General features: G+C 47.3%; 2 protein-coding genes across 5 annotated transcripts; one reads left to right on the forward strand and one right to left on the reverse strand.

Annotated features, from left to right (window-relative positions):
• Positions 1-3,704: 3,704 nt before the first annotated feature.
• LOC141094162 (uncharacterized) lies at positions 3,705-83,968 on the reverse strand. Of its 3 annotated transcripts, none has more exons than XM_073579913.1 (7): positions 83,844-83,968; positions 39,575-39,712; positions 39,266-39,445; positions 39,059-39,182; positions 38,881-38,978; positions 38,592-38,682; positions 3,705-5,112 (listed from the first exon to the last, which is right to left on the reverse strand). In XM_073579913.1, the coding sequence occupies exons 2-7, from the start codon at positions 39,650-39,652 to the stop codon at positions 3,758-3,760; spliced, it is 1,926 nt and encodes a 641-aa protein (XP_073436014.1). In that variant the 5' UTR covers positions 39,653-39,712; positions 83,844-83,968; the 3' UTR covers positions 3,705-3,757. The 3 variants fall into 3 exon arrangements, with proteins under 3 accessions (XP_073436014.1, XP_073436015.1, XP_073436016.1); XM_073579914.1 differs by lacking the exon at positions 83,844-83,968 and adding an exon at positions 83,734-83,801; XM_073579915.1 differs by lacking the exon at positions 83,844-83,968 and adding an exon at positions 82,744-82,763.
• Positions 83,969-84,075: 107 nt separating this feature from the next.
• Positions 84,076-88,042, forward strand: LOC141094171 (uncharacterized). Of its 2 annotated transcripts, XM_073579929.1 has the most exons (4): positions 84,076-85,549; positions 85,636-86,437; positions 86,632-86,788; positions 86,904-88,042. In XM_073579929.1, the coding sequence occupies exons 2-4, from the start codon at positions 86,323-86,325 to the stop codon at positions 88,018-88,020; spliced, it is 1,389 nt and encodes a 462-aa protein (XP_073436030.1). In that variant the 5' UTR covers positions 84,076-85,549; positions 85,636-86,322; the 3' UTR covers positions 88,021-88,042. The 2 variants fall into 2 exon arrangements, with proteins under 2 accessions (XP_073436030.1, XP_073436029.1); XM_073579928.1 differs by having other exon boundaries at positions 84,076-86,437.
• The last annotated feature ends 34,982 nt before the right edge of the window (positions 88,043-123,024 follow it).

Below are 123,024 nucleotides of genomic sequence, written 5' to 3' on the forward strand. Positions count from 1 at the left end.
CCAGCGCTGCTGCACACAACAAAAATCCTCCCCTTTCACTGCACACTAACTGTACAGTGAAAAACAGTGGTGGTTTGTTGCAAACTTTAAATGACACTTTTTATGGATATCTTTGAGAAATGACTTTCTTCTTGCCACTCTTCCTTAAAGGCCAGATTTGTGCAGTGTACGACTGATTGTTGTCCTATGGACAGACTGTACCACCTCAGCTGTAGATCTCTGCAGTTCATCCAGAGTGATCAGGGGCCTCTTGGCTGCATCTCTGATCAGTCTTCTCCTTGTTTGAGATGAAAGTTTAGAGGGACGGCCGGGTCTTGGTAGATTTGCAGTGGTATGATACTCCTTCCATTTCAATATGATCACTTGCACAGTGCTCTTTGGGATGTTTAAAGTTTTGGAAATCATTTTGTATCCAAATCCGCTTTAAACTTCTCCACAACAGTATCACGGACCTGCCTGTTGTGTTCCTTGGTCTTCATGGTGCTTTCTGTGCTTCAAAGAGAACCCTGAGACTATCACAGAGAAGGTGCATTTATACGGAGACTTGATTACACACAGGTGGATTATATTTATCATCATTAGTCATTTAGGACAACATTGGATCATTCAGAGATCCACAATGAACTTCTGGAGTGAGTTTGCTGCACTGAAAGAAAAGGGGCCGAATAATATTGCACGCCCCACTTTTCAGTTTTTGACTTTCCACAAAAATTTAAGCTAACCAATAAATTTCGTTCAACTTCACAATTGTGTCCCACTTGTTGTTGATTCTTGACTAAAAATTTACATTTGGTATCCTTGTGTTTGAAGCATATGTGGGAAAAGGTTGAAAAGTTCCAGAGGGCCGAATACTTTCACAAGGCACTGTATATAAACCTCCCATGCTGACACCAGTTCAGTGGTGTCGGCACATGCATTCTTAGGACTTTTTGAGGTTTTTACGTCATGTGAGCCCTGTGCCCATTCAGCGCTGGCGCCATTGTCCCCAGTTTTGGACAAATCGAGCATCATGAGGCAGAGAGATTCCGCAGCCCTGGCTTCCTGATGTTCAATATGTCCGAAGGACTAGTGAATCTGCCGCTGATTGGGCACAGGGCTCGTGTGGTGTGACAAACTCACATAAGCCCCGGGACAGTGAGTCTCGACACCGCTGAAGTGGAGCCGACACGCCAGCGAGTGTCACGATCCTGCCGCTGACACCGGTATGTCACGGACGGAGGAATGCGACGCACCGCCGACACACGGCTATCACAGGTGCAGGGGGGCTTATCTTAGTTATCCCACCGCTGGCACCATGTGATAAAACAACAGCAAGCTAGTCTTGCCCTAACAATTTATCGCAGGGGGGTTATTTTGGTTGTCCCACCACTGCTCACAATACTTCACAAAGCTTTTCAGTTCCACTTTGGCACTCGCAGCTCTCCGGCACCCCCTTTACCCTCAGGTCAGTCAGGGAACTACACCTGGGATAATTGGTCACCGGCTGGCTGCTTCAATGAGGTCTGGCCACCCGACACGCTGCCGTGAGGGAATTATAAATGCTCTGGCCGCAGCCACCCAATTAGCTTGTAAAGTCCCTTTCCGTCACAGCCAGCAGTACCTGGGGCCCTGATCACATTTCGCTGCCACCAGCTACGATTCACTTAATCAATGAGTTAATTAAGAGGGTCCATAGCAAACCCCCAAATTAGTAGCAATTATCTTAAAGGCGCATAAGTTCGTTTCTTAGAGCATGGAGACAGACTAATAAGTTTATAATTTATTCCCCAAAGGGGGGCAGTGATTACACAGATAAAATGATTTTACAAAATTGAGACATTAGATATGTACAATGCAAATATAAAATAAAAGGGATTAACAAAGATCAACACTTCCTGTTGCTTAGATGGTCTGTAGGCTACCATGTGGTGAGGTGGGGCCACACGTCCCCCTGCATCTGGGATCCTCTTGGCATCAGATCTCTTAGCTTGAACGACTAATTTCAGGGGTTGAGTATCTTATAGTTTTGTATTTGTGACATCAGGAAAGGGGCAGTCTGGAGAGGGTCAGCCCCCTACTCTTGGAGTTATAATCTAACTACAAAACTTATAATAACTCTATGTCATAGAGGGTACCCCGTATAAACACCTACATGGTATCATTCTTTTTAGTTTGTTGAATGCAATAATAAAAAACCTAACACCCAGTGGTTGTGTCACACCGTTTAGGAGTAACCCAGTTCTCAGTTTCTACTGGGACTAGAACTTAGCAAGGACCACCATAGTGAAGCTGGCTCGGAGTATGTTACCATATGCCAGTTTCATATTTGTTGCACCGACTACCGTCGCACTATGGCTTCTCTAAGATCTCCTATTCCGGTATCCAGCCGCAAGAAACAAAAGAGACCTTTTCCTGGCTAGGGGGAAGAATCCTCACTGGAGTCTCAGATTTCACAGAGTTGCAAGCAAAGAGACACTGGTGTGTGTGTGTGGAAGGGCTGTGGGGGAAAGAGGAGGGGGGTCGCAGCTGCGACAGGCAGATCTCATCAGTAGTGTAATAATGTGAGATTCTGGAATGTTCCAGCGAAGCAATATCTTACTTATCATTACATCGAGTTTGAGTGTTCTTATTTTAATGAGGCCAAACTTGAGGAATGAGTTCATTAAGAAAAAAAAATTATAGTGTATATATATTTATCCCTTGATTAGAAGATTCACTGACAATAGGATAAAACTAAATATATTCAAGTCAAAGAAAACCATAAAATCATGTATCATGTTATACGACTCAGTCAGAAAACTAGCCACATATTGGCAGATCCCAGACCACAAACTATATACTTTGTAAGTTTATAATCCACTCCAGTGTAAGGAATAGATAGTATGTGAAAATACAGTATATACAACTCAGGGAACACGTAACTGCTCCAGATATAATTTCCATATTCATACTAAATAATAGCACAGATCTCCCAGACATTATGGTTGCACATATCCCTAGTCTTTATAATGATATTGCACTCATTCCCTGACAGACCGCAGCATGGCCATTAGTTACAAGCTGCTAATGATCTTCGGAGAATGTAAGTTTTCCCTTAGTTGTACATATTGGGTCATCTGAAAATTGAGTTTAGTCTAGGACAATTTGTCTGCACTACTAACTGACAGCTATTACAATACTAAACTAGGGCAGTCCCTATAGGAGGAAAAGTACAATAATTATACTGTATTTTCACCCACTTTCTATTCCTGACTGACCGCCACTGGAGTGGCTTATATACTTACGAAGTATATACTGTGAAGTCTAGGATCTGCCTATAAATGACTAGTTTTATGACTGTTTCAGATAACATGATACGTGATTTTAGTTTTTGTCTGTTGTCTAGTCTCGCTTGAATATAGGTCAATAGTAAATAGTCTCCTGATGAGTCATCTTTGGTGAGGACGATGAAACCCAAAGAAATGAGAGGCTTGGAGAGTGAGTGTGTATACGTCACCTCACCCTACAAACTGAAATGTGGAGTATATGTTTTTTCTATTAGTCACCTTCTGACTAACCTTGGGGTGAATTATGGGTATAGTTTTACATTTGGAATTACTAAAGTTTAGTTTTATCTTTTTCTCAGCAAACATGAGGAATGACAAGAGACAAACCTTTTAAGAAGATCCATTTTTGGTTAAAACTATTCCATCATTATGAACAGAAAAAAAGGCTTCTCCCCTGTGTGACTTCTCTGATGTTTATTAACAGTTGATTTCCAAGAAAAATATTTCCCACATTAAGAAAATGAAAAAGGCTTCTCCTCTGTGTGACTGATCTGATGTTTAACAAGAAGCAGTTTCCTGGCAAAACATTTCCCACATTCTGAACAGGAAAAAGGTTTCTCCCCTGTGTGAGTTCTCTGGTGAGTAACAAGCACTGATTTCCAGTTAAAACATTTCTCACATTCTGAACATGAAAAAGGCTTCTCCTCTTTGTGAGTTCTCTGGTGCTTAATACAATCTGATTTATTGCTAAAACGTTTCCCACATTCTGAACATGAAAAAGGCTTCTCCCCTGTGTGAGTTCTCTGGTGAATAACAAGCGATGATTTCTGGTTAAAACATTTCTCACATTCTGAACATGAAAAAGGCTTCTCCCCTGTATGAGTTCTCTGGTGAATAACAAGCACTGATTTACTGTCAAAACATTTCCCACATTCTGAACAAGTAAAAGGCTTCTCCCGTGTGTGAGCTCTCTGGTGCTTAACACAATGTGATTTATAGCTAAAACATTTCCCACATTCTGAACAGGAAAAAGGCTTCTCCCCTGTGTGACTGATCTGATGACTAACAAGAACCGATTTCCGGTTGAAACATTTCCCACATTCTGAACATGAAAAAGGCTTCTCTCCTGTGTGAGTTAGTTGGTGTGTAACAAGATTCCCTTTCTTGTTAAAACATTTCCCACAATCTGAACAAGAAAAAAGCTTCTCCCCTGTGTGATTTCTCTGGTGGGTAACAAAACTTGATATATGTGCAAAATATTTCCCACATTCTGAACAGGAAAAAGGCTTCTCCCCTGTGTGAGCTCTCTGGTGAATAACAAGATGTGCTTTCTGCTTGAAACATTTCTCACATTCTGAACAGGAAAAAGGCTTCTCCCCTGTGTGGATTCTCTGGTGCTTAACACAATCTGATTGATTGCTAAAATATTTACCACATTCTAAACATGAAAAAGGCTTCTCCCCTGTGTGAGTTCTCTGGTGAATAACAAGCGCTGATTTCCGGTTAAAACATTTCCCACATTCTGAACAGGAAAAAGGCTTCTCTCCTGTGTGAGTTATTTGGTGTGCAAAAAGATTCCATTTCCAGTTAAAACATTTTCCACATTCTGAACATGAAAATGACTTTGCTTTAGGAGCAGTTTGTTTTTTAATGCCTCTTTTGTGACTTTGATTTTCCTTAGTAGTCGGTAATGAATCAGAAGATGGGACCTGTTCCACAGGACCAGATGACAGATCTTTGCGGTGAATGGATGATGGTATATCTGGAGTAACAGCAATCACTCCAGTTGTATCTTGTGGGATCCCAAGATCATCACATTTAAAAATTGAAGATGTCAGCTGTCCTTCTGATCTCCTGCTACAGTCATCTGCCAAGAAAAAAAACAATTATTTTTTAATAAAATATCCTTCTTTTATATTTTTTAATATTTCTACTTAAACTGTTCATAAAAATGGGAAGCTATGTAAAAAACTTTATTTACCAAGACAATGACAGTTCACAGTCTAATAGAAAACCTTGCTGGATGAATCAGTAGTATGTGGTGATCCCGATCCACTCCCCTGTCACATTTACTTTCCTTGTTTTGGCAATACTAAATGTATTTTGGTCCTGCCAATAAAGCCTATTTGAGTCTGATTTTGAATTCAACTGTTAGTTCATTCTGCCTCACAAATATCAAATAAAAAGTAACCAATCAATGTTATGTGTTGTGAGTTCATTTTCCCCTCCGTCACTTAGGCCTGGTGAACTCCCTATTCTAGTGAAGGAAGGTAGTGAGCCTGATTATCAGGCACCTGGGACTAATGAAGACGATTGGCTGAGTGGAGTCACTGACTGGATTTAAGGCAGCCTACGCCCTTTCTGCCCTGCGGGTAATTTCTCTGTGGACTCTTGGACACCAGTCTGATTCCTGCTCTCCTAAAGCTAAGTTTTCTGTTTTGCCTTTTTGCATCTAAGATTTGTTTTTGTTTTTCTTGCTTTTTGGATTCTGCCACTCCCTGCTGGAGTGTGCAGTGTTCCTTGAGCTCTGTCTTCTGAAGGTACCTGAGTGCTGATTTAGTTTTTGAAGCTTAGTTGCTTCAGGGCCATTTTTATATCAGCTTGTTGGCTTTTGTCTCTTATAGGGTTTTGGCAGATTGCAGACAGCAGCCTTCCTATCCGTTCCTATCTAGGTAGTCACATTGGTGTCACAATGTCACAAGGGCTGTCACATTGTAGAAGGATCAACTTTATTCTCATTTGCACATGGAAAGACTAGAAGCAATGGGATGAAACTGAATGGGAGGAGACACAGATTAGATATTAGAAAAAACTTTTTGACAGTTAGAGTGATCAATGAGTGGAACAGGCTGCCACGAGAAGTGGCGAGTTCTCCTTCAATGGAAGTCTTCAAACAGAGGCTGGACAGACATCTGACTGGGACGATTTAGCGAATCCTGCTTTGAGCAGGGGGTTGGACCAGATGGCCCAGGTGGTCCCTTCCAACTCTACGATTCTATGATTAGTTTTTGGGCCCCGTCTTTGCTCAGCCTGTCTTTCTGTCTGTGTAAGTGTTTTCATCTTGCTTCACTGTCATTATATGTGGGGGGCTGCCTATTGCTTTGGGGTCTGCTCTGGGGCAGTTAGATTTCCCCTTTCCTTCTTTAAGCCTATGTATCTCTCCGGCTGTGATCGAGGGGTCTAGGTCATCGTAGGAACCCCCCACGGCTACTGCTAGTTGTGTTGATAGGTTCAGGGGTCTGCAATCTGATAGTTGCCAACTTCTCTGGTTTTCAGGACTTAGCTAGCATTTCTGTTTTTGCCTCCTACGGTGACTCAATCATAACAGTTATGTAGCTGAAAATAATACCAATTCTCATCTCACAAAAAACAAGTCCCCACTCAGGTCCATCATCTTTCAATGGAAAAACAGAGGTTCCCACTGTCAGGATCCTGTCAGCATCGGCAAACGGCCACGGCTGAGCAGGGTGACTTACCCACACTACGGGAGGGCCCGAGGTCCGATACTGCAGTGAAAGTTCAAGCAGACAGGACCTGCGACACTGAAGTAGTAAGGAGTACAAGGACCTACGATCATGTGACTGCAGGGCGCGGGGCTTAGTGTCCTACTGCTGCAGATGATGTAATATACTAACTGCAGGGATATTGTAGTAGAGGAGGGGGAAACGCAGGTCAGACAAGCAGAGGTCATAAACGGAGAGGGCGGCACGGTACCAGAGGGACGAGGAGAGAATAGTCAAGTCACAGGCAGAGAGCCATACACAGAGAAGGTAGCGCAGTACAAGAGGGACAAGCAGAACTCATAACAGGGATGGAACCGGATCAAAAACCAAGCAAGCAACAAGTTATCACGCACAAGGCACATGTACGCAAGAGGTCAACTAAATCATCCAAGGGCTGGAGTATAACTGACACCGGACCTAGGTGGAGTGGCCACTAAATAGCCGTCCTCTGCCAGAGAGAGGCAGAAACAATTAACACCTGTCTGACCAGGACGGGCCAAAGACAAAACCCCGTCCTGGATCATGACACCCACACTATTAGTGGCTGAAAGGCTGTTGAAAAGCAATAAAGCTTCTATAAACCGATCCAGCAAAATCCGCTCTCACTTCTGAGCCTTGCAGTGTGCTCAAACAACATTTAGGATCCCTGTATTTAGCAATATTATAGTGAGAAGAACCCACTTAATTTATGGTGTTTGTCTCCTGGAGCACAATCTGGGCACTAAGTGTTGGGTAATAAAATGGCAAATGTGTAATTTTCACTCTCCAACATCCACTGCATGTTAATTTCCGGAAAGTGGCTGTGGAGTCAAAATATTTTGTCCTCCTAAAGATTATAACCCTCAGTGAATTAATTTATAAAATGGAATCACTTTATGGGGACTTCGACTATTCTGGTTTTCTGTCATTTAGTTATATTAGGGCTCCTGCATATGGTGTGTCCAATCTCATCTGGGATCTGCTCCTGGGGTCCAGCTGGAGTAATCTGCTCCCTACTTCAGCCGACTGGAAAGTACCACACCCTACTAAAGCTCAAATCATATGGCAGGAATCTGCCAGATACAGCGTTGTTCTCCTCTGGTTGAGTCCTCTGTGCTCAGCTCGCGGCTTGTGCATTTGTCTCCTGCTGTGACCGTGGCCCGTTTACTGACTACTCTTGTGTCTTCTGATTCTGTATTCTGTCCTTCTCACATAAATGAGGCAGGACAATCCCACCACAATCAAACTATCAAACAGAATGAAGAGGTAAAAAAAGACATAGAATAAAGAAATATGTTACATCCTCAACAACAACGTACAGTATGTATGAGGGGAGAACTCCAACAGTAAACCGGAGATGCATTCACTAATGGTGGACCATTGGAGCTACTATGACTCCTGACCAGAACATTAGAGAAAATAATATTGCTCCCTATTTCAGGAGAGATTGTGCAGTAATCTGAATTTCTTAGGATCGAAAACAATATAATTTATGACATGGAGTCAATCCATGCATCCAGGGCTCGAGCCATGCCAACACATCTCCTGCAGGCGTGAATAAATGTATATTACAGCCAACAGCCACGCACAGCTTAGAGATATATCATGGTACAGGTGTATTGGTTTTCCTGTAGTTTATCACAATCCTCCTTGAAATTAGTTTTAATACAAAATGAAGTCAGCAGGCCCGGAATGATAATCTGCCCAGGCGGGCAGATGCCTGCTGGGCTGGCGGCTCTGAGCTTCAAAATGGGCCGCCGGCCCTTTAAATCTTCTAAACAGGCCCTGGTGCGCACGTACTCTCTCGGTGCACGCGCTGACCAGGGCCGCGACGCCCTGCGTAAGCCCATGATCACGGCCCTCATCAGTGCAGAGAAGCAGGAGAGTGCGCACTAGGGCCTGTGCAGAAGTTTGAACAGCCCGCTGCTGCTGCCCTCTCCTGAAGCTTTCCCAGGGTATTTGTTCCTTCCTGTCCTGCAGTGGCTCCCAAGTGCTGCTGCTGCGGTGGTGGTGGTGGTGCTGGCTCCTCCACCCAGCCGTTCCCCCGTTTCTGGAGAACAGGGGTGCAGCCGAGCAGGCACTGAAAGCTGGACACATCAAGAGGATGATGCGGCTGGCAGCGGAGCTCCTGCTACTGCTGGGACTTGTGCTGCTCACACTGCACATCACTGTGCTGCGAGGGAATCCTGCCAGCCTGGCCAGTACCAGCAGCCAGCACCAGGTGAGTCTGCTTCCGGCTACTGCACTCCCAGAAAGTTTAGGAAATCTTTACTAGATGTAGAGACAGATAAGTGATGGATGATGCCACCTGCGGCTAAAACCCTGGGTGCAGTGTGATGTGGGGAGGGGGGGTAGAGGGGGATTGCACATGATGATGTGGGGAGGGGGTTAAAGGGGGACTGCACATGATGATGTGGGGAGGGGGGTTAAAGGGGGACTGCACATGAAGTGGGGGTTAAAAGGAACTGCAAAGCATGACATGGGGTAAAGGGGACTGCACATGATGTGGCTGGTTAATGGGTGAATGCACATGATGATGTGGGGAGGGGGGTTAAAGGGGGACTGCACATGAAGTGGGGACTAAAAGAAACTGCAAAGGATGGCATGTGGTAAAGGGGACTGCACATGATGTGGGGAGGGGGGTTAAAGGGAGACTGCACCTGATGATGTTGGGAGGGGGTTAAAGGGGGACTGCACATGAGGTGGGGGTTAAAAGAAACTGCAAAGGATGACATGGAGTAAAGGGGACTGCACATGATGTGGGGGGTTAAAGGGTGAATGCACATGTTGATGTGGGGGGTTAAAGGGGGACTGCTCATGATGATGTGGGGAGGGGGTTAAAGAGGGACTGCACATGAGGTGGGGGTTAAAAGAAACTGCAAAGGATGACATGGGGTAAAGGGGACTGCACCTGATGATGTTGGGAGGGGGTTAAAGGGGGCTGCAAATGAAGTGGGGGGTTAAAAGGAACTGCAAAGGATGACATGGAGTAAAGGGGACTGCACAGGATGACGTGGGGGAGGGGACGGGAGACTGCAAATGATGAATTGAGAGAGTGCTAAGAGGGACAGCAATTGAATTGAAGGTGGGGGGTGGGGATAGCAAATGATGATCTGGAGAGAGCAAATAATGAATTTTGACGGTGGGGGAGTAAATGTTGTATTGAATGTGGGGGTAGAGCTGCTGATAATGAATAGAGGATGGGAGTGAGAAGACATGACAATGAATTGGGGGGAAGGGGCATGTAAATATAATGAGTCGGGGGAGCGGGAGGTACATAGTGAGGGGCGTGGAGTATGCAGTGACTGGTAATGAATTGGCGGAGAGAGTACAGGTGCTAATTAAGTTATATTTATTAGGTGGGGAAAGTGGCTATGTATAGCTAGAAGAGGCTCAGTGGCATATTATAATTTATATTTGGAATGGTGGGTTGCATAATATATATATATAGTATTCAGATGTGTAGTGTAGAAGAAAGGAAAAAAGAGGGGAATGTGCTCTGGAAGCCGTGCTGTAGGTAACTGTGTTATTTTATGATGTGATGAGTCCTGGCTGGAAGAATTGATGGCGGTCTGCGCTGCATGAAAAAGAAAAGCAAAGATAAAGGACTTCAGCTAGAGACGTCACTGATGAATCAGTGTGCTACTTGTACACTGACACTCTACGCTATATACAAAAGTCGGGTCGAACGAAATCAGCCGACTATAGGGAAAAGTCGTAGGCCGACTGAAACACGAAACCCAATGCAAGTCAATGGGGATGCAAAGTCGGCAGGGAGTGGAGGACAGTAAACACACCTACAGTGCCCATTTCAATGGCAAAAACATCAATTCTGTCAATACTGAAGCTTGTCAACCTTAATTTACTTCATAATAATAGTTACACATTGAAAACTGGGGGTTATTTGGCTAAAGATGTGGGGGGGTAGGGCTGGCTCCAGGTTTTCGTGTGCCCTGAGCCAAAGAGTGTCAGTGCGCCACTTTAACACATACCACAACTCATGATGCTCCGATACTGCACAGAAAAATAGGTATAGTACAATTACAAATACTTAACTGCTTACATGACATGACATGACTGATCTATTTTAAATTCTACAATAGCTCAAAAAAAGGGCAGTATATTACTCCAGACAGTATTATGGCCACCACATTGTGCGCCATACAGAATAATGACCCCCATATATTTCTCCATACAGAATAATTGGTCACATATAATGTTCCATGCAGTATATGATGAGCTCCACATAATGCTACAGTGTATGATGGACCCTAATAATGCTCCATATATAGTGGGCTCCATTTCTAATGCTCCAGTGTATAATGGGCCCCGTAAATGCTGCTCCAGTGCCTGATGTCCCCCATTTGGAATGCTCCAGTATATGATGGGCCTCATGGATGATGCTCCAGTGTATGATGGGCCCTAATAATGCTCCATATATAATGAGCTCCATTTTTAATTCTCCGGTGTATAATGGGCCCTGTAAATGCTGCTCCAGTGTCTGATGTCCCCCATTTGGAATGCTCCAGTATATGATGGGCCTCATGGATGATGCTCCAGTATATGATGGGACCTAATAATGCTCCATATATAATGGGCTCTATTTCTAATTCTCCAGTGTATAATTGGCCCTGTAAATGCTGCTCCAGTGTCTGATGTCCCCCATTTGGAATGCTCCAGTATATGATGGGCCTCATGGATGATGCTCCAGTGTATGATGGGCCCTAATAATGCTCCATATATGGGCTCCATTTCTAATTGTCCAGTGTACAATGGGCCCTGTAAATGCTGCTCCAGTGTTTGATATCCCGCGTTTGGAATGCTCCAGTATATGATGGGCCCCATTTTTAATGAACTAAGGCATGGTATGTGAAAAGTGCTCCATGGAGTTATCTTAAGTGTGTGCTGCCGCATCCTTCACTTTTGATGTGGGTGAAGGACACAAGGAAAGGGGTTGCTCCTGACCAGAAGCCTGCACTTACGACTCGGTGCTTGTTTTTTTTTTAAACTTCAGAACAGTAGGCGATAGAGCTGGAGGCTGTTTCACCAATGTAAGGCAACACCAGTTCCTGATGCTCTGGCTTTAAAAGCAGTCTACCTACTCCCAGAAAAGGGATCCTTACAGGCCTTGCGAAGCTACACCATGACGCAGGCTCAACACCTCCTGCCCTAGCTGCTATTGTGTTTTTGGCACTACCAGCAGATGCATCACCAACACCATTACTAACAGGTGGCCCCCCACGCCCACGTCCTCTTCCACCATACTCATGTTTTGAAAAATGGACTCAAAATACCAGCAGATATATGGTACTGTATCAGAAGCGTACAGCTCTATACAGTCTACGGATAACAGTAAATCTCCATATATATTTCATGAATCATACACAGACACTCACAGGCTCAGTATGGATTACACAATAAAATAAAATGTTCAAAAAGGGTTCAGTATCACCAGATACAAGGTATATATAGTATAGTGTAATCATTCTGAATCTCCGTATATATTTCAGGAGGCAGACACAAATGCTCTCAGGCCCAGTATGGATTACACAAGAATATGAAAATCTGTAAATGGGTAATGTAACACAAGCGTACAGCTATATACAGTGTTGGGGTAATCTTAAATCTCCAAATATATTTTCGGATTAACAGACAGACATTCACAGGCTCATTATGGATTACATCTGAAACTAAATAGCAAAAAAGGTTACTGTATCAGAAGCGTACTGCTGTAATCAGTGTTGGCCAAATTTGAAATCTCCGTATAAATTTCCGGAGTCACCCTCACACGCTCACTCAGTCTGGGTTTGACTATAACAAAAAATGTTGTCAAAAAGGTACTGTATAACAAGATAGCAAGTATATATAATATAGGGTACAATTAAAATCTCCATATACATAGTCCCGTAGGCACTCTCAGACGCTTACTCAGTATGGATGTGACCGTAACACTAAATGTCGACCAAAGGTACTGTATAACAAGATACAAGCTGTATCGAGTATAGAGTAAAAATTGGTATCTCTGATTCACCGGCTATATAGAAGGCAGAAACCACACACGCTCACTCACTATGGATGATGCCTTAATAAAAAATTTTGAACAAAGGTACTGTATCAGGACATATCAGGTGTATCCGGTCTAGGGGTAATTGTAAATTTCCGTCTACACTTCCGGAGTCAGACACAGACACTCACAGGCTCAGTATGTATTACACCAGAATTTAAAAAGTAGAAAAAGGGAAAGGTATTCGAGGCGTACACCAGTTTACAGTGTTGTGGTACTTTTAAATCTTCGTATATATTTCAATTTCAGTAAGCCAGTCCAGACTCTCCACTACTGCAAACTACATGAATAAAAGTACAGACAGAAAGTCGAGTGTTTGCAGAAATTTGGGAATTACTCATCGTGGGAAAACCTTACGGTAGATGATGCAGAGGCAATGCAGACCCTCAATTAGTGTGTCTGTGGAGACAGTGAAAACAGTTCTTTGTGAAGAAAGGATTGCTTTATCGCAGTAGCATGAATCACATCACCGTTACTCGTCTCCATCAAATTGTGATCACAGGGAGAGATGTAGACATGTTCCTCACTGCCTATCATGATGTGTCTGGGCATTTTGGAGGGCAAAAGATAGAAGCCACAGGCCGTAGGCAATTCTATTGGATTGGCATGAGAGGAGACATTGAAAAATGGTGGCAGGAATGTCACACATCTGTGACTAGGTAAACTGTGAAAGCTGATCATAAAGCACCACTGCATCCGATTGTGAGTTGCCGTCCATTACAAATGGCAGCCAATGATCATCTGAAGGTAGAGGCCAGCAGGACAGGCCATAGCTACATCTTAACCATCATTGATCAATACACCAAATTTCTATTGGCCGTCCTTGTGAAGGATTTAACTGCCCAGACTAGACAGCGGTGGAGAACAGAGAGGTAAGTGTTGCAACTTGCAACTGCTGTGGCCATGACCAAGCAGGGGGACACACTCGTGGGCGACGGTACTGGCACAGGGCCCGTCAGAGACACTGTGTTGTACTATGAGGGGCCCTGTGCCAGTGCTGTCGGCCATCAGTGGGTCCATCCACCTGTTCAGAGAAACGGCACTTGCCCGGGTGCGCCAGGTGTAGACCCCAGCCCTTGGGGGGGTGGGCAGCCCAGTTAGGGAGGTTTAAAAAATGGCATATGTTGATGTGTAGGCTGGACATTCAGCAGCTGTAAATAGTGGAATTGGGCAAGTCAGAGGAAGGTGAGAACAAAAGCGAGTCAGTTTTCTGGCAACCTAGGTGTCATCAGGGGAAGGTGGGACAAAATCCTTGGAAACCCATGCATGGTTCATTTTATTGAAGGTTAGATCATCAACATTTTGGGTCGACAGACGGGTCCTTTTTTCTGTCAGGATTGATCCAGCAGCACTGAAGACTCTTTCAGATAACACACTAGCAGCAGGGCACGTGAGCTCCTGTAAGGCATATTGTGCCAATTCAGGCCGGGTGTCCAGTTTAGAGGCCCAATAGTCAAAGGGGAATGACCTGTGAGGGAGAACATCGATATGGAAAGATAAGCAGTTTGTAACCATAGTTGACAACTGCTGTCTCCTGTCACTTTGAATCGATGCAGTATTAGCTGTCGTGTGAGCGGTACTTGAGAAATCAGTCCACAACATGGTCATGAAACCCCTGTCTCCAACGCCACTTCGGCTGTGTGCACCACGAACACCTCTTCCATTGTGCCCACTATGGCTCGTGGGAGAAACAGCACCGCTGCTGTGTGCTGGGAAAGCCTCAAACAAACGGTTTACCAGAGTTGCTTGTTAGCCAATATTAGCTCTAGGTTCTTCTGTGGCATGATCTTGTGTAATTTGCCTTTGTAGCAAGAATCGAGGACGGTAGCCAGCCAGTAGTCATCATCCTTCATCATTTTGGCAATGCGGGGGTCCCTTTTTAGGATTCGCAAGGCATAATCGCACATGTGGACCAATGTTCCAGGTGTCAATAATGCACTGCCACTGCTGGGTGGAGGAGCACTTTCTGGAAAATCCACATCCCTAGAGTCACACACAAACCCTGTACCTGACCTTGGAACGCCAACATTTTCTCTTGCCCCTTGAGAAGCATCCTCCTGCCCAAAATAATCACCCCCCTCATCCTCATCCTCTTCTTCCTCCACCTCATCCAGGACAGTTCCCTGACCAGAAAATGGCTGTCAGCAAGGCTTCCTTCCTCCTCCTCCTCCTGTTCCTCCTCCGCTGCAGACGCCTGTCCCTTAATGTGCGCCAAACTTTGCATGAGCAGACGCATAGGTGGGATGCTTATGCTAATGATGACGTCATCAGCGCTTACCAGCTGTGTGCATTACTCAAAACACTGAAGGACTTTACAGAGGTCTTTCAGTTTTGACCACTGCACACCCGACAATTCCATGTCTGCCCTCAAACTGCCTGCCCGTGTATCCTCCCACAAATGCATTACAGCCTGCCTCTGTTCACACAGCCTCTCAACCATGTGCAGGGTGGAGTTCCACCTTGTTGCAACGTCTATAATTAGGCGGTGCTTGGTGAGGTGGAGCAATAGCTGCAGCTTCTGCATACAACTGGAGTGTACGGCCGAGCGACGGATGTGCGAGCACAGTCTTCGCACCTTATGGAGCAGGGATGTTAACTCCGGATAATTATTAAGGAAGCACTGCACCATCAGGTTCAAAGTGTAAGCCAGGCAAGGTATGTGTGTGAGTTTTGCAAGGCCTATGGCTGCCACAAAATTACGGCCGTTATCACCGACTACCTTGCCAGGTTTGTTGCTGCAAGTAGTCGGCCAGTACCTCCGCGGTGTGTCTGTTGTCGCCCAAAGACATCATCTTTAACACAGGCTGCTGACGCTTACCACTAGCTGTTCAATAGTGGGACACCTCGTGTGCAACACTGACAGCTGCGGATGGAGTGCTCGTGCGACTGCGCTCTGTGGATGAGCTTTCGCTTATACAGGAGGAGGAGGCTCGAAAGCCTACAGGCAACTGTTTTCTATACCGTGGGCTAGGCAGCACTGTTCCACTGCCGCTGTGCCCTGTGGTGCCAGCATCCACCACATTAACCCAGGGGGCAGCGATGGACATGTAACGGCCCTGGCCATGCCTACTGGACCATGCATCTGTTGTGAGGTGCACCTTTCCACTCACTGATTGCTTGAGGGCATGAACAATGCGGTCTTTCACATGCAGGTGGAGGGCTGGGATGGTTTTTCGAAAAAAGTAGTGCCGACTGGGTAGGTCATAGTGTGGGGCAGCGTAGGCCATGAGCTCGCGGAAAGCTTCGCTTTCAACCAAACGGAAGGGCATCATCTCTAGTGAGATCAGTTTGGCAATGTAGGCGTTCAAAGCCAGTTTATGCGTATGAGAGGATGAGTACTTTCTTGTCCTACTCAGAGTGTCTGTTAGGGTGAGCTGTACTGGAGAGCTGCTTATGGGGGAACTAGCAGTGGACCGGACGGTGTGAGAGGGGGTTGGTGATGGTATTGGTGGTGATGGCCTAGATTCAGTGTTGTGTTGCAAAACCATTGTGATTCCCTGAGTGCTTTGGCCTTGCGACAACACGTCAACATTTTGTGCTGGTGGTGTGCTTAACGGTGGCAGTGGTGTTACAGTGGGGGAAGTGATGGAGCGTTGCTGGCTACCTTTAGTAGGAGCAGGTGCACATGTGCTACCTGACGTTTTGTAGTCCGTCCACGCTTGCAAGTGCATGTTGGTTAAATGTCTAAGCATGCAACTGGTATTCAAATTTCTGAGTTGTTTACCTCGGCTAAAGGTCCTTCCGCACTTCTTTCAGGTAACCTTTGCCTCATCAGTAGTATTTTGGACAAATAAGTGTCACACTGCACTCTTCCTACTATGGTAGACATTTTCTGGCCTTGCACGCTCTGCTAACTTGACCGTCTGGCCAAGCTGTCCTGCAACTCTTATTTTTTGGTCCACGTTTTTGGACAGCTACGGGCCTGCCAGATAACCGCTGCTGCGATGTCAATGCCTGCTGTGGATCCTTCTCCTTATCTGAACTATTGCCAGCGTCACCCTCCTCCCCAATGGATGCCAATCCGCGTCAAGAACTGGGTCATCCATCACCTCCTCTTCAAAGTCATCTGCACCTTCCTCTTTACCTTCCTCTGTATCACCGTGTAAGGTGGTATAGTATGCGGGAAGGAGCACCTGAGTTTCATCAGGGTCAGATTCTGGCTCAGTAGAGTGCGAGGGCAATGTAGTGTTCTGGGTCAATGTACCAGCAGAATCATCTAGCAGTGGCTGTGCATCAGTGCACTTCATGTCAGATTCATCTTGGACTGGGGAATTCAGGATTTGACTGGATAACCCAGGCATGGTATGTGAAAAGAGCTCCAAAGAGTAATCTGAAGTGTCGGCTGCCGCATCCTTCACTTTTGGTGGGGGTGAAGGACACAAGGAAAGGTGTTTTACCTGACCAGAACCCTGCACTGACAACTCTGTGCTTGCAGGTTTGGAACGTTCAGAAGAGGAGGCAATAGAGTTGGTGGCTGTTTCAGCAATGTACGCCAAAACCTGTTCCTGATTCTCCGGCTTTCAAAGCGGCTTTCCTACTCCAAGAAAAGGGAACTTTACAGGCCTTCTTGGGCAAGACGATGACGCAGGCTCAACATCTCCTGCCTTAGCTGCTATTGTGCTTTTGCCAGAACCAGCCGATGCACCACCACCATCTGTACCAGCCGCACCCCCCTGCCCACGTCCGCGGCCTCTTCCACCATACTTCCTCATGTTTGAGTTAAATGTACCCAAAATACCAGCAGAGAGATGGTACTGTATGATGAGCAGTCAGCTGTGTAAGGTGTATTAAAAAAATTAAATCTACGTATATTTTTTGCTAGTCACAGATGGTATCCCAGTATGTATTTGACCGTAATACAAAAAGCAGATATATGGTACTGTATCAGAAGTGTACAGCTCCGTATATGTATTTAAAGAGTGTCACACACACACGCTGACTCTGTATAGATATGACTGCAATGCGAACAGCAGATATACAATACTGTTTGAGAATCGGACTGCTCTATATGGTGTAGGTCTGGATAACTGGCAAATCGCATCGGCTTCTTTTTCCAGAAAAACACACAGTTAGCTTGTATTTGTCCGTGATCCCAGCCGGTACACGGTAGTGTGTGAGGAGCGTACACTGCTATCCGGTGTCTGTATGGAAGATTGTAAATCTCAGGCTATGTTTATACGGAGTGACACAAGCTGTCTCTGTATAGTTTGATAACTGTCCAAACAGCAGATATACTAAACTGTTTGCAAAGCCGACAGCTCTATACGGTGTAGGTCTGGAAAACTGGCAAATCGCCTCGGCTTGTTTTTGCAGAAAAACACACAGATAGCTTGTATTTGTCCATGATACCAGCCGGTACACGGTAGTGTTTGAGGAGCGTACACCGCTATACGGTGTGTGAAAAAATGAACGCTCGGTAAATGAGCAGAACAAAATAATAAAAGTAGGAGTGCTTTGAAAGAAGCAGTTTGAACAGCAGTGTACACACAGCAATGCAGATATCAGGTAGCCTTAAAAGGCAGCCTAATCACCACCAGGGCTGCTGCACACAACTAAAATCCACCATTTTCACTGCACACTAACTGTACAGTGAAAAGCGCTAGCAGCAGAAGCTAATTTTTTTTTTTTCTTCCCTGCCTAACGCTCTCCCTATTCAGCATCAGCAGCAGCACCTCTCCCTGTTCTAAGATCTGCAGAAGTAAGATGGCGGTCGGCGGGCATGGCCTTTTATAGCCCCTGTGACGCCACAAAAAGCCAATCACTTCAATGCCCTTCTCTAAGATTGTAGTGGCCGCTGCACGTCATCGCGTTGCCCACAGTGTGTGTCCTCCATCATTGGCTGAAAAAAGGCGCTGGAAGCATCATTTGAAACGCGACTTTGGAGCGCAGATCGGCGACCTCATGGCCGACCTCACGCTATTGTTGGGTTTCGTTTCATGAAACCCGACTTTGGCGAAAGTCGGTGATTTTTGAATTTGACCGACCCGTTTCGCTCAACTCTACTCCTGAGTATAATGTCTCCAGTGATCACTGTATTACCTGTATACTGATACTGTATACTATGCACCGAGCTCCTGTGTATGTCACCGGTGATCACTGTATTACCTGTATACTGATACTGTATACTATGTACAGAGTTCCTGTGTATAATGTTACTTATTATTGTTTTTTTTATTAATGTTCAGTATTGTAGTATTCAGTCACTATGTGGTGGTAATATGTGGTCTGGTCATGGTGTGATGGCATTTCTCCCTTGTATGTTTTATTAATGGTCATTTAAAAAAATGTATGTGACTCATTCCCTTAAAGAAAAATACATAAAAATATATTTATATTTAATAGGTTACAGTAGAGTAGGGTCGGCCAAAAAAGTCTACTGTGTCATGGTGGCGGCTTAAAAATTCTTTTGGCCAGAACAAAAGCTGCTGACTATGTATGTGATCTGGTGTTTGATGGGAATTGTTAATATCTGATTGAGGAGGACGTGGTGAAGTTGAGTTTTTCTAAGAGTGAGCGGTGGGATTGTGGAAGGTTCGAAGGGTGGAGGCGGAGCTAGGGTGGAGCCTGGGTGTAGTCTCAGGGGGGCCCGAAAATTTTGCCAGTATGTAGCACTGAAATTCCTAGTGGCAGCCCTGCTGCTCATTACCACTTTTACTGTCCTGCATACACAACGCACAGTACCACTCCTCCTGTACGGTATATGTACACTGCTTCAGTAGCACTTTTCCTGCCCTGTATATATACACTGCACAGTACCACTCCTGTCCTGTATATATACACTGCACAGTACCACTCCTGTCCTGTTGTTGTTGGAGAGGCGACATTGGTCTTTGGGAGGGTTAAAATTGGTTTATCATTTTCAGGAATACTATGGTAAAATAAGAAATACTGTATTTTTCAGACTATAAGACGCACTTTTTTTCCTTCCAAAATGTGGAGGAAAATGGGTGGTGCGTCTTATAATCGAGATGTACCGGCTCTGGCTGTGGTGGGGAGGTGGGGGAGCGGCATCGGCGGAGCAGTGGGTCATAGAGGCAGGAGCCAGCGGCTTCGGCTAACTCCTGTGCCCGCTGCTAAAGAGAAATTAATTTTCACTGCACTCCACCCCTATGGACATGGAGGGCAATGAATATAATAATTTCTTTTTAGCATCCTGGTATGATTGGTCCCCATCCTTTACTTATCCTAATATGCATGGCACCATCAGAAAAGATTAAAAAAAAAACAAACCATTACACTTACCTTCCTGGCGCTCCCTTGCAGTGTCCTGCTCCATTGCCAGCAGCTGTTTAATGCTTGTAATCAGCTCGTGGAAGGGATGTCATGCGCTGCTTGCAAGCTGAAGGGCAGTTGCCGGAATACTCACGCATGCAGGGACTGTTTGCACGTAGAGCAGTGAGTATTTATTGCTCTTCAGTAGCGCGCAGTGTCAGCTGGAGCTTTCCTGCTGCGGCTGGCGGTCATGTGTGCCAATACTTAAGAGAAAAGAACATTCAGAATATTCATTTCTCAAGTATCAGCACACGTGACCACCGGCAGCAGCAGGAAGGCTCCAGCTGAGACTGTGCGCACTACTGAAGAGCAACGAATACTCACTGCTCTCTGCTATGAACAGTCCTGGCGTGCAGTGAGCACTGAGTATTCTGGCAGCTGCTCTTTGGCTTGAAAGCAGCACATAACGTCCCTGCCAAGCACTGCTTACAAGTATAAAGCAGCTGCTGTCGTCGGAACATGATGCTGCCAGGGAGTGCCGGGAAGGCAAGTATAATGTTTTTGGGTTTTTTTCATCTTTTCTGATGGGGCCATGCATACCAGTATAAGGAAAGGATGGGATCAATCATATAAGGATAAAGATGGGGCCATGCATACAAGGACTGGGATGGGGACTAATCATAACAGGTAAAGGATGGAGCCCTGCAGACCGGGACAGGGATGGGGCTATGCATACCATTATAGGGATAAGGGCGATCATTACTGCCAGGATAAGGTTGAGGTGGACCATTTCTACCAGGAAAGGGATGAGGAGCCATGCATACTAGGGCGACATGGGGCCGTGCATACCAGGATAGGTATGAGGATGATACAGTAGTTCCTGCCAGGATAGGGATGAGGAGGCCATGCATACCAGGCCAGGGATGAGGTGGCATGCATACCATGATGGGGATGAGGAGACATGCATACCATGATGGGGATGAGGGTCCATGTGTTTCAGGATGGAGATGAGAGGGCCATATTTACCAAGATATTAAGTACAGAACTGACCACATTTTTGCTTCAGTCTTTTTTTCCCCCCTAATTTCCTCCTCTAAAACCTAAGTACGTCTAATAGTCCGAAAAATATGGTGTATATTTTAGAAAACCCATTTAAATGGATTATGCAAAGTAATCCCCTATCCCGAGACCTATGTAGTCGCTGGGGTACGACCGCAAGGACCCCCATGTTCCCGAGAACCGGCGATCTAAAGAAGAGGTCGATCATGCGCACTGATGTGGCATTCACACATGGCACTTCAAATAACTCTTTTAAGGTGAGTGGTGAAGGGCACGACAAAGTATAACAAAATCCACTGATCGGGTGTTGGGGGATTGTTATAGTATGTGGGCTGGTGGGGTTTGTGTGGCAGGGCTGCTTTGTTATCCCAGTCCAGCCCTGAAAGTCCGGATAAAGGAAAACTGTTGCTATTGTACAGAAATTCGCACTTGACACTCACTGCACATTTAATGTTGTTGATCATAAAAGCTAATTTTGGCCAGAAAGACTGGACCTGGTCTTGTAGGGACCATATGAGCACATTCAGCAGCACAGAAGGGAGAAAAGGTAGATTCATCCAATAAGATACCAAGCTTCTAGGAAGCCAACAGCATCATTACCCTTCAATTTCTGATACAGACCCATCATAATACTTTTCTTCAAGTGATTTTCTAATTTATCAGAACATTCTATGTACGCTGTCATTTGGCTTTGTAGTTTACAAACCTGGGCAGGTAATGGTCAGCGTCTTCTAATCCCAGGTGTTAGGTGGATCCTCCAGGTGATAAGTTCTATAGAAAAGGGCTTTCTATGCCCAAAGTCATTTGAACAGTTTTGGGTGAAGGAGAATGTTATGGTCTAGAGGCAAAATGGTGATCATGGTAATACGGCCGTACTACACCAACGATAAAGCAGCCACAGCCGGTGACTGAGAAGAATCTGTGACTTCTCTGCATTTAGTTGTTACCACTAGGGATGAGCGGCTTTGCCTTTTTTCGGGTCGAGTCGGGTTTCATGAACGCAATCGGCCAATTATCGTGAAAAGTCGAAGGCCGACTGAAACACGAAACCCAATGCAAGTCAATGGGGAACCAAGGTCGGCAGGGAGTGGAGGACAGGAAGCACACCTACAGTGCCCATTTTAATGCCAAAAACATCAATTCTTATTACTTAAGCTTGTCAACCTTAATTTACTTTATAAAAATAGTTAGGCATTGAAAGCTGGAGGGTTATTTGTCTAAAGTAGTGGGGGGGGGGGGGTAGGGCTGGCTCCAGATTTTCGTGGGCCCTGGGCCAAAGAGTGTCACTGGGCTCCTTTAACATACAGTCACGGCCAAAAGTTTTGAGAATGACACAAATATTAATTTTTACAAAGTCTACTGCTTCATTTTTTCTAATGGCAATTTGCATATACTCCAGAATGTTATAAAGAGTGATCAGCTTAATAGCAATTACTAGCAAAGTCAATATTTGCCTAGAAAATTTTAACCCCCAAAACACATTTCAACATCATTGCAGCCCTGCCTTAAAAGGACCAGCTAACATCGTTTCAGTGATTGCTCCATTAACACAGGTGCGGGTGTTGATGAGGACAGGGCTGGAGATCAATCTGTCATGATTAAGTAAGAATGACACCACTGGACACTTTAAAGGGAGGCTGGTGCTTGGCATCATTGTTTCTCTTCTGTTAACCATGGTTATCTCTAAAGAAACACGTGCAGTCATCATTGCACTGCACAAAAATGGCCTAACAGGGAAGAGTATCGCAGCTAGAAAGATTGCACCTCAGTCAACAATCTATCGCATCATCAAGAACTTCAAGGAGAGAGGTTCCCTTGTTGCCAAAAAGGCTCCAGGGCGCCCAAGAAAGACCAGCAAGCGCCAGGACCGTCTCTTAAAAGTGTTTCAGCTGCGGGATCGGGCTACCAGCAGTGCAGAGCTTGCTCAGGAATGGCAGCAGGCAGGTGTGAGTGCATCTGCACGCACTGTGAGGCAGAGACTCTTGGAGCAAGGCCTGGTCTCAAGGAGGGCAGCAAAGAAGCCACTTCTCTCCAGAAAAAACATCATGGACAGACTGATATTCTGCAAGAGGTACAGGGAGTGGACTGCTGAGGACTGGGGTAAAGTCATTTTCTCTGATGAATCCCCTTTTCGATTGTTTGGGACATCTGGAAATCGGCTTATTCGGAGAAGACCAGGTGAGCGCTACCACCAGTCTTGTCTCATGCCAACTGTCAAGCATCCTGAAACCATTCATGTGTGGGGTTGCTTCTCAGCCAAGGGAATGGGGGACCATGGCCTGGAAACTCCCCAGATCTTAATCCCATTGAGAACTTGTGGTCAATCATCAAGAGACGGGTGGACAAACAAAAACCTTCAAATTCAGACAAAATAAAAGCATTGATTTTGCAAGAATGGACTGCTATCAGTCAGGATTTGATCCAGAAGTTGATTGAGAGCATGCCAGGAAGAATTGCTGAGGTCCTGAAGAAGAAGGGTCAACACTGCAAATATTGACTTGCTGCATTAACTCATTCTAACTGTCAATATAACCTTTTGTTACTCATAATATGATTGCAATTATATTTCTGTAGGTGATAAAAACATCTGACAAACACACATAAAAACCAGAGGGCAGCAGATCATGTGAAAATATAATATTTGTGTCATTCTCAAAACTTTTGGCCATGACTGTATGCCACAACTTATGATGCTCCGATACGGCAGAGAAATAGCTGTCAATGAAAAATACTTCACTTCTTACACCTCATGACTGATATCCATTTTAAATTCTCCAATAGCTCCAAAAACGGACAGTATATTACTCCATACAGTATTATGGCCACCGCATAGTGCGCTATACAGAGTAATGAGGCCCATATATTTCTTCATACAGAATCATTGGTCCCATATAATGTTCCATACAGTATATGATGAGCTCCACATAATGCTACAGTATATGTTGGTCCCCATGGATGAAGCTCCACTGTCTTATGGGCCCAAATAATGCTCCATATATAATGGGCCCCATTTCTAATGCTCCAGTGTATAATGGGCCCTGTAAATGCTGCTCCAGTGTCTGAAGTCCACCTTTGGAATGCTCCAGTATATGGTGGGCCTCATATCATTCTCCAGAGTATAGTGCTCCCCAAAAATTGCTGTCCCAACATTGAAAACAATTAAATAAGTCTCCTCGCTAGGGAATCCCTGTACTAGTCTGGACTCCTCGTCATCCCCATCTTCCATCTCACTGCACTTGGACTGTTTAGAGAGAGAGAGAGGGAGTACAGACGTGATGTCATCGCGCTCTCTGACCAGAATGTCACTGTCAGGAAACGCGGAAGACGTCACGGCGGTGGAGCAGGGAGAGGTAAGTATTTCAACTTTGCAAGTGCTGTGATCCTGAGCAAGCAGGGGGGCCCACTTGTTGGCGACGGCACTGGCACAGGGCCCCTCATAGTACGGCGGTGTGTCTGACGGCGGGTGGAGGGCCCTCCCACCGGCAGAGACACTTTTGCGTACTGTGAGGGGCTTTGTGCCAGTGCCGTCGCCCATGAGTATACCCCCCCACCTGCTCAAGGAACCTGCACTATCATCTGCACCTTTCTCTTTGTCACCGTGTAAGGTGGTATAGTATGCGGGAAGGGGAACCTGAGTTTCATCAGGGTCAGATTCTGGCTGTGTAGAGTGCGAGGGGAATGTAGTGGTCTGGGTCAATGTACCAGCAGAATCATCTAGCAGTGTGCATCAGTGTACTTGTGGCGCCCCCAGGAGTACGATTGCCACAGTGGCATTACCTTCCTCCTAGGGAGTGTGATGTCATGCTTGGGAGCAACGAAGGATCTCTCTAGCAGTTAAACCAACACACAACACAGTTCCCACTCCAGGCCAGCAGGGAGACCTCTGAACCTGACTGCTGAGGAGCTGCTCTCTGTGGTCGGGAGGAGGTAAGTTAGGGCAGTCTGTGAAGGGAAGGGGAAGTGTGTGGACGTGAGAAGGGAAGCTGGAGGATGAGCAGAGTTAAGGCTCACTCCTAGCTGGAGCGCATGGTCCGGATTCCGGTCTCCGAGTTTGTAGGGACACTGACGGTCCTGCAGCAGAAACCGGAGGAAGTAGCAGCTGTAAATGCTCTGTTCCCAACTAAGGCTCGGAGGCCCCAGCAGCGACGTGTGTGAGCCAGAAGGAAAAGGCTATCACTGCCTGCCATACGAGAAAGTTCCAAAAGAGAGTCAACAGGGGGAACTTCAGTGAACTCAGTACTGTGAGTACCTCAGATAAGCTCTAGAACAGAGGCCGCACTACCTATCTGCAGAGAGAGAATGCCAAATTTTCTTCCAGGCTGACCAACTCCTTCTCCATCTGTACTCTGGGTCCTGGACGGCACTTACCAAGTACAGGTAAAGGAACTGCACGACTGTGTCTGTCCTCTTTCTCCTGTGCCTGGCGCATGGCTCTGCTACATCCTGCACTGCACACCATCTACCAACTCTTTCATCTGCCCTGCGACTATGGCCCTACCTGTGCAGGGCTTCTACATCTTAGCTGCACCACAACATCTGTCCTAGAGAAGCGACACTGCAGCGCGGGTCAATCTGATTAGAAACCACAGGTGGCGTCACGTATCATTCACCTATAAACGTTATTCACCCCTTTGCATGGACGCCCAGGGCCACGGAACGGGTCATCACCACCAACGTGACACATCCCTCTGAGACACCGGCCCGGTACCGATTAACCCCACTGCCCTGGCTGGCCACCCACACTCCATGTCAGATTCACCTTGGACTGGGGAATTCACGATTTGACTTGCTCTCCCAGGCATGGTATGATAGAAAGAGCTACATGGACTAATGTGAAGTGTGGCCTGCTGCATCATTCACTTTTGGTGGGGGTGAAGGACACAAGGAAAGGGGTTCTTCCTGACCAGGAGCCAGCACTTGACAACTCAGTGCTTGCATTTTTTGAAACTTCAGAAGAGGAGGGCATATTTGCTGGAGTCTGTTTCGACAATGTAAGCCAAAACCAGTTCCTGATGCTCCGGCTTTAAAAGTGGTTAACCTCAATAAATATCCAGTTATATAAAAAAAGTGGTTAACCTTCTCCCAGAAAAGGTAGCCTTCCATGCGTTCCGGAGCCAGACCATGACGCAGGCTCAACACCTTAGCTGCTATTGTGCTTTTGCCACTACCAGAAGATGCACCACCACCATCAGCACCAGCTGGTCCCCCCACGCCCGCAGCCTCTTCCACCAAACTTCAAAATTTTGCAGAAAATGTACCCAAAATAACATCAGATATATGGTACTGTATCAGAAGCGTACAGCTCTATTCAGTCAAAGGATAATTGTCAATCTCCCTATATATTCCATCAGTCACACAGAGATGCTCACAGGCTCAGTATGGATTAGACAAGAATATAAAAAGTAGAAAAAGTGTACAGTATCATCAGATAGCAGGTATATATAGTATAGCTTAAAATTTCTAAATCTCCGTAGATATTTCAGGAGGCAGACACAGACGCTCTCAGGCTCAGTATGGATTACAACACAATATAAAAAGCTGCAAAACGGTAATGAATCTGAAGAGTACAGCTGTACACAGTGTAGGGGTCATTGTTGTCAATCTCAGTATTTATTTCCACAGTCAGAAAATAAATCTCACTTGGTCAGTTTGGATTAGACCAGAATATAAAAAGCAGGATAGGGGTAATGTATCACAAGTGTAGAGCTGTATACAGTGTTGTGGTAATTTTTAAATGTACATCTAAATTGCAGGACTAACCCACAGACTGTCACGCTCAGGATGGATCGCACCACAATATAACAAGAAGATCCGCAAGAAATAATCACACATGTGGGACAATGTTCCAGGTGTCAATGATACACTTAAAGTGGTGGGTGGAGGAGGACTTCCTGGCGGAAAGGGTACAGTATCACCAGATACCAGGTATATATAGCATATTTTAAACATTAAAAATGTACGTCAATATATCAGGCGTAGTGTTGAGCCACCCCGCTAGTGTTCGAGTTCGTTTTGGTTCGTCGAGCAGGAGGCAAGTTCGTCGAATGTTCGTCGAACACCATTGAAAACAATGGCAGGCAAACACAAACACATACTAACACATAGAAAACAATTACAAAGCACCTTAAAAGGTGTCCCAAAGCAGACAAAATGCTTAGAAGACACAAATAACATATGGAAAACAACAACTACATATAGAAGAGAGGTGGAGGAGTAAAGGGAGGAGGAGACACAGATATAGGCATGTCATGCCCTTATGAAGTCAAGAAAGGCTGGAATAACAATGTAAAATAGAAAAAAAAATTAAAATCTGAAATCAAAGACTATCATATACCGTCGGACTTCCCACCATAAATTATGCCAACTGCCGATCGGGCGGCGTTATTCCCACGAACCTCCGAACAGCGTCCATGAAGGCAAAGTGTTTGGTTTCCGGGGGCAGTATGGTTGCAAAGCTGAACCTTAAAGGAATGTCCAGAAGGGCATCACCAAGAGTGAAGCCTGCTTTTTAATTCGACTCCACCCGGGAAACCTCAACCATGCCAGCTACAGAAAAGATGGACAGATTGCAAGCTTTGTCGATTCAGTGGGTGGTGGTGGATGTCCGTTTTTAGTTGTGTTAGCGATTTGTTAGCTTAATTCCGTTAACGAACGAGACTCCGGCATACCCCCGCGGTACACGTCAAGCTTACTAGAGGGACACGCAAGCCTTTGGCACGCGAGATCTAGCAATAACAGGTCTGTCATGCCCTTACATGTCCGGGGCTGCATGCGCACTGCTGCACTTAAAGGACCAGCGTGTGTTGCTTACAGGTGCAGATAACCCGCTGAACACCATTAGTGATGGGGATCTGAGATTCCAATTCTTCCCCGCATACGAGGATTTCCCAGTAAGTGCAGGTCAACCGGAATTCCAGAATTAGGCCTAACCGGCATTCCAGAAAGATTGGAAAAATTAAGTGTCCAAACCACAGGTGCTATAGCTTGCTAAACAGCTGGGCTCCTATGCTTAGTAGCACGCAGTTCTTACATAAACAGGCGGCATAGCTTGGTTCACGGGTGGGCAACTCTGCTGAGTAGCAGACAGTGCTTACATAAACAGGCGGCATAGCTAGGTTCACAGGTGGGCTCCTCTGCAGAGCAGTAGACACGGTACTAGTCCCAAAGAATTCACTGGTCTAAATGGAGTTAAAAAATGGTTCTTACATAAACAGGTGGCACAGCTTGGTTCACGGGTGGGCTCCTCTGATGAGTAGCAGACACAGTTACTAGGCCCAAAGTAATAACTGTGCTAAATGCAGTCAAAAACTGATTCGTTCATAAACAGGCGGCATAGCTAGGTTCACTGGTGGGCTCCTCTGCTGAGTAGCAGACAGTGCTACAAGGCCCTAAAGGATTTTCTGGACAAGATGCGGTAAAAAATTATTAGAAACATACACGGTGTAGCTCCTTGACAGGTGCACTACACCGCTTGCTACCACACACCGCTACTATGCCATGAAACAGTCTACATTATTAACATTGAAAACCATTATTGATGTGAAAATGAAGTTACGTTTTTGGTGAACGAACCGTTCTCGAACGGAGCCTCGAACAGCCGAATTTTAAGCAAAGTGTTCGAGTTCGACGAACGGCTCGAACACCGCCCAAAACAGCTGGAATTTTACCTTGGCAAACAGGTCGACTCGAACACCGCTCATCTCTAATCAGGAGTCAGACTTAGACGTTCTCAGGCCCAGTATGAATTCGACAAGATTGTAGAAAGTTGAGAAAGGGTACATTATCACCGGATAACAGGTATACAGTATATATAGCATAGTTTACACATTAAAAATCTATGTCTTTTTATCAGGAGGCAGACTCAAATGGTCTCAGGGCCAGTATGGATTCGACGTGATTGTAGAAAGTTGAGAAAGGGTACAGTATCACTGGATAGCAGGTATATATTGCATAGTTTAAACATTAAAAATCTGCGTGTATATTTCCAGAGTCCGACAAAGACACTCACAGCCTCAGTATGGATTAGACAAGAATCTAAAAAGTAGAAAAAGGGTTATGTATTCGAAGCGTACACCAGTATACACTGTTGGGGTATTTTTCAATCTTCATATATATTTCAGTCTCAGTAAGACAGTCCAGACTCTCAGCAAGAGGAAACGAGATGGATACAAGTACAGACGGAAAGTCGAGTGATTGCAGAAATTTTGGAATTACTAATCACGGGAAAAACTCCCGGGAGAATTCTCAGAGGCGATGCTGACCCTCAATTACTTTGTCTGTGGAGACAGCGAAAACAGTTCTTGTGAAGAAATGTTTGCTGTATCGCAGTACCGTGGAACCCATCACCGTTACTCATCTCCATCAAATTGTGATCACAGGGAGAGATGTAGACATTGTCCTCACTGCCTATCATGATCTGTCAGGTAACTTTGGAGTGCAAAAGACAGAAGCCACAGGCTGTAGGCGATTCTATTGGATTGGCATGAGAGGACACATTTAAAAATGTGAGCAGGAATGTCACACGTCTGTGAGTCGGAAAACCGTGAAAGCTGCTGATAAACCACCAAAGCATCTCATTGTGAGTCGACGTCCATAACAAATGGAAGCCACTAATCATCTGAAGATAGAGCCCAGCAGGACAGGGCATAGCTACGTCTTAACCATCATCTATCATTTCACCAAATTTGTATTGGCAGTCCCAGTGAAGTATTTAACAGGCCAGACTACACAGTGGTGGAGCAGGGAGAGGTAAGTATTGCAAGTGCTGGTGCCCTGAGCAAGCAGGGGGGCCCACTCCTGGCCGGCGGTACTGGCACAGGGCCCCTCATATTACGCCGGTCTGTCTGACGGCGGGTGTGAACCCCCACCGTCAGAGACACTTGATTGTACTATGAAGGACCCTGTGCCAGTGCCGTTGCCCAAGAGTGGACCCACCCACCTGTCCAGGGCAATGGCACTCGTACGGGTGCGTGCACCAGGTGGTGACCCCAGCCTTGTGGGGGGAGGCAGCCCAGTTAGGGAGGTGGAAAAAATGGCATATGTTGATGTTGGACATTCAGCAGCTGCAAATTGAGGAATTGGAGAAGTCCGCTGAAGAGGAGGACAAAAGCGAGCCATTTTTCTGGCAACCTACGTGTCAGCAGGGGAGGGTGGGCAAAATCCTTTGAAACCCATGCATGGTTCATTTTAATGAAGGTTAGATCATCAACATTTTGGGTCGACAGACGGGTCCTTTTTTCTGTCAGGATTGATCTAGCAGCACTGAAGACTCGTTCAGATAACACACTAGCAGCAGGGCAAGCGAGCTCCTGTAAGGCATATTGTGCCAATTCAGGCCAGGTGTGTCACGATGACACGTCCTGTGTGACGCGACCCGCAGGCCGGTAACTGAAACTACAAGATGCAGCACGTGATACTGTCCTGTGTGACACGGCCAGCCGGCCGGTACTACAACAGCAAGACACGGGGAAAGGAGAAACAGTTACAACGGTGGGCCCTGCGACAGGGAGAGGGGATGTGGAGACCTCCTGCACTCCCCTGAGTCAATGTCCCTAACGCTCCTAACGTTCACTATGCCGGTTCCGCACCGGGCGCCGATCAGGAACCTGTCGCCCTATCACACCCTACACCTATCCCTTGCTAGGGAGCTGGGTGGCGCAGGCACTGGCCCCACCGCTGTACTAATACACACTAAGGAAAAACACAAACAGGGAAACACCACTTAGCTTTACTCTGTTGCACTTGCTCCTGGCAACAGAGTCCACCACAGAATGCAGCTCTCCTCCTGAATAGCTGCCACCAAGCTCTGTCAGAGCTACATGAAAATCCCCTCTGACTCCTTCCACACCAGGGCTAACACAGTGCTGCAAGGAACGTTCTCCAGCTCCTTCCTCCACCAAGGATGGTTGAAATGAACACTATCACCAACACTGATTGCAACACCTTTGACTCTTTTATAGCAGAGCCAGAGCAATCACATCTGCATTATAATCATGTGCACTAACTAAAGAAACCAGAATGCAATGATGCTCACCACCACCGGGGGCAAATTTAGAACAAAAGACACCACAGTGCAATAATCCTAATGGCCACCGGGGGCAAAAACCAAACTTAAGCACAGCTTAAGAAATAAAAAAGGTTACCTGTGCTTTTTATCAGTCCTGATCCAGCATGGATCATGACAGTACCCTTCACTTAATGATGGGCCTCTGGACCCTCAAGACCACGCCTCATCAGGGAACCACCCACAGCAGAGATGCCCAGGCCCAGAGTTCACCCCAGCAACTACCTGCACGTCAGGTTGATGAGAAACGAGACCGCTGGAATTGGCAACGTATGTTCTGGAGGCACCACACATCTCCGAAGCGCTGACCTGGGGAACGAGTGATGTATGTGTATGTTTGGTATGAGCTGGTAACACTCCACAACACACTTCCACTGGATGTTTTTTGGTGGCCACCCATACATGCTCGTTCACACACAGGTCCAGACCTGAACGTTTATTGCCACTCATTCGTTTGTCACCATTTGGAGAACTCTTTCTGGGATTGACAACAGAGGCGTCCCCCTGTGTCACCACACTCACACCCCCGCACTTCACCAAGGGGTACACCACCCTCCAACCCCTTCTACCACGAGGCCTGCGCCTCCCAGGGTTGGCCAATGGCGAGGGTTGAGACTTGCCCCTACTCTCCTGCAGCACATCTGCTGCTCTCACCGGAGAGGAAGGGGTCCGTTGAGGAGAGACGGCAGAAACAGTAGTTCCTGGGCAGCAGCCCCCACACGACTGCCCCCAGCTGACCACTTCCCTCACCCGCCAATCTATTACCGGGTTGTGTCTTTTCAGCCAAGGGAGGCCTAAAACAATAGGTACTGGCATTCCCTCCAAGACATAGCACGACAAGGACTCCTCATGATGTCCTATACGTAGATGCATATTCTCTACAACTTGGGTCAAGCTCCCCTGGCTCAGTGGAACAGAGTTTATGTCCTGGACGCTAATAGGTTGGGCTAGCGTCCTACACCTCAGACCGTTAGTCTGGACAAAGCGAGCATCCACCAGACTGACTCCTGCTCCGCTGTCCACAAGCACTGGTATCACCTCCGGTACCCCGCCAGCCAAGACCTCTGTTGACATGGTACCTTGGCAGGGCAAAATGGAAGAAATGTATACTCCCTGGTCGCCTTCCTCCAAGCGTCCAGGGGAATTCGTCTCCTCAGATGGCACAGATAATTTGGCGCGCAATGGGCAAGCTTTCAGGCCATGACCAGTCTGCCCACAGTACAAATATGCCGACACCACTCCCCGAACCGTAGGCAGCTCCGAATACAAACTAGCTCCTCCAACTTGCATAGGTTCGTCTGGAGACTTGGCATGAACTGGGCAGGCTCTCATAAAATGGCCAGGCTTCCCACAGGAAAAGCATACCCCCCACCACGACGAGCCACAGTCACCCCCTTTTTTGTATCAACAACACCGGGCTGTCTGGGTTCCTCCGTCCGCACTGGTGGGTCCTCCTCCCTAGCGAGGACATCAGGGGGCACTTTTTGTATATGTCTTTCCCTGAGGCGTCTATCCATCCGGATGGCAAGGGACATGGTGGCCTCCAGCGACCTGGGGGCGGCGTACTGCACCAGAGTATCCTGCAACTTTGGAGACAAACCCTGCACAAATTGACTCCTAAGTGCTGGGTCATTCCACTGAGTGTTAGTGGCCCACCTCCTAAACTCTGAGTAGTACTCCTCAGCAACCCAGGCTCCCTGTTAACACCTACGGAGTCGGGATTCCGCCAGGGCGACGCCATCAGGATCCCCATACACAAGCGACAAAGCCGCAAAAAACTCGTCCACGGACACCAATGATGGAGAATCGTCCGGTAGGGAGAAGGCCCAGGATTGGGGATCCCCTTTAAGAAGGGACATAATGATTCCCACCTGTTGCTCTTCACTCCCTGATGAATGAGGGTGCAGCCTGAAATATAATTTGCAGGCTTGTTGAAACACCAAGAATTGATCTCTCCCTCCAGAAAATCTGTCAGGGAGGGATATCTTGGGTTCTGGCTGAGCCTGTTCCTGAACCAAGCCCCCAGAGCCCACCAACAGCCGCAGCTGCCGCACCAACCCTCCGCGCAGCCCCCTAATCTCATTAGTAAGGATCTGCAGCATTTGGGCAAAGGGCTGAACTGGGTCCATGGCTCAGCAGAAAAAAAAGTTGTCGGTTGGTGATAATGTCACGATGACCCGTCCTGTGTGACGCGACCCGCAGGCCGGTAACTGAAACTACAAGACGCGGCACGTGATACTGTCCTGTGTGACACGTCCAGCACTACAATAACAAGACACGAGGAAAGGGGAAACAGTTACAACGGTGGGCCCTGCGATAGGGAAAGGGGACGTTGAGACCTCCTGCACTCCCCTGAGTCAGTGTCCCTAATGCTCCTAACGTTCCCTATGCCGGTTCCGCACCGGGCGCCGATCAGGAACCTGTCGCCCTAGCACACCCTACACCTATCCCTCGCTAGGGAGCTGGGTGGCGCAGGCACTGGCCCCACCGCTGTACTAATACACACTGAGGAAAAGCACAAACAGGGAAACACCATTTAGCTTTACTCTGGTGCACTTGCTCTTGGCAACAGAGTCCACCACAGAATGCAGCTCTCCTCCTGAATAGCTGCCACCAAGCTCTGTCATAGCTACAAGGAAATCCCCTCTGACTCCTTCCACACCAGGGCTAAGACAGTGCTGCAATGAACGTTCTCCAGCTCCTTCCTCCACCAAGGATGGTTGAAATGAACACTATCACCAACACTGATTGCAACACCTGTGACTCTTTTATAGCACAGCCAGAGAAATCACACCTGCATTATAATCATGTGCACTAACGCTCACCACCACCGGGGGCAAATTTAGAACAAAAGATACCCCAGTGCAATAATCCTAATGGCCACCGGGGGCAATAAACAAACTTACGCACAGCTTAAGAAAAAAAAAAGGTTACCTGTGCTTTTTATCAGTCCTGATCCAGCATGGATCATGACAAGGTGTCAAGTTTACTGGCCCAATAGTCAAAGGGGAATGACCGGTAAGGGAGAACATCGATATGGGAGGAGAATTAGTTTGTTACCATAGTTGACAACTGCTGTCTCCTGTCACTTTCAATCAATGCAGTATTACCAGTCGTGTGAGCGGTACTTGAAAAATCAGTCCACAACATGGTCATGAAACCCCTGTGTCCAACGCCACTTTGGCTGTGTGCACCACGAACACCTCTTCCATGTTGCCCCCTACAGCTCGTGGGAGAAACATCACCACCGCTGTGTGCTGGGAATGCCTCAAACAAACTGTTTACCAGAGTTGCTTGTTTGTTAGCCAATATTAGCTCTAGGTTCTCCTGTGGCATGAGGTTTTGGAATTTTCCTTTATAGCGTGGATCCAGGATGCTGGCCAACCAGTAGTCATCATCGTTCATCATTTTGGCAATGCGGGGGTCCCTTTTTAGGATCTGCAAGGCATAATCAGACATGTGGGCCAATGTTCCAGGTGTCAATGATGCACTGCGAGTGCTGGGTGGAGGAGCACTTTCTGGCAAATCAACATCCCTCCAGTCACGCACAAACCCTGTACCTGACCTTGCCACGCCAACATTTTGTCTTGCCCCCTGAGAAGCATCCTCTTCCCCTAATCACCCCCAACATCCTCCTCCTCTTCTTCCTCCATCTCATCCACGAGACTTCCCTGAGCAGACAATGGCTGACTGTCATCAAGGCTTCCCTCCTCTTCCTCCTCGGCTGCAGACGCCTGCTCCTTAATGTGCATCAAAGTTTGCATGAACAGACGCATAAGTGGAATGCTCATGCCTATAATGGCGTCGTCTGCGCTTACCAGACGTGTGCATTCCTCAAAACACTGAAGGACTTTACAGAGGTCTTTCAGCTTCGACCACTGCACACCAGACAACTCCATATCTGCCCACAAACCGCCTGACCGTGTATCCTCCCACAAATGAATTACAGCCTGCCTCTGTTCGCACAGCCTCTGAGCCATGTGCAGAGTGGAGTTCCACCTTGTTGCAACGTCGATAATTAGGCGGTGCTTGGGAAGGTGGAGCAATCGCTGCAGCTTCTGCATACGACTGGAGTGTACGGGCGACCGGCGGATGTGCAAGCACAGTCTTCGCACCTTATGGAGCAGGGCTTTTAACTCCAGATAATTATTGAGGAAGCACTGCACCACCAGGTTCAAGGTGTGAGCCAGGCAAGGTATGTGTCTGAGTTTTGAAAGGGCTATGGCTGCCACAAAATTCCGGCCGTTGTCACTAACTACCTTGCCTGCCTCAAGATGTAGACTGCCCAGCCATGACTCAGTTTGTCGCTGCAAGTAGTCGGTCAGCACCTCCACGGTGTCTGTTGTCGCCCAAACACATCATCTTCAACACAGCCTGCTGACACTTACCACTAACTGTTCGATAGTGGGACACCTCGTGTGCAACACTGGCAGCTGCGGATGGAGTGCTCGTGCGACTGCGCTCTGTGGACGAGCTTTCGCTTCTGGAGGAGGGTCGACCGCCTACAGCCAACCGTTTCCTATACCATGGGCTAGGCAGCACTGTCCCACCACCGCCGTCCCCTGTGGACCCTGCATCCACCACATTAACCCAGTGCGCAGTGATGGACACGTAACGGCCCTGGCCATGCCTACTGGACCATGCATCTGTTGTGAGGTGCACCTTTCCACTCACTGATTGCTTGAGTGCATGGACAATGCAGTCTTTCACATGCACGTGGAGGGCTGGGATGGCTTTTCGCGAAAAGAAGTACCGACTGGGTAGGTCATAGCATGGTACTGCGTAGGCCATGAGCTCGGGGAAAGCTTTGCTTTCAACCAACCCGTAGGGCATCATCTCTAACGAGATTGGCAATGTGGGTGTTCAAAGCCAGTGTACGCAGATGAGAGGATGAGTACTTTCTTGTCCTACTCAGAGTCTCTTGTAGGGTGAGCTGGACTTGAGAGCTGCATATAGTGGAACTAGCGGCGGACATGGCGGACTGAGAGAGGGTTGGGGATGGTGGTGTTGCTGATGGCCTAGATTCAGTCTTTCGTAGCAATAACATTGTGATTCCATGACTAATTTGCCGTTGCGACGACACCTCGACATTTGCTGCTGGTGGTGTGCTAACCGGTGGGCTTACAGTGGGGGAAGCGATGTAGCGTTGCTGACTACCTTCATTCGGAGCAGGTGCACATGTGGTACGTGAGGTTTGGTAGTCCGTCCACGCTTGCAAGTGCATGGTGGTTAAATGTCTAAGCATGCAACTGGTATTCAAATTTCTCAGATTTTTCCCTCGGCTAAAGGTCTTTGCGCACTTCTTACAGATAACCTTGGCCTGATCATTAGGATTTTGTTCAAAAAAGTGCTACACTGCACTCTTCCTGCTATGGAAGACATTTTGAGGCCTTGCACGCTGTGCTAATTTGACCGTCTGGCCAGGCTGTCCTGCAACTCTTTTGGTTTTTGTAACCCGTTTTTGGACTGCTACGGTCCTGCCAGATAACAGCTGTTACGATGTTGTTGCCTGCTGCGGATCCTCCTCCTCTTCTGAGCTATTGGCAGCGGTACCCTCTTCCCCCAATGGATGACAATCTGGGTCAACAACTGGGTCATCCATCACCTCCTCTTCAATTTCATGTGCACCTTCCTCTGTGTCACCGTGTAAGGTGGTATAGTATGCGGGAAGGGGCACCTGAGTTTCATCAGGGTCTGATTCTGCCTCAGTACACTGCGAGGACAATGTAGTGCTCTGAGTGAATGTACCAGCAGAAAAATCTAGCAGTTGCTGTGTATCAGTGCACTCCTTGTCAGATTCATCTTGGACTGGGGAATTCACGATTTGACTTGATAACCCAGGCATGGTATGTGAAAAGAGCTCCATGGAGTAATCTGTAGTGTGGCCTGCCGCATCCTTCACTTTTGGTAGGGGTGAAGGACACAAGGAAAGGTGTTCCTGACCAGGAGTCTCCACTGACTACTCAGTGCTTTTATTTTTTGAAACTTCAGAAGAGGAGGCGAGAGAGCTCGAGGCTGTGTCAGCAATGTAAGCCAAAACTTGTTCCTGAAGCTCTGGCTTTAAAAGCGGTTTACCTACTCCCAGAAAAGGGAGTCTTCGAGGCCTTGTGGAGCCAGACGATGACGCAGGCACAACACCTCCTGCCTTAGGTGCGATTGTGCTTTTGCCACTACCAACAGATGCACCACCAACACCACCACCATCAGGACCAGCTGGCAACCCCCGCCCACTTCCACGGCCTCTTCCACCATACTTCCTCATTTTTTTGAAAATGTACCCAAAATACCACCAGCTATATGGTACTGTAAAACAAGGTAGAAGGTGTATATAGTATTGGTGAGAATTTGAATCTCATTAGAGATTTGAGGACGCTGAACTATTCTCTCAGGCCCAGTAGAGATTACACCTCAAAGTAACAGGCTGAAATTGGATGGTGTATGACAAGGTGGAGGGTTTATGTAGTATTGGTGAGAATTTGAATCTCACTAGAGATTTGAGGACGCTGAACTATTGTCTCAGGCCCAGTAGAGATTACACCTCAATGTAACAGGCTGAAATTGGATGGTGTATGACAAGGTGGAGGGTGTATGTAGTATTGGTGAGAATTTGAATCTCACTAGAGATTTGAGGATGCTGAACTATTATCTCAGGCCCAGTAGAGATTACACCTCAATGTAACAGGCTGAAATTGGATGGTGTATGACAAGGTGGAGGGTGTATATAGTATTGGTGAGAATTTGGATTTCACTAGAGATTTTAGGAGGCTGACAATGATGCTCTCAGTCCAAGTATGGATGCAGGCAGCCTAATAAGCAGGACTGCTGCACACAAAAGGGTGGAAAAATGAACGCTTGGTAACTGTGCAGAAAAGAGGAAAAGTATTTTTGCTTTTAAAAAAGCAGTTTGCACAGCAGTGTGCAAACAGCAATGCAGCTATCAGGGAGCCTTATAAGGCAGCCTAATAACCAACAGAGCTGATGCACAAAAATATACCCTCCCCTGTCACTGCACACAAAGTGTTATGTTGTAAGTGGAAATCGCTAACAGCAGAAGCAGTTTTTTTGGTTCTTCTTCCCTGCCTAACGCTCTCCCTTATTCTGAATCAGCAGCAGCAACCTCTCTCTAATGCTAAGATCGGCAGAAGTAAGATGGCGGTCAGCATGCACGCCCTTTTATAGCCCCTGTGACGCCACACAAAGCCAGCCATTCTCTTGCATGCCCTTCTCAAAGATGGTGGTGACCGATGCCTATGTCATTGCGTTGCCTACAGTGTGCGTCCTCCATCATTGGCTGAAAAACGGCACTGGAAGCATCATGTGAAACGCGACTTTGGCGCTCGGGTCACCGACCTCGTGGCCGACCTCACGCTATGGTCGGGTTTCGTTTCATGAAACCCGACTTCAGAGAATGTCGCCGACTTTTGAATTTGACCGACCCGTTTCGCTCAACTCTAGTTACCACTCACCTGGGTAGTCATATGTGGGAATCTCCTCTTTACAGCTCTCATCACCTTTCAAATATGTCTCTGTAGCATTAATATGGGTCAGATCTTCAACCTGAAACAAATATTATAAAAGTCACATTCAGATAGAGAATTCACATCTATGATCAGCTCTAATCCTGCGATCGCCACTGTTCTTATTACACAAGTATAAAACATATAATACTGGTGGATAAAACAAGACTGAGCATAAGACCTTCACAGCCGTCTACACATCATAGGGAAGATCTCATGACACCTTCTCTCCATCTACCTGATGATCCTGAGGAACATTGGGATCTTCTTGTTTACAGTCCTGTGGAAGAAGAGGACGGGGACATCTCTCTGGTGTTGTCATCTTACTGGATAGATCTGGAGGAAACACATACAGGGACTGAATTCATTCTTTACATACAGATAATAGGCTGTGTGTATTTAGTCCTGTCTATTACCTGGTGATGTGAGGGGCTGGGGAACCTCCATTATGACATTCTTGTACAGATCTCTGTGTCCTTCTAAATACTCCCACTCCTCCATGGAGAAATAGACAGCGACATCCTGACACCTTATAGGAACCTGACACATACAATGATACCGTCATCCCCCCGATCCCTTCATAGCGTTACTGTGTAATGTCCCAACATTCCCACCAGTGTCACCTCTCCAGTCAGCAGCTCAATCATCTTGTAGGTGAGTTCTAGGATCTTCTGGTCATTGATGTCCTCATGTATCAGGGGGTGAGGTGGAAGTCCCGTGATTGGGCCCAGGGTTCTTCTGCATTCGTCAGACACAAGGTCCTGACTGCATTCACTAGAGGTCTTCTTCACTACTGTGTAATCCTGGTTATGGAGAGACACATTAGTAAATCTCACTACAGACATTTCCAGAGTCCTCACCTCTCCAGTTCTGTCCATCTGTTATTCCTATATATAAGAATGATGCAATGTGACGTCATCAGAATCTCTCACCTCTCCAGTAAGCCGGAAGAGGATCTCTAGGGTGAGGTGTAATATCCTCTCCGCCATCTTGTCTCTGTCCATATCCATCCTTGATGGTTAAATCAGGAAAATTCTCTTATATAGAAGATCTTCACTGAGGATCTGATTCTAGAGACCAGAATGAGAAGATGAGCCGATGTAACATCATAAAAATCCTGTGTAATAATACAATTACTGGAGATAATAAGGGAAACATATGAGATTTATTGTTTTACAGTATTTAGTTTTCTTCTTTACATCTACTAATGAAACCTATATATTTTAGGCCATAGACAAGAAGCAGTTTCTTCCTCAGAGTCGGCAGCCGAATATGTTTCTCATAGACTCATCTTCCATAACGCTAATTCTCTGTAACAACCCTGCTGGCATCACTGCATGGCCTCCCATCCCCCGCACATCAACTTACTCACTGCTCCGGGTCATGCCATGAATTCTGTTTGCTGCCAGTCCTATGCACTGTGCCTCTGCTCTCCTGCATGGTTCCTGGCTGTGTGTGTATAGGGGGGTGGTGCCGGAACTCTCTGGTTCTTATGCATTCAGGGGGCACCTGTCTAATCTGTCCCTGACCAATTACCTAGAGCCCTTGACTATTTAGTTCCGCCACACCCACTGGAACATTGCCTGTGGAATGTCTAAACTCAGTTAGCATCTTGCTACTGAGCCTGCCAGGTCCTCCCCTGTGTTTCTCCTCCTTCTCTGGAGGAATACTCCTTGTCTGGCATAGTACCTTGTCCGCCTGCCAGGAGGCTGAATATCCTGGTCCTTGAGCCTTTGTCCCTGTACCTTGTCTGAACTCTGTCTTACCCCTGCCTCCTTGCCTTTGGCTTCCTTCTGTCATGATGACCCGTCGTCCTGTGTGACGCGACCCGCAGGCCAGTAACTGAAACTACAAGACGCGGCACGTGATACTGTCCTGTGTGACACAGCCAGCCGGCCAGTACTACAACAACAAGACACGGGGAAAGGGGAAACAGTTACAACAGTGGGCCCTACGATAGGGAAAGGGGACGTGGAGACCTCCTGCACTCCCGTGTCAGTGTCCCTAACACTCCTAGCGTTCCCTATGCCGGTCCCGCACCGGGCGCCGATCAGAAACCTGTCGCCCTAGCACACCCTACACCTATTCCTTGCTAGGGAGCTGTGTGACGCAGGCACTGGCCCCACCACTGTACTAAAACACACTAAGGAAAAACACAAACAGGGAAACACCACTTAGCTTTACTCTGTTGCACTTGCTCCTGGCAACAGAGTCCACCACCAGAATGCAGCTCTCCTCCTGAATAGCTGCCACCAAGCTCTGTCAGAGCGACAAGTTAATCCCCTCTGACTCCTTCCACACCAAGGCTAAGACAGTGCTGCAAGGAACGCTCTTCAGCTCCTTCCTCCACCAAGGATGGTTGAAATGAACACTATCACCAACACTGATTGCAACACCTGCATTATAATCATGTGCACTAACTAAAGAAACCAGAGTGCAATGATGCTCACCACCACTGGTGGCAAATTTAGAACAAAAGACACCACAGTGCAATAATCCTAATGGCCACCGGGGGCAAAGACCAAACTTAAGCACAGCTTAAGAAAAAAAAAAAGTTACCTGTGCTTTTTATCAGTCCTGATCCAGCATGGATCATGACACTTTCCCTGCTGTGTCTTTCCTTGTGTCTCCCTCTGTGCCTCTGTAGCCTTGCAGCTCTGTCTGTGCCTCTGCAGCCTTGCAGCTCTGTCTGTGCCTCTGCAGCCTTGCAGCTCTGTCTGTGCCTCTGCAGCCTTGCAGCTCTGTCTGTGCCTCTGCAGCCTTGCAGCTCTGTCTGTGCCTCTGCAGCCTTGCAGCTCTGTCTGTGCCTCTGCAGCCTTGCAGCTCTGTCTGTGCCTCTGCAGCCTTGCAGCTCTGTCTTATCTGCTGCTGCAGAACTTCTTGCTGCAGTTTCTCTCCACAGACCTTGTGGTTCAGCTTTGCTCCGCTCCTGCTGCCACTGCAGAACCTCTTTCTGCAGCTTCTCTCTGCACTCCTGCGGCTCCGCCTACTCCGCACTCCTGCGGCTCCGCCTACTCCGCACTCCTGCCTGTATCCATACCTGCACCTCCTGTGAGAACAGGTCCAAAACCTGTCCCTGCATATTCCACTCCTTCTTACCAATATCCATACCTGTACCTGCTTTGTGAACAGGTCCAAACCTGTTCCTTCATATTCCACTGCTTCCTGCCTGTATCAGTACCCGTTCCTGCTGTGTGAACCGGTCCAAACCTGTTCCTTCATATTCCACTCCTTCCTGCCTGTATCAGTACCCGTTCCTGCTGTGTGAACAGGTCCCTACCTGTTCCTTCATACACACCTGCCTGCCCTGTGTCTCAAGCCATGCCCGCCTGCCCTGTCTCAAGCCGTGCCCGCCTGCCCTGCGTCTCAAGCCGTGCCCGCCTGCCCTGCGTCTCAAGCCGTGCCCGCCTGCCCTGCGTCTCAAGCCGTGCCCGCCTGCCCTGCGTCTCAAGCCGCGCCCGATTGTCCTGTGTCTCAGCCTGCCTGTCAGTCACACCTGTCCAAGTGACTTGTCCCCAAGTGGGATCAGCAGCCACAGCCAGACACCACCCTGGAGTGGCACCCGGCAGCTACCTGCCTCACAAGCCTGACCTCACCATCAGAGGCTCCAGCGAAGACCAAGGTAGCTGTCGTAGTCACGCCCCTTCCAGGGTAGTCTGGTTTGTGGCAAAGTGGGGCCACAACCCCCCCGGCTCGCGCCAATCAGCCAAGGCGCGAGCGTGACATTCTCATCTCATTTACAGACACTGAAATCGACAATAGCAATACTGCAGGAGATATTCATTACACGTGACAGGAGAAATAACTACTTCATGATGAGGATGACATCTTCATCTTCTACTACGGCTCTAGAAACATATATGGCCAGAGTCCATCACTGAATCCATCCCCACCGGCCGTCTATATGAAGGTTTCCCGTCTTCCCGGGACTGTAAACTTCAATCATGTTAGATCTCATGTCTGATTCACACACAGAAGTTTTATAAAAGCTTTTTTGTAAGAACATCAAGACAGAAGTTATTTGCTGCCAATGTCTCCATGTAATCTTCCATATATTACATGAAAAACACCCCAAAAAAGTGTGAAAATATTCCTAAAATAATTATAATGAAGTGTTGAGGCACCAAATAGAAAGTTTTTACCCAGTATATGAACACATTGAACCAATGTTACAACCTCCACTATATTAAATCTTCAGGGTGACTATTTATAATCAAGACAATGGAATGAAGAAAATCAGCACTCACCCCTTTTGGAAGATACTTCAGTCCTTTTTAATTTATTTGATTCAGGACAATGACAAAAAGTGCAACAGTGCTAGCAGCGTGGCGGCAGGTGCAGGGATTTAAAAAAAAAAAAAAAATGATATGACGGACAAACGTTTTGGACTTAATTTGTGCTTCTACTGGTCCATGTTCCACGGTTTTAGGAAGTTTCGCCCCTAGCAGTTCGCCCCCAGCATTTCTCCCCCAGCAGTTCGCCCCCAGGTACACTTCGCCCCCGAATATTTCGCCCCCAGCATTTCGCCCCCAGGTTGTTTCACCCCCGCACATTTCGCCCCCAGCAGTTCGCCCCCGGATGTTTCGCCCCCAGCAGTTCGCCCCCGGATGTTTCGCCCCCAGCAGTTCGCCCCCGGATGTTTCGACCCCAGCAGTTCGCCTCCAGCAGTTCACCCCCGGATGTTTCGCCCCCAGCAGTTCGCCCCCAGATGTTTCGCCCCCGGATGTTTCGCCCCCGGATGTTTCACCCCCAGCAGTTCGCCCCCAGATGTTTCACCCCCGGATGTTTCGCCCCCAGATGTTTCGCCCCCAGATGTTTCGCCCCCAGATGTTTCGCCCCCAGCAGTTTGCCCCCAGATGTTTCACCCCCGGATGTTTCGCCCCCAGATGTTTCGCCCCCAGCAGTTCGTCCCCAGCAGTTCGCCCCCGGATGTGTCGCCCCCAGATGTGTCGCCCCCAGATGTTTCGCCCCCAGCAGTTTGCCCCCGGATGTTTCACCCCCAGCAGTTTGCCCCCGGATGTTTCACCCCCAGCAGTTCGCCCCCAGCAGTTTCGCCCCCAGCAGTTTCGCCCCCAGCAGTTTGCCCCCGGATGTTTCACCCCCAGCAGTTCGCCCCCGGATGTTTCACCCCCAGATGTTCCACCCCCGGATGTTTCGCCCCCAGATGTTTCACCCCCAGCAGTTCGCCCCCAGCAGTTCGCCCCCGGATGATTCACCCCCAGCAGTTTGCCCCCGGATGTTTCGCCCCCAGCAGTTCGCCCCCGGATGTTTCGGCCCCAAATTAGGCAGGGAATTTTGGCCTTGTGTTTTAGCCCTAAGACCGCTTTCACAGTAGCCACTTTCCCAAGTGCTAAGCACTGGAAAATCGCTAAGAAGATTGCCAATTTTGAATATACTACATGGTGGCCCGATTCTAATGTATCGGGTATTCTAGAAGGCACAGCCACGTGGTATGTTGCACAGGTTATGTAGTATATTGAACAGTCCACGTAGTACATTGTACAGGCCACGTAGTATATAGGACAGCCGACGTAGTATTTTGGACAGCGCACGTAGTAAATTGCACAGTCCATGTAGTAAATTGCACAGCGCACATAGTAAATTACACAGCGCACATAGTATATTGGCCAGCCAACGTAGTATATTGCACTGGTCACGTAGTATATTGCACTGTCCACGTAGTCTAGGAATGTGGGCACTATATTCGTGTTTAAAAAAAAATAATAAAGATATACTCACCTCAGCCACGGGCCCTGAAGTCCTCGCGCCTCTCTGCAGTGCTGGCGGTGGCTTCCGGTCTGAGCGTAGGACCTGCGATGATGTCGCGGTCACATGACCGTGACATCATCGCAGGTCCTGGACGGTGTGCATTGGAGAGAGGCGCGGAGGACAGCGCGACGTTGGAGGGGGTGAGAATAACTTTTTTTTTATCATTATTATTTTTAACATTACATCTTTTCACTATTGATGCTGCATAGGCACCATCAATAGCGAAAAGTTGGTCACACAGGGTTAATAGCAGCGTTAACGGAGTGCGGTACACCGCGATCCGTTAACGCTGGCATTAACCCTGTGTGAGCGGTCAGCGGTGAGTGCAGGGCAGTGAAGCAGCGGCCATTTTTATGGCAGACTGTGACCGTCGCTGATTGGTCATGGGCGTTTTGCCACGACCAATCAGCGACTTGGATTTACATGACAGACAGACGCCGCGACCAATGAATATACGAATAAAACGTTACAGACAGAAAGACGAAAGTGACCCTTAGAAAATTATATAGTAGATAAGTCAATGGCTAGAAAAGCGAGGTGTTGTTTCGGCCAGCTCTTTTTATTTTATTACAGGAGCTATTTTTGAGCACTTAGCGTTCATCAATAGCCTGTATCTTATGGGTCATTACCGAGAGCGCTCACAAAAGCGCTCTGAAAAATGCCAGTAAAGCACGTGCTTTGGAGTTCTAAAACAAACTTCCGCTACATATGCACTACAGGCCGCCCGTTCGCTTCTGTAATGCCGCATTCCGCTAACCTGCAGCGGAACGAAAAGAAGAAAATGCTCTTCTTTTTGTTCTGACACTGATAGCGGAATGCGGCATTACGAAAGCGAACGGGCGTCTGCAGATCGCGGAACCCAGCCGTTCACTTCTATGGGCAATGCAAGCGGAATGCCAGCATTCAGCCAGCATTGCCCTGGGGTCAGCTGGATGTCAGATCCAGAGCGGATCGACCTCTGGCGGCCACAAACACAAGTGTGAAACCACTCTAAAATTACAGTGTGCAAGAGGCCTAAAATCTAAACAATTTTGAACTTTTACCTGACCCAGCACTGACCTGCTTTGTTGCAAGTTTTGTTGCAGATGTAACAAGTAGCATGGTCACATGTCCTGCAAGTTACATTAGACTAGCTTTTATTCCATCTGTACATCAGAATATAGCAGTGTCTGAAATCTCCACAAAGAGAGAGGTGTACTGCCACAAAAAATCAGTCAGCTTCCACAGCAATTCACTTTCTACAACTATGAATTCAGTTCTGTCCAAACGTGGAAGGAGCAAGTTGGTCCATGAGAATCACATTTACTTATTTTCCAAACGAACCGCTGACGATGTTCATTCCATCTGGGTATGTGAAAAACGGTCGACTTGCAAGGGACGTGTTTGGACCAATGAAGAATCTGGCGAAGTTGTGAAAGTAGTCAATCTTCACAATCACGCAGCACAAGCTGCAAGACCTGAAGCAATCCGACTTGTTAATGAGGCTGTGACCAGGGCAAGGACAACACAGGAGACACCACAACAGATTCTCACAGACGTCGTTTCAGGAGCCCATTCTAATGTTGCAGCACTTCTCCCAAGGAAAGCATCACTGAAGAGGACAATGCGATTAGCAAGGCAACTTGGCAATATCCCAAGGTTACCTCAAACCCTTGATCAACTTGTTATCCCCCTCGAGTTCCAGGATATCAGTATTGATGGTGTCCAGCAGCAGTTCCTTCTGCATGACTCTGGTAAGCTACTTAACCATTTAACATTGTATTAAAACAATTCCATTATGCATAATTATTGCAAAGTTTATTTTGCACAAATGTGAAAAATGCTACACTATAAGGTGCTGATATAAAATACTATGTGATTTTTGCCTTCAAGGGAAACTTTGAGGGTAATATAATGTAGTGAGGCCTACTGATTCCAACTAGTGTTGGCCGATCACTGGAAAGATAGGATCAGATCGGGCTGATCATACCGAAAGATTGGAATTAATTCAGATCCAATCTCCAGAGCTAGATGTAGATATTATATATATATATACACACTGTACGCCCGAACAATGTGTGTGTGTATATATATGCATATATGTGGGTGGGTGATGGTGGTCTGGCACTTTTGGAACTTTGAAATGCAATAAAGGATTTGTATAGGACTTCAGGAGCGCAGAGGTCTTTCTTCATGGATGCATGTTAAGTACGGGCAGAAGCCAACCCCTGCTCTAGCAGCACACTGAGTCCTCAGCAACAATCTCAGTTGAGCCACTCTTCTTCCAGCTTTCTTGCATATATATAATGGCTCCAAGCTGCGCTGTTAAAAAATAAACAAACACAGTTATTCAACTCTCTCTCCGGTGTCCAGCGCTGTCTCCGGCGGTGCAGGGAATTCCGAAATCCCAATGCTATGCATTCTGGGTTGTGCATCACCACCTCTGCACATGTGCCGGGCTGTTCTGTGACGTGATGTGGTGCTTTCCCAGGACCGTCTAGTGAGCGGTCCTGGGATCACTCTCCACTGTAGTTATAGTACGGCAGGCACAGAGGCGGCGATGCGCCGCCTGGATTTCGGGATTCCCTGCACTGCTGGGCTAGGAGCTGGAGCCAGTACTGGACACTGGAGAAAGAGGTGAGTAACTGGGTTTGTTTATTTTTTTAACAGCGCAGCCTGGAGCCATTTACTAAAGCTAAATATGCACACACGCTGTACACCTGTATAGTGTGTGTATATATATATATATATATATATATATATATATATATATATATACACATACATACATATACACACACACACACTCACTGGCCACTTTATTAGGTACACCATGCTAGTAAGGGGTTGGACCCCCTTTTGCCTTCAGAACTGCCTCAATTCTTCGTGGCAGAGATTCAACAAGGTGCTGGAAGCATTCCTCAGAGATTTTGGACCATATTGACATGATGGCATCACACAGTTGGCGCAGATTTGTCGGCTGCACATCCCTGATGCGAATCTCCCGTTCCACCACATCCCAAAGATGCTCTATTGGATTGAGATCTGGTGACTGAGGAGGCCATTTGAGTACAGTGAACTCATTGTCATGTTCAAGAAACCAATCTGAGATGATTCGAGCTTTATGACATGGCGCATTATCCTGCTGAAAGTAGCCATCAGATGTTGGGTACATTGTGGTCATAAAGGGATGGACATGGTCAGCAACAATACTCAGGTAGGCTGTGGCGTTGCAACGATGCTCAATTGGTACCAAGGGGCCCAAAGAGTGCCAAGAAAAAATTCCCCACACCATGACACCACCACCACCAGCCTGAACCGTTGATACAAGGCTGGATGGATCCATGCTTTCATGTTGTTTACGCCAAATTCTGACCCTACCATCCGAATGTCGCAGCAGAAATCGAGACTCATCAGACCAGGCAACGTTTTTCCAATCTTCTACTGTCCAATTTCGATGAGCTTGTGCAAATTGTAGCCTCAGTTTCCTGTTCTTAGCTGAGAGGAGTGGTACCCAGTGTGGTCTTCTGCTGCTGTAGCCCATCTGCCTCAAAGTTCGACGCACTGTGCGTTCAGAGATGCTCTTCTGCCTACCTTGGTTGTAACGGGTGGCAATTTGAGTCACTGTTGCCTTTCTATCAGCTCGAACCAGTATGCCCATTCTCCTCTGACCTCTGGCATCAACAAGGCATTTCCGGCCACAGAACTGCCGCTCACTGGATTTTTTTTCTTTTTCGGACCATTCTCTGTAAACCCTAGAGATGGTTGTGCGTGAAAATCCCAGTAGATCAGCAGTTTCTGAAATACTCAGACCAGCCCTTCTGGCACCAACAATCATGCCACGTTCAAAGGCACTCAAATCACCTTTCTTCCCCATACTGATGCTCGGTTTGAACTGCAGGAGATTGTCTTGACCATGTCTACATGCACTGAGTTGCCGCCATGTGATTGGCTGATTAGAAATTAAGTCTTAACACACAGTTGGACAGGTGTACCTAATAAAGTGGCCAGTGAGTGTATATGCGCACACTGTTCGGGAGTGTATGCCCGGACAGTGTTTTCAGATTACGGAGGATTCCGATTTCTAATTCAGATCATCATCATGATCTGGCTACAAATCGGATCGTAATTTAAAATAACGATCAGCCTGAAAATCGTAATAAATTACGATCTTCAGTGATCGGACCGGCCAACACTAATTCCAAATATGCAGCATTGTACTGACCATACCTGTCCTGGATGCTGCCCCGGAGTTCAGCCTCGCCTGTCTGCGGCATGCACGGACTGAACTGCCATCGCCGGCTGATTCCTCGGCTCTCGTAGTTCAGTCCTGCAGATCCGTGGACAGGTCGGGCTGAACTCCGGAGCTCAGGTGAGATACGCCATGATTTGCAGATGCGTTTTGCCTGCTGCTTCCAAGCACTTTTTAAAAACTTTGCTAGCGCTTTGGCAAAACGCTTCTGCAAATAGGGGACGTGGCCAAGCTCTGCTATGGGCGTGGCCATGCCCTGCTATGGCCTAAACCGAGCGTACTTGGCGTGGCTTGCAGGCATTTTTCGGGAGGTTTCCCTCTTGCCCATTCCCATTCCTTCCGGGATCCGCCGGAAAATAGCTTTGAAGCTATTTTCCGGTGGGGCGTTTTCCGGCCCCGGCCGGAATCCGCCCGTAACCCGCACCATAGACATGAAAGGGCGGGTTTCAGGCAGGAAACACAGCACGGAATACGCCTGTAAATCCAGCTTGTCTGGATAAAGCCTGAGGCCTCGTGCCCACTGACGGAAGGGGATTGTGGAGCGGCATCTCCGCAGCGGCTGTAATTGCGGTAGCAATTGCAGATCCCACAGGAATCTATTTGTGCCTGCAATTGTGGCCACTATTGTGGCACCCTAATTCTGTATCAAAATCTTCACTTAACTCTATGGATTTAGGTGCAGGTTTTAGTGCAGGATTTCAGCCCCTTGTCTGAATGGCTGGAATTTTGTTTGTATAATGGCAGCATACATTGACATGCTGCACTGCATGTTTTTTTTTTGTAAACAAAATTTTTTCATCAGCATGTGGATGGGATTTACACATTAATGCTGCATATGACCCCAGCCTAATGGACCATTCAGTTATGCCTTAGGCCAAAAGCACACTGGTGATTTTACTGGCGTTTTTTGCGTCCTGCACAATCCTCTCAATGAGACAGCATAGGCAGCGCGGACGTCACGAACGTCCGTGCTGCCCACCCGACGGCTAGCGTGCCCATCCGCCTAAATGGAATGCCCCATTCAGGCGGGCGGACCGCCCAGTCGTTCATTCAGACCTCCAGCCGCACGCCGCGTCTGGATGCGGCTGTCAACTAGACGGCCCGTTCAGCATAGTGGCGACCGGCCGTGCTGAACGGCCGTCTAGTTGAAGGGTCTAAAGGTACCCTAAAAATGTGACCTATTTCAAGTTTGGAAGTAATTTTAATTTTAAACAAAAATATATAATTTTCCACTGGGACAATATATGTTGTAAAAAACTATTGGTTGGCCCCTTCACACTAGATTTTGCTTCAGTTTTTTTATTATGAAATCAGAAAATCTGGAGCAAAATGTGAGTATTTAATGTGAGATATGAACAGAGTCTTCTGATTAGGATATTTTTTTTGTGAATTTATCCCAAAACTCTGTCTGCTGCTTGTTACGCTTTTTCTGTTATTTCCTCTACTAATACTTTCATTTTAAATTAGGAAATGGACACAGCCGTATGTTGATATTTGGAACAAGAGACAATCTCCATCTACTGGCACAAAGTAAAGAGTGGTTTGCTGATGGCACGTTTTTCACTACACCAGCCTTGTTTAAGCAACTTTGCACAATCCATGTAGTCCACAGCGGCCTTGTTGTTCCTGTAGTGTTCACCTTGCTGACAGACAAGAGCCGTTCTACATACCAGAGGTTGCTGCAAGAGCTGAAGAACTTGCAGCCTGGACTGCAGCCAGACAACCTGATGTTGGATTTTGAACTAGCTGCAATACAGGCATTTGAAAGTGAATTCCCCAACCTTGTGAAGACTGGTTGCTTTTTCCACCTTTCACAGTCGGTTTGGCGTAAAGTTCAAAATGAAGGACTCAAGATGCAATACCAAGGTGACCATGAATTTGCCCGTTGGATACGCATGATACCTGCCCTGGCCTTTCTACCACCACAGAATGTTGTGCAATCATTTGAAGAATTGGTGGAAGATCCTGACTTTCCACAAGAAGCAATACCTATTGCCAACTATTTTGAAGACAGCTATATCGGTCGAATGAATCGCAGAGGACGTCAAGCACCTTTTTTTCCAGTTCAATTCTGGAATGTGTATGAACGAACATTGAATGATCAACAGCGAACAAATAATGATGTCGAAGGATGGCACCGTAGCTTTCGAGAAACATGTGGTACTCTTTTCCAAAATATATACCTATGTGTTCCGTCCTGTAACGGCTTTACACAGGCAGGGGGGAGCCCTCCTCTTGTCCAGGACAGAGCACATGAGCGGAGGGTGAAGGGGAGCTTTGCAGAGGGCTGTGAACAAGCAGCCCTGAATGTATCATAGGGAGCCAGGATCCGTTCTGCTCCCAAGGGGGCACGACCTCCTTAGTAACCAATGAAATCCTACTATTTTCCTGTCTGTTTGTAAAATTACTCATCCAGAAAACAAAGTTTGAGAATAAAAAAAACTAATTTGATCAGAATTGTATATCTTAGACTCATATGGTGTATTATTAGTGATAAGCAAACCTGCCAATGTTCAGTTCAGGCAGGTTTTTCCCGGATGCGAAAGATCCAGGAGCAAATTGCTAGAGGCAAAACATCCAGGGATGAACTGCTGGGAGCGAACTGACAGGGGGCGAAACATCCGGGGGTGAAACATCCGGGGGCGAACTGCTGGGGGCGAAACATCCGGGGGCGAACTGCTGGGGGCGAAACATCCGGGGGCGAAACATCCGGGGGCAAACTGCTGGGGGTGAAACATCCGGGGGCAAACTGTTGGGAGCGAAATATCCGGGGGTGAACTGCTGGGGGCGAACTGCTGTGGGCGAACTGCTGGGGGCGAAACATCCGGGGGTGAACTGCTGAGGGTGAAACATGCGGGGGCGAACTGCTGGGGGCGAAACATCCGGGGGCGAACTGCTGGGGGCAAAACATCCGGGGGCGAACTGCTGGGGGCAAAACATCCGGGGGCGAACTGCTGGGGGCAAACTGCTGGGGGCAAACTGCTGGGGGCAAAACATCCGGGGGCGAACTGCTGGGGGCGAACTGCTGGGGGCGAACGGCTGGGGGCGAAACATCCGGGGGCGAAACATCCGGGGGCGAAACATCCGGGGGCGAAACATCCGGGGGCGAAACATCCGGGGGCGAACTGCTGGGCGAAACATGCGGGGGCGAACTGCTGGGGGCGAACTGCTGGGCGCGAAATGTGCAGGGGCGAAATGCTGGGGGCGAAATGTTCGGGGGCGAAGTGTACGGGGGCGAACTGCTGGGCGCGAAATGTGCGGGGGTGAAACAACCTGGGGGCGAAATGCTGGGGGCGAAATGTTCGGGGGCGAAGTGTACCTGGGGGCGAACTGCTGGGGGCAAAATGCTGGGGGCGAACTGCTGGGGGCGAAACTTCCAACTCCCATGTTCCACTGGTCTATGAATATTGACCAGTAGAAGGACTGAAGTATCTTTTAAAAGGGGTGAGTGCTGACTTTGCCCATTCCGCTATCTTGATTACAAAAATAAAATTGAGGATGGTGGTACTGTGGGAACATTATACTGTTTGGGGATGGTGGTACTGTAGGAACATTATACAGTGTTTGGGCCAAAAAAGGGGCTCCGTACTATGAGAGTAATAAATGGGTCATGATCCAGACCGAGTTTTGAGTCCTGTCTTCCCCTCTCCCGGTCTGCTCATGTCAGGGGTTAACTTTTCTCTGCCTCGTTCTGGTGTCAGGTCTGCTATTCCTCTGCGCTGAATCCTGCAGGCAGTGTCAGTTATATTTTCTGCCTACGGCGTGAGTAGCGGACTCTGGTGATACGCTGATTTGTCCTGCTATGTTTAGCTGACTTTACCCGTATCTGTTTCTTGCTCTCTTCCGTACATTCATCCATACATTCAGGGAGAGTTGTAGGCTGCTTTTCTCCCTTATACCCCAATCCTCTGGTGATGAGAGTCAATTGGTGGGGATAATCATTTTGTTACTCCGGGAGGGACCTCAAACTTGGGCATTTTCTTTACCTGCTACAGCCCTAGAATGTATGTCTGTGGATAGGTTCTTTTGAGGCTTTAGGACTGATTCTTGCCAAACCGGACCAGGTCAGGGTGGCAGAGGACACAGTCATGGGTCTCTTCCAGGGTAAACTCATTGCCGAATGGTATTGCTCAGAGTTTAGACGATGGTCTACCGATGTGACCTGGAATGACTCTGCACTAAGATGTCAGTTCAGGAGGGGTCTGTTGGATCATCTTAAGGACGCTCTGGCTCTCCATCCACCACCCAGTTCTTTGGAGGAGGCCATGACTCAGGCCATTCATATGGATCGGAGATTGCGGAAGAGAGGAGTAATCCAGCGAGAGATTTCAGTATACCCTGTTAAGTCTGAGGTGATGCCATATATGGAACCTATGGAGGTTGGGTCTATTAACCTCAAGGAGATACATACAGTAGATGAAGAGAAAAGCCGGGGTATATCCGCGCTAGACCACAAGGAACGAACCTTTGAAGATCCCATTTTCTATCAGATTAAAGGTACATCTATTGGGTCCAGGGTAGCTCCCACTTACGCCAACCTTTTTATGGCAGTATTTGAGATTTGGTATGTATATAATAATGATTATTATGGGAATGTTATCCTATACAAAAGGTTTATTGATGACATTAAAATTATCTTTGATAATGAGCAGAACACCCTACTGTCGTTCCTGAGGCCGATTCTCAATAACAATTGGGAGATTGAGTTAATCCCAGAAACTAGTAAACAGACAATCAATTTTCTTGATTTAACCATCTGGCATGATGGTGTCCCTCATTTACCGCCTTAGTGCACTCCCCCTCTCTATATTTTTTGCAACCTCAAGGAGAAGGAGAGGAAGCCGTGATGCGAAAGGAGACTATGCTTCTATTGTGGAAATCCGGGACATTGGAAGAAGGACTGTCCCTCTTGCCAACCGACTAACAAGCTGCCGAGTCTGGGTGATTGTCGAGGAGGTCACCCGGACTCTCAGGTATCTTTTTCCACAATTCAAAAGATTTTGTTGGAGTTGGAACTTTGTTGTGGGCATTGTTACACACCCACTTCAGCTTTCAAGGACTGTGGGTCATCCATGAACTTCATTGACTCAAGCTTGGTGTCCTAGTGTATGTTAGGCGTCGGGTTCCTGTCGCTGCAAAGCAGGAATCCCGAGCCTTGCATTCAGCAGTCTCCCATTCCTCTCCGGCCACAGAGGAGGCTGCGCAGCAGACTCGTCGATCCCGGCGCTCTGCTCAGACCAGCTCTGTGGTTTTGGTTGCTGCAGCCACCTCTGGTCCAGCTATAGCAACGCATGCTGGTCAGCAGCAAGCTACTCCAGGGACTAAGTCCTCCTTTCGGGCCACTGAGCATGCCCGTGGGACGATCTCTCATTGGAGATCGGAGATCACATACTCAGGTCCTTCTCCAGCTCGGACTGGAAAATCAGGAAGGTCAGGAAGGTCCCGGAAGGACGCTGCTATAAAAGGTTTGCATGGCCGCTCGGCCATGCGCTAGTATAGACTGCATTTCCAGACTATGAGGAGTGAGTGTTGTATGCATGTATGAATGTCTCTGGTGAATGACTCACTAAGAAACCCCTACCCTTGGTATGCATGTGTTTTGCAGCCTAGCCTGTTAAGCGCCCAGGCTTAGGTGTAGGTAGAGGCAGTGTCTGAGATCAGTGTCCACCGGTGGCTTAGCACGCCACGGTGCACGTGCTCGACACTCCACCATAGTCAGCGTCTACAGTGGCGTCCGCAGGTGCGACGCCGCGTGCTCAGAAGATCTAGAGGGACTCTGACCCTGTGTCCTTGGGGTAGAGTTCTGTGACTGCATTCTGTGCGCTCCGTTGCCGATCTCTGGGAGCTAAACAGGCTCCGGCATTTAGGTTCTGCGGTAGTGCAGCTCTGTGAGGTAACAGAGTTCGCCCTGTTCACACTGGGTGATGTTAACCCACGTGTGACCTTTTGTTTACCGCTTTATACTTCCACCATTACTAAGCAGCAGTTTACCACCCCTGCACGGTGGACCCCGGGCTGAGAACGCACCTTGCTATTATTTTTTTATTTGGTGCGTTCCGCCAGCCCTAACAGTGTAACAGAGACAGTTAGGCTTGAAACCCCAATACATATCATTGCCATTGATAAAACACCACTGGTTAGGAATATTGTTAAACTTGTCTCAGAGGAGTTTCTCCTCAAGGTGGGTTCCTTGTATCAGAAACACATTTCATGTTATGTTCTGGATAATCTTCCAGCGGGACTGGTGTTGGGATTCCCCTGGTTACAGCTGCACAATCCTTTTATTGACTGAGAATCTCGGGCAATTTTGAAATGGGGTCCTAATTGTTCAAAGGGTTGTGTTTCTGCTCTGCTGATGTTGTCCGTTAATCTGGATGGTATTCCGGAGTACCTGAAAGATTTTATGGATGTGTTTTATGAAAAAGAGGCTGAGATCTTGCCCCCACATCGCCCCTATGATTGTACTATTAATCTCATTCCAGGTGCTAAATTGCCCAATGCCCGTCTGTACAATCTCAGAAAGTTTACATAAAGGTCACATCCATCCCTCTGTCTCTCCTGTCGCTGCTGGATTCTTTTTTGTAAAAAAAAAAAGTTGGTGGTTTACATCCTTGCCTCGATTTTTGGGAACTAAATAAAATTACGGTGAGAAATACCTACCCCCTCCCGTTATCCCTGATCTTTACAACCAATTATCTGGGGTTAAGTGGTATTCCAAGTTGGACCTCAGAGGAGCGTATAATCTTATCGGTATTCGGTAGGGGGATGAGTGGAAAATAGCATTCCTCATCTCTGAGGGTTTGTTTGAAAATTTGGTCATGCCCTTTGGTCTCACGAATGCGCCAGCAGTTTTTCAGAATTTCATTAATGATGTATTTTCTGACTTTATTGCATGCTTTATATTGATATATTTAGATGACATTTTTGTATTTTCATCTGACAAAGAATCTCACATGGGTCAGCTACGTTTGGTTCTTCAGAGGTTACAGGAGAACTCTGTTAGCTAAACCTGAGAAGTGTTAATTTTTTTGTCCAAGAGCAGTCCTTCCTGGGGTTCATCCTGTCTGCCAAGGGGTTTCGTATGGATCCTGGAAAAGTACAGGCCATTGTTGATTGGGTGCAATCCAGAGACCTTAAAGGTCTTCAGCGTTTCTTGGGTTTTATCAATTACTATTTCAAATTTATTAAGGGGTTTTCTCAGGTGGTCAAGCCTCTCACTGATCTCACTCGTAAGGGGGCTGATCTTAAAGACTGGTCAGCCCTGGCAGTTGTAGCCTTTTCTACATTGAAAAAATGTTTTATGTCTGCTCCTGTATTGGTCCAGCCCGATCCGTCTGAACAATTCATTGTTGATTAATTTCCTCCCCTGGGCAAGTCCGGTTCCTTGGTTGGGGGGCTGAATTCATGGTAGACCACTGGGCGGGTCTCACACAGGCTGGATATACAACATGGACGGTTCCGATGTGACCTAACACAATCTTCGGATTCAGTCTAATTTCGTGTTTTGTGGTAATCATCCCAGGCCCTGACACTGGCAATGTCACCTGTAGGAATTGTAAGCACAGTCTTACCTTGAGATAGGCCTTCTGGAAGTTCAGAGGAGTCTTTTTGGTCTCTTCTGGACTTTTCTTGCTGATCCCACCCGGACTCCACAACTCACTCCCACCATTTGGTTTGAAGGGATGATGGTTGGGCGCAGGCGTACCATGGCTTCTTTCAGGTCCATTTTATTCTGTGCTTTCTTTGCTCTATGAATCACGTTTTCCGCCACGGCATTGGGTATGGCGAATGATGTGGCAATTGCATCCATGATCAGTGTCCCTGACTTTTGTTTCGTGATGACCTCACTGATTATATTATAACCCAGGATAAGATCTTTTGCCATGTTCTGATCACTGGTCACGAGAAAATGTACCAAAAGCTCGATGGTGTTGCTATTCTTCGTGGCCCTGAGTTGGAAAGTCACTTCCACCAAGCCTGTGAAACCAGCTGAGGGGGTTGTGGTCTGTCTATACGATGAAGGGATGCCCGTACAAGTATGGTTGCAGACGCTGCATGGCCCACACAATTGCCAGGCACTCCTTTTGCATCGTGGAGTAGGCCACCTCTCTCGGCAATAGCTTCCTGCTCAGGTACAAGATGGGATCCTCTTGGCCCGCTGCATTGACCTGGCTGAGCACAGCACCAAGGCCAAAGTCACTGGCATCGGTCTGTACTACAAATGGCCACGCAAAGTTAGCATCTTGTAGTACTGGGGAGCTGGAGACAGCGGTCTTGAGTGCCTGAAAAGCTATCTTGCAAGTGACTGACCAGTCTACCGTGAGAGGCAGCTTCTTCCTGGTGAGGTCCGTCAGGGGCTTGGCCAGGGTGCTATATTGTGGAACAAACTTCCTATAGTTCCCACCTGTCGCGAGGAAGGACATCACCTGGTTCTTGGTCGTGGGGGTGGGCCACGATGAGATGTCATCCACCTTCCCGGGTTCTGGCTTCAGAACCCCACACCTACCCAGTGATCCAGGTAGAGAACCTCGCTCATGCCCAGCTGGCAATTTCCGGCTTGATGGTCAAACCTGCCCAGTGGATCTGCCAAAGCACCTGCATCAGATGCTCTAGGTGATCCTCACATGTGGGACTGAAGATAGCAATATCATCCAGGCACGCAGCCACGTATCCTACAAGTTCCTGGAGCAGCGTGTTGACCATCCACTGAAAAGTGCAGGGTAATTCTTCATGCCGGAATGGGGGCATCACGGTGGACTCTTACAGTTCAAACTGGGTGATAAAGGCAGAGCACTCCGGGGCCTTGTGAGGCAGAAGGATCTGCCAATATCCCAAGCTCAGATCCATGATGATCAGATACTTAGCCCCGGCCAAAAGATCAAGCAAGTCATCAATGCGTGGCATAGGGAATGCATCGGTGACTGTTACAGCATTCAGCCCCTGGTAGTCCACGCAGAACCGCGGGTTGTTCGGTCCTTTTTGGGGACGAGGACTACGGGCGACTCCCATGTGCTGTTGGATGCTTGCATCCCCCCAGCTTCAGTATCTCGTCAATTTCTTGGCGCATCTGCTGCTGCACCTCGAGAGAGATCGATATGCTGACCACCGGATCGCGGGGTGATCCTCAGTGTCCATGTGATGGACAGCCAACTCGGTCCTTCCAGGAAGGCTGCTGAACAGCTTCTGGAAGGGGCGCAGAGTATCCGCTAGCTGGAACTATTGGTCCTCGGTGAGCTGGTGGCCAACCTCTACGTCCTCAATGGATCCACCCACCTTTGCATGGGTGAGCAGATCCAGGAGGGTCACATGGTTAGAGTGTATGGACCTGAATGGTTCAGAGTGCTAGTTCCTGGAAGGTCTGCGTTGGAAGGTCCCAGGTGGGAATGGACCTCCAGAAGAGCACGCAGTGAGACCTTCAACCTGGTGACCTGGGTGTTGGACTAATGTCCTGAATAGCACCTGGACAGGCCACATGCGTGTGCAGAGCCTGGGACGGCCCTGCATTGAGGAAGATGCCGTCTTGGTGAGGACCTTGGACTGACGAGAAGTAAGCCTGTGGAGCACTGACAAAGGTCAGTTACTGAACTGTGGGGTCACCTGGTAACTGGAGAGAGTCAGGTGTGATAAGTGAATGCACTGTAAAGCCATACGTGATGAAGTAATGGACTATGTGTAAGCCGGTGATGTGCAACATGGCTTATGGTGCGGGTTATGACATTTTAAATAAACCGAAATGGACTGTTTGTGTGAAAATCCATGCCTGTCTACGTTAATCCGCTGCCAAGCGAGTGTTCCCCAACACACACAGTAAGCACTATCTTACAATACGTACAGCCATACATCTATACAATGCATAGGAAAAAAAAATAACTTACCTTCTCTCCTCTTCCAGTTAGTGCTGCATCCTGTTCAGGGCAGAGCAGTGTGACTATCTTCCTGCTGTGCCCTGAACAGGTCGGCAGTGATCTGTGATCGCAACTGGAATACTAATTACAGGCTGCAATCACCCTCTCCGCTGCAGATACTCACCCTGGACCCTTGTTTCCTGGCAGCTTCTCCCTGGCAGCTCCTGTCATTGAACTCATTCAGTACTATGTGCGATGAGAGAGGAAAATACAGCCCACAGCATATGTTGGGGGATACAATAATTTGGCAGCTATCTCCTCCTACAGCTGTGACCTGAACTGCCCAGGGGCATGTCCAGGTCACAGCTGAGAGGCAGGAGAAGCGGCCTCAATGTAAGAGATGCGGTCAGATTCCGACTGCAGTCTCTTATGCCCATGGCTGCCGTAAAGTGAGGTGTGCAAGTGTCGTGCCCAGACACATGCCCCCACTAATGAAAATGGCAGCCTCCAGTGGCAAAAGTAAAAGTCAATAATTAAAAACCGTTAAAGTAGTTCATTTAATTTGTATTAAAAATAATTGATTATATAATCAATAATTATTAATACAAAAATTAAAATCACAGTACCTTCCCTTTAAACAGTGGACACATACTGCACTCTGATTTGATGAACGGCACGCCTCACAAGCCGGGTATCTTCTGTTTTCGAACCCAGTCTTGGGTCTGAGAGGCTCACAGTTTTTTTTGCAACTCTGCTGAAAATTCAAACTTTATTTAAAAAATACCAAACACTTAATTGTCAAAAATATAATTGCATCATACCAAACAGAAATGAACACCACTGGGAGGTGCCTTCCCCTGCACTGGCTAATCTCTCCCTACCTATCAGCGGAGGTTGGAGCCCTAGGACCTGCGCAGTTGGCCCCCCTCACCCTGCTACCCCTATAGGGCCCTATAGTGGCAGGGATGTGATAAAGAAATGAAATAGGTAGGTGAGAAAGAAAGAGGTATAAATTCTGATTCTTCTTGGCTTGAATTATAGATGGTCAATGCTCTTCTTTCTTCTTCCGATGGCGTAAGTTTTAACTAAATAGCCTTTTATCGGCTGAGAGTACAGACATATCATCTTCAGATATCTCAGATAGTGAGAGGGGTGAACCCAATAGAAATTTCAGCAGAGACAACAGGCCGCCACAAGAAAGATGGGGAAAATCAGGCAGAAGATGGTATGGAAGGGGGGGGGGTGCCAACTTTTATGCATCAGACAATGTACCCTCTGGCTCTTCTTCTACTCGTTCCTCTGCTGGACAACATTTTTTTGGACAAAAGAAGCTTTGGGACCCCGTACCATCTGAGAGAACGTATCGGGAATCCCAGATAATGAAAAGACAGGTTGATGATAATAGGATCATAAAATTGACCTCTCATATATTGACTGAGTGGGAGAAATCTGTCTTGATAAAAGGCTTTTGTTTTGTCCCTACTACCAAGTTTGATGATTTCTTTTGGATCAAAGATATCAATCTTTTCAGTAGAAATTTGAAATGGCAAAGATTTTTCAAGGTTCACGATCGAGCCCAATGTTTGGCTCTTGGAATTAATACGGATGAATTGTCTGATGTGAGGCTACTGGCTGACCTTTATGAGGAGGGCCAGAGGCCGGAAGGACTGGGTTCCTTCAAGGACCTCAAGCCAAGAAGTACTAAGATGCCTCCTCCGTCAGATAATAATAGTATTGACATTTTTACTAAACTTGTCACAGCTGATTTGAAGGCCCTTGGTGAAAATAGGCAGAAAAGATGTAGTAATCAATTGGGGATAGCCTTTCAATAAATAAGGAATTGATTTTTAAGTCTTCCGATAAAGGGGGCAATATAGTCATTTTGAATCATGACATTTAAAAGGGCATGTGCAATAAAATACTTCATGATAAATCTACCTATGGTAAGCTGCGGAACGATCCCACTGATGAATTCAATGGTCAACTTGAATTATTACTTAATGATGCCCTGGAATCGGGCATCATTTCAAAGAATGAAAAAACATTTATGTTCCAAAAAACTCCTACTGTCCCAATTTTTTATGCCCTACCAAAAGTGCACACGTGGCTGTCCCCCTTTAAAGGACGCCCAATTGTTTCGGGCAATGATTCCATATCTCAAAACTGTGGAATTTATGTAGATAGGGTGCTACGACAATTTGTGACAGCAATTTGTGACAGCTTTACTATCTTATATTAGAGATACCTCAGATCTCTTAATGAAGATAGAGGATATGTCATTGGAGGACAATGTACTGTTGCCCTCAATTGATGTTGAGGCCCTATATAGTAGCATCCCTCATGACATGGGAATAAAAGCAGTGGAGTTTTTCTTGAAATCAAGAGGGGTACATTGTAATGCACATAGTGAATTCATTTGCACCTTATTACATTGTTTGTTGACACACAACTATTTTTTGTTTGATGGCGTGTACTACCACCAGCTCAGGGGCACTGCGATGGGCAGCCCATGTGCGCCTACATATGCCAATCTGCTCCTGGGCTGTTGGGAGGACACTGTCATCTTTGGTGATGACAGGACAGCATGGTGGTGCCCCCAGATTATTTTCTGGTGGCGCTACATTGATGATATTTTGATTTTCTAGTTGGGGGGATGCATCTTCCTTTAATAAATTTGTTTAAGAACTCAATGTCAATGACATAGGCCTTAAGTTCACCTCTGAGGTAAATCTGAAATCTATAAATTTCCTGGATATCAATAATCAGAAAGGAGCGGATGGCTTTTTGGAAATATTCAGGAAGCCATCTTCGACCAATAATTTACTTGATTGGGGGAACAATCACCCCTGAGCCTACGTAACGGTATCCCTAAGGGGCAATACTTTAGGGTCAAGAGAAATTGCTCCAAGCCATCTGGCTTTTATAAACAAGCGAAGGAGCTGAAAAACAGGTTTCTTGATAGCAAGAACCTTCTCTGGGTAACCCCTAATGCATTTCAGGAGGCTGAAGTGTGTACCAGAAGTAGTCTTTTGCATCCTATAGAGAAAGTAACTGATAAAAACATGCGTATTATTGGAAATTATGATGGGTGTTCATATGAAGTATGAAATATAATCAAAAACCATTGGGATATTTTGAAGGCCGATAGTGAAATCTGTGATTTTCTACCAGAAACTCCTGCCATCACCTATAGGAGAGGTAGATCTGTTGGTGATCAGTTGGTACATAGCTTCTACACTCCACCACCCAAAAAGAACACTTGGCTAGATAGAAGAGCAATGGAAACTTTTAAATGTGGAGGTTGCTCTTTTTGTGGATTCATTAAAGTTGGGAAAGATTTTTCCAATGCCTCGACGGGTAAACTCAGAGTCGACATTTTGCCAACAGTAAAACTAGTGGGGTTGTTTATCTTTTTAAATGCTCCTGTTCACTAAACTATGTTGGCAAAACCAAAAGGGAATTGAGAAGACGGATCGGTGATCATCTGGGTGACATTCGTCATGCCAGAGACACCCCAATCTCCAGACACATCAGGGAGGTACACCAGGGAGATTTGAATTCTCTTTTTGTGTTATTGAGGTTATTGCACCATCAGTACGTCGAGGTGACTGGGATAAAAAGATCCTACAAAAGGAACTGAAATGGATATACATATTGGATACGGTATCTCCAAAGGGTCTGAACGAACAAATGCAATTCAACTGTTCTTTTATAACATCTTTGTCTGACATTACCCCTTTTTCCCCCCCTTTTCTTTTTGGTGCCTTATGGATCCCCCATTTTAGTGGACCTGAGGTTATCTTTTGCTGCCCCATGTCTATCGGCCCTAATGGGCTTCGCATGGTTATATTTGTCTCTATTTAGAGCATTATTTCTTTATCTCCCCAAATATTTGGCGAGAATATTTTATGAAGGAGTATAACCAGTGACTCACTGCCCGGTAGGTTTAATTGGGTTCCCAAAGTGTCTACATATATCAATTGTGCGATATGAACATGGATTGGCTAACGAATGCATTTATTATGTCATCTGAATGTGATATATTCACATAGAGAGTCTTAACTATCATTACGGCTATATCAATTTGGGGATCCTATTTTGATTATTTTTGTTTTTGTGTGTAACTATACCACATCATAGTTACACACTGTGTTAAATTATAGACACCTTATAATATGGGAACAGACTTTAATTTGCTGGTAATGAGTATATCGGCATATATTAATTAATTCTGGCTATGAGAATATTACTATGAGTGCGGGATTTTATTGTAAAGGAGATCTATAATACATAATGTGCGATATATGAATATACGTGTATGTGAAATTACACCAGGACCGATACATCCTTGTTTCCTTAGTGCACTATTATTATATGCATAAGTACATCAAGTATGCGTTGTCTGCACCGTTGTTCTATCATTGTATTATTACTATACATAAGTACATTGAGCATGCACGGTCTGTTATATTCGGACCTGTGCATTGCAAAATGGATGGGCACTTTGAATGACGCTATGTGGAGCGCCTAATTCCATCACTAATAAGTCCTGGAGCGCACGGGGGCGCTGGGCATGCGCAGTGTGAACGATTCGTATGCAGGGTCATATCCGGTCCTGCGCATTCCTGATATGGAACGTGTGATGATATCGGGCATGCGCGGTCTGGTGATTGGGCACGGCCCCACAATAATCTATGTCCGTAATTATATATAAACTTGCCAAGTTTATATATATTTAGTTCACGGATTGGGATCCTACTTGGGCACCACCTACAATTCTCAGGGTTGTGCCAACGGTTTTGTTCTTTAATAATCTATGTCCGGACCTGCGCACTTTGCTCTGTATGACGACATCTAGGGGGAACCCGGACATATCCTGCCTTGGTACGCAATCAGCTGACATGCACGCTGTGTCAGCTGTTCACCTTCCATTTTCTATAAAGGGCGGTTCTAGCGTCACTGACTCCAAGCATCATACCAATGGGGGATTGCACTTGACTGTCAAACAGGCATCTTATACATCATATAAGCTAAGTACTCCGCTCCATCTTACTCCTGATGAACCTCTAAAGAGGGGAAACGCGTCGAGCTGGTTTTCTAATTGGAGTTTCATTGGCCAGATTTGGGCTGATTGCAATCATTTAACATAGGGGTATTTTGGCCATTTGTTATACAAGTCATTTGAATGGGTGCCATCTTTATCAGAAAGGAAGTTCTATTGACCTATGTATTGGCCATTGCAATTTACACACCATAAAGATATTTAACTGTCTGTGCTATAAGTTGCATGACTGGATGCAGCGATTTGTATATATATTGTGTGGCTTGCAGTGTTTTATGGAATCTATGTACTGGGTTTTTGGTTTCAGGTCCATAACTACATATGGACTTGCTGGAATAATTCTGGATATGGATATATTGAAAATTGATTCTTTGATAATTTGGTATATTATATATATGCTCTCTATCATCTATTAAGCTCCATATAACAAAGGGGATTTTTTTTTATATATTAGTTCTGTAGGAGAAAATCAGATCAATTGGCGATTAGAGTCTACTATATCTCTTCGAAGAAAAAGGCTATTTAGTTAAAACTTACGCCATCTGAAGAAGAAAGAAGAGCATTGAACAACTATAATGCAAGCCAAGAAAAACCAGAATTTATACGTCTTTCTTTCTCACCTATTTCATTTCTTTATCACATCCCTGCCACTATAGGGCCCTATAGGGGTAGCAGGGTGAGCCATCATTGAGTGGGGGGGGGCCAACTGCGCAGGTCCTAAGGCTCCAACCTCCGCTGATAGGTAAGGAGAGATTAGCCAGTGCAGGGGAAGGCACCTCCCAGTGGTGTTCATTTCTGTTTGGTATGATGCAATGATATTTTTGATAATTAAGTGTTTGGTATTTTTGAAATAAAGTTTGAATTTTTAGCAGAGTTACCAGAGAAACTGTGAGCCTCTTATGAATTAGTCTTTTGTTACATATGTTTTGAGACTGTGATTCCTTGGGTCTGAGAGCTAAAGATCCTGGCCTGGAATAAATCAACTCTTTCCCTCCATCAGCTGAGCTCGCAGTTCTCCTATTACTTCTTCCCAGTCAGCTCTGGCTGTCCTCCTTTTTGCTGGTGGTTTAAGGTTCTCTCTCAGCCGTGGTACTGAAGGCTCTTCATCAAGATCTTTGGACTGGCAACCGCTGGGTCTCCAACTTCAGCTGACTCATTTTGGTGGCTTTAAGAGCAGAGCCCTTCTTTAACTTCTGTTCGCTCTCTGACTCCAAACTAGCTGCCTCATTCAGTTCTTCAAATAGGACTTCGTCCAGAATGCCAGGATCTTCTAGGTAGTGTTTCAGCTGTAACTTAATATATTTGCTCATTAAGCCCGTTCCCAACGATCTCAAGAACTTCTTCTGGACTAGCCCAGCATCTCCTCCGCCCTTACATCTCTGGATGCTAAAAACAGTCTATCCTTAAGTACAAACGCTCTGAACAAGAAACTTTAGGGTGATTGATTATTGTTCTGTGAGATGTTAATGAGTCGGTGGAACAATTCTGAAGTACTCTTTTCTTTATAGTGCCCTTTTAAAACCAATCTTCAACTGTGGTAGGGTAAATTGACTTTTCATCTCTAGCATACTGCGGAGGTTCAGTCCTGGGTTGATCACTTTCACCATCCCCTCAATGATCATTTCTGGCTGGTAGCCTTCCAATAATCCCAGCCCCCTGCTTCCTCCCCCCTGCTTTTCATCTCTAGCATACTGCGGAGGTTCAGTCCTGGGTTGATTGCTTTCACCACCCCCTTAATGATCATTTCTGGCTGGTAGCCTTCCAATAATCCCAGCCCCCTGCTTCCTCTCTCTGGAGCACTTTGGAATGCCAGCTCCACCAGCTCCATCTGCAAAAAGCTCCATGTGATCCACGATCTGTTTACTTCCCGCAAAATTTCCATCCTGGACTTCACTGAGACCTGTCTGACACGGCCTTCACTGCTGCACTGAATTACGGTGGCCTCCAATTTACCCACACTCCTTGCTCTGGCAGCAGACATGGCGGAGGAGTGGATTTTCTTTCAAAAAACTGTTCCTTCAACCCTATCCAATCCCCACCCTCCCTTATCCTCCCTTCTTTCAAGGTTCACTCTTCCCGTATCTACTCTCCTTCTAATCTCCAAATGGCTGTCATATAATAATAGCAATAATCATAATAATCTTTATTTTTATATAGCGCTAACATATTCTGCAGCGCTTTACAGTTTGCACACATTATCATCACAGTCCCCGATGGGGCTCACAATCTAAATTCCCTATCAGTATGTCTTTGGAATGTAGGAGGAAACTGGAGTACCCCGAGGAAACCCACGCAAACACAGGGAGAACATACAAACTCCTTGCAGATGTGGTCCTTGGTGGTATTCGAACCCAGGACTCCAGCGCTGCAAGGTTGCAGTGCTATCCACTGAGCCACCGTGCTGCTCCACAGTGGCTCATCACCAGGCTCAGCCACTGCCTTCATTGAACAATTCTCCACCTGACTTCTTCACTTTCTCTCAGCTGACATCCCCACCATCATCATGGGTGACTATAATATCCCTACTGACACCCGCCAGCCAGCAGCCTCCAAACTCCTGTTCATTACCTCATCCTTTGGACTTACTCAGTGGTCCTCCACAGCCACTCATACAGACATACACTAGACCTCATCTTCACCCGCCTCTGTTCCCTATCTAATCTCACAACCTCTCCCTTCCCCTATCTGACCACCATCTACTCACCTTCTCATCCTTATCCTCCTCACCCGCCCCACATGTCCAGCCACCAGCACATCCTCACAGAAACCTCGCACACCTAGACATTCACAGACTCTCACTCTCTTCTACCTCTGTCCTCTATATCTTCACTCCACGACACAGACAGCGCCACCGCTTTCTATAATGCCAACCTCACAGTAGCTATAGACACAGTCGCCCCTCTCATGCATGGCAAAGTGAGACAAATCAAAAGGTAACACTGGCACAACAATCTCACCAAAAACGTTCTGCAAGCATCCAGGGTCGAGGAGCGGCATTGGAAGAAAACACGCCTGCCAGATGACTTCACTGCTTTCAAACAAGCTATACTTGCCTTCAAATTAGCCTTCACCTCTGCTAAACAGACCTATTTAACAAACCTTGTATCTTCGTTATCCTACAATCCAAAACAAATGTTCAGCACATTCAACTCTCTCCTCCGCCCACCACTGCCACCTACAACTCTGCTCATCTCTGCCGAGGACTTTGCCACCTACTTCAAAAATAAGATCAACCAAACAAGGCAAACATTTATTGTTCCACCACCCCAACCACTCCATATACCAGACCTCTGCCCTTCCCTAATAACCTCCCTCTTCAACATCACTGAAGGAGAGCTTAGTCACCTCCTTTCCAAGTCACATCTCACCACCTATGCACTTGACCCCATCCCTTCCCACCTGCTCCACAACCTCACTAACACGCTCATTCCAGCCCTAACCCATCTCTTCAACCTATCGCTATCTTCCGGTACCTTTCCGTCTTCCTTCAAACATGCCACCATCACACCCATCCTCAAAAAAACTAACCTTCACCCAACTGCTCTGCTCAGCTATCACCCCATATCACTGCTTCCGTTTGCTTCCAAACAGCATGTCCGTGCTCAACTTTCCTCCAACCTCTCATCTAACTCTCTCCTTGACAACCTCCAATCTGGCTTCCGCCCCCACCACTCCACCGAAACTGGCCTGACCAAAATTACTAATGATTTACAGCCAAAGCTAACAGACAGTTCTCCATCCTCCTCCTTCTCGACCTGTCCTCTGCTTTCGACACAGTCGACCACTGCCTACTGCTACAGATTATTTCTTCCCTTGGCATCAAAGACCTTTTCGTGTCCTGGATTGCCTCATACCTTTCTGACCGCACATTTAGGGTCTCCAACTCCCACACTACCTCCTCATCCTGCCCTCTCTCTGTTGGAGTCAGTCAAGGCTCTGTCCTGGGGCCCCTATTTTTTTCCATCTATACCCTTGGACTAGGACAACTCAAATTCCCATGACTTCCAGTACCACCTGTATGCGGATAACACTAATATCTAACTCTCTGGCCCAGATGTCCCATCTCTGCTGCCCATAATCCCGGAGTATCCATCAGTCATATCCTCCTTCTTCACCTCTTGCTTCCTAAAACTCAATGTAGACAAAACCAAACTCCTCATCTTTTCTCCATCTCGCGTATCTCCCCTACCTGACCTATCTATTTTGGTAAGTGGCAACACACTCTCTCCGGCACCTGAAATCCGCTGCCTCGGAGTAACTCTCAACTCTGCCCTGTCCTTCGAACCGCAAGTCCTAACTCTTGCCACCTCCTGTCGCCTCCAACTCAACCCTCAATCTACTAAAACTCCTGTATATGCCTTCATCATCTCCCGCCTTGATTACTGCAACACCCTCCTCTGTGGCCTCCCCGCTAACTCTCTTGCACATCTCCAGTCTGTCCTCAACTCTGCTGCCAGACTAATCCACCTCTCTCCTTGCTATTCCTCCTCTGCAAATCCCTCCACTGGCTCTCAATTCCTCAACGAATCCAGTTCAATCTACTAACACTGACCTACAAAGCCATCCACAACCTGTCCCCTCCCTATATTTCTGAACTAATCTCCCAATATCTTCCCTCACGTAAACTTCAATCCTCCCAAGACCTCCCACTCTCCTCCACACTTATTCGTTACTCACACAATCGCCTCCAAGATTGCTCCCGAATATCCCCCATCTTCTGGAATTCCACACCTCAACACGTCCGATTATCCACCACCCTCGGATCCTTCAGACGGAACCTGAAAACCCATCTCTTCAGGAAAGTTTACAGCCTGTAGTAACCATTCTGCCGCCTCACCACCACCCGAGCTGCCGCCTCACTACCACTAGAGCTGCTGCACCCCCGACCTTCTGTCTCTTCCCCATTATCCCATATAATGTAAGTCCACAAGGACAGGGTCCTCTCACCTCTGTACCAGTCTGTCATCGTAAATTTGTTTACTGTAAATTATATCTATAACTTTGTAACCCCTTCTCATGTACAGCACCATGGAATTCATGGTGCTATATAAATAAATAATAATAATAAGCCTGCATCGATCTGGTGCAACAAGTTCATATAAGACAGTATCTCTTTCTGCTTTCACTCTCCAATCTGTCCCAAGATTTTGAACTCTTTCCTTATGGCGATTTGTGGTGTTGAAGAACACTGTTTTCCTGATTTATCAAACCCAAGCAGGTAAAAGGTTCTGTCAGAGTCTGTCACGCATTCAGAGGGTTGGGTAGATTTCTGCAGGGCTTTTGTTAAGGCTTTGAATTGTTCTTTTTGAGCGCCCTCACTCACCAGGGCCGTGGGGTACTCGGTACCGGGCCGATTGATCTTCTCAACAGGGGGTTGTAACGGCGGCAGTGACCCAGTCCGTGGCCCTGGGGCTCCATTACAAAAGGGGTTGTTTCAGTGTGCTTATGGTAGTGAAAGTTCATAAGTGATTCGTGACGCCACCTGTGGTGTTCGGCAAGGAAGATGTTAAGCCGACGCTGCAGACAGATCCTCTGGGACAGATGGTGTAGTGCAGCAATGATGTTATAGTCCTACACAGGCAGGGCTGTAGTCCCAGGGCAGTGTAGGTGAAGTGACACTTAGATGGTGTAGTGTCGGGTGCAAGGGATGTAGCAGTGCTGGACGGGTTGGCACAGGAATAAGTGGAGGACTGTTGTGGTACAGGTGCCCGCATCCGTGCCGTGTCCTCCGGGTCAGGAGTTCAGCCAACTTCCAGGCAAGATGAAGTACTCCTTTCCAACACTCCGCTAACATATGTGCCTTTTCTGAACGTCTCCCTCTTAGCGCCTTTGAGTGAAGTACTCACAGTACTGAGTTACACTGGAGTTCCTCCTGTCAGATGTTCCTATGAACTCTGCTTGTACGGCAGACAGCTGTAGCCTACTTCGGGGACTCCTACCTAGTCCCGGCTCACTATCGTTGCTATTGTGCCCCCAAGTCTTGCGTTGGAATAAAGTGGTCACTACTTCTATTCCTCTGGTGTCTGCTGCAGGACCATTAGTATTTCAATGTGAAGAGAAAAAAGAAGAAATTTGCAGCACTCACCGATATAGCTGAAAAACTGTGCGTCTTTATTTCACATAAATTCCATCAAAAGTGTGGACATGCAGGACGTTAGAGGAATGCTAGAGGAGGGAGGTGCCGGACAACGGCTGTTCCACGATTACTCGCTTCTACGGGTCCAGGTGCCAGACTAATCCACCTCTCTCCTTGCTATTCCTCCTCTGCAAATCCCTCCACTGATTTTATATAATGTGGTGATTTGTGTTCCCTAGTATGCCGTTCATCTGTTTGCTCTTTGCTAGGACCATTAGTATCCATACAACCTCGGGGACCGGGCCCCGGCCTTGCGCTTAGAACTTGGGAAGGGTTCTCCTCTAGCCCTGGTCCTTGTTCTCTTATTCTCATGTTCCGTACTAATCCTTTCCTTCTTATGGAGAATCAGGCTTTCTAAAATGTCTCTTTCCTGTGCCAGCAGACCCAGGTCACTTCCATCAATCCATCCCTCTCCTGGGGATCTCTCTAACCCTCTGACTCCGTCAGACTGACTGAATCCTAAACTCTTCCCGCTCTTTTAATGCAAACTCAGCTCCACCCATCTCCCAGCACGTTTCGTGTTCCAATCAGGGAGCCACCAAGGGGTGCTATGCTACACTCCAAGCAGGGAGCCGCCGAAGGTGCTTTGCTACACTACTTTGTGGTGTGGGGTGCAGGTGTTGGAGTGTGGTCAGGTGTCTCCACCTTACCTTGATAGTGGGGTACCACACCTCAGGAGGAGGTGCAGTACCTCTGTGGCGACTGAACCCTCAGGGGCGCCACACTTTCAATTACTGTAGTTCTGTCTGAGGAAGGAGAATCTCGCTCTTGGTAATTTGCGCCACCACTCCATCTTCCAACTTGAACCTGGTTAGATACTGTGTTAGCTCCTGGAGGAACATGCCCATGACATCTTCAGCTTCTTTCTCTTCCAACTTATCCATCTGTGTAATGGTGGCTACAAGTTGTCTGTGGGAGCGTGCTTTAGAGATCTGTTCTTCTGACATCTTTATATGTTCTGCTACTGTTCTCAATTCTTCACATGTTAAATGAAGCAGTTCACTGATCCTGTCCATTTGTATTTCCACATCCATTGCTGCTAGTGAGTTTTCTTCAAGGCTGTTCCCCTTTAACTAGTGTAGCAGAGTTGAGTAGAGGTGCTGTGCTGCTGTATTTTGCAGTCACTTTGCCTCTTTTCCCCCTACATGCTAATTCCCACTCAGAATTCCCCGTACGGGCCATCAATGTTACGAGCACGCCGCTAGGTTCAGATAGGGGAGGGACAGGTCTCTTTGGAACTCTGGGGGACCTGTAACTCAGCGTGACCATGTACTGCAGCTTCCTCAGGCACAAGATGTATCCACTTGCTGGCACAGATACAATAGAGTCCTCATGAACAATGTAGTTTTATGTCACAGCACATTCAGTACAATTCAAAGTCTCTTAAGCACAGGCTTTATAAACAGTACAGCTGTTTCTTAGAGGCACATTGACCACCAGTGTCTTTTGATAGCACAGTTCAGCACAGATCAAGACTCTTTACAAAGGCACAAAAGTCCACAGCATTCCTTCTAGCAGTGTAATGGAGGAGGGTTTGCTGAGGGAGATTAATCTCTGTAACACAACTTCTTCCAGTCCTTATCTTCCTGCTCCTGATAGACTTTCTCAACTAGCAGTACAGGGGATAGCCCAACAAAAGGGATGTCCTTATCTTCACCACCATACACTGTGACAACAGCTCCCTTGTCACTGTTGGTGGTACCACAACACAATCCCAAAGCCAGATTGTAACTTGGATTACAATCAGTACAAGGAGGGTGTAGATCTCTCAGATCAGGTCCTCAAACCCTACAATGCGATGCAAAAAGCCTAAGTATGGTACAAAAAATTAGCTGTGCGCATTGTATAGATGACACCGTACAATGTTTTTGTGCTGTTCTCATCTGCCAGTGTGGTACTAGCAGGCACGCAGGATGCAGTGACGAGTCGCGAGACGGTTTGGTGCTTTTGTAATAACGTTTATAGGCCTAGAGGTGACTTTCCTCAGGCTCAGCCTGACCGACCAAAAGGGGTAACAAGTGTTGCCCTCGCAGGGGCTCAATACCAGTAAACACAAACAGAGTAGAACACGACTACATCCGGCAAGAGCCGGTCACTATAGGGCCGCGGTATGGCCGACTACGGGTCCTTAACTATATAGTCAACTTAGCCGTCCTGACGTCCCTCGGCGTTCTGGATGGTGGTTCTTCCGCGGAGCAGCCGCTGGGCCCAGCTGCTGAAGAGTTGACGTAGTCTTCGAGCGTTCCTCCGCTCCTGTGGCGCTGGGGCACCTCCGGCCCCGGAGGAGTCCTTGGACAAGTAGGCCGCAGCCCCTTGACGGGGGCAAGTGGCAGCGATGCCGGGTGGCGGGTGACAGACCACCTGTGCAGCTAGCAGCTGCGACAGGGAATCCGCGGCAAGCAGAGGCTCGGCCCCTGCCACGGATCGGAGCGGGACAGTGGTGGCCGCCGACGGCAAGCGACCACAAGGTGAGGGCAGAGCGGCTGCGGGCAGCGGGAGACAGGCCGCAGCCACGGGCTGGAGCGAGGCGGCAACGGCCACTGGTGACCGCGGGCAGGCCACAGCCGCGAGCTGGAAGAAGGCGGCGGCGGCCGCTGGGCGACGCGGGGCAGCAGTTCTCGGACGGTCGTCTCGGTGCCATCCCACTGATGTCCAGCCTCGGGTCGCATGGGATCAGTGGACGCACAGAGGTGCAACATATTTCGGTGCACAGCACAAGTGAGAGGTGCACCGTCTCTTTCCGATTGTATTTCATACACAGGCCCGTCGGGGCTTATCCGGCACAACACTCGGTACGGTGTTATGAATGAGTCACCGTAGGAGGCAAAAACAGAAATAATAGCTATGTCCAGAAAACCAGAGAAGTTGGCAGCTATCAGATTGCAGACCCCTGAACCTATCAACAAAACTAGCAGTAGCCGTGGGGGGTTCCTACGGTGCCCTAGACTCCTCGATCACAGCCAGAGGGCTAAATAGCCTAAAGACAGAAAGGGAAATATAAACTGCCCCAGAGCAGACCCCAAAGTAATAGGCAGCCCCCAACATATAATGACGGTGAAGCAAGATGAAAAAACACTCACACAGACAGAAAGATAGGTTGAGCAAACGATGAGGCCCAAGCTAACTAAACAGGACAGGATAGAACAGTGGCTGTCTGCAATCTGCCAAAACCCTATCAAAAACAAGAGCCAACAGACTGATATGGAAAAAGGCCCTGAAGACGCTAGGCTTCAAAAAGACTATATCAGTACTCAGGTATTTTCTAAAGACAGAGAAAAAAGGAATTCAGCTCACCCCAGCAGGGAATGGCAGAAAACCAGAAAAACAAAGCAAAACAAAACACAAATGCAAAAAGAGCAGAAAACTTAGCTTTTGAGGAGCAGGAATCAGACTGGTCTCCAAGAATCCCACAGAGAAATCACCCGCAAGGCAGAAGGGCGTGGGCAGCCTTATATCCAGTCCGTAACTCCAGACACCCAGTCATCATCATTCAGCTCAGGTGTTTGGTAATCAGCCTCACTACCTTCCTTAACCAGAAGAGGGAGTTCATCAGACCTCAATGGCGAAGGGGAAAATGAACTCACAACAGTACGGGTTCTCCTCCCACCGTGGTTCTAACTTGTTTTGGGGGTGCTGATCTAGTACGAGTACCCGATCCCAAGCCTGGAAGTAAATTGGTGGGGGCAGCGCTCCCCCGGGTGTTCTAGATCCTGGAGCTTTGTATGGACGATTCTGTGGAGGGTCTGCAGCCGGTGCCAGACCCACGAGGATACTCCGGTCCAGGGTAGAGGTTCCTCCGGGTTTAACTCCACTTCCGTGATTCCTTTGCCCCCCCCCGGTCCAAACAGCAATGAGTAGGGGGTGTAACCAGTCACCCGGTTATTACATACCCACACCAGTTCAGGGACGTATTCAGGCCAGCGGGCCTTTCGGTCGGTCTCCAGGGTACGCAGCATTTGGATTAGTGTCCGATTGAATCGCTCGCAGGCTCCGTTTCCCTGCGGGTGGTATGGTGTAGTCCGAGACTTAGCGATACCATAGAGATGATGTAGTTCTTCCATGACTCTTCCTAGGAAGCACGCTCCTTGGTCCGAATGTATTCATTGCGGGCAGCCGTACACCTGGATAAAGTTTTTACAAATCGCATAGGCGGCCGACTCCGCTGTCTGGTCTTGGGTGGGGGTGACCACGTCGAACTTGGTGAAATGATCCATCATAACGAGACAGTGCTCATACCCCTGGTAGGCAGGACCTATGGTCAGATAGTCCACCGTGAGAAGCTCGAGGGGAGCTGATGTTACAATTGTCTGCATCGGGGCTCGTTGCGCGGGAGGTTTAGCGAGCTCGCACGGGCGGCAGGTTTGGCAAACTTCTTCCACAGCAGTGTGCAAGCGTGGATGGTAGACTATCTGCTGCAGCCATTGCAAAGTCTTTTGAGCACCAAAGTGAGCCCCCTTTTCATGGGCTTCCCGAGCCAGTTGGCTGAGATGGGTTCCGGGCATGATCACCTGCCATGCTGTCACAGACGTTGTTCGTGACACGGCTCTCCGATATAAAAGTCCCTTTTTGATGACTAATTTCTCCCACTGGCGCAACATCAGCAACATATCCTGGGTCAAAGTCTGTCTCTGTGAGCCAGTGGGCAATTTGCCGGTGGCCACCCATCGGCGCAGGAGTCCAATTTCTCCATCTTCCTGCTGCTGCTGGATCCACTTGTCGCGCGGTTGTTCCAGCATTCCCCCTAAGGGTCCCGGCTGAGGCGCTTCTTGCGCGGTGGCTGTAAGCGCGGCAGTGGTGAGGGCGAACGGCGTCTCTTCTGCTTCTAATTCGTCGTCTCGATTCCTCCCTGGGGTGGTGTGTCGGATTCTGGAGAGTGCATCGGCGTGCACGTTTTCAGCTCCCAGTTTGTAGACGATCTTGTAGTTGAACTTGGCCATCCGAGCCACCCACCGCTGCTCTAGGGCCCCTAGCTTGGCATTCTCCAAATGGGCCAATGGGTTGTTATCAGTCCGTCCTACTACCTCGGAGCCCGCCAGGTACTCTGCGAACCGCTCCATCATTGCCCACACTACCGCGAGGAGCTCGAGCTTAAAGGAGCTGTAATTGTCCAGGTTGCGTTCGGAGTCGTGCAGCGACCGGCTGCCGTAGGCGATCACTTTCTCTCGGCTGTCGTGCACCTGTGAAAACACAGCTCCTAGTCCCTGGAGGCTCCAGTCGGTATGCAGGATGAACGGTTGCGAGAAATCCGCATATGTCAATATCGGTGGGTTCGAGAGTGCGGCTTTGAGATCTTGAAACGCATCCTCCTGTGGTTGCTGCCACTGGATCTTCTGTCCATTCGCCCCGGCTGGAGTCCCATTCAGCAGGTCCTGCAAGGCTCGGGCTCGGCGTGTGAAATTCTTTACAAACCGACGGTAGTAGCCGGCCAGCCCCAGGAAGGCCCGCACGTCTTTCACCGTCTCGGGGGTAGGCCACCCCTGAATGGCAGCAACCTTTTCCAGGGACGGTCTGACACCTTGCGCCGAGACGGTATGCCCCAGATATTCGATTTGGTTGTGGAACAGGTGGCATTTCTGGGGCTTTACCTTCAACCAGTACTTCTGCAGCCGGCCGAGCACCTGCCCCAACCGCCGCAGGTGGTCCTCAAACGTGGCGGAATAGATGATAATATTGTCCAAGTATATCAACGTGGCTTCAAAGTTGAGGTCTCCCAGACACCGCTCCATCAACCGCTGGAAGGTTCCTCGGGCGTTGGCCAGCCTGAACAGCATCCGATTAAACTCGAACAGTCCCATGGGGAGGATAAATGCCATCTTGGCTCTGTCTTCTTCCGACATCGGCACCTGCCAGTACCCACTGGCCAGGTCTAAAGTTGAAAAGTACGTCGCGTTCCCCAAGGCGGACAGAGATTCGTCTATGCGGGGCAGTGGACACGAATCCTTGATGGTGCAGACCTTCAACTTTCGATAATCCAGACAGAACCGCAGAGTGCCATCTTTTTTACGAACCAGGACAATGGAGGCTGCCCAAGGGCTCTGGCTTTCTCATATGACCCCCTTCCGAAGCATTTGGGCTAATAGGGTTTTCACTTCCTGGTATAGCTGCGGTGGTATTTGCCGATATCGGTCCCGGATGGGGGCCGCTCCTGCCGTGGGGATCCCATGCATGATGGCTGTGGTGCATCCGAAGTCATCCTCAAGACTAGTGAAGACACTGTAATATTGTCCAAGAAGCGTCTCTACCTGGAGAAGTTGGGCCCGCATTCTCTCCAGGATGGCTCGACCTTTCTCCTGGGTCGAGGATACGGCAGTCTGTTGGGTTCATTCAGTTACTGCCCAAGGATCTTCGGGCTGCACCTTCAACTGGACCGCGGGGTACGGCAGCATCTCCTCCAAAGGCCTCACTAGTTTGGCCATTTCGGCCCGGCGCTTCTGGGCGATATCTTGGTATTCTAGGTTGACAACGCACCAGGACGGTCACCTCCCACACCGTGGCCAGGGAGCGGGCTACCAGTATGCCAGGGTGCAGATGCTCCGAGAAACATGGTTCTACCTGCACCTCCACGCCCTCCAGTGGCATCGAGGTGCGGATCGGCAGAGCTACCACAGTCTGCCCTGGAGGAAGCATGAGTGGGGGGGCCGCCGGTGCGATGACCTTGCCCAGCGCCTCACCCTCCTGGCACTCCTGGAGCACTCGCGCCTCCCGCACCAACCGCTGGAAGACCTGCCCTTGGGCCGTGCGAGAACCCCAGTGGCTCAGAGTCTCTTCTGTGGGTTCATTGAGGAGGAAGTTGCCGAACTCTCATAGTATGTTCATACCCAGTATAACCGGATGTTTGCTGTTTGTGTCTCCCTGGGTCAGGACCACTCCCCGGCGGCCAAGTGATTTGCCGCTTATCGAAATCTGCATCCAGGCTACTACGATGACAGGATCTGGTAGCTGGTTGGCGGCTACCAACTTTATCACTGTCCCCCACTGAGGTCTCACTGCTTCGGGAAAATGCTGCCGAAAATAAGTCTCTGGCATGGTCGTAACTTGCGATCCCGTATCTACTAGGCATTGCGCGGCATGGCCTTCGATCTCTGCCCATACCAATGGGCACCGCGCGACCAGGTTTTCGTGACTTCCTCCACCCCGTGTGATGGGCACCAGCTCTGGGCAGCGTCCCCACGGCTCAGGGTCCTCTGCTCCTCTTGGCCAGCGGGGCAGGTTTCCCTTGGAACGTGGGCACTCTCGGGTGGAGCGTCCCAATTCTCCTCAATCGTAACAGGCAAATGGTCATGGGGACCGACTTGGGTGTGGGCCGCGATGGTTCATGCTTCCTTTACCCTGGCCGACTCCTTGTGGCCACTTTCTTGGCTTCGGCCAGTTCACCTTTAATACTCTGTATCTCTTGCTTCACCTCTTGTACCCAGTGGGGTTCGCTCAGGGCGCTTACGGATGCTTCGATACTCCGAGCCATCCCCACGGGGACCGTCACCTCTTGCTCCTGCTCCCGAACCCGTGCCTCCTTCCCTATCTCTGAAAAGGTCAGATGTGGGTTCACTCGCACCCACTCTCGCAAAGCCTGTCTTGTCAGGGTGTCTCGTAACCCGGTCACTAACAGGTCACGTAATGTTATGTCCACGGTCCCCACGCCGACTCCATCCTTCCTTTCAATGCCTAAAAACAGTTCCTGCAAAACATTCATATACTGGGTCACTGTTTCCCCCTCTTTTTGCATGCATCTAAACATCTGGGTTCTCAGTTCCCCCACATCGGTCGGGTCCCCATAGGCCTCTTCTAAGATCTGTAACACCCTGACGAAGGTTTTTCGCTGCCCCCAGGGCCTCAACATTACGGTATCCCGGGCTTCCCCGTCCAATGTCATCAGGGCCACTTCTGCCTCTAGGTCAGGGGTAAGCGGATGCATCCTGAATAACCCACGCTTTCGCTCCGTCCAATTCCACAGCATAGTATTGCTACCGGAGAACCTGGGTAGGTTGCTTAGCATGGCCCGCAAAGAAATGCTGGGCCGGGGGCCCTCGATGTCCGCTCTCGGAGACTGCATCCTGCCGACTATGCCAATTGTGGTACTAGCAGGTACGCAGGATGCAGTGACGAGTCATGAGACAGTTTGGTGCTTTTGCAATAACGTTTATAGGCCTAGCGGTGACTTTCCTCAGGCTCGGCCTGACCAACCAAAAGGGGTAACAAGGGTTGCCCTCGCAGGGGCTCAATACCAGTAAACACAAACAGTAGAACACGACTACATCCAGCAAGAGCTGGTCACTGCAGGGACGCGGTATGGCCGACTATGGGTCCTTAACTATATAATCAGCTTAATGCAAGTTCACACTGGGCATTTTTGCTGCTTTTTTTCTGCAGCAAAACCTGATCTTCTTGGCAGGAAAAAGCTGCGGGAAAAACGCAGGTTTAGGTGCATTTTTTGGTGCGTTTTTGGTACATTTTTGTGTCTCTTTGCCCATGCTAATGTCCATGACTTTTCTACAGGAAAAATGCTGCAAATAATGATACCTGCGTTTTTGCAGCGTTTTTTCAGCACCCATTCAAGTCAATGAGAGAAAAACGCTGCAAGTGACATTCTCTATGAGCAAAAAATGCAGCAAAGCACAAAATCCAGATGGCACAAAAAAAATGTGTGTGCATGAGATTTCTGAGATCCCATAGGATTTGCTGGTGCTGTAAAAAGCAGCTGAAAATTAGCATAAAAAAGCAGCAAAAAAAAAAAAAAAAAACACCCAGTGTGAACTTACCTTAACTTCCTTACAAAAAACAAATGTTTCCAAAATTAAGCTGCTGTAAAGAAGACATGTGGGAAATGTTATTTATTAACTATTTTGTGTGATATATCTCTCTGATTTAAAGACTCAATAATTCAAAGTTTTCAAACTTTTTGACACATTTCCAATTTTTTCACAAATAAAAGTCATATTGAAGAAATTTTAAGACTATCACGAAGCACAAACATGTCATGAAGAAAACAATCCCAGAATCACTAGGATCTATTGAAGCGTCCAGAGTTATGACCTCAAAAAGTGACAGTGCTCACAAATGAAAAAATTGGCCTGGTCAGGAAGGTGAAAACAGGCTTCAGGGTTAAATACTGAACCTGTCAAAGACTGACCTCCTTGTGTTTCCTCCCTCTACTAATGTACCTATACCCGACATTGCCATTTCTGTGTGTGGTTCCACTATTACTCCCCAGCAACATGCCCGCTGTCTTGGGGTCATGCTTGACTCCGAGCTTTCCTTTGTCCCCCACATACGATCACTGGCTCGCTCTTGTTATCTGCACCTCAAAAACATTTCTAGAATTCGACCTTTTCTTACTTTTGACTCCGCAAAAACTCTTACTGTTTCTCTTATTCATTCTCGTCTCGACTATTGTAACTCTCTTCTAATCGGTCTCCCTCTTACCAAACTCTCCCCTCTCCAATCTGTCTTGAATTCTGCAGCCAGGATCATATTCCTCACCAATCGTTACACCGATGCCTCTACCTTGTGCCAGTCATTACACTGGCTACCCATCCACTCCAGAATCCAGTACAAACTTATTACCCTCACCCACAAAGATCTTCATCGCTCAGCACCACCCTACATCTCCTCCCTTGTTTCAGTATACCACCCTACCCGCGCCCTCCGTTCTGCTGATGACCTGAGGTTAGCATCCTCAATAATCAGAACCTCCCACTCCCGTCTCCAAGACTATACACGTGCTGCGCCAATTCTTTGGAATGCACTTCCCAGGTCAATACGATTAGTCCCCAATCCCCACAATTTTAAGTGTGCCCTGAAAACTCATTTATTCAGACTGGCCTACCGCCTCAACACATTAACCTAATCTATCCCTGTGTGGCAGAGCCAAAAGTTTTACCATAACCTGGTTCCCCGCATCATGTTCCCACATGCTTTATGCATCCATTAGCCCTCTGTGTCTGTACTGTTACACACTTAACATTATGGCTGGTCTATACAATCAGGGCAACTGTTACCACCCACCTTTCGTGTCTACCTCTTTCCTCATAGACTGTAAGCTTGCGAGCAGGGCCCTCACTCCTCTTGGTATCTGTTATAATCTACTGTATGTGATTATTGTTATGCTGTAATGTCTATTGTCTGTACAAGTCCCCTCCGAAATGTAAAGTGCTGCGGAATATGTCGGCGCTATAGAAATAAAATTTATTATTATTATTATTATTATTAAATACACCCTAGGGCCACATGAAAGACACTAAAGGATACAACTTTATAATACTTAGGGGGCGAACAATTATCTAAGCGCTCCCTCCTATAACAACTCTCCCTGAGCTGCCTCCAGAGGACGGTGTGCCGAGCATCGCGTCACTGGGTCTTCTATAAACCCGATAACGTGATGCGGCCGGACAGTCACAGTAATGTCAGTAGCCAACATGACTACAGCCTTACCGTATATGGCGGGCAATCCCAGCATGTTTATTGGCTGGGAACTCGAGCATGGCGCTCCATCACCTGCGATAATCGAGTAACAAGCTTGTCCGAGCTCCCGGTGCCTGATCGAGTAGTGGAGAGCGGCTCACTCATCACTAGTGTCTACATTATTGTGCTGGAGCGGAGCTAGGAGAGAAATAATCACATTGTGTGGGAACTTCTTGGGGCTTCTGTCCTCTCATCCTGCAGTTGTCCAAATGGATCTAATCTGAACATGTGAACCAGCGAAGCCGCATTCTGTCCACAGCTGTTATGAAGTAGCGTAGATACCAGAAGGAGCAGAGGGGGCAGTCGCCCCATGCCCCGCACTCTGAGGGGGCCCACCAGGAGCTATGGTACTGTAACTGTATCGGCATGCACAGCGCGCCCGTACAGTTACATTCTGCGGCAGAATTGATCTCCCAGCTCTGCTGCCCGGCTGCTATGGGGTCCTTGAGCAGGCGGGGGCGCGTTGCCAGCTGTGGGCCCCCCCACCCATCATCACAAGTTCAGCTGTATTGGCTAGAAGCCGATACGGTTGACCGCATTGATGAGAGAAAGAGCGTTATGCTCCCTCTCACATCATCCCCCTCTCAGCGCCTGACATCACCGATGCCTACACTGTCAGGGGGTCGCGATGACGTCATTACCTGGCGACCACTGTCCGGAGATGTGCGGTCACTCAGAGCAGTGGAGGAACCAGGAAGAAAGGTGAGCATTGGATTTAGTTTTTATGAGGCTGAATTATGCTACAGAGGCTGCCTATGGGGTGCATTATATTAAGAAGTTGTCATATCGGTCTGGGCCAAATGGAAAAGACGGGAAAAGTGAACGACTCCATCAGAAAGAACGTCAGCGGTAAGTCATTATCGGTAACTGTGATCTCTTATATGCTCCATAGGACTGGTATCTACCACTGACCATATGGCGGTAACATCAATATTGGTCTTTATATAGAGATTATTTTCAGTAACAGCGCAGTCATCTTAGAGGTTCTCCTACATCCACTATTACTGATCAAGGTCACCTGGTTAGGGGCCACTAAGAAGCTTCGCCCCTGAACCAAAACCCTAGGTACACCTCTGCTGTTACGTCACTGTTCACACCACACAGTGACCCCAAAAGAGTCTCAGTGCTGAAGGAGTTAATGTCCCCCGCACCCAGTAATCATCAGCGCCTACCTCCACCCGCAGAGCCGCACTCCACATAGAGAATAATGGGGCCTCCAGCACCGACCTCCACCCGCAGAGCCGCACTCCACATAGAGAATAATGGAGCCTCCAGCACCGACCTCCACCCGCAGAGCCGCACTCCACATAGAGAATAATGGAGCCTCCAGCACCGACCTCCACCCGCAGAGCCGCACTCCACATAGAGAATAATGGAGCCCCCAGCACCGACCTCCACCCGCAGAGCCGCACTCCACATAGAGAATAATGGAGCCTCCAGCACCGACCTCCACCCGCAGAGCCGCACTCCACATAGAGAATAATGGAGCCTCCAGCACCGACCTCCACCCGCAGAGCCACACTCCACATAGAGAATAATGGAGCCTCCAGCACCGACCTCCACCCGCAGAGCCGCACTCCACATAGAGAATAATGGAGCCTCCGGCACCGACCTCCACCCGCAGAGCCGCACTCCACATAGAGAATAATGGAGCCTCCAGCACCGACCTCCACCCGCAGAGCCGCACTCCACATAGAGAATAATGGAGCCTCCAGCACCGACCTCCACCCGCAGAGCCACACTCCACATAGAGAATAATGGAGCCTCCAGCACCGACCTCCACCCGCAGAGCCGCACTCCACATAGAGAATAATGGAGCCTCCAGCACCGACCTCCACCCGCAGAGCCGCACTCCACATAGAGAATAATGGAGCCTCCAGCACCGACCTCCACCCGCAGAGCCGCACTCCACATAGAGAATAATGGAGCCTCCAGCACCGACCTCCACCCGCAGAGCCGCACTCCACATAGAGAATAATGGAGCCTCCAGCACCGACCTCCACCCGCAGAGCCGCACTCCACATAGAGAATAATGGAGCCTCCGGCACCGACCTCCACCCGCAGAGCCGCACTCCACATAGAGAATAATGGAGCCTCCACCACCTACCTCCACCCGCAGAGCCGCACTCCACATAGAGAATAATGGAGCCTCCGGCACCGACCTCCACCCGCAGAGCCTCACTCCACATAGAGAATAATGGAGCCTCCAGCACCGACCTCCACCCGCAGAGCCGCACTCCACATAGAGAATAATGGAGCCTCCGGCACCGACCTCCACCCGCAGAGCCGCACTCCACATAGAGAATAATGGAGCCTCCAGCACCGACCTCCACCCGCAGAGCCGCACTCCACATAGAGAATAATGGAGCCTCCGGCACCGACCTCCACCCGCAGAGCCGCACTCCACAGAGAATAATGGAGCCTCCAGCACCGACCTCCACCCTCAGAGCCGCACTCTACATAGAGAATAATGGAGCCTCCAGCACCGACCTCCACCCACAGAGCCGCACTCCACATAGAGAATAATGGAGCCTCCAGCACCTACCTCCACCCGCAGAGCCGCACTCCACATAGAGAATAATGGAGCCTCCGGCACCGACCTCCACCCGCAGAGCCACACTCCACATAGAGAATAATGGAGCCTCCAGCACCAACCTCCACCCGCAGAGCCGCACTCCACATAGAGAATAATGGAGCCTCCAGCACCTACCTCCACCCACAGAGCCGCACTCCACATAGAGAATAATGGAGCCTCCAGCACCTACCTCCACCCGCAGAGCCGCACTCCACATAGAGAATAATGGAGCCTCCAGCACCGACCTCCACCCGCAGAGCCGCACTCCACATAGAGAATAATGGAGCCTCCAGCACCGACCTCCACCCACAGAGCCGCACTCCACATAGAGAATAATGGAGCCTCCAGCACCGACCTCCACCCGCAGAGCCGCACTCCACATAGAGAATAATGGAGCCTCCAGCACCGACCTCCACCCGCAGAGCCGCACTCCACATAGAGAATAATGGAGCCTCCAGCACCGACCTCCACCCGCAGAGCCGCACTCCACATAGAGAATAATGGAGCCTCCAGCACCGACCTCCACCCGCAGAGCCGCACTCCACATAGAGAATAATGGAGCCTCCAGCACCGACCTCCACCCGCAGAGCCGCACTCCACATAGAGAATAATGGAGCCTCCAGCACCGACCTCCACCCGCAGAGCCGCACTCCACATAGAGAATAATGGAGCCTCCAGCACCGACCTCCACCCGCAGAGCCGCACTCCACATAGAGAATAATGGAGCCTCCAGCACCGACCTCCACCCGCAGAGCCGCACTCCACATAGAGAATAATGGAGCCTCCGGCACCGACCTCCACCCGCAGAGCCGCACTCCACATAGAGAATAATGGAGCCTCCAGCACCGACCTCCACCCTCAGAGCCGCACTCTACATAGAGAATAATGGAGCCTCCAGCACCGACCTCCACCCACAGAGCCGCACTCCACATAGAGAATAATGGAGCCTCCAGCACCTACCTCCACCCGCAGAGCCGCACTCCACATAGAGAATAATGGAGCCTCCGGCACCGACCTCCACCCGCAGAGCCGCACTCCACATAGAGAATAATGGAGCCTCCAGCACCAACCTCCACCCGCAGAGCCGCACTCCACATAGAGAATAATGGAGCCTCCTGCACCTACCTCCACCCGCAGAGCCGCACTCCACATATATGGCTGCTCTGTGCGCACAGGACCTGTGATGAGGTCACAGGAGGGGAGGAGTCAGGGGTCACATGATCAGGGCCCTCAGTGTGTGCAGGACTCTGCTGTGCTGTATTCAGCTTTTCTGCTGGAGTTGCTCCTTTAAGAACAGGGAACGTTGCAAACAGTAGAACAATTCCCCCCATTAAGTGATTGGATCCTTCCAGATCTGGGAAAGATCTTAGTGATATTACAGGCGGGAGATTCCAAGAGCGCTGGATTCAGGGGTGATCCTGGTGCTGAATGAGCCGTGCGGCCTCCATCTTAGAGAGCGGCCACAACCCCAGACGATGCAGCGGCCGGAGCAATGTTAGTGATGGAGAGAATTTCTGCGAGCAGCAGATTAATGAAGAATGTTTTACCGGAACCTCCTGGGGCATCAAGGAAAACCCGTCTCCCATCTCCACAGGTTGTAGTTATTATAGGGAGCAGGGTTAGAAGATGAGGTGGAGCGTGAGTGAGGGTCGCCTCCTGCAATGTCCCAGGGTGCAGCATCTTCCATCAGACCACGCAGACATCTCTACATTTCTGCTTTCTCAGACAAGATGAGGTGCAGAGGGGACATTAATGAGAGAAAAATGGACTTTACTGAATTTACCAAATGGCTGCAATAAAAGAAAGAGGGAAAAATGTTGCGGGGTCTGAATCCTTTCCGTATCCCCTGTATTCCATGGTTTCCCTTCATAGGAGCCTAAGGACTGACAGTGTGACGTGCGCCTGTGAAGACCACCACCCGCTACGGCCTTACATTGGGGTCGGCTTGTTTCCTGGTGTCGGATATCTCCATAATCTATACGTCTTACACGCTGAGAGGTAGACGTTACTATCTACCATCTGCACTCCCTCCTGGCTCTTCATCTTTCTCTCCTTTTTCCTTTCCCTCTCCCTTTTTTCCATATAATATGGCACAACTGAAAACGTTCTCATTGACTGTCAGAGGACTTAATGTTCCAGAGAGAAGAGCTCCAGTGTTTTATCAGATGCAGAAACTACACAGACATTTTCTCTCTCTTCAGGAGACCCTCTTTAGGGGCGATCATACACCTCAGTTACTAGCAGATATTATTCATCTTGGAGCCACAGTACAAATGCTGTCTCGAGGTCTAAGGCCTCTTTCACACATCAGGTTTTCACCGTCAGGCGCGATCCGGCACTTTTGACAAAAACCGGATCTGACGAAATGCAATGCCAGATCCGGTTTCCCCCCCATTGACTTGCATTAGCGCCGGATCGGGCCGGATGGCCATGCGTTTCATCCGGTTTTCACCGGATCCGGCAATGTGTCGCAATCCGGCGTCTGGAAAAAACGGCTACTGTAACATTTTTTGTCTCCGGCGAAAAAGCCGGACACGCCGGATCCGGCGTGTCTGGCTTTTTCACACAATGAAAGCCTATGAGCGCCGCAATGCGCTGGATCCGGTTTTTTGGGTCTGAGCATGCTCAGTAGCTCTGCCCACAAGACACATATATAAAAGCATGACAGTGGGACCCACAGCCACACCCAACATGCCACCCAAGCCAGCAACCAGGCTCAGGAGAAGGCAGGAGACCACTGCAGCACCATCAGCACCACCACCACCCCAAATGGAGCAGTAAAGGGAACATGCTGAACAACGGGAGGGGAGTCCAGCAGCAGATGAGAGACGGTAATTATCAAATCCCCCATTCCTCCAAACTAGGGCCATGGAATATCAAGATATTCATTGGCCCTTTGTTTCTCTTTATTCAACAGCCGCCCAAGAGATGCAGCAGAAATGGCAGCACTGGCAGCAGCAACCGCACCACCCACAGCCATGGAGTCTGGCCAGCAAGAGGACAGCACATCTTCTTCTGGGAGCCCTCCCTCGCATCGTCAGCGTTTGACGGTAAGTTTTTATTTCCAAAATCCATCATCTCTGTAATATATGTCTATTCATTGCCTTTTTTTTCAAAACAGGAATCACAAGATGAAGAGGAGCTCCCAGAAGAAGAAGGAAGGGGTGGACAGACACCTGGAGTGGGCTCACAATTGGTAAGATTTTTGCATCAAACGCAGAAACACAACATCACACTACACACAACACATAGAAAACAATGTACCGCAGACCACACACAGCAAACAAATGCCTACATCCAAACACATAAATTTTTTTCTTTTCTTCTCTAGTCTTCCCAATCTGGTGCTCGGCCAAGAGGTCCTCGCAGTGCCTCCCAGGGTCGTCGGCGACAGCAACGCGGCGGTCACCAGCGTGTAAGTATAATATTTAAGTTAAATTTTGGTACACTTATTTAATGTCTTAAGTGTGGTGACTAATTTTGCTATTTTTCTATTTTACTTTAACAGCCTTCACAGCGTGCTCCAGACTCAGTCGGTGACGATGGAGGAATTGATGTGGACCACCTCATCGATCTCGTCAGAGAAAGGGAGCCGCTATGGAATATGGCTGACCGCCGCCATGCTGACCTGATCGTTACCCGACGACTCTGGGAGGAAATCTGTTCACTCCTTGTGGCCCGCTGGGAGGACCTCAGTGCTCGGGCCCAGATTAAAGAGCGTAAGTATATACAGTACCGGTTGCTTGATGTAAACCAGTTTTTCCCGAACTCCAGTCCTCGTGGTCCCCACAGATCATGTGTTCAGGATTTCTATTTACTATGGAAATCCTGAAAACATGACCCCTGGGGACCATGAGGACTGGAGTTTGGGAAACACTGATGTTGTATACTAACCACCCCTTTCTCGTTTCAGGGGACAGAATTGTGAAGCGGTGGCGGTCTGTGAGGGATCGTTTCAAGAAGGAGTTCAATGAAGAGATGCGGGCCCCGAGTGGATCTGGAGGACGCAGGAGCAAGTACAAGTACGCACGAGCCCTGTCGTTCCTCCGGGATACAATGGTCACCAGAAGGTAAATATTACACACCACATGTGAAAAAAAAATGTTTAGATGTAACAATTTTTTTTCAGCCAGGGCCATGCCATGTCACTATTTTAATTGTTTTTTTTTTCTCTTTATTCCACAGCACGGTGAGCAGCACTCGGGAGCCTGCACGATTGGACCTTTCTGAGGCGATCCCTGAGGAGACCGGCACCGAGGGACACTTTGACCGCCCCGGTACATCTGCACCTTCCCAGCCTTCCCACACATTCGACCCATCTGTCCCATCCACCAGCGCAGGAGCATCGTGGCCGCCTACATTACATGAAGCTGCTGGTGAGGAGATCGCTTTCCCTTTACCCCACCCTTCTGCCCCTGCCACCTCTAGTACACCTGCGGGTACTGGGCGGCAGCGGCAGAGGGGTCAGGAAAAGACTTATGCGCCAGAGTTCTTGCATCTGAATGCATCTTTCCAGAACTGTCTAAAAGTCTTGTCAGAGCAAATCTCCGCAGGCTATCAGCAGATCAACTCCAGCATTCTGGAGGTGAAGACACTTCTGCAAACCATGCATTCAGAAGCAAGATCTTCGCCAAACCACACCTTTTTCAGGTCTGTTGTGGAGCGCATGGAAACGCTCTCTCCTACCCAGCAGATGCATGTAATGCATTCATGCCACGGTGCTCTCCAGCACGTTATCTCCCAACCTCCTCCTCCCACCACCTGCACCCCCTCCAGCCACTTTCCATCCTCCCCCTCCTATTACATACCAGCCACCTCCCAAGTACCAGCAACCTCCCCAGTACCAGCAACCTCCCCAGTACCAGCAACCTCCCCAGTACCAGCAACCTCCCCAGTACCAGACATCTCCCCACTTACAGCAACCTGCCCCGTACCAAACTCCTTCCCCGTACCAAACTCCTTCCCCATACAACTTGCCATCAACATCATCTGCTCCTACAGTCCCTGCCCAACCCTCCATTCCACTGCCCACCACCTCTTCTGCCTCCCACATGTCCACCCATTCTGTAGCTTTTTCCACACCATCACCTCTAACTGTTCCTTCCCCACCACGATCCCAGTCCTCTCTCCACACTCCCAGTGTCGAAGTGTCCCGCAGCCCCTCCAGCAGTATTTCCACCCCACACTACACAGATTTATAATGTGTTTTTTAATAAAAATGGTCATTTGGTTTAAAACATTTATTAAAAAAGTTTTTTTTCACTTTAAAAACATTTTACAGAAAAAAAAATATTTTAAATAAAAGTTAAATTATCGTTTTACAATGGTTGTCTGTCATTTCTTTCTGCGGTGAACTATGTTTAAAAAAAAGGTTAAATACAGGATATTTCAAAGGTAAAAAGGTATTCAAAACCAGGTATATAACTGTGGGTAAATTTTAGCTTTTTGCCACAGTTGTGTTCCTGGTTGTGTTTGAAGCAAAGTATTTCACCTAAAAAGTTGTGTTTATTGTTGGTGATTTCCTAACAATGTACACAACTTTTGTTAAAAGGTGAAATACTTTGCATAAAACACAACCAGGTACACACCTGTGGCCTAAAGGTAAAAATAGTAAGACCATGACAAGATAGCCAACTTTGGTTGGCAAAGGTATATACTGTTGGTCCAGAAGGTACACAAGTTTGGTTAAGGGCACAAATCTTTCACACTCTGTCATCCTGCCAGTGTACTCTGCCTTGAGGTGACATAAAGTATAGTGCAAAATTGTCCCTCATTACTGAAACCATCACAGAACTTCTAGTGGTAATGTCATGGTAATCTTGCAAGGTGGTTTCTTCAGAGGTGTCCTCAATGGAAATGGGTTCCTTGCAGATAACAAAATTGTGGAGTACCACGCAAGCTTTGATCACCTCGTCCACAGTTTCTCTCTTGAGGTTGATCGCAGTCAATAGGACCCGCCATTTGGCTGTCAGAATACCAAAGGTACATTCAACCATTCTTCTTGCTCTTGTGAGGCGGTAATTAAAAATGCGTTTTGTTCTTGACAATCCTCTGCTACCGTACGGTTTCAAAAGGTGTTCTGACAGCTGGAAGGCTTCATCCCCTACACAGACAAATGGCATAGGTGGACCAGATGTTTGCGGCAGTGGTCTAGGGGGTGGGAACTGGAAGGTGTTTCCATACAGTTTACGCCCCATGGCAGACAGTTTGAAAACTTGAGAGTCATTGGAGCGGCCATAGGCCCCAATATCAACAGCAATAAATTTGTATTCCGCGTCAGCGATGGCCATGAGGACAATTGAAAAATATTTCTTGTAATTGAAATATTCCGATCCAGCTGGCTTTACAATGCGGATATGTTTCCCGTCCACAGCGCCCAAGCAGTTCGAAAACTGACATATCTGTTGAAACTTTTCTGAAATTTCAATCCACCTCTCTGTTGTGGGCTCTGGTAAAAACTCTTCAGCTAAGGAGTCCCACAGTGCACGGCATGTGTACTTCACTATTCCAGATATGGTGGAAATCCCGAGTCTGTACTGGAAATGCAGTGACGAAAGGGATTCTCCAGTTGCAAGAAATCTGTGGGGAATTAAAAAACAATCAATTAGTTTTAAATCACAGCATTACATACCAAAACTCAGCTATAACACTTGGAGATACAAACTACCACCAACAAGATTGCAGTGAAAGTGTGCTCTGATGCGAGCATATCCAGTAAATGTGGCTTACCTTAAAGTCACCATCAGACGCTCTGTGGGTGAAACAGAGAAGCGGCAATAGGTGTCCGATTTTCTTATGAGGTGTGCAATGCGCTCCACCAAGTAATCAAAATTCTCCATTTTCATCCGAACATATCCAAAAAATTTATCCGGGTTTCGTCTAAGGTCCATGCAGAGTATAGAATAGACCCCACGCGTCATTCTCTTGGCTGTGATGGGGTGGATCCACAAACGTCGTCTACGATGCCCGATGCGCTGCTGCTGTCTCACTCTCTCCTTCTCCAGAGCAATCACCCTCAAACGATTCGCCTCCGCTGTAAAATCCGCCAAATTCTTCAAAATATTTCCAATCACAACATCCATCTTCGCCAGTAACTTGCTCTTCTCTCCAACCTGCACTTTCTCCTTTACAACCTGTCAAAGAAGGGCTGTAGGAACACGCTATATATAGTTTTTCAGTAGCCAATCCCTTTCGGAAGGCCACAAGGGGCGATTTTAAAAACCGGATCCGGCGTAATCCGTCGAAAAACGGATCGAAAACTGGATGAACCGGATGAGACGGATCCGGTTTTGGCTGTCAAGCGCAAGACGGATCCGGCAGAAAAACGGATCCGTCACATCCAGTTTTACTAAACATTTGCCGGATCCGGCGCTCCGGCACGACGCCGGAACGCGCCTGACGCCGAAAACCTGATGTGTGAAAGTAGCCTAAGGTGCTGAGTATGGGCCGGCACAAATCACTGCCGCAGACTATGTTAGAACCACTGTCTGACACAGAGGGGAGGTGTGTGTCTGATAACATCTCCATCTACGCCCAAATTTTGACTTTGACAAGCTTCTATCTCCCTAATTGTGACAAAACTAAGACATGCTGTAAATCTAAACAAACTAAAACATTTTGTGGACGGCCTTATCATCATTGGAAGTGACTTTAATGTTGGTTAGGACACTTCTTTAGACGCGTCCCTGGGCCGGAATCACCAATCTAAAACATAAGCAAAAGCTTTACTAAACGTGCTCCGACCTCTCCAACTGGTCGATGTATGGAGGATGCTACATCCAGACATAAAGGGTTATACGTATTATTCTCCTTTACACAATACACGGAGCCGTATAGCCCTTCTCTTACTTAGCCATCACTTGCTTACATGGCAACCTACATCTCAGATAGGTCCTGCTATATGGTCAGATCATGCTCCTGTACACTGTAATCTGACTGTACCGGACTCCAAGGCTTCAGATGTTGGAACTTAAATGATAATCTGCTTTAAGACTCACTCGGTGTCTCAGCCTTTCGTGAGACTATAGACTCCTTATAAAATATGAGCATGATTGTGAGGAGCTGGCCACTTAGGGCCGGATGTAAGAGGTGGGTGGCCCGAGGCCCATTTTTCAAGGTGTTACAATATGTAATGCAAAAACACAAAATGAAACGAACGTAAGTTTATTTACAAAAATCATTTACGCAGAGTAATTCAGGTAAAATCATTCATTTTTTACAATCCAGGCACTTTCCTTGATTTTTGTGCTGTAAAATCACTAATGATGTCACTAAAGTCTGTTAGCAGCGGATTAATCAGCGAAACATCCAGAGTCAGCAACACAGAATGTAGATTTATTCATATCCAGGTTGAACAGCTTACAGCATGAAATGTGATCAGTCTGGTATCTGCTGTGGCTTGCAGCATGGGAGCATTACAACAACAAGAAGGGAAGAGAAGGAGGGGGCATCTTGTCTGTTTGTTTTTTTTGTCACTGAACTTTGTTAACAATCTCACAATATGCACAATATATAAAACAGTACAGTAGTAGTTGTTGCAATACATACAGATCAATATGCATTATTCCAACACCCCCACTCAACAGCTACTTATCCTCTTAGTCCCAGTGTGGTCCTCAATTCTTGGAACCTGGCTCATGGCAATGGCTTTGTCATTATGTCAGCTACCATCTTATCATTTTCACAATAGACGAACTGAATTATTCCACGATCTATCAAATCATGTAAATGATGATGTCTGATGTCAATGTGCTTGGTTCTAGCACTGATCTTTTCACTGCATGCAAGTTTAATGCATCCTTGGTTGTCCTCATAAATCACCGTCGGCTGAGTTGACGGTGTGCCAAGATCATCCATCAATTGTCTAGCCAAATGACCTCCTGGCTTGCATAGGCTGCGGACACATACTCCGCTTCTGTAGATGACAAGGCAACAGACACTTGTTTCCTACTAGACCAGGAGATTAAACTTTCTCCAACTTTAAACAAGTATCCCCTTGTGGATTTACTATCATGCGAATCACCAGCCCAATCTGCATCTACATAGCCGGTGAGTTCTAGATCTCCCGTTGCAGACAGCTTTAAATTTACATCTTGCGTTTCTTTTAAATATCGGAGAAGTCTCTTAACAGCATTCCAGTCTCTTTGGCGTGGTTTTTCCACATATCTGCAAAGGATTCCAACTGTTGTTGTGATATCCGGTCGAGTCATAGTTGATATGTATAGAAGTGCCCCCACTGACTGACGATATTTCTCATTGTTTGGCAACAGGTCATCTTCTCCTTCCAGCTTCAGGTAGGATGGTTCCATTGGGGTTGATATACCTTTGGCTTCTGACATACCAAACTGATTCAGAATCAAATTACTTTTTGTACTTTTGTTTAGAAGAAAACTTCCATCTTCCTCTCTCTGGATTTGGATTCCTAGATAATATGTCACATTTCCAAGGTCTTTCGTTTCAAAATGCTGGTTCAGAATTTCAGCCATTTTTCCAATTTCTGCATCTTCCTGATGAACTATAATCACATCGTCCACATTTAAGAGAATATACATCCACTTTCCATCTGTATATTTTGTGTATAAGCATGGATCCGCTTGACCTCTTTTAAAACATTCTTCCAACAAGACCTTATTCATCTTGGTATTCCATGCTCTTGCTGATTGCTTAAGACCATAAAGGGATTTTTGTAGTTTGCAAACAAGATTCTCTTCACCCCCTTTTACATAACCTTCAGGTTGAGTCATGTATAAGTCCTCCTCAGTGTCACCATTTAAAAAGGCAGTTTTTATATCCAAATGTCTGACATTCATCTTTTGTACAGCAGCTACAGCTAACGAAGCTCTGATCGTGGTCTGTTTAGCGACTGGAGCAAACGTAGCATCGTAATCTTCGCCATACTTTTGAGAATATCCTTTTGCCACCAACCTTGCTTTAAATCTGTGGACTTTACCTTCAGAGTCATATTTGGTTTTGAAGACCCACTTGCACTTGATTGCCTTTTTGCCCTGTGGCAGCTTGGTGATTTTCCAAGTTTGAAGTTGATGAAGCGATTTGATTTCCTCATTAGCAGCATTGATCCACTTTGTTCTTTCATGGACAGGTAGTTCTTGCATTTCATCCCATGACTGCGGCTCTGATTCAGGTAGTGTCTTGACTATGTAGGATAGACGTTTAGCTGGTACGCCTCTGGTTGATCTTGAAGATCTCCTGATTTCAGATTTACCTGATTTTTCTGTTCCTTCAGTGGTTGAAGAATCCAGCCAGACCTCTACATCCTCCTTGTTATTGTCTTGTAATTGTGACTTCAGCTTGACTACTGGCGTGATGTCACAAAACTTGGGGGACAAAAAGTTCTCATCAATCACTACATCTCTACTTATTGTGGCCTTGTTTGTTTCTGGGTGTAGAATCCTATAACCTTTCTGGGTTTCCCTGTAGCCTACCAGGATCCCTTCCTTAGCGTGAGATTCCCACTTAGTTCGCCTTTGTTTTGGGAACATGTACAAGCGCTTTACTTCCGAATATTCTTATATGATGTAGTTTTGGCTTTCTGCTGTTCCATTGCTCAAACGGAGTTTTCTCTGTAGCTTTACCTGGTAGTCTGTTCTGAAGATAGTAAACTGTCATGATTGCTTCACCCCAATATGCTGTGGGCAGGTACAGTGGTCTGAAATAGGATTCCATTTTTCTTTAAAATGCTCTGTGTCTCATTACTTGTGTATTCAGTCCCATTATCTGCACGTAGAATCTTTGGCATTCTCCCAAATTTATTATATACCTCAGCTAGATATACTTCAAGTTTCTCTGGAACTTCTTTCTTGCTGTGAAGCAGATGGACAACTGTATATCTTGAATGATCATCAATAAATGTGAGAAAATATCTCTTCTTCCCAGGAGTCTGAGTGCTCATTGGACCACAGACATCTGTATGTATTAAATCTAGTGTCTGCTCTGTTCTTGTAGTACTTCTCTTAGGAAAAGCTTTTCTAGACATTTTCCCTTTGATGCAGCTAGTACATTTCATTATCTGGTTACATAGATCAATTGTAATGTCCTCAGCTAGTTGCTTTTGAACTAACTTCCTTATTGCTTCTGGGTCTCTGTGTGCTAGGCGCCTATGCCATACATGAATGCAGTTATTGTGCCTTTCTTCCTGAGCAGTATACACACACTCTTTGCATTTAAGCTGGTAAAGTTCATTTGTGATTTTTCCTTCTGCTAGTGTGTGGCCCTCATTTGAGATGATGCAGCTATCATGCTTAAATGTAACTTAATTTCCTTGTTTTGTGAGTTTCTTCACAGATAGTAAATTACTCTCAAGACTAGGCACATAGAGCACATCTTTTACTGGGATCTTCTTGCTTTGTGTTGGTGAGATTTGACAATCAATATAACCATCTCCTATACTTTGTGAAGTCATGTACTGACCATTAGCCATAATCACTTTCTCTGACTTACTTTGGTTAAGCTTAGAAAAGAAGTCCCTGTTATTAGTCATGTGACTAGTTGCTCCAGAGTCTATACACCATGCATGCTTTGATGTATTTACACTGACAGTAAATGCAGTTTCAGTATTGACAGAATCATTTTCTGTAGACACAGCACTTTTAAGCCTTTGAAGACTGCTTTGCGTTTTCAGCTGATTCATCCTAGCTTTCCAGACTCTGCAATCGGCTTTCAAATGTCCTGATTTCTTGCAAACAAAACATTCACGTGTTTCTTTTAGGTGCTTTCTGTTATCATTTAGATTTTGTGTCTGTAAAGCAGATTCTGCATCGCGTGTCCTGCTGTTTACACCTTCCGCTTTCCGCTTATATTCATCTATGAGCTTCCCTCTGACATACTCCAATGTAAGCTCATCATCTGGGCGCGCATCTTGTGCGGTTACAAGCATGTCATAGTTTTCTGGAAGACCACTAAGCAGTAATGCGGCTACATGAAAGTCCTTCAAATCTTCCCCAATGCCTCTCAGGTGTTCTACAATCTCTAGAATGCTTGTTATGTAGTCCTGCATATCCTGGCCATTCTGTAGTTTAGACTGGTACAATTTTCTCATGAGATAAAGTTTATCGCTTAAATTTATCCTCTCATGCACCTTTTGCAGCTGCTCCCACATTTCTCTTGCAGTTTCACTTTTACACACATGCACAATCTGATCATCATCTATACTGAGTGATATGGTACTTTGTGCTTTCTGATCCATCTCTATCCACTCCTGTGATACTGGGTCAGGTTTAGGCTCCTGTGTGTATTTCCATGTACCTTCTCTTATCAGCAGCATTTTCACTTTGAATTTCCAGGATTGATAATTCTGGTTAGTGAGACTTGGTACTGTAAATTTCATGGAGTTGCTGCTGCTGGTGGCCATCTTTGCTGTCTTCCTTTCTTTTCTCTGTGCTCGGGGGATCTGGGACTCTAGGACTCTGGGCCCATAACCTGTTAGCTGCGGATTAATCAGCGTAACATCCAGAGTCAGCAACACAGATTGTAGATTTATTCATATCCAGGTTGAACAGCTTACAGCATGAAATGTGATCAGTCTGGAATCTGCTGTGGCTTGCAGCATGGGAGCATTACAACAACAAGAAGGGAAGAGAAGGAGGGGGCATCCTGTCTGTTTTTTGTTTTTTTTTGTCACTGAACTTTGTTAACAATTTCACAATATGCACAATATATAAAACAGTACTGTAGTAGTTGTTGCAATACATACAGATCAATATGCATTATTCCAACAAAGTCCAATTCACCCAGTATATCCGACTCGATGCTCATGATAGCCAAATTTACAAGTCATTCCTGCTTCATGGATGTCCTTAATCAATCGGTTTTCAGCTAATTTGAGTTTTGAGAAGGAACGCTCACCACTGCAGTTTGTTACCATCAAAATTAGATAAATCCTTAGAGCTATCTCAATATTTGGGAAAGTGTCCTACACACCCTTTTCCATGGTAACCTTGTACATGAAAAGTTCAGTGCTGATATCTTTTGGATCCTCGTCTGTGAATAAATTGGCAAATGTTACAAACTGACACAGTTCATCGATAAATGTAATGTCCAAGTCATCTGAGTAAGACCTGATGAGTTGCTCTGCTGTGGCCTTAAGCTCGTCTGAAGACAGTTCTTTAAAATGGCTAAAAAAGCCAAATTTGCTTGATATATTTTTATATGCTTGAAGACATTGGTCAAGAGAAGCGATAAACTGATCAATGATAGGCAAGAAAGTTTCTGTTCTTTATTTTTCAGAAGGGCTGAGTTGTACTTGTGTAAGGGGGTGGCATTGCTATGGACCGTAGAGACAAGCTGTCACTTTAAGAAACAGCACTCCCTTGGTTAGAGCAGTGGGACATTCTGCGCTTCCCTGCTGTAAAGACTTTTGGTCTCTTCTGCCAGCACTGAAGAGGGGAGGGGCTGCTTTTCTGTGTGAGAGGAGAGAGCGGAGATTTCTGCAGGAATGAGATGTGCCTGATCTGTGAAGGAAAGACTTTGCAAACTATTCTGTGGAAAACAAGGTGGCTTTCCTATGTTGCTGTGAGGAGCCACAAGGAAAAGACAAGAAAAGAATCCAGAGGAGGGAATCCACCATTTCTAGGAGCATCACTGTGAGTGTTAACCTCTTCTGTGCACATGCTAGGACTTAGGATAGGCTGCAATAGATAGAGCATGGCAGCCATGTGGCCTGTTTAGCAAAGGCCAGATAGATTATAGTTAGTGTAGCATCATACATGACTTTACTGTGTTGTCTTGCCAGTTGGATAAATATATTGAGCTGTTCTAATTGGTGCTCCATGCTGTTTGACAGCCCAGCTAGAGAATATTATCCTTGTAAATTGTCTGTTTCCATAGCATACCCCTGTTTCTGCATTTTCCTAAACACTGCATACCTTGCCTGTAAATAAATTAACCCTTTGTTGTTTGCACCTCATCATGTGTACCGTAGTCTCCCTGCATAGCGGTGGTCCCCCGGCCATCGCTTCAAGTGGCGCTGCTAGCAGGGTTACTGTTACCAAGATGCGGGCAGCAGGCGGCAACGGTGAGAGTGCTAGTGTTAATGGGGATGCTGTGGGCATTGGTGGAACCCCTGCAAGAACACTCCCTATGGGCTCCAAATTTAGTGTGCTTCCAAAATTTGACAGCAATAATATGCCTGATATGTCTGATTGGGTGTCCCGGCTGCAAAGCACCCTGAAGATTTAAAACATCCTTGACGTGGACATTGCATTGACTGCCTTGGAGGGAGAGGCCCGTAAAAACCTCTGTCTTCAGCCGGAACTCACCCACAGTACCCTGAAGGAGCTAGTGAAATTCTTGGAAGAGATCTGCGGTGAGACTGCTAGAGCGGGACACCTTCGCGCCAAATTTTTCTCTAGACTGCAGGAAGGGATCTCTGTTATGATTGAGTCACCGTAGGAGGCAAAAATAGAAATGCTAGCTAAGTCCAGAAAACCAGAGAAGTTGGCAGCTATCGGATTGCAGACCCCTGAACCTATCAACACAACTAGCAGTAGCCGTGGGGGGCTCCTACGATGCCCTAGGCCCCTCAATCACAGCCGGAGGACTACATAGCCTAAAGACAGAAAGGGAAATCTAAACTGCCCCAGAGCAGACCCCAAAGTAAAAGGCAGCCCCCCACATATAATGACGGTGAAGCAAGAAGAAAGAACAAAACACAGACAGAAAGATAGACTGAGCAAAGATGGGGCCCACGCTAGCTTAGATAGGAAAGGACAGGAAGGCTGCTGTCTGCAATCCGTGAAAACCCCTATGAAAATAAGAGCCAACAAACTGACAGTAAAAAAGGCCCTGAAGACGCTAGGCTTCAAAAAAGCTATGTCAGTACTCAGGAATATTCTGAAGACAGAGCAACAGGAAAAAAGGAGATTCAGCTCACCCCAGCAGGGAATGGCAGAATCCAGAAAAGCAAGGAAAACAAAACACTAATGCAAAAAGGCAAAGCAGAAATCTTAGCTTTAGATGAGCAGGAATCAGACTGGTTTCCTAGAAGTCCACAGAGAAATCACCCGCAGGCCAGAAGGGCGTCGGCAGCCTTATATCCAGTCATTAACTCCACTCAGCCAGTCATCATCATCAGCCCCAGGTGTTTGACAATCAAGCTCACTACCTTTCTTCACCAGAAGAGGGAGTTCCTCGGGCCTCAGTAGTGAAGGGGAAAATGAACTCACAACAGTACCTCCCCCTTGAGGAGGGGTCACCGAACCCTCAACCACGCCACCAGGGCGATCAGGGTGATCCCGATGAAAGGCACGCACCAATCTTTTGGCATGAATATCAGAGGCAGAGACCCAGGAATTATCCTCCTGACCATAACCCTTCCACTTAACCAAATACTGGAGTCTCCGTCTAGCCAGACGGGAATCCAGTACTTTCTCTACCTCATATTCCATGTTACCTTCAACCAATACAGGGTCTGGAGGTGCAACCCCCGGAACAACAGGTTCAACAAACCTCTTCAACAAAGATTTATGGAACACATTATGGATTTTAAATGTGACAGGAAGAGCCAAACGAAAAGAGACTGGATTAATAATCTCCAAAATCTTGTAAGGTCCAATAAATCTAGGCTTAAACTTAGGAGAAGCCACCTTCATAGAAATATTTTTTGATGATAACCACACCATATCACCAACCTTAAATTGGGGACCAATGGTCCTATGTCGGTTGGAAAACCGCTGGGCCTTTTCCTGGGAGAGAGATAACTTATCCACCACTTGGTCCCAGATCTGGTGCATTCTCTCCACCACAGTGTCAACCCCTGGGCAGGCAGAGGGCTCCACCTGCCCTGAAGAAAATCGAGGATGAAACCCAAAGTTACAAAAAAAAGGAGACATCAAAGTGGCAGAACTAGCTCTATTATTTAAAGAAAATTCGGCCAAGGGCAAAAATGAAACCCAATCATCCTGATCAGCAGAAATAAAACATCTCAAATACGACTCCAAGGTCTGGTTTGTTCTCTCTGTCTGCCCATTGGTCTGAGGGTGAAAAGCAGAGCAGAAGGACAACTGAATTCCCAGCTTGGAACAGAAAGTTCTCCAAAATCTAGACACAAACTGGACTCCTCTGTCAGATACAATGTTCTCAGGAATCCCGTGCAAGTGAACCACCTGTTGTAAAAACAGGGGCACCAATTCAGAGGAAGATGGCAACTTAGGGAGTGGTACAAGATGAATCATCTTAGAGAACCTATCACAAATCACCCAAATAACAGTGATCCTTTGAGAGACAGGCATATCAGAGATGAAATCCATTGAAATATGGGTCCATGGCCTCTTGGGGACAGGCAAAGGCATCAACAACCCACTAGAGCGAGAACACGATTTAGACCGGGAGCACGTCCCACAGGACTGCACAAAATTCCTGATATCACGAGACAAGGAGGGCCACCAAAAAGACCGACTCACCAGATCTCTAGTACCAAAAATACCTGGATGACCAGCCAAAGCAGAGCAATGAACTTCAGACATCACTCTCTTCTTCCACTGGTCAGGAACATACAACTTTCCACTGGGACAACGCTCAGGTTTGTCCTCCTGGAACTCTTCCAGAGCACGTCTCAAATCGGGCGAGATGGCAGAAAGAACTACCCCTTCGCCTAAGATGGTAGCAGGCTTGGTCACCACAGGAGAATCAGCAAAGAAGCTCCTAGAGAGGGCGTCAGCCTTGACATTCTTAGTTCCAGGAAGAAAAGAAACCACAAAATCAAAACGTGTAAAAAACAAGGCCCACCTAGCCTGTCTAGGGTTCAAGCGCTTAGCCGACTCTAGGTAAATCAAATTCTTGTGGTCAGTGAGGACCACGACTTGATGCTTAGCTCCCTCCAACCAATGTCTCCACTCCTCAAATGCCCATTTCATGGCTAACAGTTCCCGATTCCCCACATCATAGTTACGTTCAGATGGAGAGAACTTTCGGGAAAAGAAAGCACAGGGATTCATTTTAGATGTTACAGGATCCTTTTGGGACAAAACAGCTCCTGCACCAATCTCAGAAGCATCCACCTCTACCTGGAACGGAAGTGAGACATCAGGTTGCCGCAAAACCGGGGCGGAGGTGAATCTTCGCTTCAGCTCCTGAAAGGAAGAAACAGCCTCCGGAGACCAATTTAACACATCAGCACCCTTCTTAGTCAAATCAGTCAATGGCTTGGCAATACTAGAAAATTTTGCTATAAATTTCCGATAAAAATTAGCAAAACCCAAAAACTTCTGGAGGGCCTTCAAAGAAGTGGGCTGAACCCAATCGTAAATGGCCTGTACCTTGGCCGGGTCCATTTCAATAGTTGACGGGGACAAAATAAATCCCAAAAAAGAAATCCTCTGTACTCCAAAAAGGCATTTAGATCCTTTGACATACAGGGAATTCTCCCTCAAGATCCGGAACACAGTCCGAATATGTTCCACATGAGAATCCCAATCCTTGGAGAAGATCAAAATATCATCCAGATAGATAATCAAAAATTTATCGACAAAATCTCGGAAAATATCGTTCATGAAGCACTGGAAGACAGAAGGGGCCTTAGTGAGCCCAAAAGGCATCACCAGGTATTCAAAATGTCCCTCTGGAGTATTAAACGCCGTCTTCCATTCATCCCCATGCTTAATGCGAATAAGATTATACGCCCCCCTGAGGTCAAGCTTGGTAAACCAGCAAGCACCTTTAACTCTGGAGAATAGATCAGAAATCAGGGGTAACGGATACTGATATTTAACAGTAATTTTGTTGAGAGCACGATAATCAATACAAGGTCTTAATGATCCATCCTTTTTGGCTACAAAAAAAAAAAACGGCACTAAGGGTGACGAGGATGGTCTAATATGACCCTTCTCCAATGCCTCCTTAATATAGGATCGCATAGCCTCGTGCTCGGGTACAGATAAATTGAAGAGCCGACCCTTGGGAAATTTACACCCCGGGCTCAGTTCAATAGCACAGTCATAACTCCTATGAGGAGGCAGAGACACAGACTCATTCTCACTAAATACATCATAAAAGTCCGCCAAATAATCAGGAACATCATGCGACTGAGGAGAGGTGGAAAACACCGGAGCCTCACTAAAGGCACACCGACAACCCCAACTCACCACAGACACAGATTTCCAATCCAAAACTGGATTATGAATTTGTAACCAGGGAAACCCCAGAACAATAGTATCATGCAGATTATGTAACACCAAAAACCTGCAATTTTCTTGATGGTCTGGGGCGACCCGCATTACCACCTGGGTCCAAAACTGAGGTTTATTTTTAGCCAAAGGAGTAGCATCAATCCCCCTCAAAGGGATAGGCGTCTGCAGAGGTGTCATCGGAAATCCACAACGTTTAGCAAAATCCAAGTCCATTAGGTTTAGAGCTGCTCCCGAATCCACAAAAGCCTTGGTGGAAAATGTGGACAGGGAGCAGATCAGAGTAATAGCCAGAAGAAACTTAGGTTGAACACCACCAACAGAAAACGTGTGTGCAAAGCGTTTCTCGCGTTTAGGACAGACAGAAATAATATGCGAGGCATCTTCACAGAGAAAACACAACTTATTACGCCTTCTGAACTCCTGACGCTGCTCTCTGGAAAAAACTCTATCACATTGCATAGGTTCAGACATCTGTTCAACAGGTGGCAACACCTCTCGTGCAGCTCTGCGTTCGCGTAAACGCCGATCAACCTGAATGGCTAAAGACATAGAATCGTCAAGACCAGAGGGAACAGGAAATCCCACCATAATATCTTTTACGGCTTCTGACAACCCCTTCCGAAAGAGAGCAGCCAAGGCATTATCATTCCAGGTAGTAAGTACTGCCCACTTTTGGAATTTTTGACAGTACAATTCTGCAGAATCACGACCCTGGTTCAATGCCAGCAGGGTCTTTTCAGCCTGATCAATGGCATTAGGTTCGTCATACAACAACCCCAAGGCCTGAAAAAATGCGTTCACATTAGTCAGAATAGGATCATCTGGTTTCAAAGGAAACGCCCAATCCTGGGGATCGCCATGCAGCAAAGAGATGACAATTTTAACCTGCTGCGCGGAGCTCCCTGATGAGTTAGGCTTCAAGGCAAAAAATAATTTACAATTATTTTTGAAATTCAAAAATTTAGACCGATCCCCAAAAAATACATCAGGTGTAGGAATCTTTGGTTCAGCAGCATGTGAATGAGCAAGGTGGGCGGGTGATTCTGTTATGATTGAGTCACCGTAGGAGGCAAAAATAGAAATGCTAGCTAAGTCCAGAAAACCAGAGAAGTTGGCAGCTATCGGATTGCAGACCCCTGAACCTATCAACACAACTAGCAGTAGCCGTGGGGGGCTCCTACGATGCCCTAGGCCCCTCGATCACAGCCAGAGGACTACATAGCCTAAAGACAGAAAGGGAAATCTAAACTGCCCCAGAGCAGACCCCAAAGTAAAAGGCAGCCCCCCACATATAATGACGGTGAAGCAAGAAGAAAGAACAAAACACAGACAGAAAGATAGACTGAGCAAAGATGGGGCCCACGCTAGCTTAGATAGGAAAGGACAGGAAGGCTGCTGTCTGCAATCCGTGAAAACCCCTATGAAAATAAGAGCCAACAAACTGACAGTAAAAAAGGCCCTGAAGACGCTAGGCTTCAAAAAAGCTATGTCAGTACTCAGGAATATTCTGAAGACAGAGCAACAGGCAAAAGGAGATTCAGCTCACCCCAGCAGGGAATGGCAGAATCCAGAAAAGCAAGGAAAACAAAACACTAATGCAAAAAGGCAAAGCAGAAATCTTAGCTTTAGATGAGCAGGAATCAGACTGGTTTCCTAGAGGTCCACAGAGAAATCACCCGCAGGCCAGAAGGGCGTCGGCAGCCTTATATCCAGTCATTAACTCCACTCAGCCAGTCATCATCATCAGCCCCAGGTGTTTGACAATCAGGCTCACTACCTTTCTTCACCAGAAGAGGGAGTTCCTCGGGCCTCAGTAGTGAAGGGGAAAATGAACTCACAACAGATCTCCCAGTATGCGACAGCACTTCAAGAAGGGTTGGCAGAAGTGCAGAGGAAGGAGACGGATGGGCTCGGTGGCATGGGCTCCAAAGAACAGATACTCCAGGAACAATTCATTCTGGGACTGCACAACACATCCTTGAGGAAAGCACTGTCAGAACGGGTCCGTGCAGATCTGACTCTTTCATTCCGTCAAATCCTGGCAGAAGCAGTGTCCCGAAGCAAGGAAGACAGCTACACGTCTGGGGTGATGCGTGTCCAGGGTGCCAATACCAGAGGGGACCCAAATCATCAGGAGGCGCGGGTCCAGGTAGTGCAAGACTTGCAGCGGTCTCTTGTCAGTATGCAAGACAAATTAACCCGAATGGAGCAAAGAATGGGAGAACAGTCTGACTCATCTTACTCATATAACCACTCTTCGGCCCAACCCATAAGGGATCAGTGGGTGCACGCCCCTCCTGTCAGACATCGGAGTCACGAAGACAGGCTCGGGGTGCCCCTCAGTTGAGAGGAGGCATCCAATGCTGGGAATGTGGAGGACACCTTGCCAGAGACTGCCAGAATTATGCTCAAAGCCAGCCGCAGCCACCGTTAAACTACCAACACCTGCAGTAACGTGGCACTCTGCGGGGGAGGCAAGAAGAGAAGCCGCTTCTTATCATAATGAACATTTGATTGCTGGGATTCCTATCCTGCGTGCCAAATTTGAGGGTGTTCCAGTGGATTGCTTGATAGATACCGGGTCACAAGTGACAACGATACCAGAATCATATTTCAAACAGCATTTTCAGGCCCTGGCCAAGCCAGAGAAGGAGACATTGATATGGTTGTTTGCTGCCAATCAACAACCGATCCTGGTCACATGGGTCGTGTGGATGAATATTCGAATCTTTGGGCAAAAAGTGGGAAAGAAAGGGATCCTGCTAGTCCCTGAGCCCATCAAAGAAGATGTGCCTGTAGTACTGGGAATGAATATCCTACAAGAACTCGATCAGATAATGTTTACTAAACGGGGACCCAGTTATTGGAAGAAGGCTGCTACACACAAGCCTACGCAAGAAGCCCTTCAGCAATTGATCCACCTCTGTGGGATGCAGAAGAGTGTGCCCTCTTATCAGATGGTAGGAGTCATCAGGGCCCCAGAGAAAGAGCCTGCAATCCTGTCTCCTAAGCAAGAAAGTATATTACACCTTCCAGTGGAGACTCATCGCAACATTGAGGGGCTGGAGGTGATTGTTCAGCCTGTGGTAGGTGGAGGAGTGGAACAAGAAGTGATGACAGCTCGTACGATAGCGGTGGTCCAGCGAGGACACATGCCCATAAGTGCTTTGATTGTGGGCCCCGGGGAGGTCATCTTGCCGCGAGGGACAGATCTGGCCTGGATGTACCTACACAAGGGCAAAGTGGTGAGTCAGAAGGAGATGTCTTTATCGCCGATAGAAGGTATGGAGTGGACTCTGCCAGTTGTGGCAGGGCCCAAAGAGATTCCAACCCCGGAGTGGAATGGGCGGGTCATCCTGGATCAAATGGGAGTGGATGTGAAGGCCCTAGGCCCTGAGCGTGTGCAGGCAATAGAAGCTATGCTGTGGAAAAATCAGGCCGCATTCGCTCGTCACGCCGAAGATTTTGGCTGCACCGAAGTGATCACACATGAGATACCGATCGGGGACGATCGTCCAATTCGTGAACGATACTGGCAAATCCCACCCAAGATGTATCAAGAGGTAAAGACATTACTTGGGCAGATGCTGGATTCAGGAGTAGTGCAAAGTAGTCAGATCCCCTGGGCGGCCCCGGTGGTGCTCGTCAAGAAGAAGGATGGGACTATCCGGTTCTGTTTCAATTACAGGAAACTCAATGCTTGCACTGTGCGAGACTCATACCCGTTACCCCGCATCGAGGAATCCTTGACAGCGTCGGGGAAAGCCAAGTACTTCTGCACCTTGGTCCTAGCAAGCAGATACTGGCAAGTAGCCGTGGCAGAAAAAGACAAGGAAAAAACTGCCTTCATACTCCCTTATGGGATTGTTTGAGTTTAACCGGATGCCCTTAGGGCTCTCCAATGCACCAGGCACATTTCAATGGCTGATGGAAAAGTGTTTGGGAGACTTTAACTTTGAGGCTACCCTGATCTACCTGGATGACATCGTTGCGTTCTCTGCCTTATTCGAAGACCATCTTGCCTGGCTTGGACAGGTACTTGGAAGACTGCGGGCTCATAATCTGAAGGTGAAGCCAAAGAAATGCCACCTCTTCAAGAGAGAGATCGAGTACCTGGGCCACATAGTGTCACAAGACGGGGTTCTATCCTCACGGGAAAAAGTGGCTGCTATCCAGAACTGGCCAGTCCCTCGAACAGTGAGGGAACTCCAGGCCTTCCTTGGTCTCGCCGGGTACTACTGACGGTTTGTCAAAGATTTCGCAAAGGTGGCGGGTCCCCTGGTTGAACTGCTGAGGGGGACCACCGGAGTGCCGATGACCAAGTGCATCCCTTGGGACCAGAGGTGTTTTCGCCGTCAGGCTGACAAAAACCGGATCCGGCGAAATGCAATGCATTGACTTGCATTAGAGCCGGATCGAGACGGATGGCCATGCGTTTCATCCAGTTTTCGCCGGATCTGGCAATGTGTCGCGATCCGGCGTCTGGAAAAAACGGCTACTGTAATGTTTTTTGTCTCCGGCGAAAAAGCCGGACACGCCGGATCCGGCGTGTCCGGCTTTTTCACACAATGAAAGCCTATGAGCGCCGCAATGCGCCTGATCCGGCGACAGACGGATCCGGTGGCCGGATCCGGTTTTTTTGGTCTGAGCATGCTCAGTAGCTCTGCCCACAAGACACATATTTAAAAGCAAGACAGTGGGACCCTCAGCCACACCCAACATGCCACCCAAGACAAGAACCAGGTGCAGGAGAAGGCAGGAGACATCTGCAGCAGCACCATCAGCACCACCACCACCCCAATTGGAGCAGCATGCTGAACAACGGGAGGGGAGTCCAGCAGCAGATGAGAGATGGTAATTATCAAATCCCCCATTCCTCCAAACTAGGGCCATGGAATATCAAGATATTCATTGGCCCTTTGTTTCTCTTTATTCAACAGCCGCCCAAGAGTTGCAGCAGCAATGGCAGCAGCAGTAACACCACCCACAGCCATGGAGTCTGGCCAGCAGGAAGACAGCACATCTTCTTCTGGGAGCCCTCCCTCGCATCGTCAGCGTTTGACGGTAAGTTTTTATTTCCAAAATCCATCATCTCTGTAATATATGTCTATTCATTGCCTTTTATTTCAAAACAGGAATCACAAGATGAAGAGGAGCTCCCAGAAGAAGAAGGAAGGGGTGGACAGACACTTGGAGTGGGCTCACAATTGGTAAGATTTTTGCATCAAACGCAGAAACACAACATCACACTACACACAACACATAGAAAACAATGTTCTGCAGACCACACACAGCAAACAAATGCCTACATCCAAAGACATAACATTTTTTGTTTTCTTCTCTAGTCTTCCCAATCTGGTGCTCGGCCAAGAGGTCCTCGCAGTGCCTCCCAGGGTCGTCGGCGACAGCAACGCGGCGGTCACCAGAGTGTAAGTATAAATATTTTTGCTTTTTTTTTTGCACTTTTTATTTCATTTCTTTTGTGGAGGCTAATTATGTTATTTTTGTCTTTTTCTTTAACAGCCTTCACAGCGTGCTCCCGACTCTGACGGTGAGGATGGAGGTATTGATATGGACCACCACATCGATCTCGTCAGAGAAAGGGAGCCGCTATGGAATATGGCTGACCGCCGCCATGCTGACCTTATCGTTACCCGACGACTCTGGGAGGAAATCTGTTCGCTCCTTGTGGACCGCTGGGAGGACCTCGATGCTCGGGCCCAGATTAAAGAGCGTAAGTATATACAGTACCGGTTGCTTGATTTAAACCAGTGTTTCCCGAACTCCAGTCCTCGTGGTCCCCACGGATCATGTGTTCAGGATTTCTATTTACTTTGGAAATCCTGAAAACATGACCCCTGGGGACCATGAGGACTGGAGTTTGGGAAACACTGATGTTGTATACTAACCACTTTGTCCTTTCTCGTTTCAGGGGAGAGAATTGTGAAGCGGTGGCGGTCTGTGAGGGATCGTTTCAAGAAGGAGTTCAATAAAGAGATGCGGGCCCCGAGTGGATCTGGAGGACGCAGGAGCAAGTACAAGTACGCACGAGCCCTGTCGTTCCTCCGGGATACAATGGTCACCAGAAGGTAAATATTACACACCACATGTGACAAAAAAATGTTTAAATGTAACTTTTTTTTTTCAGCCAGGGCCATACCATGTCACTATTTTAATTGTTTTTTTTTCTCTATTCCACAGCACGGTGAGCAGCACTCGGGAGCCTGCACGATTGGACCCTTCTGAGGCGATCCCTGAGGAGACCGGCACCGAGGGACACTTCGACCGCCCCGGTACATCTGCACCTTCCCAGCCTTCCCACACATTCGACCCATCTGTCCCATCCACCAGCACAGGAGCATCGTGGCCGCCTACATTACATGAAGCTGCTGGTGAGGAGATCGCTTTCCCTTTACCCCACCCTTCTGCCCCTGCCACCTCTAGTACACCTGCGGGTACTGGGCGGCAGCGGCAGAGGGGTCAGGAAAAGACTTATGCGCCAGAGTTCTTGCATCTGAATGCATCTTTCCAGAACTGTCTAAAAGTCTTGTCAGAGCAAATCTCCGCAGGCTTTCAGCAGATCAACTCCAGCATTCTGGAGATGAAGACACTTCTGCAAACCATGCATTCAGAAGCAAGATCTTCGCCAAACCACACCTTTTTCAGGTCTGTTGTGGAGCGCATGGAAACGCTCTCTCCTACCCAGCAGATGCATGTAATGCATTCATGCCACAGTGCTCTCCAGCACGTTACATCCCAACCTCCTCCTCCCACCACAGTAGTTCCTCCACCTGCACCCCCTCCAGCCACTTTCCATCCTCCCCCTCCTATTACATACCATCCACCTCCCCAGCACCAGCCACCTCCCCAGCACCAGCAACCTCCCCAGTACCAGCAAACTCCCCAGTACCAGCAAACTCCCCAGTACCAGCAACCTCCCCAGTACCAGACATCTCCCCACTTCCAGCAACCTGCCCGGTACCAAACTCCTTCCCCGTACCAAACTCCTTCCCCATACAACTTGCCATCAACATCATCTGCTCCTACAGTCCCTGCCCAACCCTCCACTCCACCGCCCACCACCTCTTCTGCCTCCCACATGTCCACCCATTCTGTAGCTTTTTCCATACCTTCACCTCTAACTGTTCCTTCCCCACCATGATCCCAGTCCTCTCTCCACACTCCCAGTGTCGAAGTGTCCCGCAGCCCCTCCAGCAGTATTTCCACCCCACACTACACCGAGTTGTAATGTTTTTTTTTAATAAAAATGCCCATTTGTTTGTTTTCAAACATTTATTCAAAAAGTTTTTTTAACTTTAAAAACATTTTACAAAAAAAAAAAAAATTTAAATAAAAGTTAAATTACTTTTACAATTGTTGTCTGTCATTTCTTTCTGCGGCGAAATATGTTTACAAAAAAAGGTTAAATAATTTCAAAAGTCAAAAGGTATTCAAAACCTGGTATATAACTGTGGGTAAATTTGACCTTTTTGCCACAGTTGTGTTCCTGGTTGTGTTTGAAGCAAAGTATTTCACCTAAAAAGTTGTGTTTATTGTTGGTGATTTCCTAACAATGTACACAACTTTTGTTAAAAGGTGAAATACTTTGCATAAAACACAACCAGGTACACACCTGTGGCCTAAAGGTAAAAATAGTAAGACCATGACAAGATAGCCAACTTTGGTTGGCAAAGGTATATACTGTTGGTACACAAGTTTGGTTAAGGGCACAAATCTTTCACACTCTGTCATCCTGCCAGTGTACTCTGTGAGGTGAGGCCTTCCAGGCTATAAAGAATGCTCTTACTTCAGCCCCGACTTTGGCTTACACCGATTTTGATCAACCGTTCCTGTTGTACACAGACGGTAGCCTTCATTGACTCGGTGCAGTACTTTCCCAAATACAGGATGGACATGAGAGTCATCTGGTATGCTAGCAGGTCCCTGCGAGACAGCAAAAGAAACCCCCACAATTACAGCTCTTTCCGGTTAGAGCTCCTGGCCCTGGTGTGGGCCATGACAGAGAAGTTTGTGGGCTTCCTGGCAGGGACAAAGATTCAAGTTCGTACGGACAATAACCCCCTGGCCCACCTTAAGAATGCTAAATTGGGGGCCTTGGAACAACAGTGGGTGTCTCGCTTGGGAAAGTTTGACTTTACCATCCGTTATCGCTCTGCCACTGAAAATGCAAATGCCGACGACCTGTCGGGCCGACGAGTGTGACGAGTGACGGTGGAAAAACCAGTGCGGGATCTCGATGAACAACTCAAAGAGGAAGAAACCACAGACTTCCGTAAGTTCAGGTCCCCAGTGGTTGCTGTCCAGTCAAGTAGGGAGCCCTGCGCACTACCGCGATCTCTGGGGAGAACCAATGAAGAATGGGGATGTGTTCAAGATGAAGACGAAGGGCTGAGACAGATGAAATGCTGGGTAGTGCAGAAGTGGAAGCCAGGCTAACAAGAGAGGGATAGTCTGGACGCTGAGATGAAGAGTGTCTTACACCAGTGGGATAGGCTGGAGGTGCGAGAATCGGTGCTATATTGCAAGAGACAACAGCTGAAAGACATTGAAGTAAGGTGGCAGGTGGTCATCCCAGGAGGAATGGCCCAGGAAGTGGCTAAAGAAGCCCATGAAATCAGAGCCCACTTAGGGTCCACAAGGACCTACCAGTGGTTACAGCGGTACGTGCACTGCCCAAGGTTGGAGTCCGTGGTAGAAGAGGTCTGCCAGCAGTGTCTGGTATGTGACCTCGTTAAGAGTACTGAACAAAGGTCACCCATCCAGACCATACGTACTAAGGAACCGCTGGAAGTCTTGATGATCGACTATCTCCTCATGGGATACTCAGCCCAGGGGTCATAGTACTGTTTGGTGATGACCGACCATTCCTCCAAGTTTGCGGTAGTCACCCCAACTAGAGATCAGACTACCGAGTCGGAGGCATGGGCCATTTGTCAAGACTTCATCCAAGTGTATGGGTGCCCAAAGCGCATCCACTCTGGCCAAGGTGCATGTCTCCAAGGCAAGGTGATTGAAGAAGTGTATCATTTATATGGCATCAAGCGGTCCCAGACCACCCCTTACCACCCTCAAGGCAACGGAGCATGTGAACGCTTAAACCAAACCTTGCTGCAAATGCTGAGGATGTTGGAAGAGGACAAGAAGCCATAAACCAATGCAGGAGATACCGCTCCATCCCGGGGACCGAGTATTAGTCAGAGAGAAATGCCCCAGGGTTAAGCTAAGCAAGATTTGGGAAATACAGGCTTACAAAGTAATCGAGCGAGTGTATGCTGACAGCCCGGTTACAAGGTGCAGGTTGAGAATGGGGCGTCCGCCCCTAGAGTGTTCCACAGAAATATGCTGCGGCCATGCTGGTCCGAGGCCCATCCTGTACCAGTGCCACTTGAGGGTGATGCTCCACCTCCTGAACCTGTCTTGCCTGCTGGTGAAATCAATGATGAATGGTGGATCGGCCCTGACACTGTGGGGGGCCCTCAGCCGGACAGAAATGGTAATCTTCTGGAGGTACCACTGCCGCCACGTGACGATGAGTCCAGACAAGAGCCTACTGCAACTCCTGCAGCAAGTATTCCTCTGGAAGATAGTAAAGACATCTGGAGATCCCAGAGGTCTACTGCAGGGGTTCCACCAGCCCGATACATAGAACAGTGTTCTCTGTTTCTCCACTTGTTTTCTCCCCTATAGGTGCTGTTCCACATTGCCAGTGTCTCTATCCCACTGCAACCTTGATGCTGTGATGTTCGAGGATGACCATCTTTAGGTAGGGAGGCATGTAAGGGGGTGGTGTTGCTATGGACCATAGAGACAAGCTGCCACTTTAAGAGACAGCACCCCCTTGGTTAGAGCAGTGGGACATTCTGCACTTCCCTGCTGTAAAGACTGTTTGGTGTCTTCTGCCAGCACTGGAGAGGGGAGGGGCTGCTTTTCTGTGTGTGAGGAGAGAGCCGAGATTTCTGCAGGAAAGAGACGTGTCTGAGCTGTGAAGGAAAGACTTTGTAAACTATTCTGGGGATAACAAGGTGACTTTCCTGTGTTGCCGTCAGGAGCCATGAAGAAAAGGCAAGAAAGGAATCCAGAGGAGGGAATCCACCGTTTCTAGGAGCATCACTGGACCTGCACACAAGAAAAAGACCACTTTGCACAGAGCTTCCAGAAAGAAGTGCACACTATCTTTCAAAGCTGCAGGCCCCCCGGGAATGAACTGAGATATCAACGCTACTGTGAGTGTTAACCTATTCTGTGCACATGCTAGGACTTAGGATAGGCTGCAATAGATACAGCACGGCAGCCGTGTGGCCTGCTTAGCAAAGGTCAGATAGGTTATAGTTAGTGTAGCATCATACATGACTTTACTGTGTTGTCTTGCCAGTTGGATAAATACACTGAGCTGTTATAGTTGGTGCTCTGTGCTGTTTGACAGCCCAGCTAGAGAATATTATCCTTGCAAATTGTCTGTTTCCATAGCGTACCCCTGTTTCTGCATTCCTTGCCTGTAAATAAATTAACCCTTTGTTGTTTGCACCTCATCTTGTGTACCGTAGTCTCCCTGCATAGCGGTGGTCCCCCGGCCATCGCTTCAATACAATGGTCACAAAATAGCCTGTCTGCACTTTAATCTCCTATGGTGAAGATCCTCTAGACACCGGATAGTCGGGAACATTGGATCCCATCTGTGTCTACCCACTATTCTAACAATGGACGGTCTCTCTGTAATCATTTACTCCTCTATACGTTTATTACAGGGAATGACACTATGATGACTTTTTTTTCTGGGAGAGATACAGATCAAATGTGAGGTTCATTGCAATCTTTATTAAGGATTGGTCTGACATGCGTGAGATCCTCCAAAGGCATTGGTCAGTTCTTAGAATTGATACATCTTTAAAGGAAATTTTGCCTGATCAACCTCTCATGACGGCAAGGAGGGGAAAAAATTTGAGGGATCTCCTAGTGAAGAGTCACTATTTGACTGCACCCCCCAACCCATTTGGTATGCAGAAACAACGGTGGAGTTGCTACCCATGTGGCTCCTGTCGGGCATGCAGCAATATTATACAGGCCACATCATTTATATCCTCTGATGGCAGTAGGGACTATCGGATTCTGACCTATATCTCGTGCAGCTCACGTTATGTCATATATTATGCAACCTGCTCATGTCAGTTAATATACGTGGGCTTGGCATCTCGTGAGCTTTGTATTAGAACCCGGGAACATGTTAGGGATATCATGGCGGCAAAAGATTTGATGGATATCTCTAGTTTAAAGACGATCCCCAGGCACTTTAGATTGCACCACGACTCGAACCCCATAGGACTTCAAATTCGGGGTATAGATCAGGTCCACTGTGGTATCAGGGGTGGAAATTTAAAGAAAGTCCTGGCTCAGTTGGCCTAAATGAGAAGCTATCCTTTTCACTATTCCTCTGATTTAACCTATCAGTTTCTTTTTGTTTTTAATTTGTATTATGCGTCTCTTTTTAATTGTTTTTGTCTATTTTCTTTTAACAGTTTTTGAGTATAGACGGGTTTTTTTATAACCTGAATTTTGAAGGGATATCTGAGTTACCAGACCTTGAAATATGGGACCTTTTTGTCGGAAGACGTGGACTGGGACGGCTTATCTTGCTCTAATATGGACATGGCTCATCTTGTGACTGTATCTCAAGTTATTTATATACTTCCTTTTTTTTTAATGTATAACTGTATGTTTTAATTATGATCTGACTATGGGTTGTAATTATTTTGTATGATCTTAATGCATGTATATTTATAATATTCAATGGAATTGATACTGTCATATCAGCACCTCTCAAAGAATATTGGGTACTCTATTTCAGCCATTGCATCATTTATTTATTATGTGGTCCATGTGTATTTATGTTTAACTGTTGAATATCCATATATTTCACTCTTTATATATATATTCTATCACTGTAAGTGGGCATAGTTCCCATATTGATGTGGGTTAAAAAATATATCTTTATTCAACACTGATCTTCCCTCCGTTTTAGAGGGTTGTAAGATACACACTGTATTATATATACGTGTTCCTTATAGTGGATGATTTATGGGTACATTTAGGATATATTTATAACTGGAACTAATCCTATATTGATTGACACCATATTAAATGCAGACAACTCAAAAAGATGAAGGTTGTAAAGCTGTAATAATAAAACAACTTTGTGCATTTTAGATTAAGCTTTGTAACCTCCGTTATAATTGCTGATATGCCGTGCGCCTGTGTGGCTGACTTGCCTGCCGTGCTGTGGAAGGCTTACTAATGGAGTCGGCGTGCGTCGGGTTTCCATGGTTTCCATGGATGCTGTGATGCGCTGCGGCTTCCGGGATAGCTGGAAATGACGCGGTGGGACATGAGTGTCGACCGCGCATGCGCCGGCTAAGATGGCCGCGCGCATGGAAATATTTCAGGGGTATAAATAGCCCGTTTGACCATAATACCGGTCACACAGCCCCCCGAGGAAGCCCTTATAGCGAAACGCGTCGGGGCACAGGCAGGACCGTCTGACCACCCACATGGATGAGGAATCTTTTGCGGCATTATATTGGGGTTTTTTCCACAAAATGGTGTGAGGGGTTTAGGACGGATGGATGACTATTATAGTCTAAACAGCTATAGGCACCAATCGGTTGCTCTGTTTTCCTCCCTTATGTAAGAGCTGATATGAACTAGACATGTTATTAATTGGATACTTAGTACCTATATTCTGCCTTTTTTGAATCTGGGATATACTGCTCTATTTAATACCTATCCTTATACTAATCATTACCCTGGTATTAACCCTTTTGATGTGGCATTAACTGTTACGTGTCAGGGGGTCCTGACCTTGGATCTAACACCTTATTCATACTCATTTTGTAATTTTGTCTTTTATGGAATTTATTTAAAAATAATAACAAAAAGAAAGTACTTTTTGCACGTATAAATTCTTGTGTGTGCTTTATATTGTAGTTTTGAGCACTAAATGGTTGGGCTTTTTTGAACTCAATTGCTGTTGTAGGTTGGATCATATTCTGAGTTGCCCACAGTGATTTATTTAGCGATATAAATGATCAGTTATAGGTATGATATCTTTTGTTAAAATTAACATTGCAGTTTGAATATAAGCTTAGATTTTTTTCTGTATTTTTCTGACTTTAAATTGTGAGTTATGAGTTGTTTGGTGCTTGCTTTTTTGTTCCGCCCTTTATCCTTTGTTTTTATCTTTCCAGTTGGATATAAGGGATTCTAATATTCTGGGAAGTATATCAAGTTCTGTGATTTACTTACATTTTTAATAACAATTTCTTTCACGATTATTCACTTAATTTATTGTCATTACATTGTTTTAATAAAATAACATATTTCTCTTTTTTACACATCCTAATACTGATTTATTTATATTTCTATACTTTAAAGAAAACATTTTTATCAGTGTATACACTTCACAACAAACACTTTTCCATATATTTTATATATATTTTCTCAAATTATCCATCAATTTTTTTAAGCTGCTTTTATCTTTACAACTTTATCATATCACTTTTTATTATGCATTTCTCACCCGTTGCACATTTGCACTTTCACTTGGTGGTGTCACATTTGGCACTTTTCACATGCATTGTTTTATTTCCTGACACCCCTCACAAGGGCCAGCTTCAGGTTTTTGAGCACCCCTGGTGAAAGTCTCAGTGTGCCCCCCTTTAACACATACCACGATTCATGCCGTGTGGCATCCGTGGTGCCGGCCAAAAATGGACTTGCCTCCGTGTGGATCACACGGACACGCATGAGTTCCACACGGACACACTCTTTGTGGCAAAACACATTCATGTGAAGGAGGCTATTGATTAGTAGTGTATGTATAAAAGGATGAGAAAGAAAGAACAGAGACACAGAAAGAAAGAAAGAACAGAGACAGAGAGAAAGAAAGAACAGAACAGAGACAGAGAGAAAGAAAGAACAGAGAGAGAGAACAGAAAGAGACAAAGAAAGAAAGAAACAGAGACAGAGAGAAAGAAAGAACAGAGAGAGAGAACAGAAAGAAAGAACAGAGAAAGAACAGAGAGAAAGAAAGGAAGAACAGAGAGAGAGAAAGAAAGATTAGCAAGAGAAAGAAAGAGGGGAAAGAAAGAGAAAGAAAGAACAGAGAAAAACAGAAATAAAGAGGGGAAAGAAAGAACAGAGAGAGAAAGAAAAAAGAGGGTAAAGAAAGAAAGAACAGAGAGGGGGAAAGAAAGAAAGAACAAAGAGAAAGAAAGAGTGGACAGAATAAAAAGAACCGAGAGAAAATGAGAGGGAGAAAAGAACAGAGAGGGAGAGAGAAAGAAAGAGGGGAAATAAATAAAGAAAGAACAGAGAAAGAGAAAGAAAGAAAGAAAGGGAAAAAAGAACAGATGGAGGGAGAGAGAAAGAAAGAGCGGAAAGAAATAAAGAAAGAACAGAGAGAGAAAGAACAGAGAGATAAAGAAAGAATGGGCAGAAAAAACAACATGGAGAGAGAAAAAAGAAAAAGGAGAAGGAGCAGAGAGAGAAAGAAAGAGGGGAAAGAAAGAACAGAGAAAGAAAGAGGGGAAAGAAAGAACAGAGAGAAAAAGAAAGATGGGAACGAAAGAAAGAACAGAGAGAGAGAGAAAGAAAGAGAAAGCAAGAACAGAGAGAGAAAGAAAGAACTGAGAGAGAGAAAGAGAGGAAAGAAAGAATAGAGTGAGAGAAAGAACAGAGAGAAAGAAAGAGGGAAAGAAAGAGAACAGAGAGAGAAAGAACAGAGAGAGAGAGAGAAAGAAAGAACAGATAGAGAAAGAAAGCAAAGATTAGAAAGAAAGAATAGAGAGAGAGAAAGAAACAGAGAGAGAAAGAAATATTCTATAAAGATATCATAGCAGCCCGGCTCCCATTATAGGGCCCACCTGAGCCTCCCAATGCAGGGCATATCATGATCCGCTCACATGGCCGGCATCCCCGAATCCAAGGTGATCTCGCTGTTCGTGCTGTTGGATGAGGACAGTGATGGATCTGAAGCATCCCCTGAAGTGCCATGGTTCCGTCAAAATCTCCCGAAATTACCTCATTTCTGGTCAGCTTCCACCACGTCACTTCCTGTAGAACGTCACGTGCGAGTTTTAAAGTGCTCCTTGGGGCTCTGCCTTGTATTCCTGTGTCCACGGGAAAAGTAAGCTCCCGTCTGGTTGGGAGCTATGAATGCTCCCCAACATACACTTCGCACACGCACGGCTCCGCACACCTCATACACACACGGTTCTGGTTTGTATGCCTTGTACACACATGGCTCCGCTCCGTACACATTGTACACACACAGCTCCACTCCATACACACCCGGCTTCACTCCGTACACCCCATACACACCCGGCTCTGCTTCGCTCCGTAAACACACGGCTCAGTTCCATTCACTTTGTACACACAGGGCTCCGTTCCGTGCACCTCATGCACACACTGCTCCGCTCCGTACACCTTGTACACAAACGGCTCGGGCTCCGCACCATACACCTTGTACAAACGCAGCTCCACTCCACACACCTCGTACACACGCAGCTCCGCTCCCCACACCTCGTACACATCTGGCTGTGCTCCGTACACCTCGTACACATCCGTCTCCACTCTATACACCTTATACACATGCGGCTCCACTCCGTACACCTCGTACACATGCGGCTCCACTCCGTACACCTAGTACACACACGGCTCCGAGCTCTGCACCGTACACCTCGTAGACAAGCAGCTCCACTCACCTCGTACCCACGCGGCTCTGCTCCGTATACCATGTACACACATGGCTCTTTTCCATACACCTCGTACACACACAGCTCTATGCAGCATTATTCATCTTGGTCTTACCAGCAGGTTTTCATCCTGAACCTTCTGCTCCACTGGGGATGCTGAATGCTAACGTGGTGTGGGCTTGTCCAGTCTCTATGGCGATGCGTCCATCCAGCATTGTTTCGGTCACTCCCGCTCAGCGACACCATCCAATCGGAAGTGCCCGGAGGCGGAGTTACCTGGAATGGCGTGTGATGCTGTTTCCTGGATCCTGCATGTAACACATCACCCAGGAGTGTCACAGATGCATTTACCCACGTGGGGTATACTCACTGCCTGTGAGCTCTGATTGGCATTTGCCCCAGGTCATTCGGTTTACACCAATAAGCCATCAGGGGTATGTCCCAACCACTATTAGGTGTCACACCAATAACACGAACCTGGACAGGAAAGGGGTGGTATAAACAATAACCACCAATGTGATTGGTTTACATTGGTGGACTCAATCATGTGTTCCATAGATATGACCGGGGAGCAGCCCCAATTCCTTATAAACACTCCCACTCTATCCCAGAGTTCCTCTCCTTGCCTGGATTAGTGCAGGACCTCAGATTGTTGGAAACCCATATAAATACACCTTTGGAAACCCTTATCCATACCCTCTCTGAGGAAGCTGACGTGGCGAAACGCATGTAAGAGGGAATAGTGGTGAATCTGCCATCTTTATCTGTACACTACTGGCATGTCGTCTATAGGATGTGTAATCTCCATCTCTTGTTAGGAGGTTTCCTCCTATAAACTATATGGGCTGTAATATATTCCTGGAATATTCCATATGGCACTTGCTGCACTTTATATCTCCTGTTTGTATTCCAGGAATGTAATGCGCTGTTAGCTCTTTATTCTCTTACTATTTATACCCTTTGCTCTGTGTCCTCTCATTATATAAGCTATTCATATATAAGTGCACAGTATCTATTCACCTTATAAACTGATATCAGGTGATATATCTACAATCCGTATATATATCTATGTATGTATTTATCTTATACTCAATAAATACGGTGCACTTAATCTCATTTCCACCTTGATAGTGAAACTCTCTCTGGATACATTTTACTCTATGATGGCACTTCTGCACATAGCCACTAGATGGAGCCACATTTGACATTTGCCTGAATTTTTATATCTACACATGGTTTACACACATTATATTTTCTTCTCTTAACTATATACTATTTCACATTATAAGCTGTGTATTTGCAATTATTTATATGTATACATGATTGATTACCACTTCTGTCTCTGTAAAAACAATCCCCTTTAACCCCTTTCCGACATCGGGTGTAAATATACGCTGATATCAGACTCCCTCCCTTTGATGTGGTCACCGGCGCTGAGGCCACATCTTTTCCAGCACATGATGGGCAGGAAATCCCACCCATCGGTGACCCTGTCACGCAATTGCGGGTCACTGATGGGTTGGCATGACAACCAGTGGTCTCCAGCAGACATCTATGGTTGTCACTGCCGGATCCTATGATAGCAAGTGAGCAACTCTGCTACATACAGGCGATCTGATCATCACCTGTATGTAGCAGAGCCAATCGGGTTATGGCAGCTACTAGTCTCGCATGGAGACTATTGATGCATGCCTGTGGAGACATGGGGGGGTTAGCAGGCGCCCCGGTCCGCTAGCCGAAACTCCATGGACCAGGCATCATCTCGTCGAACTCCCGATCTCCTTTGAACGTGGGCAAAACGCTACTCAGACAACACAGGGTGAGGGTAACACAGTGTGGCAATACTTTATTGAACCAGAAAACAGGCAGATAACACATAGAACAGTCCCAGCAAAATACCCAAGATGGGGCACATTACAGAGTCTCACCCTTCCGCTGATGCGTCGGGATAAGAGGAGCCATGACTTCAGAGCTCCCAGGGTTGCTGTCCCACCTGTGGCACACACACAGAGAGGAGGTAATGACAAGCGTAGGAAGATGACAGCCCATTGAGTCCATACAAGGTACAAGACCATCAACAAAGGGGGTGGAAAAAACCACAAATGCATGACTACAGATCCAACCATAAAATAGTATAAATCTTTATGAAATATTATGCAGGTAAAGACAAAGACAGTGACAAATTAAAGCGCAGGCACGGACAACCCGTGCAGCTCATGGGAGAAAACACTAAGACCCCTAAAAGCCTAAGCGTGGGACATGAGATGGTGTAACAGTAGGGTCACGGTACCATGTATATTAATGTAAGTCCATAATTAACTAGTGGCCAAGCCACAAATACATCAACAAAGGGGTTAAAGACAACCACCTAATGGACATCATATTAAACCATTAGCTGCCAGACAGGACCATGATGCCTACAAGCCTATGTAACAAAATGACAAGTGTCAAATATTATGCCATAATCACCATGCGTTGTTATAAAGTGTTGCCTCAAGTGAGCAGCACGGTGAAGGTTACAGGGGTCTGTGCGTCTGCCCCGACGCGCGTTTCAGATGCTCGTCCTTCGTCAGGGGGCGTGTATAAAGTGACAGTGCTCGTGCGCCTGCGCTCTGTGGACGAGCTTTCGCTTATAGAGGAGGCTCGAAAGCCTACAGGCAAGTTTCCTATACCATGGGCCAGACAGCACTGTCCCACCACCGCTGTCCCCTGTGGAGCCTGCATCCACCACATTAACCCAGTGCGCAGTGATGGACATGTAACGGCCCTGGCCATGCCTACTGGACCATGCATCTGTTGTGAGGTGCACCTTTCCACTCACTGATTGCTTGAGTGCATGGACAATGCGGTCTTTCACATGCAGGTGGAGGGCTGGGATGGCTTTTTGAGAAAAGTGCCGACTGGGTAGGTCATAGCGTGGGACTGCATAGGCCATGAGCTCGTGGAAAGCTTTGCTTTCAACAAACGGTAGGGCATCATCTCTAACGAGATTAGTTTGGCAATGTAGGCGTTCAAACAGTGTACGCAGATGAGAGGATGAGTACTTTCTTGTCCTACTCAGAGTGTCTAGTAGGGGGACCTGTACTGGAGAGCTGCATATGGGGGAACTAGCGGTGGACCAGACGGAGTGAGAGGGGGTTTGTGATAGTATTGGTGGTGATGGCCTAGATTCAGTGTTGTGTTGCAAAGCCATTGTGATTCCCTGAGTGCTTTGGCCTTTCGACGACACCTCAACATTTAGTGCTGGTGGTGTGCTTAGCGGTGGCAGTGGTGTTACAGTGGGGGAAGTGATGGATCGTTGCTGGCTACCTTTAGTCAGAGCAGGTGCACATGTGCTACCTGATGTTTTGTAGTCCGTCCACGCTTGCAAGTGCATGTTGGTTAAATGTCTAGGCATGCAACTGCTATTCAAATTTCAGAGTTTTTTACCTTGGCTAAAGGTCCTTCCGCACTTCTTACAGGTAACCTTTGCCTCTTCAGTAGGATTTTGGACAAAGAAGTGCCACATTGCACTCTTCCTACTATGGTAGACATTTTCTGACCTTGCACGCTGTGCTAATTTGACCGTCTGGCCAGCTATCCTGCAACTCTTTTATTTTTTGGTCCACGTTTTTGGACAGCTACGGGCCTGCCAAATAACCGCTGCTGCGATGTCAATGCCTGCCGCGGATCCTTCTTATGTGAACTATTGCCAGGGCCACCCTCCTCCCCCAATGGATGTCAATCCGGGTCAAGAACTGGGTCATCCATCACCTCCTCTTCAAAGTCACCTGCACCTTCCTCTTTACCTTCCTCTGTGTCACCGTGTAATGTGGTATAGTATGCGGGAAGGGGCACCTGAGTTTCATCAGGGTCAGATTCTGGCTCAGTAGACTGCAAGGGCAATGTAGTGCTGTGGGTGAATGTACCAGCAGAATCATCTAGCAGTGGCTGTGCATCAGTGCACTCCATGTCAGATTCATCTTGGACTGGGGAATTCAGGATTTGACTGGATAACCCAGGCATGGTATGTGAAAAGAGCTCCATAGAGTAATCTGAAGTGTCGGCTGCCGCATCCTTCACTTTTGGTGTGGGTGAAGGACACAAGGAAAGGTGTTTTTCCTGACCAGAACCCTGCACTGATGACTCCGTGCTTGCAGGTTTGGAACGTTCAGAAGAGGAGGCAATAGAGCTGGTGGCTATTTTGGCAATGTACGCCAAAACCTGTTCCTGATGCTCCGGCTTTAAAAGCGGTTTTCCTACTCTAAGAAAAGGGAACCTTACAGGCCTTCTTGGGCCAGACAATGACGCAGGCTCAACACTTCCTGCCTTAGCTGCTATTGTGCTTTTGCCATAACCAGCCGATGCACCCCCACCATCAGTACCAGCCGCGCCCCCCTGCCCACGTCCGTGGCCTCTTCCACCATACTCTTCCTCATGTTTGGGAAAATGTACCCAAAATACCAGCAGAGAGATGGTACTGTATGAGGAGCGTCCAGCTGTGTAAGGTGTATTAAAAAAATTAAATCTACATATATTTTTTGTTAGTCACAGACGGTATCCCAGTATGTATTTGACTGTAATACAACAAGCAGATATACAGTACTGCATCAGAAGTGTACTGCTGGATACGTTTTTTGTGTAACTAACAACACACACACGCTGACTCTGTATAGATGTGACTGTAATGCGAACAGTAGATATACAATACTGTTTGAGAATCGGACAGCTCAATGCGGTGCAGGTCTGGAAAAATGGAAAATCTCCTCGTCTTTTTTTTCCAGAAAAAGACACACAGATAGCTTGTATTTTTCCGTGATACCAGCCGGTACACGGTAGTGTGTGAGGATCGTACACCGCTATCTGGTGTCTGTATGGAAGATTGTAAATCTCAGGCTATGTTTATACGGAGTGACACAAGCTGTCTCTGTATAGTTTGGGCCCTAATCAAACAGCAGATATACACTCACTGGCCACTTTATTAGGTACACCATGCTAGTAACGGGTTGGACCCCCTTTTGCCTTCAGAACTGCCTCAATTCTTCGTGGCAGAGATTCAACAAGGTGCTGGAAGCATTCCTCAGAGATTTTGGACCATATTGACATGATGGCATCACACAGTTGGCGCAGATTTGTCGGTTGCACATCCCTGATGCGAATCTCCCGTTCCACCACATCCCAAAGATGCTCTATTGGATTGAGATCTGGTGACTGAGGAGGCCATTTGAGTACAGTGAACTCATTGTCATGTTCAAGAAACCAATCTGAAATGATTCGAGCTTTATGACATGGCGCATTATCCTGCTGAAAGTAGCCATCAGATGCCTGTTCTTAGCTGAGAGGAGTGGTACCCAGTGTGGTCTTCTGCTGCTGTAGCCCATCTGCCTCAAAGTTCGACGCACTGTGCGTTCAGAGATGCTCTTCTGCCTACCTTGGTTGTAACGGGTGGCAATTTGAGTCACTGTTGCCTTTCTATCAGCTCGAACCAGTATGCCCATTCTCCTCTGACCTCTGGCATCAACAAGGCATTTCCGGCCACAGAACTGCCGCTCACTGGATTTTTTTTCTTTTTCGGACCATTCTCTGTAAACCCTAGAGATGGCTGTGCGTGAAAATCCCAGTAGATCAGCAGTTTCTGAAATACTCAGACCAGCCCTTCTGGCACCAACAATCATGCCACGTTCAAAGGCACTCAAATCACCTTTCTTCCCCATACTGATGCTCGGTTTGAACTGCAGGAGATTGTCTTGACCATGTCTACATGCCTAAATGCACTGAGTTGCCGCCATGTGATTGGCTGATTAGAAATTAAGTCTTAACACACAGTTGGACAGGTGTACCTAATAAAGTGGCCAGTGAGTGTATATACTAAACTGTTTGCAAAGCCGACAGCTCTATACGGTGTAGGTCTGGAAAAATGGCAAATCACCTCGGCTTGTTTTTGCAGAAAAACACACAGCTTGTATTTGTCCATGATACCAGCCGGTACATGGTAGTGTGGGAGGAGCGTACACCGCTATACGGTGTGTGAAAAAATGAACGCTCGGTAAATGAGCAGAACAAAATAATAAAAGTAGGAGTGCTTTGAAAGAAGCAGTTTGAACAGCAGTGTACACACAGCAATGCAGCTATCAGGTAGCCTTAAAAGGCAGCCTAATCACCACCAGGGCTGCTGCACACAACTAAAATCCACCATTTTCACTGCACACTAACTGTACAGTGAAAAGCGCTAGCAGCAGAAGCTATTTTTTTTTTCTTCTTCCCTGCCTAACGCTCTCCCTATTCAGCATCAGCATCAGCACCTCTCCCTGTTCTAAGATCGGCAGAAGTAAGATGGCGGTCGGCGGTCACGGCCTTTTATAGCCCCTGTGATGTCACACAAAGCCAGCCAATCACTACAATGCCCTTCTCTAAGATGGT

Source organism: Dendrobates tinctorius, unplaced genomic scaffold (genome assembly GCF_039654945.1).
Source record: "Dendrobates tinctorius isolate UK_male_01 unplaced genomic scaffold, ASM3965494v1 ptg000063l, whole genome shotgun sequence".
In the NCBI taxonomy this organism is placed as follows: domain Eukaryota; kingdom Metazoa; phylum Chordata; class Amphibia; order Anura; family Dendrobatidae; genus Dendrobates; species Dendrobates tinctorius.

What these genes read in the sequence shown, in the direction of transcription:
- LOC141094162 (XM_073579913.1), bottom strand. Translation starts at nt 39,652, where the DNA reads ATGGATATGGACAGAGACAAGATGGCGGAGAGGATATTACACCTCACC. An exon ending in TCTTCCGGCTTACTGGAGAG is followed by an intron (nt 39,446 to 39,574) that starts GTGAGAGATTCT and finishes CTCCATAACCAG; the next exon opens with GATTACACAGTAGTGAAGAA. An exon ending in ATGTTCCTCAGGATCATCAG is followed by an intron (nt 38,683 to 38,880) that starts GTAGATGGAGAG and finishes TATTTGTTTCAG; the next exon opens with GTTGAAGATCTGACCCATAT.
- LOC141094171 (XM_073579928.1), top strand. Translation starts at nt 86,323, where the DNA reads ATGGCTGACCGCCGCCATGCTGACCTGATCGTTACCCGACGACTCTGG. An exon ending in TCGGGCCCAGATTAAAGAGC is followed by an intron (nt 86,438 to 86,631) that starts GTAAGTATATAC and finishes TTCTCGTTTCAG; the next exon opens with GGGACAGAATTGTGAAGCGG. An exon ending in GATACAATGGTCACCAGAAG is followed by an intron (nt 86,789 to 86,903) that starts GTAAATATTACA and finishes TTTATTCCACAG; the next exon opens with CACGGTGAGCAGCACTCGGG.